This window comes from Dermochelys coriacea, chromosome 21 (genome assembly GCF_009764565.3).
Source record: "Dermochelys coriacea isolate rDerCor1 chromosome 21, rDerCor1.pri.v4, whole genome shotgun sequence".
Taxonomy (NCBI): domain Eukaryota; kingdom Metazoa; phylum Chordata; order Testudines; family Dermochelyidae; genus Dermochelys; species Dermochelys coriacea.
In genome coordinates, this window is record NC_050088.1 from 8,469,956 (window position 1) to 8,611,851 (window position 141,896).

A 141,896-nucleotide genomic window follows, 5' to 3' on the forward strand; every position below is an offset into this window, starting at 1 on the left:
GACAAAACCTTGACAATGTGAAGCAAGTGCATCCCAAGGTTAAAAAAAATCCGTGTGGCTAATAAAGAGAACCCAAAGTGTGTTGTTTTAAGAAATCTCATAAATTTAGCAAGGGGGATGATGTGATTTTTTGAACTCTTGGGGAAGCTGGCAATACTTATAACTCCACCGATTTCCCTGGAGCTACTTCGGATTTACACCAGTGTAACAGAACGTGATGCAGTCTAGTGTTTTATTCTATCTCTGCACAATGAGATGGAGGGGATGGGTTCACTTGATACAACTACAGCATTCAAGCTCTTGGTGCCGATCCCATACCCTTTTCCTCCTTCCCCCATTCTGGTAGGATTTCATTGAACCTGAGCAGCTCAGTTTTGGAATCTAGATGGGGGGCCTGGAAAGGTCTCTCTGAGCAGATAGGAGCTTGTATGTTTAAAAACAAAATCCCAACTTATGTGCCAACCAAACCAGACAAAGAACTGGCTGCAGTCTCCGATGTAGATCATGAGGGATTTTTTGCTGGACAAATGGATGTGTTCCTTTTTGAGATTGACTATCATTTTGCCCAAGGAGGAGTTAAAAAGTCTTCCACTGAACATTATTGTGCCCCATTGACTTCCTCAATCTGAGCACCCCAGCAACGGAAAGGCAGGTAAAGTCCCTGGTAATATAATTATTGTGTCGGAGCCTGCAGGCCTACTCCCCTCTTCCTGCAGGATCAAAAGACACCAGTGGGCCACGTTCTCTCCTGCGTGATATGCCTGGCACAGGAGAGAGCTGCCAGAGAGCAAGAGGAGAAAATCTGGGCATTGGCACTGCAGAGCCATGAGCCCAGATTCAAGGCTGGAACTGTTCAGAGACACTGCCAGGGCCTGCCCCATCTAAGGCGAGAGGGAGACGCGGGCGCACACCCACCTGCAGCCCCTCTTCCATCTCCTGCAGAACGTCTAGCTGAGGCTCTGGCTGTGTTTTTCCCCATCCGAGACCTCCATGTCAGTCTCCTCCTGGCACTGGCCAAGGCAGCTTTTTGTCAGACCAAAGAGATGGAAGCTCAACTGGGAGTGGTGGAGCAGCATCCCTGTGACAGGAGTTTTCCATTTTGCCTGGAGGCGTGCATGGAAGATTTCCTCAGTTCTTGGAGCAATGGCTGTCTGGGGCTCTTTGCTCAGTGTCCTCTTCTGATTCCCCTCCATACCTACGACCTGCCTCCCGCCCATCCCTGTGTTTATAATTTTGTCCCTGTACTTTGACTTCTGGGCTCTGTGATCCCTCCTTCATTGATTTCATGATGGTGCCATGCACTGATTCCAATGCATGGCACCATCAATGGCCCTCTGTGCTCTGTCTATGGCACCCCTCTTCCAAATCCTGCTCATTCTTACCTGAATGCCCAGCTAAAATGGCCGTCACTGTCAAAGCGGGAGTGGGCACAGAGGCCATCAGACCTGCTTCTTCCTCTTGGAAACGTCCAAGTTGCCCTGGAGAGGGTTTTTGCGCACAGCATCTGAACGTTGTCACGGGAGGCGAATACAAAGTGAGTGGCTGAGTTAATATACACCTTCCCCCTAATGCTCTCCAAAAGCAATGAAATTGGTCAAAGAATCAGAAAGCTCCAAGGCTGCTGTGTTCTTGCCTATCGCCTCTGGAATCCACATGCACAGCTGACCCTTCCTGCTTCAGTACCTCTTGGGCACCCGTGTAACAAATACGGATCTGTCCCTCCCTGTCAGGACTCTCACTAGTATTCAGATGCCATCGGAGATACTGGACCATTATTTCCTTTGGCTGCCATGGAGTTACTCCAGATTTATGGCTACTTAACAAAGCAGAAGCTGGCTTGCCTCAGAGGAGTCCAGCCCCTTTGCTGCTTGTGTCCCAGGTAAGTCACTACCAACAGCAGCAGGGAAGGGATATACAGGCCTTAAGGAGTCCAGTGCACACCCAGAATAGAGAGGTCAAAGAACCAGCTTGTTCTGCCCCACACATGAGTTATATAGGGGTGAAAGGGAGTCAATGAACACGTATCTTGGTTACCAGCCCCTGAAGCCAGCGGGAGGAAGAACAATCTTTGGAACAGACTAAATACATTCGGCAGATTAGTCTAAAAGCCACGGATGCATTGTGCAAGTTTGGAAGAGACTCAAAGAGATGATCCCTTGGAATGGGGCCTGGCATCAAACATCATGTGCTAAAGGGGGCTTAGACCGAGTGCTGGGCAGGAACAGAGCTTTCCAGTGGGTACGACACTGCTAACAGCTAGTGATAGCACCATCGCCACCACCATAAGCAATGTAGGAGTTGGATCATTTTCCTTGATTCTTCATGTATAGTAAGGTCATCTGCATGATCACAGCCCTGCGGGTCCCGGCTTCTTCCCCTTCCTCCACTCACACCGCCTACCTGCTGCCATCTGACAGGGCAGATGCCTTTCGGTGCTTGTTGTCACGTCTTACTTGGCTGAAGGGGCCTGCTGTTATGTGACATAACGTAGAGCTGGGCCCAAACCGAACCTCTGGATCTAATCACCCTTGCCCACAGACTTGGAGAATTTAGATCCAGAGCCAGACTTGGTAGCTTGCCCATTATCAAATTGGGATGGACTAAAGACCCCAGATCCAAACACCCCAAACTCTGGAGAAACTCAGATCTTGGTTCCAGTTTCAGAACATGAGCTCGTCTCTCGACAGGAGACGCTCCTCTTTCCTCATGTTCATTCCCTGCCTGCCCACAGGCTGAGAGGCCCTCAAATGGAATGGATTCTGGTTCTCCCTTGTGGCAGCTCCTAGCATTGAGGCAAATTCCTCATTTTAAATAGCATCTAGGCCGTGCATCACAGAACAACGTTTTGGTGGTAAGTGACTTATCAGCTACCTTGGGCCTTAGCAGTTCCTGGAGCATCCTAAAATCACCCACAATTATACTGCTTAGTACCTACACTACATGATTGCTCTATAATTACACAGGGGTGCCTAACGACACTATGATTAATTCAATAAATAAATGCATAGGACATAGGGTCATACCTTCTGATCGAGTCTTGACCAATGGAAAAACATAGCTAGTGCAGTCTTCACGGGCCTGGCCACGGAACCTAGCCAGGGTGGTGGTTTCCAATCAGTCTGCACCTATGAAATTAGGGACCTGGGCATGACCCTCCCTTATGGCAAAACACTCCTTAAAATCAAATGAGACCAAATTTCTCAGTGGCCTCAGAATCGTATTGAGGGAAAAGAGGAAAAAAGGTACTTTCCACTGTGCCAATATGTAAGCATTGCGTTTGCGCATGGTAGTACTAAACTGGCTTGTCTTAGAGTATGGTCTAATTAACATGGTGCATGAAGGGGTAGAGAACTAGTCACAAGATTAACGACCCTCTCCCCCAGCAGGATTTGAACATGGTTCTCTCATACCTTCAGAGCAGTTTAAAGATTTTTGTAGGTGGGTGCAAGACAGGCTAGCTCACTGCAAAGCCACATTAAAGGAGGTACTTAACACTGCTCACAGCACAGTCAGACCTATAGGGAAGATAGCGAATGAAGGCATGTCTACACTGCAATGTAAGGCCAGGGTCTGAATTTAGAATCAAACACACAAATCGCCCTAACCGAAGGCTCGGACTCAGGCTCCCTGGATCCCACAGGGGTGGAGGATCTGAGCCTGAGTCAAGCCAGGACCCAGCGTTCATGCCCTATTGCTTTGCAGTGTAGACAGAGCCCCACTGAACTCATGCTCTGGGAGTCCTCCAAAAATATCTCACAATCCCAAGGGCCAACTTTCTTTGTCCTCTGGACAGTCAAGTTTGGTGGACAGTCACGTTTTCCCCCAGTGCACCAGGAGCAAAGGGCTAGAGCGGCCACATTTTTGGAGGGCGCTAGGAAGTCTGGGTTATGAGTGGTCTAACATAGGCCCAGATAATGCAGTGTAGACGCTGGAGTCCCAACTTGGGACCTAGTGTTCAACAGTTGGGGTTACAAATGAGTGTAGATGCTCAAGCTGTAGGTTAACAAAGCAACAATCTGCTCATTCAAGTTCTACTAACCTTTGTCTTACATTGCAGTGTAGATATACCCTGAGAGACCTTTTATTGAAGAAAAGAAAAAGAAAGAAAGAACCAACCAGAGATTGGCATTTACCATAAATTTTGGGTCCAGAGCTGAATTTCCCTGAAACTAAGGGGGACGTTGGTTCTGAGGTTTGGGTTTAGCTCATCTTAGTGACAGAGGCCAGGATCTGAACTGGCTTGCCTAGACAAATTCAGACCCATATGACAGTTTAGGGGTGCTCTGATGCAGGGTTATTTGTCTGGCCTGTTTTAAAGCCAAGCCCCTCGCTGGGGTTCTGTGGTGTTCAGATCTGGGACTTAGGTTCTAGCCCTTTCTCTAGTTACAAGACATAAAACTCTTGGGTTCTTGGGTATTGGAAGATTCATGCCCTAAGCACAGCTGGTGTCACTCTATTTCAAAAAGCATTGTGCTGTAGCCACCTTGGAGAAGCTAGAGCAGTGAGCAAAACTGGAGAGAAATCAGAAGTCTACTAAAAATACCCCAAGGAAGAACATTCTGCCCAAAGCAGTTCTCAGCAATAACAGGAGGAGAAAATTGTGCTGAGCGCAGGAGAGGGATTTGCCAGTCCTGGGATGTGTTTGTGGGAAGTATTGTTTAAGAGATTAGTACTAGATTACTGACAGAGACCAGCTGTTCTCCGAATCTTGCCCCTCCCCTCCATCCCAGCCAAGGCATTTTGCTTCTCTCTGAGCCCAAAAAAGGAGTGCATTTCCCTTCCTGCCTGTGTGGCGTCTGACGTGGCCGGACTTGCACACGTCAGCAGGATCGGCTCCCCACGAGGAGGCTGGTGAAAGCTGCTTATAAACATGTGACGTAGGAGACCAACAGACACACACAAACGGTTAACCCCTCCAAATCCAGAGCTGGTGTTGTGGGAGGGCCAGAGCTGAAGGGACAAAAATGCCACCAAGGGAAGCCAACATAAGTTCCGTCTCGCAGTAACACACACATGCGCACACACACGTACATATTGCTAACCCCAAGCATTCACATATCATGAGTCACCCCACTCCAACACACACACACACAAACATTGCTAACCCCAAGCATTCAAAAATCACGAGTCCTCCCTACTCCAGCACACACACATACTGCTAACCCCAAGCATTCAAAAATTTTTCGTCTCCCCCACTCCAACACACACACACACACACACACATTGCTAACCCCAAGCATTCAAAAATCATGAGTCCCCCCTACTCCAGCACACACACACACACACGTATTGCTAATCCCAAGCATTCAAAAATCATGCGTCCCTCTGCTCCCAAAATGAGAATGATTGGCTTAAAAATCATGAGGAAAAAAAACCCACTGGGTTCTTTTTATTTGCACTGTGGTTTTGAGCCCTTAGGTCGCACTTGCTTCATATTTTAAAGCCTTCCTCTGCAACCATGATGAGGGCTATACATTTCCTTTTAGAAGTGAAAGCTTTCATTTGTCTTGCAATTTCATGATTCCAGCAGCTGGGACTTTAATATAAGCACTAACAATTGTAAGGCTCACCATGAAATCATAAGTTGGCAACACTGCTATAAACACCGCCCCCCGCCCCACAACTCCCTGCGGTGCACTACAATGTGTGTGGCAGGGGGAGGGGAGATCAATCTGCAGGAGTCAGGAGAGAACATGTGGTTATGCTACAAATTGGCAGAGGATAAAAGTCCCTGTTGGGGTCTCTGCAGGGATGTCAATTTATCTTCTCTGTGGACAGGGTGAAGGAGGGAGGTGAGTCTGGTCCATTTCAACCACTGCGCCATGGCACTCAAAGGCTGAAACCCTGAAGGTAGGTGAGCAAGACACTCAACCCCTGCCCAATGAATTCCTGACAGATTCTCCTCTGTTGTGCCCAACCCAGATCAGACAGAGGGTAGCTTTTCAAACTGTTCTGAAAAACAGAAGCAGCCTTAAGATAGTCCCCTTCACCCAGTTCCTGCTTTCCAACTTCCATGTACCTAGTAAACTAGCCATCCAGCAAGCAATTGTTAACTAGGAACTTAGTGAGACAAGGTACATGAGGTAATATATGGACCAACTTCTACTGGAAGAGATGAGCTTTTGCGCTTGCATAGAACTCTTCTTCATGGCTGGGAAAGGTACTCAAAGTGTCACAAATTGGAACAGATTGGTTAGCAGGAGTTAACATGTTGCAAGAACTATACAAGGTGAAGTGGGCAGTTAACACCCCTGCAGACAAAGGGGTCTAGCGGGTTACAGATTGTTGTAATGAGTCATAAATCCAGTGTCTTTATTAAGTCCTGATTTTTATATGTCTACATTAATATGTCCCGTGTAGAGCTCTCCTACCAGCATAATTAAACCACCCCCAATGAGCGAAGGTAGCTCTGACAGCAGGAGAGCGTCTCCCACCAACGTAGCACTGTCCACACCAGCACTTTTGTTGGTCGGGGGGGGGGGGTGTTTTTCCCCCCCACCCTTATGACTGACAAAAGTGCTAGGGTAGACATAGCCTTTGTGTCTAGCAACGTTATAAATTTAAGCTCCCAGGCTCATCTTTTGAAGAGCTCTGTGTAAGCTCCAAAGCTTGTCTGTCTTTCACCAACAGAAGTTGGTCTAATAAAAGATATTACCTCACCCACCTTCTCTGCCTAGAATTCTGGGACTAAAACAGCTATGACAACATTGCAAACTCCAAACTTGTTAATGTTTCTCTTTATTAACCCAGCTCTTTGCCCCCTGGAGCATATCTCTTGGCAGGGAAAATAATCAGTAGTTTCTTTAATGAATTTCACCTCTTTTACTGTTTCCAAACTGGCCGTAAACCTTGAGTTTAATAGGATTTCATGAATGTCGGTGGTATTTGAAATTATTTGCTGAATAATTTCTATGAGTAATTCTGGTTGGCAAACAGTTCACAAGCGTTTGAAATCTAAGCTGTGCTTAGTTCTGAGTGGACACACATTGTAGGTCACATGGTATTGTTCCAGTTCCCTGACTGGAGGAGCATAACGTAGGCCACCAACAGAAATCTGGAACCTGCCAGGTTGAAGCTGGTTTACCATAATGAATTGCCAGGTTCATACCATCAGTCTCCCGAGGGACAGAAACTCTCCCACAATTAAATACACTGTGAAAGCATTCATACAGCAGTGGAGATTGCCGTGATACTGTCAGGCATGGGATGTACCTCCAGAAGTCTTAGCACCATGAGTGATAAGCACCAGGAGATATTAAAGCACCAGTAGAAATGCAGGGCTTTACAGCTGCTCTCCATCATGACAGGCTAAAGTAACTCAAGGGTAGATCCCACAGGTTAACTCTAGAGTAAAATGCATCCTTACAATCAGGCTTGCCGTTGGTCTACCCTTGTTTGAAAATTTAACATTTTCTAATTAAGCATGCAATTTCTTCCTTTCTCAGCTGGTCTACAGAAGGATAAAAGCCACCCTACTACTATCAGCTAATGGAGATACTCCTTTACTCTGGGATATAGGCCTGTGTTTTTGGTGCAGAACATCTCAGGTTATATAGATCCCTGCTTGGGACAAACAGTGAGCGTTCAAAGGTCTCTTTTCTCTCTTCCAGTCTTGATCCAGACAGCTCCATATATGTGTGGATTGTCAGGAGGTGAGGTTGTTGATGGAAGGGGCTCAAACCATAGACATTTGGTTCCACATCTAGGATTTCAAATGCCTCAAAATCCAGGTCTGGGATTTCAGTTCAGCCCCTTTTGAAGACAGGAGCCATTCGCAAAACCTGGCTCCGATTCTAGGCTTCAGATTTCAGATACCCTCAGAGAGGTTGCACATAATCATCTCCTGTGGACTGTAATACTTCGGTATCATTTCAGTGGTTGGGTTTAGCGTGCGGGTGCTGGGTGGTGGCCTGTAAATATACAAGAGGTCAGACTAGAGGATGGAGTGGACCCTTCTGGCCTTCAACTGTATGAGTCTAGATGCTGTTCCACCCGGGGATTTTAATTCTCTGCAGCCTCCTCTGTTACAGGAGACTTTCAGATAGAGACAGTGGGAAGATGGAGCACAAATGTCAGCATTAAACACAAGTCCTGTGGGGCCTGAAGTGAGCGCATCAGCCATAGTTCTCCGCTCCCCCTTGTGGTCAGGGTGGGAGGCCTTCTGAAAGCACAAGCCTACTTCCCGTCTGCTAGAACCGTGGAGCTGCAGTTTTATTATTATGCCTACCGTGTGCGGCTTATCCAGCCCCTGCCGCTTCTCCTTCCCTGTGCCATGGGAGCCATCGTGTTTCCTATGCGAACAGTAACTTTGCTAATCTCCGCCATTATCCAGCTCCCTGTTCAGGTTATAAGAACAAGAACAAATCTAGAATTCTAAAACAGATCTCAGATTAGTGTTACTGACCGCCCTTTGCCCTGAACAGCACCCAGAGCCAACACCCTTCTCCAGCCCTCTTAAGATACTGCAGATCCAGACTCTGCAGAGAGATTAAGGGGTAAAAAGGACCAAGAATTGGGGAGGAGAACACAAGACTTTGGGTTTTTCCTTATATGATCAGTTGAGAATCAACTGTCACCTACGCTGACTACAATCACCCTCTGAATGGCTATCAGGGAATTGGTAATCTATGTTAGGATTTTATACTGCCACCCATCACCATAGTATCTGGGCACTTTCCATGTAAAACTGATAGCAGAATCCCTAGTGGACTTCATGGAGTCTCTGATTCTTTTCCTTTTTTTGAGTTAAAAAATAAACTTTGCATGGGGTTGTGTTTTTGATTGTTTACATTTTGATTAATTTTGGCTTCTGGTTATTGGGAAGACAGGGAGGGTCAGTGTTGAGAGTGTCATTCTAATGGTGAAAAGGCTTTTTCGAAGAACTTCGGAGAAAAGTTCTGCTGCATTTCTTGAAGATGGTCAGACTCTGGCTTTGTCCTATCTCGTCCGGAAGTCTTTGAAAAAAGCCTTTCCACCATAAGAATGACACTTTGAGAGCTGCCCAGTCAAGAAGGGAAGAGACACCAAAAACCAAACCAAAACAAAAAAAAAACCACATAAAACTGGTGATAGAGAAGGTAGAAAGCCCCCAAAACATCTCCATTCTAAGTGTAGGTTTCAGAGTAGCAGCCGTGTTAGTCTGTAGTCACAAAAAGAAAAGGAGTACTTGTGGCACCTTAGAGACTAACAAATTTATTTGAGCATAAGCTTTCGTGAGCTACAGCTCACTTCATCAGATGCATTCGGTGGAAAATACAGTGGGGAGATTTATATACACACACAGAGAACATGAAACAATGGGTTTTATCATACTCACTGTAAGGAGAGTGATCACTTAAGATGAGCTATTACCAGCAGGAAGGGTGGGGGGAAGGAGAAAAACATTTTGTAGTGATAATCAAGGTGGGCCATTTCCAGCAGTTAACAAGAACGTCTGAGGAACAGTTGGGGGTGGGGTGGGGGGAGAAATAACATGGGGAAATAGTTTTACTTTATGTAATGACCCATCCACTCCCAGTCTCTATTCAAGCCTAAGTTAATTGTATCCAGTTTGCAAATTAATTCCAATTCAGCAGTCTCTCGTTGGAGTCTGTTTTTGAAGTTTTTTTGTTGAAGGATAGCCACTCTCAGGTCTGTAATCGAGTGACCGGAGAGATTGAAGTGTTCTCCGACACTTCTCAGCATGTCGGTGGTTTTTGAATGTTATAATTCTTGACATCTGATTTGTGTCCATTTATTCTTTTACGTAGAGACTGTCCAGTTTGACCAATGTAGATGGCAGAGGGGCATTGCTGGCATATGATGGCATATATCACATTGGTAGATGCACAGGTGAACGAGCCTCTGATAGCGTGGCTGATGTGATTAGGCCCTATGATGGTGTCCCCTGAATAGATATGTGGACAGAGTTGGCAACGGGTTTTGTTGCAAGGATAGGTTCCTGGGTTAGTGGTTCTGTTGTGTGGTGTGTGGTTGCTGATAAGTATTTGCTTTAGGTTGGGGGGGCTGTCTATAAGCAAGGACTGGCCTATCTCCCAAGATCTGTGAGAGTGATGGGTCGTCCTTCAGGATAGGTTGTAGATCTTTGTTAATGCGTTGGAGAGGTTTTAGTTGGGGGCTGAAGGTGATGGCTAGTGGCGTTCTGTTATTTTCTTTGTTGGGCCTGTCCTGTAGTAGGTGACTTCTGGGTGCTCTTCTGGCTCTGTCAATCTGTTTCTTCACTTCAGCAGGTGGGTATTGTAGTTGTAAGAATGCATGATAGAGATCTTGTAGGTGTTTGTCTCTGTCTGAGGGGTTGGAGCAAATGTGGTTATATCGTAGAGCTTGGCTGTAGACAATGGATCGTGTGGTGTGATCTGGATGAAAGCTAGAGGCATGTAAGTAGGAATAGCGGTCAGCAGGTTTCCGATATAGGGTGGTGGTTATGTGACCATTGCTTATTAGCACCGTAGTGTCCAGAAAGTGGATCTCTTGTGTGGACTGGTCCAGGCTGAGGTTGATGGTGGGATGGAAATTGTTGAAATCATGGTGGAATTCCTCAAGGGCTTCTTTTCCATGGGTCCAGATGATGAAGATGTCATCAATATAGCACAAGTAGAGTAGGGGCATTAGGGGACCAGAGCTGAGGAAGCGTTGTTCTAAGTCAACCATAAAAATGTTGGCATACTGTGGGGCCATGCGGGTACCCATCGCAGTGCTGCTGATTTGAAGGTATACATTGTCCCCAAATTTGAAATAGTTATGGGTGAGGACAAAGTCACAAAGTTCAGCCACCAGGTTAGCCGTGACATTATCGGGGATACTGTCCTGACGGCTTGTAGTTCATCTTTGTGTGGAATGTTGGTGTAGAGGCTTCAACATCCATAGTGGCCAGGATGGTGTTTTTAGGAAAATCACCGATGGATTGTAGTTTCCTCAGGAAGTCAGTGGTGTCTCGAAGATAGCTGGGAGTGTTGGTAGCGTAGGGCCTGAGGAGGGAGTCTACATAGCTAGACAATCCTGCTGTCAGGGTGCCAATGCCTGAGATGATGGGGCATCCAGGATTTCCAGGTTTATGGATCTTGGGTAGCAGATAGAATACCCCAGGTTGGGGTTCTAGGGGTGTATCTGTGCAGATTTGTTTGTGTGCTTTTTCAGAGAGTTTCTTGAGCAAATGGTGTAGTTTCTTTTGGTAACCCTCAGTGGGATCAGAGGGTGATGGCTTGTAAAAAGTGGTGTTGGAGAGCTGCCTAGTAGCCTCTTGTTCATATTCCGACCTATTGATGATGACGACAGCCTTTGTCAGCCTCTTTGATTATGATGTCAGGAGTTGTTTCTGAGGCTGTGGATGGCATTGTGTTCTGCACGGCTGAGGTTATGGGGCAAGTGATGCTGCTTTTCCACAATTTCAGCCCGTGCACGTCGGTGGAAGCATTCTATGTAGAAGTCCAGTCTGTTTCAACTTTCAGGAGGAGTCCTTCTTTTTGTAGTGTTGGTAGGAAGGTTTCTGTGGGTTAATATGTTGGTCAGAGGTGTGTTGGAAATATTCCTTGAATCGGAGACGTCGAAAATAGGATTCTAGGTCACCACAGAACTGTATCATATTCGTGGGGGTGGAGGGGCAAAAGGAGAGGCCCCGAGATAAGTGTATTGGTTGAAGAACTTTGTATATCAACTTTACAAGAGACAAAAACAAACAAACAAAGGAACCCCTCCTTCAAAGTTGCTTTTCAGATTACAAAAGTCAACAGTGAGCTGGGGGTATCCTTCCCCAGTAAAAGCGAAGGTATATTGTCTCCCAGACCTTGCAACCTTTTCCCTTCTCCTAGGCAGCTGTCCAAGTGTTTGGAAGAAGACTTGGTCCCACACAGTGTAGTTGAACTAGGACTTTATTTTCCAAAGTAGATAAAATTGAATAATTTTGACATTTTTTGTTTTCTAAACAAGGACAGGTATCTTCAGATGAGGACATTGTCCTACAAGAGGAGACTAACCAAGAAAGTTGGTCAAAGACAAGGGAAAAAGGTACTGTAGTGCCATTAAGCGTATACCAAAATACATGATTACCCTCCCCACTACTTACAAAACAAACTCTCTACCCTAACTCGCTTTCGAGATCGCTACCATTGCATTATCCCGATGTCCCAGTAACAGCCAAGGATGGATCATCATGCATCATCCAATGATGGAACTATTCATTATAGCCATAAATGTTTCTTTTTAGGATCCTTGGCAGTACTGGCTTATTGTTTAGTAAAGTGCATTTAATTAGTAGCTTATTGTGTGGAGCTCAGTTTTAATTTTGTGTCTGTATAACATGTACATTCCACAGCACATACTGGTTGATAAAAATTTTCCAACACCCCATTAAACTCTTTTCCTTCTATAGATAAGTACTCCATCAGAAGACTATTTTCCTCAGCATTTCAAGTCATTGTTTCCATCCCATCTAACAATTAGCAACATAAGACATAAAGAGGCGCTGCAAGAAAATCACATTTGCTAGTTTTCAGAAGGGACCTATGAAACAAAACTCACCTACTAAAAAGGATGGCAATATTTGTGGTGGAATGGAGAGTGGAAGCTAATGTAAATTTTGCTAGAATTGAGTGCACATTTCTCTAGCTTCAAGAAAATTCAAGGAAAGGATTCAAGTTAAAAGTTAATTTTTTATATTTAATGCTTTTCAGAGTAGTTGGCATCAAACATTGTTTATGTCTTTCAATATTAGTTATTTTAGTAAAAGGGGCTTCCTTTTCCAAGTTTCTGTGATCCAAGTGTTGCTTAATTGTTTGAAATTCAGCACACTGGGACCCAAAAGTAGCAATACACTTGTAAGTGTGGGAAACAGAAACCACTGCTCTTTTGCTTGCAGTCTAATGCCACACAAATTGCAGGTTTAGGATTATCAGGTTGGGGGATTAATGGCAGCAATGGGTTGTTCACTTTCAGTTCTAATTTAGCCATGAGTAGCACATGGAACTTCTCTAGGCTCTTCTAACCAGCTGGGCAGGTGCATCTCAGCACCTGTTGCTTCGACCCACTCTTCTTGTTATGTCCTGTAAATGTTTAATAGGAGACGGTTATCTCTGTTACCTAGGCAGATGGTTTAGGGTTACTGAGCTGGTGAACAAGGACTAATTGGAAAGTGGCAGATGTCAGCTAAGCGGAGGTGCAAGGCAGAAAACAAGCTTCATAAATAAGTAATTAGATGAGGGGGGATAGTGGTGGGGCCAGAGCTACCTCTACAGTATCCAGTGGAGAAAGGGTGTGGTCAGTAGCCAGGAACACTAGAAAGGTCCTCTCTGTTTGAGCCCTGGTGTAACTTACTTAGAGTTGGGGCTACAGCTAACCCAAGGACTGTCTCATTTGGGTCTGAGAGAAATGGATCCAAGCGTAACGCAATGGCCAGCTAATGTCGGAGTCCCCTTCAGGGCCTCCCGTGAACAGACTCGGGTTCTTTAAACGCGGTGCAAGAGCTCCCAGTCCTGAGATCTTGCAATCAGGTCCTGCTGATGGCTGCTCACATTACCCAAGAGGAGGAGAGAAATCTAGAAGTTTGCTGCTGAGCAAGTGGAAACACAAAACATTCTTCAGCAGGCGTTCCCTTTTCTGAAGAGAACACATGCATGTTCTGCAGTGTATGGCACGCACTTTTGGTTTTCCCGTTGGGCTTGCACACATTTTGTTTGATTGCGTACACACATTTGTTTGTGTACAAGTTTGTGTTGTTGGGCACACAGGTGCCTCTGTACCTGAGCTTTTATGAATCTGTGTGCATGTGTATTTAAGCACAGTTGTGCAACATCTACATTCCCGTGCATGCACCTATAAGTAAATGTGTACAAGTCTGCATATGTGCATACACACCCTATGCTTCCATACACCTTTCAGAAGATGTCCCTTACCTGATGTCACATAAGGAAACTATTCTTGGCTCTAAAGGGAAGTCTTGGGCATAAAGACTGGGGTCTGCTTTTAGCTATAGACAGGGCAGGCAGAATCCATAGGAGTCTCATGTTTGTACATGGCACCTAGATACTATGTGATAGGTCCACTAGAAATACAGAGACAGATGGAGGACCCTGGCACTGGAATACATTCTTAGATGCAGAGGGCATCCAGTTCATTGAAGACCATCACACTGGGGTCACCATGGTCACAAAGAGCCAGGAGGCTCATTACCTCAATCCTGCTCGCTGCGGAATGTCCTTACGATGCCTGCGGTGCAGAGCAAAGGCTTATTTGAGGAACAGGTTGGTCACAATTTGAGTCAAAGCCTTCCACAAACTCAGAGGAAGCTGGAGATACGTTTACATAGCCTAATTATAGCTGTTTGGTGCCGGCGGGAAATGTGGGGAGGGGGGGAAGAAGTGAATGATGCCCTAGAGGGCGGGTATAAATGCAGATGGGATTACAGTGCTTCTTTGATTCTTCAGTAAAATTCTTTTCCCAATGGTCTGATAAAATGCACACAGGGCCCGATCCATGGCTGGTGTATGTAGATGTAGCTCCATTGGAGGCAGCTGGTATGGCCACAGAATTTTGTAAGTCATGTGCAGTAGCGAGGGGTGAATTACAGGTGATGTCTATGGGAGTGTGTGCTTTGAAGACAGGAATGGCTGGCGTGTTAAGAAGTTAGCAGCTATTTAATTTAGTTCGACTCTGATCTACAGCAAAGAGGGACCGAGCATCTGGGGTAGATGGGCATGAAGCAGAACAGCCCCAACCCATGTCACGAAGGGCTACTGCTGAGGAAGCTGGGCTTAAAAATAGAGTCCTTGAAACAAATCAACAGTTGTCATGTGACATTAATAAAAAAAGAAATAGGACTCCCTCCTGACTGCCTTAGATAGGCAATGTGCTCTGAAGAGACTCAGTGTGGTTATCTTCCGTGTGAGCAAACCCAGACATGTTTAAGAGTTTGGCTCCCCTCCATTGATCTGAACCAGAACGGAGTCCTCCACCTCCATCCTCTGCTCCTGGAGTGCTGGGTGCTTCTGGATGGATCATGTCTTCTTGCGGCTGGTGTGGCGCTGTGTGCATGGGCTGCTGTTGTGCCTGGCTGGTTTTGGATCAGCTGGGTTTGGGCTCCCACTGTGGTGGTCTCATGGGTTGGCGGTATCACTACGCTCTTTTCTCCCGGTGGTGTGTAGACGGGGCCTGACCAGGCTGTAATATTTGCAGGCACTCTCCCTGGATCCAGGGATTTTTTTTGTTCCAACATGCAGTTATTTTTTCTGCACATTTAGGGCCGGCCTTCTTCCTATCACACCTACAACAGGTGTCCGGTCCACTGGCTCTTCTCGGCTGGCCTGTAGAAATGGAGTTGCCACTGCCGCACCAGAAGCCCCAACCCATTTGAATCATTCCCCCAGCCCTAAATGAGACACACCGTGAAAGGAGAGCAAGAGACTGAATACCACTGCCCCTTAACTGCTCTCAAGTTCGCTGCTGGGCAGCTGAGCCAATGCCAGATCCCTGGGTATTTCAGCTATCTCCTTACTCACACAATGAGTAACATTACACCAGATGCCATCATCCTTCTGGCACATGCAGAGTGAAGAATGCCTGATGGGTCAAGTGACTCAGGGAAAATCATTCTCCCCAGCTGTGTTTACACATCAAGTTTTATAGTACCAGTAAAACTGAACCAAATATAAAAAAATTCCGTCTAGGGCCTGATTTTCAAGGGATCAGCCCAACATGTTACTGGGACTAGTTTTTCAGAGGAACTCAGCAGCTAACGTTCAGAACTGAGGCTGAGAGGCTTTCACAAGCTGGCCACACAAACCTTGGAAGAAGGAACATGCAGTTCTCTGTGAGCTTGCTCAGTGCATCTCTAACATATCCATCAGCGTTTGGATTCTATCCCTGGTTTTGCTACCAACTCACAATGTGGCCCTGGGGTAAGTTGCTATTCTACAGTAGTTTCCTCATCTTTAGAAGGGGAATGGCAGATATTTACCCATTCCAATGTTGCAAGACTTAAGTCATTAGTCTACATGAAAATCTTTGAGATCCATTCATGAAAGAGGCAATATAAAAGCAACGCTATATTTATGGGTGCTAATCAGTGAAGGCACTATGCCGAGTTGGTGGCTGGATAAAAGCAGACATCAGATTGGCTATGATGAGAGCCAAGTCTGGGGGCCTCTCTGATACTTTGCTAGCCGCTGCTAGTGCTGTCATGGATATTTACCAAGTTAAACCCTAAAGGAGGCCTATGTAGTTACTCGCTTTAAGTCATGACATTAGCAAATGAAATTAATGCAACATGTTTGCATGAATGTCCGGGACAGGCTTGTCTTAACTAGCCTACTCTTCTGAAATTCAATAAGGGTAGTTAATGCAGGGATCAGAAAAAGCTTTGCGGGAAACAGGATCACTATTTATCTGTACCAAGAAGGATTGCATCAAAGTCATTTCCCAGGAGAGTGCAGCTCAGGCCAGATATGGGCAAAGCAGAGGGGAGGACAACAGTGCCCAGCTAAAGAGGGAGACAAAAAATAAATCGCCAATGTGATCTCGAAGTAGGGTCAAAGTTTCTGATGCTCATCCCCTTTCGCTACTCAGACGTGTTACCCCAGTGCACAAACGCCGATGTTAGGAGCTCCAAGGTCACTCACTCATTAGCAAGACTTAACTCAGGGAGTTTAATGAGTCACTATAGCAAGCAGACAGGAGTGAAAGTAATGCCATATGACTAGCTATGAATAACAAGATGATCTGAATGCCACTGGCCCTTAAGCCCTTTTTTATTTGAATGTTACACTGAAAACTCAGAGGAAAGGCAGAATCTCACATAGTTTCTTTTAGAGGACCCAGAAAAGTGTATGTATTGACTGTATGCTGCAAAAGTCCTGGCAAAGCATTGGTCTGGAGTTTCCCACTTTGGCTTTATTCTGATTTAGGCAAGGGGTTTTAAGGAGATGGCTGTGATACAGCCATGGTTGCACTGAGTGTGCGGGAGAGAGCGACACCCCTTCTAGGTGAAGTTGTAGCTGTTTGGAAGTATCAGGAATGTCCTCTGGGGTCCTTCCTTATTATTGCTGGATGATTTGTTGGGCGCCTCAAAGGAGGTGTATGGGGCACTCACCCACTTAGTTGAAGGATGTTGAAGCTTTAACAGAGAAGCCTTTTATCCAGAATGTTCATTGTTGATGTTAAGAAGGTGCTAATGGACCGCCACCCTTTTGGTCAACTTGAGGGGTTGAACCAGGGTCCTCCAGAGGTAATAGCATGATCTTAAACTAAAGAGCCAAGGCTTTATAATGAATGGCTGGTAACAACTCTCATCGTCTACTTATTGGCACAGAGGAGTACCCTTAACACTCACCAGCGAATTACACTAACAATAATCCCTTGATTGCTCAACTTTCACTCTCTTGTGACCAATTACATTAGCTCTCCAGTTATCCCTTGGGTCCTGCCCTCCTAGACAGGCCTGAATTTCTAACAAAATAAGCCGCGAGGGGGAGGGAGGAGGAGAGAATCCTTTCAGGACTTCTTTACACAAGAGCTTGTGCACTCTTTTTGCTCAAGTACCATTGCCGCCGCCCCCCACCCCCTGCACACACACACACACACAGAGGTAGGCCAGCTTTACCCTGGTATCACTGAAATGCAGGCTCCTCTGGAGAAAGCCTGTTCAGAGAATTTCCAGACAGAAAGACAGATGAAATGTAACAACTAGAGGAGGCTGTTCTACAGGATCCGCTAGCGCTGCTTTATAGACCAACTCCATCTGTCCTAAAATGGTTACAGCACAGAACTTCCAAAAATTCTTAATCCAGATTGAGCCACTTGCTCATTCAGTGGGACCTTAAAAAAAAAGCAACAAAAAAAAACACTTGTTTGTGCCTCACTTTGTCCATCAGGAAGCCTGGGCATCAAGCAGAAAACGCCGTGGAAAACAGACCTTATAATACAGATGGCTGGCCAATGTTTAAATTGTGGATTATTGTATTCACTGTGATGAACCTAAACACCCAATAGATGGCACTATTGCTATAGGGGGAAAAAGCAGAGTGCTTCTCATACATAGTACCAACTGGAAAACGGGATGATTGCATCTGACTGAGCTAAGCTGAGATCATCTCTTTTATTGGACCAACTTCCATTGGGGGGGAAAAAGATATTACCCACCCACCTGGGCTCTCTAATATCCTAGGACCAACATGGCTACAATATTTAGCATTGGACAGAGCTGTCACATTCCAATGTAAATATCCTGTTGTAAAAAGAAAAGGAGTACTTGTGGCACCTTAGAGACTAACAAATTTATTAGAGCATAAGCTTTCGTGAGCTACAGCTCACTTCATCGGATGCATGAAGTGAGCTGTAGCTCACGAAAGCTTATGCTCTGATAAATTTGTTAGTCTCTAAGGTGCCACAAGTACTCCTTTTCTTTTTGCGAATACAGACTAACACGGCTGCTACTATGAAACCTATCCTGTTATAGTAATTCATACACACAGTCCCCAAGGTAGAAGACCGGATAACAGAGCCTGGGAACTGCAACTTTTTTTTATTTTTATTTTTATTTTTGTTAGAGTGGTCCCTTGTTTCATTGATTTTATCACACAGATTAAGTTAGGCAATTGCCTTTTCCTCTTTTGGAACACTGATTCAGAGACGCCTCACATTAACTAAGAGTATGGTATTGCAACTAGCAAGAGCCTGCAAACAGTGATAAGTCATCCACAACAGAGTGCTCCTCAGCTTCAAGGCATTTTGCACATCTGAACTAAAATCTTCTGAAGAATCCAGTGTTGTGTTATTTATTTGCATTCATTTCACGCACAGGGTCCTATCATTGAATCCTATTCTATTTTGTAATTATATAATTAAACACTGAAGATAGCAGATTAGAAAATACATCTGCCATGATCAAGTCAATGTTATAAATATTAAACAAAAACCTATAATCAAGTGCAAATGCTGTGTTGTTTATACATATTAGAACTGGGCAGTTTTTTAAAAAATGGAGTCAACAAATGGTCTTTTTTATCCAATTAAATATTTAAGAACTTTGATTTCAAACATGAACAGTTTTGACAAAATCTGAATCTTTTTTCCCTTCCTTTTCTTGTTTTTACCCTTTTGCTTTCTGCCTGTCTCCCTTCTTTTTCTTTCAAAAATGGCTGAAGTTTTATTTTCCATTTATTTTCTCATTTTGTTAAAAAAAAAATTTAAAAAAAAATCACAAAAAATTCCAAGTAGTGAAAAATTGGTCAATTTTGAACCCTGCGAAAACCAATTTCAAGGGGTTTTTGGTGACACTAGGTTTCCCTTCTCTGACCAGCTTTAATACAGATTTTTCCTACAACAGCAGTTTTTTTTCCTCCCAGTAGTATTTGAATTCTCTTCTCCATTCACGCTACCACTGCTGCTAAATCTATTTTTTAACCCAGAAGTGCTTTAGACACAAGTTGATATACAAATTTTACAAAGAGGATCAGATTACTTCACCTTTCACTGAAAATCAGCCACTTCCAGTTGACAGCAGCCGTTTAATGGCAAACTGCAACACTACACAACAGAAAGTGTGTAAAGATACTGTCTCCCATTAAACCTGCAGAGGAAGTTTAGGAAGGCACCAGAACTGGAGTTAGGTCAAGACACTGGGGTTAATACTCAGTCTGGTGGAAAGAGCAATGGAATACTTAATGACCATGTGTGGTCAGGAGCTATGTTTTATGGCTCATCTATAATGATTTTTGAGTTATGAAATGTCAAACTCACAGACTTGTGAGTTCTCAGTGAGTTCTGAATGTTTGCAAGTTTTCCTGCGAATTCAAAATCCAAGGAAAAACGAACATCTTGTGGATATGGACTTATACGGAAGCTACAGTCCAGAGCCTACAGAGGCTTCTGCCCTTGAGTCCAGGCAGGCTGATCATATGACAGTAGTCCCTGGTGCTTTGGTTTGCTATGGACCAATGTGTAGGAAGAAAAATCACAGATTATCAGATTCTACAATAAGGAGGGCATAGATAAATCTGATACTTTGCTTTCATCAAAAATTAAGTTCTCTTTTCCCCTGGCAGGCTGCAAGACACTCATTGCTTAGTTATATCCAAGGCAATCCAAATCACTGTTCTCCATTGACTGGATTTTTTCCTAGGTTCGTATACATTCCTGGTGCTATACGGTGCATAAAGGGTTATTTGATGCATCCAGTGACAAGGTCTCCAGCCTCATATAAAGTAAACTGGTTTCTTGCCTTTGAGCAAAGATATGGTAATTAGCTTTTGTCCTAAACAGATTTCCACTTTCCAGACTTGTTTTAGGGCTTTATTTTCTTTCACAAGCTGGTTAAAGATCTGCCTTTAGCAGAGTCACTAGTGTAATAACAGCAAAGTGACTGAAAAGGCCACTGTCTTAATCCTCCTTGTAGGTCTTAAAAGTCACATCTGCTGGCCTTACTGACAGGTGTTTGCTCTCTCCTCCCGCAGAGCTGTTGCAGCCACGGGAGGGGGATCCAGATTTTATTCTGTCTTGTGCAGCATTCAACAGAATGGTCAGCTAAATTCCGCCTGCAGAATCCTTATTCCCTGTGATGTCAGACAGCAGGAACCCAGACGGATTTCTGGATTCAGGAGTGAGTTTGTGACCCCAGCAGTCAGTAAAAGTATCTTTTCACTTGTAAACTGAGCAAGTTTGATCTGGGAGTGATTGAGGCACAATAAATAGATGGCCTCATGGTGTCATTTTACAGGTGGGAGCATACGTGCTAGAAGTAAGGGTGCACAGCCCACCACTGAAATGCAGCCACCTCTGGAGTGAACAGCAGCAGCTGGCCCATAGTGCTACAAATTTCAGCTTGGAACACTGGCAGATTCCTATCCCCCTTTATGAAAGAACTATGGGATCAATAGGTCCTGGTTTTTAGCCAAGTCTTTACATGGTTTCCAATATTTTGGGAGTGCTTGACTCTATTGCAGGGAGCCGAGAGGCACTGATCATTTTGTCTTTATCCGACACAAGGGTGAGTTCCCTCAGAGAATGTACTGTAGGAACTCCTTAAAAGCCACATCGTCTACTAGTGTTACAGGAGTGTTCCGTACAAGAGAGATGTCTGTATGTATGCAAATAATTACTAGATAATGTGCCAGTAGGTAGCACGCAAGATTATGTAGCATTATTTCTGGGTGTTATAGGATTAACCAACTTCTTTTTGGGCACCATATTCTGCAGTTCTTTACAGGCTGCTCTTAACTACAGTAGGGCTCCTGCCAAGGATCAGTGAATCAAAAGGATAATTAGTCAAACAGAACATGTGCCTCAAGAAATGACTTTAGATCCTCAAAATCTTATGATTCTGTGATCACCAGTGCAATTGCGAAACCTGGGCCCTTGAAAATTTAGGAGATTGAGCAAAATTCCTGCACATAGCAAAATCCTTTAACTGAAGACTGGCAACATGCACTCCTCTCAGTTCAACACAGCTGCCCTGCATGGGTGTGATCAGGTATAAAGAGAAAGACTGAGCCCAGGCCAATGCTGAGCATCAATCTGCAGCCAGAGGCACATCCCAGGTCTACAGAACCCAGCCCAGACCATCTGCAGCCACCATGGGCAAAGCGTTTGTTTGGGTTGGTAAGTTTGCAACTGGAGATGAATTTATGTGGGATGTTACTGAACAGGACTGTTGAGTTTTATGGGATTTGGATGTGAGACTGTACCATGTATTCTTCACACGTGACGTGGATAGGACATTGGGTTAGGCCAACAGCATCCTGCAGAACACCCACTACTAAAACTGGGTTAGAGAAAAATTGCAACTGTATAAACTGAAATCCAACATTTCTTGGGTTAACCAATGCTGAGATGCTTAACTTCAGTGGTGTTGGTGGAAAAGAGGAACAATATAACCCCCATAAGGCAACATAGTATTATCCTCCATCTTGCAGCTGGGACAACTTTAAGGGACTTTCTGAAGGCTGTAGAGGCAAACTGTTAGAGCTAGCATTAGAACGCAGGAGTTCCTGGCTCACAGTCCTGTGCTCTTAATCCACCTCTCCCTTCAAATTACTTAATTTACTTTTCAAGGTAGTTCTCTTTTAGTTCTCCTGGGTACGTTACAGGAGAACCTAAGCTCCACTCAGCTATAACATGGACAGTCTTTGCTGCCACGTGCCGAGGCTGGAGACTGAGAGTGACTTTGTCTTTGGAACTGACTTTGCAACATGTGGTTCCCTCTGGTTTTGACTTTATTTGTATTGTAGTAGTGCTTAAGTACCCCAGTCAGGAGCCAAGGTCTCATGATAACAAGTAAGGGAAAAAAGACAACCCCCTCTCCAGGTGGGGAACAAGGAAGCAGAACAGAGGTGCAGTGGCATACATTGGATAGTCACAGTGGTCTCAGTAAAAACAGGTCCAAGAGGATGTGTGGTCATTAGTTATGCAATGGACTGTAAACTTCTTTCTAGTAGGAGAATTTCTGCATTTCTGCACATTTTAACCTTGTAACAGTTACTGCTAATGAACACAAGCTGGAAGTCAGCAGGCCTGGGGGAAGGATTTTTAAATAACAATCTTCTCTGCATGCATCCGATGAAGTGGGCTGTAGCTCACGAAAGCTTATGCTCAAATAAATTTGTTAGTCTCTAAGGTGCCACAAGAACTCCTAATCTTCTCTTCTGTTTTTATTTTGCCGTAGGTTTAGCTGTCTTGCTGTTTCTCCAATGCAGTAAGTCACCTTTTCCATGATCGTCCATTTCTTAAAAGAGTCATGGGTAGTAGAAAAGAAATCACTTTGGGTAACAGAATAAGGTCCAGTGTTTAGCTGGGATTCAGTAAGCTGTTTCCTTGTTCAGAGGTTTAATTTTTGAAGTGGTCTCTGTGAGCCTGATCCAAAGCCTACTGAAGTTTCATTAACTTCAGTTGGGTTTAGAGGCTACTAATAAGCTCGAGTCAGTTACCTATATGAACGGTACCTCTGTGAGCGCATCCACCGCCTGCATGAGTGTAACTTAGCTGCTTTCAGATGCAATGCTGCTTGTAGGGCAGTGGCAAACAAACAGCTGCTCTCCCATACGACCACAAGTGGCCCATATGCTGGGGGACACATTCACTTTTAGAACAGAGGCAATGGAGGTTGTTCCTACTTAGCCGACTCTTATCCTGTCTCCATTCAAAAATCGGGCGCAACAGACCCTCTTCTCACAAAAGTTATGCTCAAATAAATTTGTTAGTCTCTAAGGTGCCACACGTCCTCCTTTTCTTTTTGCGGATACAGATTAACATGGCAGCTACTCTGAAACCTGTCTTCTGGAACTGTAACACTTAGCATGTCTTAGATGTTCAAAGTCCTGTATCACTGCTGTACTGCAATTCTCAGTGAGGTGGCCATGGGCCACCGCTGTGGGACAAAGTACAAAGCAAAACAGCAGGGAGGCCTAGCATGACCATTTTCTACATCAAGGTGTGCAACCCAGCTTTTCTCAAAAGCTTTTGTCACCTCAGTACCAAAGCAGACCAGTCCCATTCTCCAGAGACAGGAAAGGAATTGGAAGGGAATTCCAGGTCCTTCTGGGTTTGGGGAACCATGACTCAAGAGCTTGAATACTGTACAATGAACTCAAGACAGTCTGTGAGGACCCTTGTTACCAGCCAACTGAAGGGGTGCATCGCATTTTGATTTCTTGCCTCAATCCTCATCTCATCTTGACACCTCTCTCCTATTTCCACAGGCTCTGCTTGCAAACTGGTCTGTTACTTTACTAACTGGTCCCAGTACAGACCAGCCCAGGGGCGCTTCCTTCCTGAGGACATTGACCCCAACCTGTGCACTCATCTCATTTATGCCTTCGCTGGCATGGACGTCAACCGGATCATCACTGTGGAGTGGAACGATGAGCAGCATTACAAGACTTTCAATGGACTCAAAAGCAAGTGAGTCAAAGGGGAGAGGGGCCTATCTCCCAGCACTGGAGTCTCACCCCTAGGGACTGGGGCCTCTGGGTTTATCCTGAAGGAGGAGGCAGACCTGGGATTTAAGCTAAGACACTTTCTAGCTTCACCGAGGGAGAAAATGCCTTTGGAATCATTATTTATGATGTGCTCAGCTGTGTACAAGACCAAGTCAGTCCTTGGCCCAAGGACTTTAGAGTTTAACCTATCCTGTCCACGAGAAGAGTGAATGTGACAGTTTGAAGACTCATGTTGACATCACCGTAAGTGTTAAAAAGCCCAACTTCTTGCATCTGAGACGGATTCTTCTCTGAAAGATCCGCTTGGACACAGAATGGACATGAACAAGTTTTCAGTAGGGTTATAGCAAAATATAATGTATTATCAAGCACTGGGGCAGCAGCTAAGCTAGAGGGGGAAAAAAACCACCATTCAGTATCTCCGGATAATCTGGGGACAGTTCCTTAAACTTCAGGGATGTCCCAACTTCTCCTTTCTCAAATTTATCTATAGGAAGGTTTGAGGGTGTTTACATTGCAGAAGTATGGAAGCTTTCCCCCAGATTAGGCATCCAGATTATGTCTGCGTTTATTAAGATTGGAGAACACTTGCAAGTCCAAGTGTGAGAGATACAATGAAAGTGAGCTTTTTCAGCTGCTTTTAATGCAACCCTTTCTCCCTACAGGAATCCTGGGCTGAAGACCCTCTTGGCCGTTGGTGGTTGGAATTTTGGCTCTGAAAAGTAAGATGAGAGGATATTTGTTTTCTGCATGCAAAGCATAAGGCAGGGGGAGTGAATTATGCTAAACCTCAAAGTCCTGTGAAGTCCAGAAGAGTCAGAAGAGTAGCATGTAGGAAGGAGATTGTGCATTCTATCTACCTACATTAGGCACTTATATGACCACCATTGCCATAGTATCTGAGTGCCCCATAACACACCTGTAGTTAGCCTCAACACCTCTGTTTTCCCCATTGTACAGATGGGGAACCAAGACACAGACACTCCGTGACTTTCCCACAAGTGCACCCCAGTCGGTGACAGAGCAGGAACTGAATCTGGGTTTCCTCACCCCTAGACTAGTGCCCAGTTCATTAGTATTCCATTTCAGAGCTCAGTCTCCAAAGGCAATCAGTATCAGCTGTACACCGCCTTGTGATGCCCACATCAATGTTCAATACAACCGGGAGTTAGTGTAGTCACTCCAGCTTGACACTTGTTTAAGAACAAGATCTCGCCTGGGGGTCGTTTACGCCCTTTTTTGACTAAAATTTGTCACTGCTGAGATTGCCTCAGAATCTTCATTCTGGCCTTGTTGTCATGAAAAGGTGGTCTTGGAAGGCAGAAGCTCAAATACTGTGTCTGGCAATGAGATTTGTGTGGTAACATTTTGGGAAGTTTCCAAATCTCTCATGCTCTTTGACAACAATACACTTCCTAGCAGCTGTGAAGTCTTTGGTGCTGACAATTCATGTCATCAGTGTTTAGCAACTTAGATTTTTTTATATTCATTTGTAAAGCTTTAAACTTGAAGCTCTCCCTGAAAGCTTCCTCCATAGCAAACAATATTCAGAATACTGTTTTGCAGACAGAAAGTCTCTTTCCTGCTCTGGATGTGACGTGGGCTGGAATTAAAGTGAACTGGGGCTGACTATGGCCCTGTGAGCACCAGTGGCCTTGCAGTGGTTTCCTCCCAGCTGTATGTAGCCCTCTGTGCTGCTGAGTTTACCTTCTGGATGTAGCAACTCTAAACTAGCCTCCAAATCTGCAGCGGATGGTTAGCAGCACGGATGGGGTAGTTAACATGTTCCTTCCGTGTTAGGTTCTCCAGCATGGTGTCCACACCTGGTAATCGGCGGACATTCATCCTCTCTGTGGTTGAGTTCCTGCGCAAGTATGAATTTGATGGTCTGGACCTAGACTGGGAATATCCAGGTGCAAGGGGAAGCCCACCTGAGGATAAACAGCGTTTCACTGCTCTGGTCCAGGTACAGTAAGACCTAGAAGTACAGCCCCCTCCCTCCACTGCCAAGGCAGAGAGATAAGGATTCAGGACATGTGCTTTGTCCTCATATTCCACCTGCAAATAGTATGCAGTCTGCAGAGTTGAAGTCAAAGCTGGGGCGCTCTCTAAAGTAGAGACAGACAGTTTACATCTGAAAGGGTCAGAAAAGTGATGGAATCAAGTCACCAGAATGTTCGACCATCTGAACCATATTTTTTGGATCCAAGGTTTGGACTCGTCTCTAACTCAGAGGTCTCCAAAGAGTCAGGGAAGAGTGTATCCAAGGGACATACAGGTAAGGTCAGGGATTGGACTTCCTAGCCTGCTGGCGGCTGGCTCCAGGAATCCCCACCAGATGAGCAGACACATTATGCCACAGTGTCGGAAGATATTTGATTACGTGCTTCCTGGAATCTACCATCAAGACCTGTGCCTTCCCAGAATCAAATCATTCACAGCATCAGCCCTGAATACGTTAATACATTGATCAAATATGTGATCTAATTGGCGTGACCCACAGCTACCAGAATGCTCAGGCCCCTACTCTAACTGTGTTTGTCAGACATGTGTGCAGTCTCTCCTTTAGTTTAGATTTGCGTTTTTTAAAGAAAAAATAAAGATGGAAGGCACAATTAAAAGGGGGATAATTGACGGTTGTTTGGGGCTTTCTATTATTCCCCCTCAGGAAATGGCTGAAGAATTCAAGGAGGAAGCCAAGAGGACAGGGAAGGAGAGGCTGCTGTTGACTGCTGCTGTGGCAGCTGGGAAGGAAAACATGGATGAAGCCTACGAAGTCAAGAACATCTCAAAGTGAGTCTATCCAGCCATGCAGTTTTACAGAGGACCGTCAAGCTACAGGACCAAATTATATTATCCAGGATGCTTTGCAACGCTTCTCTTGCAGAGGGGAAATCAATGTCATCTTAGTTCCTTATTCTCCCTTTGTAGGGCCTTAGACTTCATTAACCTCATGACATATGACTTCCACGGTTCCTGGGAAAAGATCACAGGACACGTCAGTCCTCTCTACAAAGGGAAGACTGACACTGGATCCGCTGTGTACAGTAACACGGTAAGTGTCAAACAACTCTGTCGGTGACCCCTCCTTCCTGACAAATAAATAGAGCTCAGCTGCAGGAAATGGTTGAAAAGTCACATTTCCAACAAACCTTCAGGTATCATCCTTACCCCTGGTGCAAGTATCAGAACTTGCATCACAAGCCCTAGACAACAGATATTCAGTAGCTGTATCACAGTTTGGTTGCAAACTCCAAAAACTTTCCACGCCACGGTCGCATGGAGAGACTTCATGTCTGATCCCTTCGTACAGGACTATGCTGTGACATACTGGAGAAACAAGGGTGCTCCAGCTGAGAAGATCATCATGGGAATCCCCACCTATGGACGGTCTTTCACCTTCTCTTCCTCCGAGACAGGTGTTGGTGCCCCTGCCTTTGGGCCTGGATCACTCGGTCCTTTCACTCGAGAGGCAGGATTTTGGGCCTATTATGAGGTAGGGAAGAATTCACTTTTCCTGTAAGCGGCTCATTAAAAGGTCTTGGGTCTACTGTGATTTAAATATGGTGCCTTGAAACTGCCCCTTTGATCCTTCTATTGGCAAACATTCATAAGATTCCCCAGGAGAATCGGCATCCCCCTCTATATTAATTCAAAGAGGCAGCCAATCTCAATGGTCTCTTCCCATCTCTCCATTTCTGTATTTTTTTCAGATCTGTACTTTCCAGAAAGGTGCCACCACCAAAAGGATCGAGGAACAGAAAGTCCCATATTCCTTCAAGGAGAACCAGTGGGTGGGGTATGACGACCAGCAGAGCATTAAAACCAAAGTAAGCAGTTCCTATGTATTCTTCTTCCCACACATTGTGGAAGGCTGGAGGGGGGCTGTAGGAACCTTCCCGTAGCCCAGAGAGATGGGCTCCGCTTTGCCTCGTTGTGCATATCAACAGACAATGCTTTGTGTGTCCCTAGCACTATGCCTCTGAGAATCTCAGTGCACTTCACCAAAGTTAACCTATTAAGCCTCCAGTCCTGGCTACCTTCTGGGAATGCTAGGGTTATCCCATTTTACAGATGGGGAAATCAAGGCACAGAAAGGAAACGTGATTCGCTTGAAGTCACAGCAAAAGATGAGACTAGAAGATGACTTATGTGGTGTGCTGTGAGTGGAAGCATGGTCTGGCGACTAACACCCAAGTGAGAGCAGGATGCATCTCCTGAGCAGTGGAGGAGTAGACTGAGTTAGAATGGAGAGTCTCCTCTGTTCCTATCTTAGTACCGGGGGTGCATAGTGATACACTGGAAAGGGAGTGAGCTGTGTGCCACAGCTGGGTCTTGTCCCATTGCCAGGAGAGTTCGAAAGCCTTGCAGGTGAAAAACATAGAAACTACTCTCAGTGATGTTGCACGGGAGGAATCAGTCAAATTTGGCCCATCAGCAGGTGAATTCAGCAAACAGGCCCCCCATGAGCCCACATAATCTTTTCCTTGGGTGTAAGTGTAGCAGAGAGGATCCAGACAATGTTCTGGGGCAGGGAAGTTCCGTGACTTGCAATCTGCTCCACCCTGGCAACAGAATCTTAAGGTCATATGAGATTTCAGACCAAGCAGGAAGTAGCACAGGGCTGTAAACATCCCAGACATGAGCACCCTTAGCCCCAAAAGGATTCCTGCCTACGTGGCGATTCATTGGTTCAAGCATAGGCAAGCTTTTAGTATGCACTTGCCCCTTCTCCCATCCACCTCTCAACCTCATAGCTGATTGTTTTGGATTTTCAAGAGGCTCCTTAGACAATAACAGTTGCTGGAGTTCTAACAGAGGAGAGACGTTTTAACTTCCATCTTCCACCAGCACCCAATGTCACAGTTTCAGAGATTTTTCCCCTCCCAGGTTCAGTATCTGAAGAAGAAAAATCTGGGAGGGGCCATGGTCTGGGCCATCGACCTGGATGATTTCAGCGACTCATTCTGCGGCCAGGGGAAGTACCCTCTTCTGCAAACTCTGAAGAAAGAACTGAGATGCGGTAAAGCATGAGTTCATGGTCTGCTCCACACAGATAATGCAATATCTTCTTGACACGTCTTTTTATTATTGGGCAAGAGAATTTTTGTGGGGTGGGGAGAGAGAATGAATTGCAAACTTGCACCATAGCCTCAGCCTCCCCTGAATGCTTTCAGGGTCCCCAGGGAAAGCCCTAATGACAAAAACATTTATGTAATAGACTATTTTTCTTTTAAATGCCCACGTCCAGCATTTGGTGTAAAGCGCAAAGGCTGGAGCTGCATCACTGTTGCAGGACCCAGCCTAAAGAATGGAGCCGGGGACACAGAACACCCTGATAAAAGTTGTCTAAAATCTTTGCATTGGGCCATGATGTTATGCCTCTTAAAATGCACTCATACAAGCCCATTGTGAATATTGGGGAAAAAGCCACATAACTAGGGAAATATAGAGAATTGGAAGAGTTTGCATCTAACACTCATGAGCTGTGCCACCAAACCTGCCAAAAGCAGACTGGGAAATTACACATCAGAGACCCCTCCCCAGAATCATAGCTTTGTATCCGATTAGCCCAAATCTGATTTACTTTAAAGCACCCCTCTTGTAATAGCATTATTTATTAGTTTCTCCCCCCAGACATGTTTCCATGTTGTTCCCCAAATGCCCTGTTCTCTCTGCTCTGCCAGAGCACCACCTTCACACATTTGTATCCCTCTTGGAAACTCATTTCTCAGACAATCCTGCCGATCAAGTTTCAACCCCACCCTATTTAGATACATTACAAAAAAGATCAACCAGAAATACTGCCATGGTTTGTGCATGCCTAAAGTAAATAGCCACACTGCATTGCTGTAACATTTGTCCTTACATATCCCATTCCCCTCACTTGTTTTCCTCTCCTATAACATGGGCAAACTCTTCAGAGCAAGGTCCTAGGAGACTTCGGGGTGCTATCAATAATCTATCCAGCCACCACGTATTTACACTTCAGCATTAAGTCACCTTTAGTTTTATAAGTGTCTGTACCCAAAAGTCTCTGAATAGTATCACATAACGTAGTCCATATTTATCGCACAAACAGTAATTTACAGATCACTTTCTACATCATTTGATTCAGAGTTAGAATCCTTGTGGACTTTATGCTGCGTCCACTACAACTGCTGCGTATCCTATTGTTGGTTTGTTCTGCCCTATAGAGCCACTGATCTAGCTATCAGCACCTTTACATCATCGCTCGTTCATATTTCACAATAAAAAGCCCCGTGTCACCTAATGACCATTTAAACCCACCACCAAGCTGTCTAAAACCTCCAAGGGATTGACCATAAAATGTCTCCCTTTGTTCCATTTTCTTTCTGACTAGTAAATGCCGATAACTTCGTTCCTTCTGTTAATGCTTCCGCAGGGCTGGTTCAGACAACGCCTGTTCCAGAAACCACTATCAGCTCCACGACATCATCACCAACTGTTTCCTCCTCAGCCCTCAGCTTCACTACACTACCATCTATCCCTGCCACAATTACTAACTCCACGACCAGCAGGTTCTGCCTCCATAAGGCCAATGGTATCTACGCCGTCCCCGAGGCCAATGCCATGTTCTACATATGTGCCAACAGGCGCACCTTCCGAATGTCCTGCCCGGAAGGGTTGATTTTTGACTACTTATGCAAATGTTGCAACTGGCCTTAAAAGCAAAGAGCCTCAAATCACCTTCATGGAGAATTAAATAAGAGATCGATATGTATCCGCTCACATAGTTTAGTTTCCTCTGCCATCAAATCAGAGCTTAGGAGATGGTCTATATTGCAATTGTACCCAGCAACCTTCTTCTCTATCCTCAGTGAATTACTTTCAGGAGCAACAACTATCTCAGCAATGCAGGTCAGAGTTAGGGAGGAGAGTGAGCAGGAGCAAAATATTGGCACTGACAAGCAGGGCTGACAGATTCTCAAACTATCATTATTTCTTCATTTTGTATTGGTGTCTTTTAGAGTCTGGCTTCATCCTCTGTCCTTATTTCATGTTTGTTTGCTCCAAGAAAATAAAGCTTTCATTTCTAAATGAAGTTGTCGTACTTTTCGTCTATGGGGTAGAAGTGTCAGGCCCTATAAGCTCGTGTTGCTACTGAAAAATGGGACAGGGAGGAGAGAAGGAATGAGGAGATTTATGACCTTCTTACATCAATACAATACTCTAGAGTTTGACGTGTGGTTCACTAGACAGTACAGTAAAGCATCATGCATTATCTCAGCTCCATATTATTCCCCTTGGAGAGCTCAGCGAGATAAATTCAAGATGTACTGAAGTGTCTGTAGGAGAACACAATCTGCTACTAGTCCAGTCTGCCATGGGTGTCAAAGCGAGCCAAACAGTTTCTGGTAACACCCTCCCCTTGGTGAAGTAGCCACAGTAGCAGAAGTGAAAAAAACAACCAGGCTTATCAGGGTCTGAAGCCCTTTGGGACCAACCTCGCTGCAGTGAGAACTTGCATGCAATGATAAAAGAGTGAGGCTTAGAGATTACGCAAGTCTCTCCAGTACAATGACACTATTTAAAGAGTCTTTGCTCTACATCTTCAAGAAGAGTAATAAACCACAGAAATGTGTATCCAAGATCTCCCGCTCCTTGCCTTGGCACCATTTGTGTTTGTACATCAGGACAGAGCCAGGCTGATAGTAGGTATTGCAAACCCTACACAAGCACGCACACACACGGTGCATGCTAAAATTGCACAAGAATTCCTTCACTAAAAATAGCCAGCTAAGTTCTCAGAGAGAGAGAGTAAATAAGACGGTTCCTTTGTGAAAAAGAACATGAGGAGTTCTCGTAAATCAGGGTTATTGTGACAGACAGGTATAAAAAGTGACAATTTTCAGTGACATTTTGCAGTCAGATACTGTTTCCTCCACACCACAGTGAGAGAATCCAGAGCAGAGCTATATGACCCAGCATGGGACAGGCAATCATTTGGGCTGGTAAGACTGGGGATGGTGACAACGAGTTTAACTCTTGTGCCGGGTGTCACTGAATAGTCCCTAAATTGTATGGCAGTTTGGTGAAGTGGACATGATGGGATTCCCAGCTGGGGAAATCTCAATGAAACAGGCACTTGGGGTGGATTATTTTGGAGACTCATTTGTTAATGGATTGTGACCAGGGCCACCACAAAGCAAATTTTAAAGCAAGAAAGTAATTGAAGATGCTTAAAACAATCTAAAATTTTGTGACGGGTCAAGCAGAAAAGTTCTTAAACATTCAGAAGAGATTCTAGAAAGAGAGAGTTCCAAATTCTGGCTTTCATTTTCGCATCTGCAATTTGTGCTTGCAATCAGGTGCTTCGACATTTAAGTGGCCTAAACTGCACCCACAAACTGCAGGTGCAAAAAGAGGTGTTGTTAAGGCCGTTGTGAAGATTTCTTAGACATGTGCATATGCCTCTTTGGGAGTAGGGAGGTGGGCTATTTATCATCCAAAACTCTAATACTACTTTACTCTCATATAATCCACAGCATCTCAAAGATTGGTCTTTACCCTTGTTCTTGTATTTCTCTAGGTTTAGCTCTCTTGCTGTCTCTACAATGTGGTAAGTAGCCACCTTACATTATCCCCTGGTTTTACAGAGGCCAATAGAAACGTGATTGATCACATGGGATGGGGAAGAAAAGTTGTTGGATTTTAGTAAATCCAGTTTGGGTGGGATTTTTGATTCTTGTACTGAGCCCTGCAATTCAAAAGCACAAGGGGAAAGTCCTTCTCCTTAAAAACAACTCCAAAAAAGCTGTGCAAGGCTTAGTCACATCCTGCATGAGTACAGCTGCCTGCAAGGACATGGAGTCATTGGAAAAGGAAGGAGGGAAGTTGCAAGATTAGGAGGAACTGCAGAGATCATTCTGGCTGCACGTCCACTGCCTCCCTGCCTGAGACCACCACCAGCCAAAACCTCCCCTTCTCTGCCTCTCCCTCAATCCCAGCTACACCCATGGCAGAGAGGCAGATGCATCCCCCTGCTTCCAATGATTAAGTGACCCCTGTTTTACTGTAGAGCATGGGCAGTCTAGTGTGCCCACTTCAGTGCTCTGTGGTTAATATCGACTCCTCCATCTATGGCTTTCAGGTATAAATCCCAGATCTCTGCAGGCTACAGTCCTGTCTGTTAGCATTGCACAAAGGTGCACCATGATCCTTAGTCACTGACAGGGGGAGTGGATCGCAGAGCTGCTTTCATCCTTCAGAACTCAAGTCAAGATTCCTCCTCGTTTGGCTTTTGTTCACCCGGCTATCGCATTACAAGAGATGCACCTTCTACCATTGCAAACTGCCATAGGCACGATAAGGCTCAGTATGTTTTGATTCATCCTGCAGATCACAGCTTGGTTATTTTATCAGGTGGGGCCTGGGTGCCCCCAGGAAGATTCTATTATGGTGCTGCCCCGTAAGAGTCATGCCATGTTACAGCGTCTCATAATAGATCACTGTCTACCCAAGGCCCCAAAGGAAATGCAACAGAAACCACAATCCACTCACAAAGCCATATTGATATTAGAGGACTAAGAGGCCATTCAGGCCTCTTGGGTGTTGTCTTGTTGAGAGGTCCCTGGGAGGTGATAGAGATAGCATAGCGATCTCAGGTTTTCACGGCACCCAGTCCTCTCACTGTCTCCCCAGGTTCTGCCTCTAAGCTGGTTTGTTACTTCACCAACTGGGCCCAGTACAGGCCTGGGGAGGGGAGCTTCCTCCCTGATGACATCGACCCCCATCTCTGCACCCACCTCATTTACGCCTTTGCCAGCATGAGCGACCACAAGATCACCACCATGGAGTGGAACGATGTGACACTTTTTGAGGCTTTCAATGGCCTTAAAGCCAAGTGAGTAACACGGGGGCACACCTGCTTCCCCACAGCCAGGGTCTCGCCGCCAGGCTGGCTGCGGGAGAGAAGGCTCACCCTCTGGTTGAAGGGTAAGAGTTTTCCCAGGGAGCATTGCGACATCCTCAGGGGATAGAGGGGCTAGTGCATGTAGCCAGAAAGCAACAGAAAGCTTCCAGGGGTGGGGAATTAAACAAAACTCCACTGCTGAGCATTCACTTCAAACCCAGTTCCGTGACAGAGGATGAGGGGAGCAGCTGCTCCCCACATCTCGCCAGAAGCCAGTTCGGAGCTGGATTCACAGCTAAGCAGAGCCTGAGCAAGTGAGTCAGCCAGCTTTCCACTGCTCCTGGGTAAGCCTGGCCTTAAACCACCCTGGGCACAGTTTTGATCATCCAAAGCTCTCCAGACTACGTTATCTAAGGGCAGTCCCACACGGACCGCTGTGCTAGCTGGATCCGAGTACCATGCTCTCCCTTCCTTTCCTCAGACACCCACCTCCATGCAGATGGGGGGAGTGGGTGGGAAGGAAACTAAGTCTGTCGAGTGAAAGATTCCCCATAGGACAGCCAAGCCAATCTTCCATTGTTTAAATGCACTTTCCCCCTGCAGGAATCGGAACCTGAAGACCCTATTGTCCATTGGAGGGTCAAGCATGGGAACCGAACGGTAATACTGGGATCTGCATTACTATTCCACTTCTGAGTGTGGAAGTTAATCTACCCCCATGACACACCTGCTTGGAGCAGCGGCGGGCTTGAACCCACCACCTCCAGCTCTGGGAAAGCTTTTAGCTTATAAACATGGAGGTTGAGGAAGGGGGAAATTGGTTCCCCCAAGAGCAGATGTAAAGGAGTATGGGCACGTCTAGTGTGCCTTTGCTGTTGCGTAATTATTGTCCTTGTAATAGACAGTTTGCAACTTATGAAGTGTGTATTTTGAGTGCAGCCAATTCAAACTGTACTGGGAATCTATACTACGATATACATGAATACAGGAGGCATGTCACTTTCATTCCAGCTTCTCTCACATGGCTGCTTCGGTTGCTAATCGCTGGACATTTGTCCGCTCTGTGGTACAATTCCTCCGGACGCATGAGTTTGACGGACTCGATGTAGCCTGGATTTACCCAGGGGGGAAGGATAAGAAACATTTCACTTCTCTGATTCAGGTACAATAAAACCAGTGGGTGTGGTCACAGTCTGCAAAAGGGCTACCCAACAATGGCAGAACATACATGTCAAGCTCATAGCCTACTGCACCTAGCACATCACACACCCAGTGGAGCTAGATCTCTGAGGAGGTGAATTTTGTCCGTCTTTCATGGAGACGGAACCACTTTCAGAAAGAGTTTGGACATAAGGGGAATTCAGAAGCACATGAACGTTTAGGAAGTATCACCCAGGAGAGCAACAACACAGTCATGCTGTGTCAGACTTTGGAAGGTCTGAACAATGCCCATGAAATCCTGGTTTCAGAGTAGCAGCCGTGTTAGTCTGTATTCGCAAAAAGAAAAGGAGTACTTGTGGCACCTTAGAGACTAACAAATTTATTAGAGCATAAGCTTTCGTGAGCTACAGCTCACTTCATCGGATGCATTTGGTGGAAAAAACAGAGGAGAGATTTATATACACACACACACACAGAGAACATGAAACAATGGGTTTATCATACACACTGTAAGGAGAGTGATCACTTAAGATGAGCCATCACCAGCAGCAGGGGGGGGAAAGGAGGAAAACCTTTCATGGTGATAAGCAAGGTAGGCTAATTCCAGCAGTTAACAAGAATATCAGAGGAACAGTGGGGGGTAGGGTAGGGGGGAGAAATACCATGGGGAAATAGGTTTACTTTGTGTAATGACTCATCCATTCCCAGTCTCTATTCAAGCCTAAGTTAATTGTATCCAGTTTGCAAATTAATTCCAATTCAGCAGTCTCTCGTTGGAGTCTGTTTTTGAAGCTTTTTTTGTTGAAGGATAGCCACTCTTAGGTCTGTGATCGAGTGACCAGAGAGATTGAAGTGTTCTCCAACTGGTTTTTGAATGTTATAATTCTTGACGTCTGATTTGTGCCCATTCATTCTTTTACGTAGAGACTGTCCAGTTTGGCCAATGTACATGGCAGAGGGGCATTGCTGGCACATAATGGCATATATCACATTGGTAGATGCGCAGGTGAACGAGCCTCTGATAGTGTGGCTGATGTGATTAGACCCTATGATGGTATCCCCTGAATAGATATGTGGACAGAGTTGGCAACGGGCTTTGTTGCAAGGATAGGTTCCTGGGTTAGTGGTTCTGTTGTGTGGTGTGTGGTTGCTGATAAGTATTTGCTTCAGGTTGGGGGGGCTGTCTATAAGCAAGGACTGGCCTATCTCCCAAGATCTGTGAGAGTGATGGGTCGTCCTTCAGGATAGGTTGTAGATCTTTGTTAATGCGTTGGAGAGGTTTTAGTTGGGGGCTGAAGGTGATGGCTAGTGGCGTTCTGTTGTTTTCTTTGTTGGGCCTGTTCTGTAGTAGGTGACTTCTGGGTACTCTTCTGGCTCTGTCAATCTGTTTCTTCACTTCAGCAGGTGGGTATTGTAGTTGTAGGAATGCATGATAGAGATCTTGTAGGTGTTTGTCTCTGTCTGAGGGGTTGGAGCAAATGCGGTTATATCGTAGCGCTTGGCTGTAGACAATGGATCGAGTGGTATGATCTGGATGAAAGCTAGAGGCATGTAGGTAGGAATAGCGGTCAGTAGGTTTCCGATATAGGGTGGTGTTTATGTGACCATCCCTTATTAGCACCGTAGTGTCCAGGAAGTGGATCTCTTGTGTGGACTGGTCCAGGCTGAGGTTGATGGTGGGATGGAAATTGTTGAAATCATGGTGGAATTCCTCAAGGGCTTCTTTTCCATGGGTCCAGATGATGAAGATGTCATCAATGTAGCGCAAGTAGAGTAGGGGCATTAGGGGACGAGAGCTGAGGAAGCGTTGAAAGCTTATGCTCAAATAAATTTGTTAGTCTCTAAGATGCCACAAGTACTCCTTTTCTTTTTGCGGATACAGACTAACATGGCTGCTATTCTAAAACCTGGCATTAAGAAAGGATATAAACAATCCTAACTTCAAATCAGAAGCTAACCTCAGAGAGGCTAGATAGGAACACCAATGGAACTGTCACTGCAGGGTTCTTGCACCTTTCTCTGAAGCAGCTGGTACTGACCAGTGTCAGACAGGATGCTGGGCTAGATGTGCCCTCGGTCTAATCCAATGTGGGAAGTGCCTATGTTAATTCGGATATTCAGGTGAGCTGCTTACTTATACCCTCTAGGAACTAGCAATGGCATTTGAGAAGGAAGCTCAAAAAACCGGAAAAGAGAAGCTTCTACTTAGTATTGCAGCATCTGCTGGAAGGATAAATATTGACACAGGCTATGAAGTCAACAAAATCTCCAAGTAAGTGTATCCAGTGACACTATTTTACAAAGGCCTCTAGAGAAACTGTAACCAATCAGGAAAAATAACTGAGCATCATCGTGAACAGTTCAATGAAAACATCTGCTCAGGTAGCAGTTGTCAAAAAAAGCAAAACAAAGTTAGGACAAATCAGGAAGAGAGAGAATCATCCTGAAACGGCTCCAATGATATTATATAATTCAGTGGTACATCCTCATTCGCACCTCTGTGTTCAATGCAGGTCACCATCTTTCAAAAAAGGATAGAGCAGAAATAGCAGGGATTCTGCCAGGCAATATTACCTAGTGGGTAGGGCACTGGATGGGGACTCAGGAGAGCTAGGTTCAATTCCCAGCACTGCCACTGGTTAGCTGGGTGACCTTGGGCAAGTCACTTCCTTCCTGTGCCTCAATTTCCCAATGGGTAAAATGGGCAATAACAATATTGACCTCCTTTGGAAAGTGCTTTGAGATCTATGAATACATACACATACAAATATATATAGGCAACAAAAAACTAGACACCTGGAGAGAGTTCCATAAAGAGATATTGGAGACTGGCTTAGAGAGATGAGTAAAAGGGGTTATGACAGAGAAATAAAATAGTGAATGGTATAGAAAAGGTGAAATTGCCAGCTCCTATTTACCATCTCATTATGCAACAGAAGGGGAACATGAAATCACATGAATGCCGCTGGAAATTTTACAATATAGATTAGCCTGGAGAACTCATTGCCACAAGATAAATAACATTAGACTACATTCGTTTAGTTTTTTTGTTTTAAGAGCTATAAATCTTCACAGCTCAGGCCATCAGCCAGTCATCAGTTGACAAGGTTAGACGAAAACTTCCCTTAGAGCAGATTCATTCCACATATGTCCCCAATGGATTTTCTGGCACCTTTCTTTAAAATATCTGGTGCTGGCCGCTATCAGACAGGATAGTGACTAAATGGACCCTGAGTCTGATTCAGTATGACAGTTCTTAAGGTACATAATCAACATACTTGGCCATATACAGTTACCCAGAATGCTTCATATCCTTGTATGCTGTTAGAGGCGCTAAAACTAGGATCTGAATTCTGAAACTCAATCACATGTCAGGAATGCTCCTGCCACAAGAGTTTTGTTTCTATGCTCAAGCCAGAACCAGAAACGGTCCGTGTCCTTTTTTTCTTTTGTGCACAGCTGAGTTCAGGGCAGAATGAAATCACACTATTTCCACCTCTCAAGTTAGCAGAAGTTTCACCAACAGAAAAAGTCAGCAGCTCTTGTCAGATGAGACAAGTTGGGATGAAATGTTATGAGGACAGTTTGCAAGAGATTCCACCTTATCGATGGATCCAAACCCACACACTCATTGTGTGAGAGGCTGAGAGAACTGGGTTTATTTAGTTTTCAGAGGAGAAGAGTGAGGGGGGATTTGATAGCAGCCTTCAAATACCTGAATGGGGGTTCCAAAGAGGATGGAGCTCGGCTGTTCCCAGTGGTAGCAGAGGACAGAACAAGGAGCAATGATCTCAAGTTGCGGTGGGGGAGGTCTAGGTTGGATATTAGGAAAAACTATTTCACTAGGCCGGTGGTGAAGCACTGGAATGGGTTACCTAGGGAGGTGGTGGAATCACCATCCTTAGAGTTTTTTAAGGCCGTCTTGACAAAACCCTGGCTGAGATGATTTAATTGGAGTTGGTCCTGCATTGAGCAAGGGGTTGGACTAGATGACCTCCTGAGATCTCTTCCAACCCTAATCTTCTATGATTCTATGATTCCAGTTCAGCCTCAAAATTATTAAACCTAATCCAGATCTGAATGTAAATATTAGGTTGTCGATCCCTCTCTAGACATTATTCCTGTGTGCCATTATGAGGATGTTTATTTTGGGTTATGTAACTTATCTCATTCTCTTTTTCCTTTCCTGCAGGATCGTGGATTTTATTAACCTTCTGACCTATGACTTCCATGGGGCCTCCTGGGAGAAGACTACAGGACATGTCAGTCCTCTTAGCAAGGGAAGGAAAGACCTTAGAACTGCTGCATACAACAATGTTGTAAGTGCCAAAGATCCTTTTGTCTCTCCTCCCCTCATCCACCTAAAGTTTTACAAGCAATACAAGTTCTGAAAGCGAGGAAGTGACTTGCTTTGGAACTGTTTCCACAGTAACTGAGCTGGCTACCAAGTAGTTAGAGAGACTCGTAATTGTGACTCCTCCACGTGCCTGAGTACAAACAGCCCTGTACTTTGTCAACATTCCTACAACACAGTAAAGCAGGTCAAGGGGTATTTTCAGTGTTGACAGATGATGGGGCACAAGGGATGAGGTTCATCAACAGTAGGACCACATCCTTCCAGCTCTCTTGAAGATATTCGGATGCTGATATTGGGCTAAAACCTGCTGCCCGAAGTTACATGGTGGCAGATAGTGTAGGACAGCAATGTGTCTTTTTTTTAAACTGTATTTAGTGTCTCCAGGTAAGTCCAGTGTGGTCTGGGGTTTAAATCTGGCTTGGATCACGCAGGAGAGGAGTTTGGCAGTCCCAGCATAGATGCGAGTTGAAAGTCATGAGTAACTCCATTGTAGCCCAAGAGTGGCAGTTGTGTCAAAACAGCTTTAAGCAAAAGAATAAATCTGGCCCCTTTGCTCTAATACAGCGTTTCTCAAACTGGGGTCCGCAAGGGTATTCCGGGGGGTCCACGGGCCCCGCTGATCAACGCCTCCCCTCCCTCCCAGTGCCTCCTGCTCTGTTCCCTGGCATGCAGGAGGCGCTGGGAGAAAGGGAGAGGAGCAGGGATGGGACACGCTCAGGGGAGGGGGTGGAAAGAGGCGGGGAAGAGGAGGGGCAGGAATGGAGCAGGGGTGGGGAGAGGTGGAGTGGGGGCAGGGCCTGGGGCTGAGTGGGGAGCATGGGGGTACAAGTAAGGTTGCCAACTGTCTAATCACACAAACCCAAACACCCTTGCCCTGCCCCTTCCCATGAGGTTCCGCCCCTGCCCCTGCCCCACCCCTTCTCCGAGGCCCTGCCCCACTCACTCCATCCCCCCTCCCTTCATCACTCGCTCTCCCCCACCCTCACTCACTTTCACCAGGCTGGGGCAGAGGGTTGGGGTGCTGGAGCAGGTGAGGGGTGCGGGCTCTGGGAAGGAGTTTGGGTGCAGGAAGGGGCTCTAGGCTGGGGCAGGGGGTTGGAGTGCGGGAGGAGGTGAGGGCTCTAGGAGGGGGTTGGGGTGTAGGAGGGGGTGAGGGGTGCAGGCTCTGGCCAGCAGGCACTTACTTCGGGCGGCTCCCGGGCAGTGGCGCAACGGGGCTAAGGCAGGCTCCCTGCCTGCCCTGGCCCTGTGCCACTCCTGGAAGCGGCTGGCACATTCCTGCAGCCCCTAGGGGAGGGTCAGGGGGCTCTGCGCACTGCTCACGCCTGCAAGCACCACCCCTGCAGTTCCTATTGGTTGTAGTTCACGGCCCGCAGGATGGGGATAGGGGCACTGGGGATGGGGGCAGCACACAGAGCCCCCGGCCCGCAAGAATGTGCCAGCCGCTTCCAGGAGCAGCATGGGGCCAGGGCAGGCAGGGAGCCTGCCCTAGCTCCACTGTGCTGCTGGACTTTCAGTGCCTAAAATCTCCCGGTTTGGCTTCAGTAGCCTCCAGGAGATAAAGCCTGATTCCAGGAGACTTTCGGCGAAACCGGGAGGGTTGGCAACCCTAGGTCCAAGAACAATTTTAAATCAAAATGGAGGTCATCAGGTTGCTAAAGTTTGAGAACCACTGTTCTGATACACAAAATTATTACGCAATTTAGCGGTCCAAACAGTGAGGCCAGGAAGAGGAGAGGACAGGGTGGCAAGAAAGAACATTCTGATTTCTTCACACGGGGAAACAGTTGCTGTGGGGGGAGTGATAGCTCAGTGGTTTGAGCATTGGCCTGCTAAACCCAGGGTTGTGAGTTCAATTCTTGAGGGGGCCATTTTATTTATTTATTTGGGGGGGGTGAGGTCTCAGTTTAAGCTGCCAAATACACGTTTAATATTTCCTTCAAACAGGACAATGCCGTGAGACACTGGAAGAGAAAGGGCGCCCCAGGAGAGAAGATCATCATGGGAATCCCAGCCTATGGGCGGAGTTTCACCCTTGACACGCTGGATACAGGCATTGGGGCTCAGGCTTCCAAGGCAGGACTGCCAGGCCCTTTCACTTCAGAAGCAGGATTTTTAGCCTATTATGAGGTAAGGGGCGTATTTGTTCTATCTGGGCTTACTTTGGGGGAAGCAGCTGTAAGAATAATCTGTGATTTTGCATAATCAAAGGGAAGCCGTGCTCAGTTTTCTAACTGAAAATGGTTTCAGTCTGCACGCCGAGGAGGAAAAGGCTACTTTTCATTTCCTCCCCCTGTCACGCTGGCTCCGACCCAATACCCACAGCCTCATCCTGCCTCCGATGTGTTTTGTTTTAGATCTGCACCTTTAAACAAGGTGCCACCACAGAGATGATTGAGGAGCAGAAGGTCCCTTACTCCTATAAAGGGAACCAGTGGGTAGGGTATGATGACATGGAGAGCATTAAAACCAAGGTAAGGAGGGTCCCAAGCATTCGCTTTGGGCCGAGAGTGATCCGACATCTGGTGCCAATGAGCATGACACCTACTTCCCGTTGAGAGGTATGGCCACTTGGCCAAGTCACATGGCAACAGTAACAGCTTCATTTTGGGCAACGTGCATGAGGTTTCTTCCGCCGTATCAGGCTCCCATCGCCACTCAGGCTGAGGTTCTGCCAGTCAATTCCATATGGGAACATTAAACAAAAGTAGCTGGAGGAATGTGACTATTTGAACAGCTGTATCATCATAGCTCTATTGCTGCGACAAGCAAACACCATTAGGTGCGGTGGGAGCTGCCCGTTCCCACTTTTCCATTCTAAGCTTACAACACATTTCAGGGAAAATATTGTTCCTCTTGGCTACAGCTTCTTGTGTCCTCAGCCCAAAAGGCAGCATAGAAATTAACAGAAATCAAGAGTTTACCTGTTTGAATTCTGCCGGGGGGTGAAAGAATCGCCACCACCCTGCTCCCCAAAACATATTGTAAAAATTGTGCCAGTGCTTGCATGCCTGGATACGTCTAAATCTTCCAACTTGCCTTGGGTTGAGCATTCAGATCAGAACGAAGTAAACAAGTTCTACGCATCTGGGGCAGCAGAACTGTGGGGGTAGATGTCTGCGCATGACACACTGAATGCAACACGAGGAGGACTGTCAGTATCAAGCATGAGGCCGTATGGCTTTCTAAGGACAGGCAACAGAAAACAGCCTGGCTTGATGAAAAGTCAGATAAACCTACCACAGATAGGTCAGCCGGCTGCTCTGTTTCTGAGCGCCATGAGGGGAGGAAGGGTCATGCTTTTCTTGCTGTCCTGAGAGAAAGCAAGTTTCCACTGAATGAGGAGTTACTCCCCCACTGCGCACACACAGTGCAGCAGTGGCTGCTTAGGATCAGTGCCAGACTGAGCTATGGATTTCCACCCATCAAGTTTAGGGGGAATATTCTTTTCCCCTGTCAATTAAACCTGGATCACACACACCTCCCCCCCCCCCACTGTACTTTGGAGCTCTCTGTTGCGTTTTGACAAGGGACGTTACGCTGTAGCCAGGCCTCACCACAACACTGACCTCTGGGTTCGGAAGCCCTATTTTACAAGATAAATTGCCCAGGGAAATAATGCAGCTCTCAGAGCTAGTGTTTAAGTGTAAAAAGCAGATGCTGGAGAGAACTCCCAATACCACCCGCAACATGTGGGTACCAGACAGGACCCAGCCAAGATGGTCAGGGACGCACCCCCATGCTCTGGGTGTCCCTAAACCTCTGACTGTCAAATGCTGGAACTGAACAACATGTGGATCTCTTGATAATTGCCCTGTTCTGTTCATTCTCTCTGAAGCATCTGGCACTGGCTGCTGTCACAAGATAGGATACTGGGCTGGTTGGGCCATTGGTCTGACCCAGTATGGCCGCTCTTATGAGTACTCACTAACACAGGGGTTCTCAAACTGTGGGTTGGGACCCCAAAGTGGGTCATGACCTTGTTTTAATGGGGTTGCCGAGGTTGGCTTAGATTTGCGGGGCCCAGGGCTAAAACCAAAGCCTAAGCCCCATTGCCCGGCGCCGAAGCCAAAACCCTTGGGTTTCAGCCCTGGCTGGGGCTGAGGCCCTTCGGTTTGGGCCCCCCACACACACCAGGGGCGGTGGGGCTTGAGCTTTGGTCCCCCCTCCTGGGGTCAGTAGTAATTTTTGTGGTCAGAAGGGTGTCACGGTGCAATCAAGTTTGAGAATCCCTGCACTAACACAATGAAATCCCTCCCTTAGATCCCAGAGGAAGGTCAAGCAGGGAACAGGTGTGAAATACGATTCACAAGAAAGCCTGTTTCAAGAGGCTTTTGCCCAAATGGAAAGAGAGTTCAAGATCTTAGAAAAACTTTGGAGAGACCCGTTCACCCCTCTTGCCTCGTCAGGGCTATTTCTCACTTTAGTATCATGTTGAAGAGAGATGCCCACCTGACGGAGCTCAAATAGCACAGGGGCATCTAAATATCTGTGCCTCATTTCACGCCCTCTGTTTTTTCCCTTTTCCTCCCTTAGGTTAAATATTTGAAGCATCGTGCTTTGGGAGGGGCCATGGTTTGGGCCATTGATCTGGACGATTTCAGTGGCTCTTTCTGCCATCAAGGAGCTTACCCTCTCATACAGGCACTGAAGAGTGAGCTGAGTGCTGGTAGACAATGAGTGATTGCACTGAAGTGCAAAAGTTGCCAGTATATACAAGGAAAGTGATCACTGGAGGTTTTGGAAGCATATTGATTTGCCAGTAGATCTGAGTTAGCTTTGCTTGGGTGTCTTTAAGATAACAATTGTATAAAATTTGATCAGCAGCAGCAGTCTCCTTGGGACATGAGAAAAAACCTTGTTAACCAGAGACAGTAACGTTTGTTACTAACTATATGCACAAGTGGCTGCTTCTTTTCATATTTTTAAGTTGCTTTATAGCTAAAACTGTCCACCATAAAGACAAAGGTGGGGACCACAAACACACTGGATCTGGGTTTAAATTTTCCTGCTTATATAGATTAATAAACTATATGCTAAGAAGTCCAAAGATCTATACTTGCTTAATACAGAATCACTTGAGTAAAAATCAGCATCTGAAGGCCACACACACAAAATGGGATCAGAGATAGAGATGTTGCCTCTTAGCCAATCTGATCAACTGAGCACAATTTCCCATAGGACAAAATTTCCTTTGGGGGATTAAAAATCTAACTCATGATGGATGGAGCTGTCAAAGATTTAACGAAGCCAGAGAAGCCTTCTCAACAGCAAGCCCTAGGCGCTTAACTCACTAATAGGGGACAGGATGATCCTTGCACTTTGAACTGAAGGTTACAAGAATGAGACACATATACGCACCTCTTCATCAAACCATTCTTCCATGAAACAGAATATCTTGCAATGCATTCTAAGGCAGAAGCCAGTGACCATGTCACAGAGCAGGATAAAGAGAAAACTGTCCCTTCTGACTAACTCTCACTGCTCCTTCACATCACACAGACAGGATGATAGGTACTTTACAAACATTGGTAGATTAAGAGGTGGGACATACAGAGACATGCCACAAGATACTTCTTTTATGGCTCACAGGAAACACGACACAGAAGTCAGTGTTTGTAGTAATCTGATGCTACTGCAATTGACACTCTCCCCATCACAAACTTTGTCCAATATATCAGTGGAGTGATTGTCCAAAGGAAAACCTTTTCTTTCCTAACTGGTGCAACTGGCCTTGAATACAGTTGGTTGTGCCAACAGTAAGTTTATTAGGCCATGTAGTTTTCCTATCTGTACCTGCATTTCCTCAAATGCATTTTGAGGATCTAGCCTAGAAAGAGAAACTTTTTCGGATCACAAAGAGGTCCAGCCCTTATCATGACTGCTAAAACAAACAACTTAGCTTAATATTTCAAGATTTGTGTCTCATCTCTAGTCAATGGTTTAGCATAGCTATTTTCCAGACTTTTCATTCTGCAGGCCATTTTGAGAGAGAAATTAAATCAAGTATAAACATTAGGGGCCTCATTATCATTGATTGTATTTCTGAAGGAGCCAAAACTCAGGATCTGGCTGGGAGATAAGGTCCATTTGGTAGCTCTTCTTTTTCCTTATAATCAACTATGGATAAAAATCACATGGTACTATAGCTGCCTACTGACATTGCATTCTAGTCATTGCCTAGACGTGATTTGCATTTGTCTTGACCCACTTATCTTTTATAAAGACTAATATACACAACTTGGCATTTGTAGAGGGCCCTGGACAACTTCAGGATCTTGATTTGCTTTGGAACAATGAATGGTTAGCAACCTCTAGAGATGCAGCAGCTTTCAGGGAGCCAAAGCTGGGACTTGAACCACTGTTTCTAGTATTACAGAACAATTCTTGTGGCACCTTAGAGACTAACAAATTTATTAGAGCATAAGCTTTCGTGAGCTACAGTTCACTTCATAAATGCATCCGATGAAGTGAGCTGTAGCTCACGAAAGCTTATGCTCTAATAAATTTGTTAGTCTCTAAGGTGCCACAAGTACTCCTTTTCTTTTTGCGAATACAGACTAACACGGCTGCTACTCTGAAACCGGTCAAAAAGAACAATTCTTCTGGCTTGAAAAATGCAACTTCTACTGGCTAGGGAAACCCCTCTGTGCCACATTGATATAGAAGAGCAAGCAACACTGACACCTACTGGTTGGTGACTTGAATTGCATGGATAGACCCATCTGTGTCTCATTTCTTTCAGTCTGTAGCAAAAGCCAAGCAGGAGGGAACCGGGGAGGGTTGAAGGCAGAAACGCTACAGTTAAGTGAGAGAAAAAGAAAAATAAGTCTCTTGGAATAACACTGTTTTCCTTATCCCAGTAAGAGTGTCTGTTCAGTGTTATAAAAAAGTGGCTTTATGAATCATCATCATTGTGGCAACATCACCCTGTTCACAGGCCTGTTGGTAGATAGTTTACTTCCCCTGTGCACAAAGAAACATTCCTTTTCCTTGCTTTTTTCTCTAAGTGTTCACAGGAGTCTTAAATCCCCCCCCTGGGAGCGAGTCCTCCCTGTTTTTTCCAGTTATTTCCCCCCCTCCCCAGCTTTTAAAAGAAACCTGATTTTTTTTAAAAAAGTCAACTTAAAAGTGTTTGTGTAATTTAGGAAAATGTGGGATCCCCTGCCACAGATTCTGGGGATGTCCCTCAAGAGCAGAATCATATTCTGCAATAGTCTTTTATGGATTGCTTATATTTTTAGAGTCAGGTTGTTCATCTCCTCCATACTCAACAGCTTCAAAGCCACCCCCTTTCCCCCCCAACACACACCACCATCACCCCCTCCAGATTCAAACTGCATTTCTACATTTGTGCTTTCATTTTGCCTCCTGTAGTGATAGATCAGCAAGCATTTCAAAGGCAAACCCAGGAAGCACACAGCCAAAGGAACTTTCTCTTTCCTTTACCCCTTAGAATTTGGTGGACCCTGAAATTGTTATTTGCAGCAATGCTGAGCTTATCTTGCAAGAGGAGTGCTAAAATAGAATAAAGCTTTGTTTGTATAGTCCACCAACCCAGACAAACCTGGGCTTTAGATCAGGTGACGGATCATGTTGGGTTTTCAGGGCACTCAAAACACCTCTGGCTACAAATGAGATTAGTTTTGTATAGCTGGTTTTCCTCACAAACTTCCCCTGTGAATGGAGATAGAAAAATCTTTTTAAAAAGGAGTACTTGTGGCACCTTAGAGACTAATCTTTGAATCCATAAGTAACTGCTAAGTTGCCTCCGGTGGTCTGAAACTTCTCCCAGTGACAGAGTACAGGACAACCATTTAAAGAGAAAGAGGGTCGTATTTTGTCATCTGAGTGGTCTCCTCTAATTGATGAGATCAAAATGCTTTCCACAAATAATGACAGGTTTCAGAGTAGCAGCCGTGTTAGTGAGCTGTAGCTCACGAAAGCTTATGCTCTAATAAATTTGTTAGTCTCTAAGGTGCCACGGGTACTCCTTTTCTCTTTCCACAAATGAATCAAGCCTCACAGCCACTCTATGCTATCCCCTTACTTTTTCAATGACCCTAAGTAGACCTAGATTTTGACTCTCCGCCCTGCATATTAGCTGCCACACCGTCCTTGTTCTCTTTTTTAGAAGCTTTAGATGTATTGGTTTCCAGTGATTTGATAGGATTCTGAGTTTTGCCTATAGTTCCCCACCTCCTGACTTAAGAGGAAAAAGGCCTCTGGCCAGCCAAATACTGAGTAAGCATCTAGACTTACAAATCAGTGCATGTTTCAGAGTAGCAGCCGTATTAGTCTGTATCCGCAAAGAGAAAAGGAGTAACAAAGAGACTAACAAATTTATTTGAGCATAAGCTTTCGTGAGCTACAGCTCACTTCATTGGATGCATTCAGTGCGTAACATTTAGAAAGAAAATGCCTGTTGGCAATGCAGAGAATAAAGATCAGCCTGCTTTCTCCTACATTAAACTACATTCCATTTTGCTCTGGGCAACGCAGGTCAAACCTCTCTCCCTAAAAAGAAAAGGAGTACTTGTGGCACCTTAGAGACTAACAAATTTATTAGAGCATAAGCTTTCGTGAGCTACAGATCACTTCATCGGATGCATCGTGAGCTGTAGCTCACGAAACCTTATGTTCAAATAAATTTGTTAGTCTCTAAGGTGCCACAAGTACTCCTTTTCTTTTTGCGAATACAGACTAACACGGCTGCTACTCTGAAACCTCTCTCCCTAAGTTTCCCTAGCAGAGTGCCGGTGTGGGAAAGGAAAGGAAAGGAGAAAAGACCCCCCCCCCCCAAAAATTACCCCACTACCCCCGCATGCAGTTTTTAAGAGCTTCTGATTTCACACACCTACCTTCTCCACCAATCACTGCTTGCAAGCTGCTTCCTCACCCATCCCTTTGCAGCTGAGGAAGATAATGAGAGTTATCCCAGGTGTCTTCCATTAGGGTCTCTGGCACTCACTTCCAGCCTGTGTGAACACACAGAGAGACACACACACACAAGTGAAAAGTAAATTAAAGAAATAGTATTTTCTAAGTCAGTGGCTCTCTCAACCTTTCCAGACTACTGTACCGCCTTCAGGAGTCTGATTTGTCTTGCATACCTCCAAGTTTCACCTCAATTAAAAACTACTTGCTTACAAAATCAGACATAAAAATACAAAAATGTCACAGCCACTATTACTGAAAAATTGCTGACTTTTTGATTACCATATAATTATAAAATAAACCAGTTGGAATATAAATATTGTACTTACATTGCAGTGTGTAGTATACAGAGCAGGATAAACAAGTCATTGTCTGAATGAAATTTTAGCTTGTATTGACTTCGCTAGTGCTTTTTAGTAGCCTGTTGTAAAACTAAGCAAATATCTAGATGTGGTGATGTACCCCCTGGAAGTCCTTTGTGTACCCCCAGAGGTACATGTACCCCTGGTTGAGACCCACTGGTCGAAGTGACAAATGAGAGTAGATATGGGCCAGAGCCAAAATGTGGGGTCAGATGTGAATTTCAGAGGAGAGAGTATTGGATCAGATGATCTGGTTCAGATCTGTCTCTGATTCAAAGGGCAGATTCCTGCACATGATTGTATCAGCGAGCTGATGCCCATTCTCCTGCACACCAGCAGACCTCAATCTACATCACCCAGTTTAATCCCCTTAATGCCCCAATGAAGCAGACACAGTGGCATGGTTCTATTTCCTGCCCTGCCACTGGGCTGCTGGGTGAGGCTGGGCAAGTCACTTAGCTGATCTGTGCCTCAGTTTCCCCATCTGAAAATTGGGGTAATGATGCTAATGACCGCCTTTGTAAAGTGCTGCGAGACCTGAGCAGGATGTGAGGATTGTGGGATTTTAGCTGCGATAGATGGGGGCAAGACATCTATGCTGCTCATAAAATACAGGGGGTACCAATGAACCTTAAACTCATTTCCATTAAGTAAAGGAAACATTCATTTCAGCCGTATAGAGCATCCTGCCTTTTACATTTCTCAAACACATACACCCCCAAACAAAGTAACTATTTTTGGCTTGACATTTTTCGCACTTTGATTGTCTTAGGGCAGAAGAGAATCTCTTTGGGAATGCATGAGGCTAATCAGACAAGCAAGTTGTTCATGATTTATGGGACTTAGAACACTTAGGGTATGTCTACATTGCAGTTAAAAACCTACCGTTGACCCACACCAGCTGACTCTGGCTCGCAGTGTTCGGGCTGCAGCCCAAACTCTGGGACCCCCGCACCTCACAGGGTCCTGCAGCCAAAGCTCCAGCCCGAGCCCGGAAGTCTACATGGCAATTAAACAGCCCCTTAGCCTGCACCCCTTGAACTCAAGTCAGCTGGCACGAACCAGCTATGCCTTTAATCGTGAATATTGCTAAACTACATCACTCATTTCTTAATAAAAGGAGTACTTGTGGCACCTTAGAGACTAACAAATTTATTAGAGCATAAGCTTTCGTGAGCTACAGCTCACTTCATCCGATGAAGTGAGCTGTAGCTCACAAAAGCTTATGCTCTAATAAATTTGTTAGTCTCTAAGGTGCCACAAGTACTCCTTTTCTTTTTGCTAATACAGACTAACACAGCTGCTACTCTGAAACCTGTCATTTCTTAATAACTCCTGTATGTTATTGTGGTTTAATTACCCAGTTACTACCTTGTTACCGGATTGCTAAAGGCACCGCCTCCTCCCCATCACACACACACACACACACACACACACCCTTCTTGCAGAATTCTGTGGTGTACTGTATTTTTCATGGTTACTTGTTTGTGTCTCGTAATGACAGTTCAGAATTCATGATCTGGGCTTATCTTCTTGGGCCTACCAGCATTTAGCTAAGATTCAGCCTTTGGTATGACTACTCCCACAAGGCAAAAAAGCCTAAAAACCCAATTATGTGTGTTCTCCTACTTGCTGTCACAGACTTCATAATGTGCTAAGCATGTTTAGCAAAGAATTATATGTTGCCCAAAACTACAAACCCTCCAAGATCAGGCCAGGGGATCAACAGTCAACAAGCAGATACTCATTGAGAAATTATAACTGCTTTCAGTAGGGTGTGATGGAGTGGACAGATATGGGATTCCACCCTATTTTCCTTTGTAATTTCTTATGGGTGTCTTGCCTGTCATTTGCAGGACGCTGTATGAAATCTAGCATAGAGCTCTGTTCAATTCCCTCTCAAGATGAGCTTGCAAACTAAGTAAACAAGAACAGCTCTTTAGTTAGTAATTAAAGGTCTGAGAACAATAACTTGATTTAGCTGCTGAAGGTTTCCATGGACGCCTAAATACAAGAGAACTAGAATTACTATAAAAAGAACGAGGAGTACTTGTGGCACCTTAGAGACTAACAAATATATCTGAGCATAAGCTTTCGTGGGCTAAAGCCCACTTCATCAGATGCATGCAGCGGATTCTTTGAAATCTGCAAGCTGAAGCTGTTCCTTGAGAAGGTAACAAAACTGGCATTCTCAGTCTCATCCTAAAAGCTGCAGATAAAATTTCTTTTTCTAAGCACCCACCCCTTGAGAAGATGGGTCGAAGACTTTCTGTCTAATATTGGATCCCCTAAAGGACTTCCAGACAAAATTCCTGGTTCCACTGGTTGGCAGTATAGGATGGTGTGAAGAAACTTCCGATCCTTTCTCTCAAGAAATAAGCTGAGTCTTCCAATGAACCAAACCACTCAGTGATGATTATTGTCTGATATTTTAGACCGCATGCTCTGCATTCTAGTCACCTTGCATAGAAATATGAAATGCTGGGCCAGATTTCCAGAAAAGTTGGTGCGTAATTGCACTAGCTAAAGTGTGCATGAGTGTGTGTACCTAATTTACATACGTCACTACCATGACTACACTCCCAGTGTGGTTATTTACCCGTATAGATAGCCAGTTAGATAAGAAGGGCCAGATTCTCAGCTGGCAAACAGCAGCAGTGTTTCATTGACTTCAATGTACTGTGTCCATTTATACCAGCAGAGAAAATGATCTGAAAAAAATCTAGGTTTTGTTGTTTCATTATTCCAGGAGAACTGGAATTACTGCAGTGTCTTAACATCGGTCAGCTGGCACTGTGACTTGAAAGGGCAACAACTCCTGAGTTTGGGATCGTGCCCTAAGATCTCCACAGTAAAGATTCCCCTTGGTAAATAATCCCCAACAGATTTAACAAGGAAACAGCCTCTAACTTCATTTTCCCGAGGGATCTTACTAATATGCCCCTATGTGGTTTGGGGTAGAGAAAATACCATGTGAAGACCATCAGTGCCTTTGGCATTCACTGACAGCAGTTTGGATTTGCAAAGGTCCTAATAGGGGGACTCTCTTAGGGTGACAATAAATATCTATGTTATGGTATTGTGCTAGGAGCTGTATTACAGTAGACATAGACATGGTCCCTACTACAGCTGGGCCGGGGCTCTAGGACGGCTGGGATCTACTGGGCACTGGCTCCCCAGCTGCTGGTCACGTAGGCTGCAGGAGAGGCAAGGAGGTGGCTGGACAGACAGAATTTTTTTTAAATATCCATTCAGTGAAAATGTTTGCATATCTGACGTTTTGTTACAGTTCTGAGCAAACCTTCTTTGATTCGTCCACGGTCAAGAAATTCTGGTTCTTGCTCAGCTCTAGTTCCTATTCCAAAGATGTTACCATCCAAATTACTTAACAGTGAGGACCTCTGGGACCTTCAAGGCTCCATTATACTTCTCCAAGGTCAACCATTGCGCCCTTAATTTGTCCCTCTCGTATGTACGATAAGTCTTTAATGACATGGTCACCTACTATATTTTCCACAGGACCTCTGCCTCATTCAGTGCACAGGATAGATCTGCTCTGGGGGTGTGTAGCAAAGGGTGATGCCTGTAGAAACCCTGCCTCCTTTGTTGTAGAAGTCAGATGTGGGCAATGAATGAGGCAGGTGACTGCAGGACAAGAAAAGAGGGTCTCATGATGAAGGCAACTGCATGCTGCCTTGCAGAATTGGGTCCTATCCCTGCTTCTGCCACAGAGTTCCCATAAATTGCTGGGCAACTCCCTTAAACTGAACTTTCCACACATCCATTAACGGTGTGTTCTGGGTGTCCAATTTGAGACCTTGGGAGCAAGCATTCCCAGCTGCCACTGAAGTCACTGGGAGTTGTGCTTTGAGCATGCAAAGTGCTATTTAACGCTACGTACTCTGACGTATCAGGCGTGATGCACCTCAAGTAGGTCATTCAAAATTAGTGGGCACTTTTGATCTTAATTTCTCTGTGCCTCATTTCCAGACCTGTAAATCAGCGATAACAGTATCCCCTAGTTGCACAGGGTATTGCGAAAATCAATCAGTTAATGTTTGTGACATTCTCAGATATTATCATGATGAACACCATAGAAAAGGCCATGAGGAAATTAATAATTCTCTATTCAGAGCAAGGTAAGTAAATAAGGCTTCAGGCTACATGCTGAGTAAGGAGGAGAAAACAAAATGCTGAATAGCTGGGCATTCAGTGAGCACCATTCATCCTGTGAATTCAATGAGGCAGGGGGGAAAATAGTATGTGATCATATAATTGAGGATTATAGCGTAATGCATACACACAAGAGGGCAGAGTTAAGGTTGCCAGGTCCACCTTAATTCTGACATTTCCTAACTTTTGAGTGCTTGACTTTGCAACCTTAGGATACTTTTGATGTATTTTTTACGTGTAATATTATAAACAGTGAAAAGCGTTGACGATAACAGTGAACAAATGCATCCGGTGCAGGGAATATTCTGTAGTGGTTACAGCGGGGGAGTGTGGAATCAGCACTCCTGGCTTCTGTTTGTAGCTCTGCTACTGATTAACAATGTGAACTCAAGGCAAGGTGCTGATCTGCAAGGTAACCAATGTTTCAGGTTTTTCCTATGGGAGTGACTTCCCAAAAGGCATGTGGAGAATGGGAACAGCTCCACCCATCCTGAAAGGAGATTGCGCAGTCATTCCCACATCGGAAAATCCCTTCCTAGCAAAGAGGAAGAACTTATCTCTCCTATTTTATTTCATGGCTGCTGAGTTCCTGTAAATTGGGGTGGGTGTAACAGCCAGATCCATAAAAGGAACGTTGAAGAACCTAGATGCTGACACCGTGAACCTCCATTCTCTGGGCCACCACAAGCAGACCAATTGCACCAAGCCCATCCCATATCATGAAGTTTCACAGAAAAAAATAAATGTTTGCAGGTGCAAAAGCACCATTGTTTGCAATTCCCCAAAATCTAGGGCAGGAATATAGCTGTAAGGCATTCTGGATATTCAAATGAGATATCTGTCAATGTCTTGGAGGAGCTGGCAAAAGCATTTCAGGAGAAAGCTCAAAAGGACAGGGAAGCAGAAGCTCATACTGAGTGCAACAGTGGGAGCTGTGAGGGAACCAGTCGACGCAAGCTATGAAATTGACAAAATCTCAGAATGAGTACATACAGCCGCACTTGGATTCTGCACAGAGTAATTAATCCACATGTTCCGCCATGGTCCAAGATGCTTTGCATTTGCACCGTTCCCCAGGATACCTTCTCATTCTGTGCTCTCCTCTGCAGGGCTGTAGATTTCCTTAACCTCTTGACCTTTGACTTCCATGGTTCCTGGCAAAAAGTCACAGGACACGTCAGCCCATTTCTCCAGGGTGAAGAAAACTCCAAATCCTCTTCTTACTATAAAGTTGTAAGTGTCAACTTATGAATTTCACGGGAGATTTCTGGTACCATAACAAATGAATCATGGGGTTGAGGGATCAGGAATGTGAGTGATTAGTGTTCTAACAATAAATCAACATTTATGAGTCTATCCCCTTCTAAAATCCTTAGGACTCTGCGTGTCACAACCCCAAGCAAATAGAAATGAATGAGGAAATTCTCCATTTGTTTGTGCCATCTCCATGGGTGTAGACACCCATCTGCAAAACAGTTCTTTATCTCCAGTAACCAGAAATCCCATTAACATTACAGAGTGGAATTAACATCTGGGGGCAAATGTTCAGTGGCCCATCAGAAAGGCACGTGCAAAATTTGCTGATGCAAATTTGATGAGTTTGCACATGGTGGATGAGTAATTAGCCATGCAAATACACAGCACAAAAAGACCAAACTGGCACACGAGACAGTGGGATTCTCTCTGCAGAGGAAACCCTTTGCCACTGCAGCCTGTAGGGAATGTGCTCTCAGACCACAGAACCGTTTGCCACCATGAAGAAGATCCATGCCCAGAAATGTTAAGATGCAAGCTGTCATAGAGCTCTGATTAGGATCTGTAGAGAGGTTTTCCATAGCAGAACAAGAAGCCAATCATTAAGCAAATGCAAGCAATGCTACCCTACTGTAAATTCAGTTTACGGTGTAAAATATATTATAAACCTTATGAAATATCCCCTCCTACAGGACACTGCTGTGAGAGACTGGAGGAGCAAGAGTGCCCCAGCTGAGAAGCTCATCATGGGAATCCCCACCTATGGACGGTCGTTCACCCTCTCCTCCAAGACAGGCATAAGTGTGCCTATCTCTGGGCCTGGATTGCCCGTCCCATTCACTCAAAAGGCAGGATTATTGGCCTATTCTGAGGTAGGGAGGATGCTGCTCTATTTAATCTTGCCCTGATTTGGGGATGCAGCTGAATTAGTGTCTCTCTTTCTATTGGGACCGGCCGTTGGGATTAATTCAGAAGGTTTTGCCCTCGCTCCCAGGAAATCACCCTTATGCAACGTGAATATCTTAAACCTTCATGGCTGTCGTTTCTGGGTGACCATCAGACTTTCCAACAACACCTTGAGAGGGACCCAGCAATGACATTCTTCTCCGGTCTGCAACTGGTGGTGTGGTTTTGTTTGTTTTTTTAGATCTGTACTTTTACACCAGGTGCCACCACCGAGCAGATTGTGGAGCAAGAGGTCCTGTATTCCTACAAAGGAAACCAGTGGGCAGGGTATGACCACGAGCAAAGCATTATAACCAAAGTGTGTTTAAGGAGGAGCAGGGTAAGGTCTGCTCTTCTTACGATTGTGACCCCCTCCTCCCCCATTCCCCTCTCTACAGTGATCTATTCCAGGCTATGGTTAACAACCCATCACCAAATTGAAGGGAGGGTTGGGTTGGTTTTTCTAGCTGCTGATGAAGTCAGACACACCTGGATCCACATCTGGATCTTACCAAGGCACTCCCTGCCATGTCTCTGTTGGGGTTATAAAAATGTAACGGGAGAACAGTTGTGGAATGCGTTAGCTCAAGGGGCACAAAATGTCGGCTCGTCCCCCACCCACCAAGGACCCACTGCCAAACCCAGCGTCTCTTTCTAGGCACAGTTCTATTTACCAACCATAGGCGACAAGCACAAAAACAATTCCTAAGCCCATACAGCACCCAGGGGCTTTTCCCCTTTCCCTCTCTTAGTCCCTCCTGCTTCATGGCCTTCTACAGGATTCTTCCCTGCCTACGTCCCCATCCCAGGGCTTTCTCCCTGGAGGTCCTTTTTCCCTAGCCGGTTCCCACTGCCTCCCCTCCCAGAGAACTCCATGCCACTCCTAATCCCCCTTCCTCACTGACATCCAGATTTTTATAGGGAACACCTGTCCCCTCTGCAGCTGCACCTGCTTAATGAGCAGCGCTGGCTGGCCCCAGCCGTTCAGCCCATCAAAGGGCAGGACACCCTTTGACACAGGAATTCACTAGAAAAGTGCTCATGGAGGAGATTACTCCACCATTCCTTCACCTCCCTACCCCTGCACAATGACACACGCTATACCCTGTGCAACAATATAGATTGCCAGTGAAGTGCAGCCAGTGGTGCAGCTTCCTGTCTTGGTAAAGAGAAAAGGTTAGTGTTCAAAGAGGAAAATGGGATGGGGGGGGGAATGCCTCCCAGTGCACAGAGCCAGCATGAGGCTTAACATTTAACTCTCATTGAAGCTCCCAAAATAAGACTGAAGCAGGACTTGACAGCAGGGGTGTCATTTCAGAAAAATTCCGGGCGAGAGGTAAGGCTGTGGGATGGAAAGAGTTGTGTCCGCATACAGAGCATTATATGTGATTGTATTATATCCAGCAAGGGCTGGGGGAATGGAGCGTATGGACCTATGAAAAGTCTGGGAGGTGGGCAAACCAAGATCTGGGGGGAGGGCAACGGCCCCCATTGCCCCATAGCAAATGGTGCCCCTGCTTGAGAATTGCACAGGCCTGGGGGTGGTAGATTTCACCCATAGCGCAGAGGGGTCCAAATATTGTGTCTCACCCTGCACCTAATCAGGTCTCAGAGTAGCAGCCGTGTTAGTCGGTATCTACAAAAAGAACAGGAGGACTTGTGGCACCTTAGAGACTAACACATTGATTTGAGCAGAAGCTTTCGTGGGCTGCAGCTCACTTCATCGGATACATAGAATGGAACATATAGTAAGAAGATATATGAACATGAAAGAGAACATGAAAAGGTGGAGTAAGAGGCTATGTTCTCTGTATGTGTGTATGTATCTTCTTACTATATGTTCCAGTCTATGTATTCAATGAAGTGGGCTATAGCCCATGAAAGCTTATGCTCAAATAAATTTGTTAGTCTCTACGGTGCCACACGTACTCATGATCTTTTTGCACCTAAACAGTTTCTTCATGGTTTTTCTCCCTGCCCCCTCTGTAAGGTTCAGTATTTGAAGAACAACAAGTTGGGAGGTGCCATGATTTGGGCAGTGGACCTGGATGGCTTGTTCTGCAGCCAGAAAAAAACATATCCTCCAATAGGAACTGTGAAAGCAAAGCTGAGCTCCGGCAATTGAGTCAACAGAGTGTGAAGCTATGAATGCACTATGAGGAAGACATCTCACTTTCTTTCTTTGGATGGGGAAAGGGTTAGAAGACATGCTGGGGAACATTCATGCAGCTCAAAAATAACACTCATGTGTGGCAAACCCACTTTCTTTTACCAGCACTTTCACTGGTGGTTTCCTCTCCTCTCATTTTGTAATAAAGCCATGGCCAACAGGCCCCCTTCACCTCAGAGTTGCCCAAGGCAGAGAGCATCACAAACACACTCTTCACCCTTTTCACCTTACGCTGTGTATTGTGTCACCCAAGTGAACCAAACCAGTGGGAGTGAAAACTGTTTAAATGAAGCAATAGGAAAGGAGATGGACTTCCCCCCCACACCCCAAATTCTTCCTCAGAAATAATGGTGGGTGAAATGTCCACCTCAAGCCTCCAACACAGAAAAGCACACGAATCAATTGTAAATGGAGCAGGAACCTCCAGCTTTGTAAACACAAGCTTATTAAGGGCTGCAGCAGTCAGATTATCACATCCCAAGCCCCATTATTATTCCCCGCCCCCCAATAAGCTTCATCACCTCTCTGCAAACTGGGGTTATTCCACAGCTGGCCCATAACTATATCTTATCAAGGTCTTTAGCATAATCTTATCTTGGTCCAGTCAGTGAATGCTTGGGAAGAGATTTCCAAAGGCAAAGGAAGGTTGGCAGTTCATGTTCCCCAGTACCGATTCCACTGAAAGCAGTGGCTTTTAGCGCTACAGGAGGTAAGCAGTTAGGAGGTAGGGTGATCAGACAGCAAGTGGGAAAAATAAGGACGGGGGTGGGGAGGTAAATGGCGCCTCTACAAAACAAAGCTCCAAATATCGGGACTGTCCCTGTAAAATCCGGACATCTGGTCACCCTATTAGCAGGCTACTGGTAAAAGCCAGGATATGGCTCTCTGTTTTCAATACATCAAAGATCTATTGAACAGTCATCCACTAGTAAACTATAATTCACCTGGGGGAAATTCTGTGTCATATTAACCTCTTCTGGTTGCCAGTGGATCTGCTGAATGGGAGATATGCCATGTGTGCCCCTTAGACTTTCAACGGGCATATCCACATACCCAACTGTACTCACTACTCCAGGCTTGGAGAAAAAACAATGTATTGCAACACCAATTTAAATGGAAAATGCCACCACCCTAGTACTCAGCGTCAGCTGTCATTAAATAATTATTGTCTGACCTGCCCATAACTTCCCACAACCGTGAAAATTTAAATCAATACAAATAAAAAATGCTTAAACCCCATAATTTTGCGCTACTGTGAAAATGTAAATAGATAAAAATAGAAAAAATGCTTAAAATAAAAGTTGATTATATATCAAAATTATTTTTAAAATATCAAATTCTGCCAAGCATCATGATATTGCACTGAACGGCTCTTTAGAAGTAAACGGACAACGTTTTATTTTCTTGCAACATGAGATAGATAAGATAGATTCACATAAGGACTCATACATTAGGCAAAAGATGGGGAGCCATGTTTCTGGAATAACTCATATTAGCATTTGCTGCTTTAGCTAAGAGCCATGCTGGACAGCTAGGTTGACATTCACTCAGTTTCCTGCATCAGGCACATGAAAACCCTTATACATGCTCTCTGAAAGTAAGTGATAACTGTGGCTGCAGATCAGAGCTGGTCAAACTCAGAATTTCCATTTTGCAGGAAATTCTGGCATTTTTAATATTAGTTTTCATTCTGAATTGTGGGGAAAAAAATAAAAAGGAAATTGAAATTCCCATGAAATGAAATTTGTTTAAAATTTCATGTCAGGTCACTCGAAACATTGTGTTTGAAATAAAATCAAAACATTTTATTCTATTTTTGACTTTTTTCAGTAATTTTGAAATGAAAAATTGAAACATTCCACTCTGAGAAGCTCAAAACACGACTTTTCTGGATGGAATTTCACCAAAATTGACACGTTCCTACAGAAAGTTTTGATTTTGATGAAATGGCATGATCTGACAGAAAAACGTTCCATCTGAAAATTTTTGACCAGTGTTATTGTAGAGTTGGTTATTCCCCCATTTTTCCTGCCTTCCATCCTTCCTCCACCCCCTCGTTGGAGCCCGGGGAATCTTCCAACCACTAGGAACCAATCATCATCTTCTGGCTGGATCTCCCTTCAGAACCCTGATATTCGATGATTCCCATGGCTTGGGAACATCTCCCTGACTGGCTCATTGCGTCATCTCCTCTAGGACTATGCCATAAACTACTGGAAGGACAACGATGCCCCAGCTGAGAAGCTGATGGTTGGATTCGGGGCCTATGCCCGCACCTTCACCCTCAACGACCCTTCCAACCATGGCCTGGTTGCCCCAGCCTCCGGCCCAGGTGCCGCGGGAGCTTACACCCTGGCCTACTTTGAGGTAAAACTATTAAAACAGGTGCGGCGAATTGGAATGGTTGTTAGCTATGGGCGTTCGCACAGTATTTTTACTGGAGGACGTGTCTGCAAAAACAACATTTCTGATAGAGACGCTTGGGAACAGAACGACACAGCTATGTTTTATAACACACATGAGCTTAGGCCATCATTGCAAAAATATTACTTAGCTATTTTAGGGGTTGTTTGCTCTGGTGAGTTCAGATAGAGTTGCCAGCAGACTTGGTAACCCCTTCACTGGCTGGAACCATGACCATATTTACTTTGGCTGCAAGTCATTTGGGGCAGGGACCATCTTTGTGTTTGTACAGCACCTAGCACAATGGAGCCCTGGTCCATGAACGTGCTCCTAGGTGCTACCACAATACCACTACTAAATAATAATGTTCAGTCTTGATTCAGACCTACAGCCTTGCAGTTCCACCAAAGACTGCAAAATTGTAGCCCTGTCACAACCAGGTTGTGAGCGGAAGGCCAAATGACTGGGACAGGAGTCAGGCCTAGTGGCTGGAGCAGAAATCAGGGAACTGGAGACAGGAAGCAGTGCCCAGGGTTTTTAAGCGACCCTCTCCTTTTCCTAATGCAATGTTAGTGACATGAGGTTCTGAATCACAGTGGCTTCTTGACAGCAGAAGGGAGACCGCCAGTGGATGTCTGCAGCTGGTGGTATTCCTGAACATTAAAACTAGCCTGGTCAGACCTACAGGATGCAGCGTGCTGGATCAGTCCAAAGAGACTAAGGAGTTGAATGAACTGTCAGATATAGGCCTCTAGATCAGTTAGGATAGAATCACAGACCTTCCTGGACCACCTTAACAAACAACTTTTATGTCCCAGGTCTGTACCTTCTTGAAGAGCGGAGCCACCGTCATGTGGAATGCCCTTCAGGATGTCCCTTATGCCTACAAAGGAAATCAGTGGATTGGCTATGACAACCCTAAGAGCTTCGCCATCAAGGTAAACCTGTTGTCTGTCATCTCTTTGTGCTCCGGGTAAGGGCTTTCACCCCTGTATCAGGCTACAAAACTACACTGCTCTCTGGAGGGTGGGACAGAGGCCACTATTCCATACTAATCCTTGCCAGTTAACGTCTTACAGGATCTCCACATTGCTTCTTCCTCAGCCTAGAGGATCCCACTATCGAGCAAGATAAGAGTGAATTCCCCTCTGTTTCGTCACGCTTCTCAGGACTGGATGTGAACTGAGACGCTTGATATTCCTTACAGGTTCCTAGACTCAAGCTGAAAATGATCAGGGTATCAACACTATATAGTGTTAACACCTTGGGATAAAGTGCACAATTTACATCCGATCTGTATTGCTCTAGTTTGCTGTGAACCTGACCCAAAGCCCACTGAAGTCAATGGGAGTCTTGAATAGACTTTGAATCAGGTTCTATGCCAGCTCTGTTGCTATTTAAAGATTTAGCTTGCAGCCCTTTATCTACTCCCATTGATGTCCAGTCTTTAATGTGAGCAAAGACTGCAGGCTGAGGCCCTGAAACCTTCAGATAAGATACAACTTCAACACAAGGGAAGGCATGGTTTAGAGTATCTTTACTGATGCATTTACAACTCTGCTTAAAAATCTTCTCTCACAGGCAAAGTGGCTGCTGGAGAACAATTTTGGAGGTGCCATGGTTTGGGCTATTGATCTAGACGACTTTACTGGCACATCCTGTGGAGAAGGCAAATACCCTCTGATGAACTCCTTGACATCTGTCTTGGGTGTCACCACCCCCAGGAAGCAACACCCCAGTGCCTGAGGCATGGAGTGAGATGACCAGCATTCGTCTGAACTCTTCTCCAGGCCTGCATCTCCTCCTGTCTTACCTCCTGCAATCTCCTCCTCTTCGGCCATGCTGACACCCCTCTCAGGTCTATTCAAAGAGCTGCTGTTGAGACCATCTTCCTGGCATGTCATTCTGACCATGCCAGCCCCACCCCACTCTGAATCCCTCCTCTATTTCTTCCTTCTCCACCACACCAAATTCAAGCTTTTTGTCCTCCCCTTGAAGCCCCTTTTCGGCTTTGTTCCTCACCTTCTTATCTGCTCTCACATCCTATTGTGTTGCTCCCTCTGCTCTGCCAGTGAAGCCAGCCTTCCGCACCCGCTGGCTGCCTTATCCCACATGCACCTTTGCACTCGCTCCCACATCCCCCAAGCAAGGAAAAACCTCCCCAAACACCTCTGTGAAGCTGCTACCCTGCCCTCCTTTAACTCCCTCCTCGAGAAGCACGTCTACTGCCATGCCTCAGACGCTTAGAAGAAAGCACATTCTAATGCCTCCCCTTTGCATTTATTTCTTTCAGACTGCAAGGTTCCAGCAACCACCCTGGCTACCAGTGCTAACCAGCCAGCCATGGCTGCTCCTTCCAAAGGCAGCGGCAGCTCCAGCAGCAGAAACTTCTGCTCCGGCAGAGCCAATGGCCTCTACCCAGATCCCAGTAACAGCCACACGTTCTACCACTGTGTGAGCGGGAAAACCTACCTGCAGTTCTGCCAGGCCAGCCTCGTCTTCGACTCCAGCTGCTCCTGCTGCAACTGGGCATGAAAAGAACGCCCACTAGATTCGCAGAGCTCATGGCAACAGGTGCAGACTTCAGACAAGAGAATGATCAATAAACGCGCATTGCATTAAAATAGCAATTTGTGGTCTCTGTCACTGCATACGCACAAAGGTAGCGCTGGGGTAACAGAGCAGAGTTTGGCCTAGTGGGCAACATAGATTAAACAGCCATTAAATAAACTGTTTTTGATACACACTCCCACTAATATGGTACCTGAATGAAAGAGGGAGACTGCTTTCCTTTCCTGGCTTGCTGAGAAGGGAGCTTAAAGGAGACACTCTGGCTTACTGGACAGACCACGGGCCAGGGAAGCTGGACTTCTAGGCTCTGTTTCCAGCTCTGCCACTGACTCGTTGTGTGGCCTTAAGCAAGTCACCCCACTTCCCCCCTGCCTCAGTTTCACCCTCTATAAAATGGGGATAATGATCCTGGCCTCCTTTGAGATCTTCACATGAAAAGCACTATGTAAGAGCTATGTGTTATTTTGTATTATGGCATTAAGAATTGGCCCAGAACAAATAGACACCCTCTTTGCACAGAATAACATTATATCTTTAAAAGCCTCCTTGGAAATAGACAATAAAAGTAATTTTACTAGTCCTTCTTCACTTACTCCCAGTATGTTCCAGGCTGAATTAAAACCTTCATGAAATGTCCATGCGACACTACCTGCATAAAGAACTGGAACACTAGAAATACTGGCAGGCTTCACCATTATATGGTTAGACCAGGGAATGAACAGAGAAAGCTTTATTATTAATAATGTTGCCCCTTTTGGCCCAAGCAGTTAGCCAAAATTCAGGGTGTGACAGGTTGTTTCGGTCAGGAGGAGAAATTGATGATAGAGGGTCGGGTACCTTTCATGCAATCGTGCTTATTTACAAACAATGGACAAAGTTCTGTTTCCTTAAACAGAGTAGGAATCAAACAGCATGAGTCAGTTTCTTTGCTCCCAGTTCCAAGCCTCTTTCCAACGAGCACTCTGCCCAAAAGCTGTCTGATCTTTTCCCACAGTCACAGAACACACGTGTCTCTGGTTGTGTCTTGGCTTCCTTCTCTGTCAGCTCCACTGGTGTTTCTGCTGCTTCTCTCTCGCACACAACTGCAGTCCAAGTAATCGCCAACTCTGTGTTTGTTCTCAGATCCATGAGAAAGCCCTTGACCCACATGGCCCAGCCACTGCCCAAGGTTGCAAGCAGTCTAGTGATTGGGTGTTGGTTTTCCATTGTTTCTTCTACCACCCAACAAAGGGACATTTGTTCCCTGGTTTAGCCTGAATGGAAACTTCCTATCACACCCAACAATTTCAATCAAACCCCAGCATAGCAATAATATTTATTGTGTGTTATTAATATAGTGCCCTATGTACCCATGGCATGGTGCATTTGCTTATGAAAATCTAGGCTTGAAATCTACTATATATAAAAATGAAGCAAAAATTCAGCAGATAATGGATAAAACTATGACATATTGATGGGAGAAAGCAGAGAGTGGCAGAATGGGCAAGAAGAAGAGAAAGTGCAAAAGAGAAAGAGGAATTCTAATCCTCAAAAGTACATCGGAAAGCCATACCAGAATCTAGTTATGCAGATTACAATTGTCTTTATACCAAGAACACAGAAAATCATCAGGAAACCAATGTTGGCTCCTCTGCCACAAGTGCAGCAAGCCGTAGTACCAAGCAGTATTTCAATCATGTCAATAATTTCTAACTCCTTTCTATGAAGATACATTGACATACACCATGTGCTCCCTGGCTGACTTGGAGCATCAGCTCCACAGCTTGATTATTCTCAGTGGAAAGAAGTGTCGCTCTCATTCCATTAAGTCTGGCCCTTTTATAGAATCAGTGTATACCCCTTGTTCTAATACTCAATGCATAATCAAACAGTCCTGTGGCATCTCTCCTCTTTTTCCATTTGGAATTGTCTCTACCTCAGTAGGGCCAACACCTTATAGTTTCTCTTCCTCACCATTTTGGGGCCGTGGGGAAAGTCTGCCTGAGGGATCTGAAATGAGGCGAACACCCCAGCAAAGCAAAAGGATTTCTTAGTGGAGTGGCATGTTGCACAGCAAAATATTGGTTTGCCCCATGCTTCATTCCAGCCCGTCCAGCACAGTCACTGGCCCCTGTAACGGAGTTGGGCAGACAAAAGGTAACTGCAGTGCAGGAAGCTGCGTACTTTGCACACACTGCAGGGACCTATTTTGCAAGTGAAGCGGTGTATTTTGCGTGTGCGCAATTTCAGATCTGAACACCCTTTGAGCACGGGGGAAATTGGAATTTAGATTCAGACCCAGACTTTATTTCAGCTCTTGCTGGGCTGGGCTGGGCTGGGCCATCAACTGCAAAGACCACCTAAATCTTAGGGAGGTTTAGATTCTGGTCTGGTTCCTGAACTCCACAGCTTGGGCCTATCTCTACCAACTACTGTGGATGCATTCTTAATGAGCCTTCACATTACTTGTTCTCTGTCTGTTACTATTTATTTCTGGAAGGGGAAAAAAGGATTAAAATTAAATACTGAGCATTGCCTCTTTGTCTTTGTCCTCAGTGTGCAACCAGTGCCTAAGTCCTGATTGAGTCCTCTAGGCATGATTACAGTATTATTGTTAGTAGAAGCCATGCTTCACATTTCCACCTTCTTCTGCAGCATGAGGTGTTGATAGCCTACTGGGAACAGCTAGGCATGTCTCACCTAATCAGTTTCCTGCCATTGCAAGAATCGCAGGCATTGGTGATGCTTCCGTCTCTGCCTGTGGCACGCCACCATTTCATTCCCCAAGGATTAAAATGTTTTAGTTTAACTAAAGTCATTGGGCTCAACATAGGGGCATTTGGGTAAAATTTCTGGTCTGTGCTATATCTGTTTGATAGTGCCTGTATCAGTACCATCTTCAATACACAGATTGGCTTTGAATTCTGACCTATCCAACCCTGAAAAACAATATTTCATATCACTCTGTATCCTTCATTGTACAAAGCCATTGTTGCCTTCAATGACCTTCACATCTCTCCTCATTTACCTTCCCACAATCAGAATCATAGAAATGTAGGGCTGGAAGGGACCTCAAGATGTCATCTAGTCCAGCCCTCTGCGCTGACACAGGACCAAATAAGCCTAGACCATCCCTGACAGGTGTTTGTCCAACCTGTTCTTAACCTCCAATGTCAGAGATTCCACAACCTCCCTTGGAATCTTATTCCGAAGCTTAACGACCCTGAGAGTTAGAAAGCTTTTCTTAATATCTAACCTAAGTCTCCCGTGCTGCAGATTAGAGCCATTACATCTTGTTCTACCTGCAGTGGACATGGAGAACAATTGATTTCCAGACTAATCTCTGTAACAAGGGCAGGTGGAACAAAGGACTTACATAAAGCAACAGACCTTATACATTAAGGTTACTGGAATTTTCCCCAGTACATCTTTTTGCACACTGCTTTTGTTACCGCACTGCCCGAGACGCATGTTGGGAAAAATTTCCCAGGAGGCTCTGCGCTCTCACATCCATTAGATAAAAATAATTTGAAATGATTGCCTATGTCTTATTCATCTGCTCTTGAGTGAGTTCAGACCCAGCGTGTGATACAGTCCTTAGTGTTTTTTTCCAGAGTCTCATGAAACAAAATCTAGATGACCTGATAGAAATTCTCTGTCATTTCATTTTACAGGTTTTTACAAAATGTTTCATGGCACAGGGACTTGGGGGTCTCTATGCTATGCTTTTACAACACCCTTTTTACTAGCATTGCTAGTGTTTCACGCTCCCAGTGTCTAAGCTTGGCCAGAAAACAAAGACCAATGGTGCCATCTGGTCTAATAGGGGGATGTTGGGAAATGCATGGAGTAGGGGACAAGGAGTCAAACTCCAAATTCTTTGCTGGGGCAAATGGGCAAAACTTCTCTGAAGTCAACAGAGATGCACTCATTAACACCAGCTGAAAATTGGGCTTCTAGACTCCTGGTTCTATTTCCAGTCTGGCACTGATTTGGTGGGTGACATTGAGCAAGTCATATGACCTCTCTAGCAGCTTTTTGGTGGCCTGTGTGAAATGAATTAGCAGGTCTCAGCCTATTTCCTAGTTCCTACCACGAAAGCACCATCTTAACTGACCCTTGTAAGGGATTGGGACGTAGATGGTGTGATCTAGCCTAGCAGTCATAGCTGGGCCGGTGTCCACAAATAGTTAAGGGTAGCCACAAGGCAGTAGGGGCAGGGATCAGAGTAATTACTAGAGCCAGGATCAACAGGTACGGGTCAGGGTCAGACACCAGAGATGTTTACCATGCTGAAATCAGGACGCAAGAGTCAGGATCAGAGTCAGGCTGGGGTTAGAGACCGGCGATCAGAAAACAAGGTGAACTCTGTAGTCACAGCAGGCCAACGATCTGTATGATTGCCCAAACAGCTTCCTGGAGCACTGTGCAGGATTAAACAGCATGCATGGGCCAATTAGAAGGCTGCAGGCTGCTGTCTCTCTCAACCCTTTGGGTGGTACTTCCTAAGAGACCTAATTCTACAGTGCTCCTTGTAGCTAGCTCTGTGTAGCCTCCTTGTGGCAATGTGGGAATATCAGCTGTCTCCAGCTCTGAAGACCCAGGTTCTAGGCCTGTGGATTTTTACAGCACCAGCTGAAACATTGACTAGCCAACGGTTGGCTGGGCCATAATGAAGCTGGAAATAAGCTACAGGTGTGATCAGATAAATCTTTGTTCATATGGCATAGCAGTGAAGGGGCATGTCTTTCACAGACGCCGCAAATACATACACCCGTTATGAACACAAGACATAAAAATGGACACAAAGTATGGTGAAGTACACACACAGCTGACACTCGATCAGCAGGACACAGGAAGAATACAGACTGACAAGTGACCAATAGGTATTGGAACAGACTCTTAAAACACCACTCCACCAGAAGAACCAAGTGCAGGGCAGTCTCTTGTCATCACAAGACACCCCCATCCCCCCAACTCTAATATCAAACTGCTTGCAAGTATACACAGGACTTTGTGCAATAGAAGACAATACCTTAGTTCCCAAGCTAAGAGAAAAGGAGTTGTTTTAAGTTATATATACATGATGAGAGAGATTTTAAGAGCGTGTAATAGGCATCTATATTTCACATTCTGTTATGGTATTCATGTTTAACGTTGCTATCTCAAATGTGAGAAAAGGGCTATTTCCCTAGCTTTCCAATATGGACGTTGTGGTAAGACTGTTTGCTTATGTCTAGGAACTTAGAAAACTTTAAGAAAATGCTTGATGAGAAAAATAGTACACGTGGAGAAAGGAACAACACCTGAAAGTTACACTGTCTTGGCTCTCTCTTTTTATGCTCAGACACTGCACATGGTGCCAGAAATGAGATGGCTCCTGCAGGTCCACGAAATCAGAGATGTAGAATGTTGTGGGGAGGGGGGTCAAACAAAGAGAAAGTCATCATAATCCTCATGGCAGCATACCAGGTTCCTGTCCCTGAGCACAGGAACATAAAAGGAGAGGTATTTAGCAATGGACTAGCCTAGCAGGGTAGTTAATACAAATGTTCTTTATACTCACTTTAAGGCCCCTTTACGCTAGCCATGTGGTATTAAGTGGGCTTAGTGTCAATGAGAATCTGGCCCAATAAATCAAGCAAAATTCACATCTCTCTACAATAAATTTCTGCGTTGCAAACATGAAACATGCCTATTTCAACACCACCTTCAAATCCCAACATTAGCTTTTAATTCTGACCTTTTCAAGCCTGAAAAACAATACTCCATATCACTCTGTCTCCTTCATAGAACAAAGCCATTGCTATGCTGATTGATCTTTACATTTCTCTGCATTCACCTTCCCACAACGTCCAGACTAAGCTCAGTAACAAGGGCAGGTAGAACAAAGGATTTATATAAAGAAACAGACCTTATATGTGACGGTTACTAGTATTTTTCCAATTTTTGTTTTTGAATTGCTTTCATTATCGCACCACCTGAAAAGCATGTTGGAAAAAATTTCACAGGAGGCTCTGCTGTCTTACCTGCATTACATAAAAATAACTTAATCTTATGAATTTGCTTTTGAGTTAGTTCAGAATCAGCGTGTGATATGGGATGGTTTGAAAATTCCTTTGTGTTTTTTCCCCCAAGGTCTCAAATTAAGTCTAGGTGACCCGGTGAAAATTCTGTCACTTCGGTTTATTACAAAACACTGCGAGGTACAAGGTTGAGTGTGTCTATGCTGTGTTTTTACACCACTATTTTCACTAATATTGCTTGTGTTTCATGTTCCAATGTCTGAGCTTGGACATTGGTGGCTATTGGGCAAGGAGGCTACATGGACATGGCCACTGCAGCATGATGCAGTCACCACAAGGAGTTGGTGACCAGCTATTCCATCCTGAAATACCCTCATATGGCTGAAGAGGCAACCATATAATGTGAGAGCAGTGAGATGAGGCCTGGAACATCACTCATATAAAAGGGACAGCTGGTAGTTCTGTGTCATGGTCAGTATCATCAACTGAGCAGAGATATGCCTAAATTGAAAAGCAATGTATTGCAATAGCGTTTTTGTGTCGAGAGTTTGACCAGTACATTCAAGAATGGGAAACCCTTCAAGTAGAAAATGACCATAAACCACTGGAGAGCATTTTAAAAAATCATTTCTAGTGGCCTTAAAATGCCTTCACCTCTGCTACTGAAAATATATGTAAATTGTAGCGTTGCAAGCCACAAGAAAGGGACTTAGATGTATATAGCTAGCTTCTTATCCAGAGCAAGCCTTGGAGCATGAAAATATGGTAACTGAACACAAATATGAGATCCTTGATCTGATAGCAATACAAAAATCATGGAAAGACACAGAAAGCATTGACCAAGCAAGGCATGTGTTAGTTTCAAGGCAAACAAACTTTACAAGACTTGGAATTACTCATGTCGGCTGTTCGGTCAGGATGACCAGACACCAGGGGAGAAGTGCCACGTACCACCCAAGAATGCTAGAGCTAGGGAGCTGAACTGAACTGAACGTTCAAGATAGCATCATAATGCCCAGATTTTTTTAAAACAAAAACTCTGTCAAGAATCCAGAGCCACTCTGAAACAGCAGCTTGGATCTGGGATGCCAAAGACATCACGTACCACCCAAACATGACGAAGGCTATCTGACACATGGGGAGCAGCTGGGATACATCTGGGGAAATGCAGGGCAAGCAACAAAAAGGGACCATTAAAATACACTGCATCCCCCACAGACCTTGGAGCAAAGTAGGAATAGACCTTTCCACGGCAAACCACACTCAGAGCAAACTAGGGAAAGCGGTCTAGATGAAATTACTATAAGGTGGGTGCAAAACTGGTCGAAAGACCGTACTCACAGAGTAGTTATCACTGACTCGCTGGCAAATTGGGAGGGTGTATCTATTGGGGTCCTGCAGGGGTCAGTCCTGGATCCAGTACTATTCTATATTTTCATAAATGACTTGGGTAATGGAGCGAAGTGTGCTTATAAAATTTGTGAATGACCCCAAGCTGAGAGGGAGTGACAAGCACTTTAGAGGACAGGATTCAAATTCAAAACTACCTTGACAAATTGGAGAATTGGTCTGAAATCAATAAGATGAAATTCAATAAAGACAAATGCAAAGTTCTACACTTCAGAAGGACAAATCAAATGCATAAATATAAAATGGGGAATAACTGGTTAGGTGCTAGCACTGCTGAAAAGGATCTGGGGGTTATAAATTACAAACTGAATATGAATCAGCAACATGATGCAGTTGTAAAAAAGACTAATATCATTCTGAGGTGTACTAACAGGCGTGTCATAGGCAAGACATGGGAAGTAATTGTCCTGCTCTGCTTGGCACCGGTGAGGCCTCAGCTAGGTTATTGTGTCTGGTTTGGGGAACCACACCTTAAGAAAGAGGTGGACAAAATCAGAAAGAGTCCAGAGGACAGCAACCCAAACGATAAAAAAACCCAGGTTAAAAAAACTGACTTATGAGGAAAGGGTGAAAATACTGGACATGTTTGGTCTTGAGAAAAGAAGACTGAGGGGGGATCTGATAGTCCAATAAGTTAAGGGCTGTTATAAAGAGGGTGGCAATCAATTGTTCTCCATGCACAGTGAAGGTAGGACTCATAGAAAATTGGCATCATCTGCAGCAAGGAAGACTGAAGATAGATATTAGGAAAATCTTTCTATTATAAGGATAGATTAGTACTGGAAAGGGCTTCCAAGGGAGGGTTTGGAATTCCCAGCATTGGAGGTTTTTAAAAACAGGTTGGACAAACTCGTCAGGGATAGTCTATGTTCACTTGGTCCTGCCTCTGTGCAGAGGGCTGGGTTAGATGATTTTGAGGTCCCTTCCAGCCCTACATTTCTATGATTCTAAGATTGTGGGAAGGTAAATGAGGAGAAACGTTGATGCCCAAGCTATGGCAGAAAACTAGGGCAACAGCTATACCAAAACCAGAAAAGGACCACTCCCTTCCAGCTAACTCCTGGCAGATATAAATTATGAGCTGTGCTTACAAACTTCTGGAGAGACTAATTCTGCAATGAATCTTTCCCACAGCAGAGCAGACTCTGGGTGATGACCAGGCAGGATTTAGACCTAATAGGAACACTTGTGACCAAGTTCTTGCTCTTGCCACCTGTATAGAAAACAGCTTCCAGCAAAAGGAAAAGACAGGGCTGTGTATTTTGATTTGCCAGCCGCATATGATACTCTGTTTACATCAATGAAGTCATTGTTGCCCTTTTTTTGACCCAAGTGGAGAATCCGATTTCTGGGCCATGGGAATGTTCCCATTGGAAGTCTGGTATTCTTTTTGATGCAATCTTATTTTTTAACAAGGTGTCATGGGGGCCTCTACTCATCATTTGTCAGCACCTCCTCCTGGCCACTCTGGGGATTGGCTCTTTCAGCCCGACACCCTCTCCTTGTAGTTCCTCAGCCCGCCGTCTCGCTTTCTCGGTCTGTGGGCCCTCTCTTGCTCCTTGGGAGCTGCAGGGCCTCATCTTCATGGCTCAGCCCTCCGGCCAAGTCACCAGATTCCTCTCCTTCCAGAGTAACATCAACATCTTCCTTGCCATCCCAGGCAGTCCTTAAGCCCACTGCCCTGGCCGGACCACTCCCTCAGCAGCTAGAAAGCATGGCCCCAGACAGCCTCCAAGTTCACTGCCCAGATTGTGCCACTCACTCAGTGGCTGGTAGGGGAACCCAGGCCCGCCCTCTACTCCGGGTTCCAATCCAGAGCCCGATCTCCAGCAGCAAAGCTCTGGGCAACCACAAACCTTCCTGCCCTCCCTTGGACTACTTCCAACCTTGCTTACCCCAGGCTCTCGTTCTCCACCATTCTAGCCAATCCCCTTTCCTCTGGGTCTGCTAGACAAACCCCTCCTTTTGGGTCCAAATCCCTTCCTCTCCTTTGTCCTAGGAAAAGTGGCTGCAGCCCCTTTCCTCTTGCCAACTCCCTGGTTTCACAGCAACCCTGCCTGAGCTTCAATTAATTAGGGCTCAATTCTTATCCTAAATGTCCTCCAGCTTGCAGCCTAATAGGTTAATTGGCCCCTTTGGCCTACGTTAACCCCGTCAGGGTGAGTGTGGGAAGCACACCCCATCACACAAGGAATGGACAAAGTCCTGCTTCTCCAAGTGCAAGAGGAACCACGAACAAAAGGAGCAATTTCTGAGCTCATAGGTTCAAGCCTCTTTAGCCAACAGACCCCAAAGCGTTCTCTCTAGCTTTTTCAAGGGTCACACTGGAAAAGATCTATGGCATGGCCGCTGCTGGCTCGGGTCAGCTGACACAGGCTGACAAGCTGTGTGGATGTTCAGGCTCAGGCTGGAGCATGAACTCTAGGGACTCTCCACCTGAGTCGGGCCAGCTGCAGGTTTATTATCCCTGTGTAGCTATACCCACTGTGCTCACGAGCTACTGCTTGGCTTTCTTACTTTTTGCCTCTGTCTGTTCCTGTATGCAGTGTAGTTGTAGCCATGTGTCGGTCCCAGGATATTAGACAGACAAGGTGGGTGAGGAAATATATTTTACTCGACCAGCTTCTGTTGGTGAGAGAGACAAGCTTTCAAACCACACAGAGCTCTCCCTCCGCTCTGGGACCTGAAGAATCATGGACTGAACAGAGACAAAAAGAAAAGGAGTACTTGTGGCACCTTAGAGACTAACAAATTTATTAGAGCATAAGCTTTTTTTTTTTTTGCATCCAATGAAGTGAGCTGTAGCTCACGAAAGCTTATGCTCTAATAAATTTGTTAGTCTCTAAGGTGCCACAAGTACTCCTTTTCTTTTTGCAAATACAGACTAACACGGCTGCTACTCTGAACAGAGACAGTGGATTTACAGCTTATCACAACAGTCTGTAACCCATTAACTCCCTATTGACTGCAGAAGTGTTAACAGGCCACTCTACCTTGAATGATCCCTTAGAATATGGGCTAACTGGGTATGCTCAGCAATCTATTCCACCTTGCATTTAGCTATGACTTCGACCTAATAAAGAGCTCTGTCTCTCTCACCAGCAGAAGCTGGTCCAATAAAAGATATTACTCCTCACCCACTTTGTCTCTCTCTCTTCTTGTCTGTTCTCAGTTTCTGTGTGTTCTCACACACCTCCCACATACCCAGTCCTGCTGACAACCCCTTGCCTACATGGAGAAAGCTTCTGGGCCTTGTTTTAGATGTGCCCGCCCCCAAGCTTTCTTATAACTATCTTAAATGAATGGCGCAATCACACCTCAGTTTAAGCGAGGTTTTAACTCAACCCACAACAACGTGTCACCCAGCTCATAACATTATTCTTGTCTTAAATAGATGCAACTGAGAGCAGAACTAGACCCTAAGTGCCTTTAGTTGGCAAAAATGGTTCAGGTGAGCTGGGTTAACTAAATTGTGTATAAAAATCCTACACCTTCTTGATTCCAGCCAGACTAGAACCTAGACTAGAAAATCCTTGTATACACAGATTATATAACACAATATCTGTGGTTGTACAGTAACTATTTAGTACTGTGTAATCTATTATATAATCTAAAATTAATCAGTAGAACAAGCATTCCCAACAACAGTCACACTGTAATCTATTTCTACCAGGGTCCAGCAGCTCTGTAAAATATAAAGACCGGTAACACTGTTTTCTTAAAAAGAAAAGGAGTACTTGTGGCACCTTAGAGACTAACAAATTTATTAGAGCATAAGCTTTTGTGAGCTACAGCTCACGAAAGCTTATGCTCTAATAAATTTGTTAGTCTCTAAGGTGCCACAAGTACTCCTTTTCTTTTTGCGAATACAGACTAACACGGCTGCTACTCTGAAAACTGTTTTCTTAGACTCAGATTCTCAAACGGGTCCACCGTACCGCAGACATTGGTTTCCATTTTAGAACGTGTTACTTGCTGCTAATCATCAAATGCCACAATCTTCCCATGGTTTTGGTGATAGTAGGATAGCACGGCCCAGAGGGAAGCATGACATAAAAGCCAGAGCGAGGCAATGCTGGATCAGTACAGAGGCAAGATGGCCAAGCTGATGCTTCTTACCCGTAAGTCCAGCTCTGTAACTTCTCTTATAGTGGCATGTACTTGGGGCAGCTAACCACTCCCACTGTTCATGATAAAGCTAGTGTGCTAGTTCTATCAAAGTGAACATGAGCGTGTGTCCTCCAGCTGATGTATGGCCCAGAACCCAGTATCAGGGAATGATAAGTAGCACTGCCCCTAGAATTTAAAAACAAGTGCAGCAAAAATTCTGAGCAATGCTAAAATATAAAAAGAGAGAGAGAGATGTTTTAAAAGACTTACAAAGAGACTAGTTAAAGGAAAATGGAAGTTTGTAAATATAAATGTTAATTAAAAATACAGCAAGATGTTTTCCCACATGCATAATTGGCGAGAAAACGGTCTACTGCAAGGGACAAAGAGGGAGGCAGTGTTTCCTAGTGGATACAGCACCAGCAAGGCATTCAAGAGACCTGGGTTCCGTTCATAGCTCTGCCATGGCCTGCTGAGTGACCTTGAGCAAGTCACCTCCCTGCTCTTTGCTCTGATACTGACCACCTTTGTAAAGCACTTTGAGCTCTATGGACGAAAAGTGCTTTATAAGAGCTAGGTATTAATAATAATGATACTTTATCATAATCTGTGATATGAGTTATACATATTTTATTTCAGAGGGGTAGCCGTGTTAGTCTGTATCAGCAAAAATAATAAGGAGTCCTTGTGGCACCTTAGAGACTAACATTTATTTTATTAAACACTTGTTAGAAAGCAAACATTAGAAAGCAAAAATAAACACACTTCTTGATATTCCCATTGTTTTTATATGCATTCCCAGTGTTGTTTAAACAGCTGCTGAATTGTAAAATACATTTCAAAGATATGAAGACTCAAAGTTGTCAATGAACCAAAGAGAATTGCTTTCTTTACTACTGCCATATTCTAAAATGCACAGTAATGAGGCACAGGAGATATTTTAGGTGAAGCCCTGATACCAGTCAAGTGGTTGCCTATTCCCAGGTTTAATGTGGTAATTATTTTTTTTTTTTTTTTTTTTTTTTTTTACACAGGTTTGGCACTTCTGCTGAATGCACAGGTAGGTAGGAGTTTTTTTATTCTGAAAACACATTATTGTTTTTGTTTCCCCTTTGGGACAGGAGGATATTTTAATATATTCTGTATTATTTTAGGAGTACTTGTGGCACCTTAGAGACTAACAAATTTATTTGAGCATAAGCTTTCGTGAGCTACAGCTCACTTCATCGGATGCATCCAGTACGTGGATGAGAAGCTGTCCCGGAGGATCCTGGAGCAGGCTCGGATCCAGCAGGAGGAGCTGGACGCATCCAATGAAGTGAGCTGTAGCTCACGAAAACTTATGCTCAAATAAATTTGTTAGTCTCTAAGGTGCCACAAGTCCTCCTTTTCTTTTTGCAGATACAGACTAACACTGGCCGCAGCCCTCATTGGCCTGGAGCAGCAAACCGCGGCCAATGGGAGCCGCGATCGGCCGAACCTTTGGACGCGGGAGGTAAACAAACTGGCCCAGCCCGGCAGGGGCTTTCTCCGCCCAAGCAGTGGAACAAGTTTGGGAACCAATGATCTAGTAACATTCAACAAACCTATTAAAAGATTATTTGCATTGCAAATAATACATTACAAAACATTTTCATTAGGGACATTAAAATAGTGTAAGAACCAGCACATTGGAAAATTCATGTTTATCTCCTTAGGTCTGCCCTTTCCACATTGGCAGGACAATTACACAAGATAGGTTACCTAGAAAATGGCATCTATTGTATTACAAAGGGAGCTTGGAAAGTTTTGCTGATTTATCCATTAGCTAACCATTAAACTTTGTTAGATATCACATCATTTGGGTCTCTTTGATTACAAGGTGACTGTGTGATAAAGAAGGAGGCTACATGGTATAAAAGGACGAGAGAAACGTCATTGGATCAGTACAGAAGCAAATCATGGCCAAGCTGATCCTCCTCAGCGGTAAGTCCATGCGTATTATTTTATATTGGTGCATATTTTTCACAAGAACTGTGCAGCTCTATTCTTGATCACTTTAAGCTGCAATTGCAAAGAGACGTAGCACATCACTAGGTCCCTACGGAGCACTTATTCTGTGTTGCATTGGAGCATGTGCTGAAGATCAGATTCACCGTACTAAATCAAGCCATTTGGTCCAGCTAGACCAGTGGTTTTCAACCTGTGGTCCATGGATCTCTGGGGGTTCGCAGACTGTGTCTAAGGGGTCCGCAAAAGGTTGTCATTACCTTCTAACAGTGGTTTTCAATCTGTGGTCTAAGATTTCAAAAGGTGTCTACACCTCCATTCGAAATTGTTTAGGGGTCCGCAAATGAAAAAGGGTTGAAAACCACTCATCTATTCTAGTGCTTTGCCCATAGCAGTGGACAATGCCTGTGCTTGGAAGAAGGTCAAAGAACACCCCAATGATGCACCAACCAATTGTGCAATGCTGTACATAGGGTGGAAAATTCCTTCCTGATCTCCTATGGCATCAGTTTAACAGCCTGAGATATGATATGTGATCATTCCTATCTTCAGGACTTATCGGTCAATTATCTGTCCTTCTTTATAAATACAGCTACAGTATTTGACTCAATCTTCCGTGAATGATGTATGCTAAATTCAATCCCTGAATATCTACAACTTCCACTGATATCACTTATTCATGGGCAGGATTTGACCACTTGTTTGCAAGGTACATCGTTGGGAAGGTCATATTCATGAGTGCAATACGGCATCTTATGACTAGAATTGATTGGAGGTATTTGAGCCCTAGACTTGTGAACTGTTTATGTGCATTTTGCATTTTATTCCGCTTTTCTTTACTTTTACTTTTCTTGACAGGTCTGGCACTTTTGTTGAATGCTCAGCTGGGTGAGTATTTTTCTTAAATGACTTTGTTCTTTCTTTGATATTTACCATATCTTACTTGTATTATGTCCCACCCATGAATTAAGCCCTATATAACTATTTTCAAATGTCTGAGGCTCATTTAAAATGGATCCAAACAAAACAGTGATGTCCCATCTACATCCCACTCACATAGCCCCTCTACAGGAGATAGCAGTCAAACAGATAGAGATACATAGAGCATGGTGAACAAACAATTCTGTGAAGTTGGGAATGGGCAACAGGGAATGGATCATTTGATGATTACCTGGTCTGTTCATTCCCTCTGAAGCACCTGGCATTGGCCACTGTCAGAAGACAGGATACTGGGCTAGATGGACCATGGGTCTGACCCAGTATGGCCGTGCTTGTGTTCTTAAGATAGCTCATCCACAATGGCAAGTATAGGAAAACAGGAAAGCATAAAATAAACTCTTAGATATAACCCATCCCTTGGTTCCTCACAGACCTACATTGTATGAGGAGCAAGATGGGCTTTAAGGAGAGCCCAACATTCAAATGCGTGGCGATCATAATTTAATTAGTGCACTCAGAACAGTGCATTAAGCCATCACATTCAATCAGTGACCAAGCTCCATTTTCCTTCTCTGCCGGACAAAACTGATGAGCTGTTCTGTTGTTTTAAAGGTAAAGATATAAAATCCACATAAAATTGACAGGCTCCAATTCTCTGGTCACTTGCACTAGATTTACTAATGTAAAACTGCACCCCAACTCCGCAGTCAGATGTGACTCTCAGCCAGCTAGTAAAACAGAAGGTTTATTAGATAACAGGAACATGGTCTAACATAGAGCTTGTAGGTGCAGAGAACAGGACCCCTCAGCTGGGTCCATTTTGGGGGGCAGTGAGCCAGACAACCACATCTGCACTTCACTCCATGTCCCCAGCCAGCACCAAACTGAGACTCTCTCCAGCCCCTCCTCCTCTGGGCTTTGTCCCTTTCCCGGGCCAGGTCACCTGATTCCTTTGTTCTCCAATCCTTTAGCTCTCACCTTGCAGGGGGGAAGGACCCAGGCCATCAGTTGCCAAGAAACAGGGTTTCGGCCATTCTCTGCGTCCAGACCCCTGCACACACCTGCCCTCTAGGGCTCTGCAATGACCATACACCCTTATCCCTCCACCTAGATACTTAAGAACTGCACAGGGGAAACTGAGGCACTCCCACACTATTCAGAGGAAACATGAAGACAGGCCAGTCCTTGCTTACAGACAGCCCCCCAACCTGAAGCAAATACTCACCAGCAACCACACACCACACAACAGAACCGCTGTTCTGAACCTATCCTGGCAACAAAGCCAGTTGCCAACTCTGTCCACATATCTATTCAGGGGACACCATCATAGGGCCTAATCACATCAGCCACACTATCAGAGGCTCGTTCACCTGCGCATCTACCAATGTGATATATGCCATCATGTGCCAGCAATGCCCCTCTGCCATGTACATTGGCCAAACTGGACAGTCTCTACATAAAAGAATGAATGGACACAAATCAGACATCAAGAATTATAACATTCAAAAGCCAGTCGGAGAACACTTCAATCTCTCTGGTCACTCGATTACAGACCTAAAAGTGGCAATACTTCAACAAAAAAAACTTCAAAAACAGACTCCAACGAGAGACTGCTGAATTGGAATTAATTTGCAAACTGGGTACAATTAGCTTAGGCTTGAATAGAGACTGGGAGTGGATGGGTCATTACAAAAGTAAAACTATTTCCCCATGTTTATTCCCCCCCCCCCCGTTCCTCAGATGTTCTTGTCAACTGCTGGAAATGGCCCACCTTGATTATCACTACAAAAGGTTTCCCCCATCCCACCACCGCTCTGCTCACCTTAAGCGATCACTCCGATTACAGTGTAAGCTTTCGTGAGCTACAGCTCACTTCATCGGATGCATCGAAAGCTTACGCTCTAATAAATTTGTTAGTCTCTAAGGTGCCACAAGTACTCCTTTTCTTTTTGCGAATACAGACTAACACGGCTGCTACTATGAAATCTGATTACAGTGTGTACGATAACACCCATTGTTTCATGTTCTCTGTGTATATAAATCTCCCCACTGTATTTTCCACTGAATGCATCCGATGAAGTGACCTGTAACTCACGAAAGCTTATGCTCAAATAAATTTGTTAGTCTCTAAGGTGCCACAAGTCCTCCTTTTCTTTTTACTAATAGTGTAACACTACTGACTTCAGTGGCATCACTCCTGATTTACACCCTTGTGAGTGAGCAGAGAATCGGGCCCATAATTGATTTTGACTAGAACTGGTTGAAATTTTTAAGTCTTGTTTTTGGGTTTTGTTTTTTTTTTTAAATCACCCAAACAGCTGGGGACACTTTTTGAAATTGAAAATGTTGACTTTTCAAAATGATATATGTTCAGATTTGAATAAAGGGGGAAAACGTTTTTTTTTTAATTCTCTCCTTTTTTATCAGCTCTCATATTAATAGAATAGACAAATGCCTAAGAATTCAAATAATACTGTTTGCCTGCCATAATTAGCAATGTTATCCAACCTTGCCATTAGTAGCTTGGTTGCTTCCATCATTAGTATCCTCAGTGGGTCAAATCAGGATATCTGGATTATATCATCAAGACATTAACTGGACATTCATGGGCTCATTCATACCTTCTACATTTTATGAATTGTGGCTCCACAGACATTGGTACAAGGCCTAAATGGGGGAGTTTGAAGAAGATATGCAGCAGCCTTCTGTGTCTTCTATTCCTATGTTTCTACACTGTGCAAAAATGCTGCATTTTTCCTGAGGGTTTACTTTGTCAGCATTGACTTTACTTAAACTACCTCAAAGCAGCAAGCACCATGTCCGGTAGTAAGTGTTTTCAGAGTTGGGTCTTAAAGGATTAGAAAGTTCCTCCTCATCATCTCTACTCTGAGGTCCCTTTGGTGTAGCCAGAAAGAGTCCTATCTGTGGCCATGCTTCATTTTCATGAACCAGGGTAGTTTATTATGACAAATATCCCTGTAACATCTCCCCCTCCTCTCGGCCAAAAACAGGTTCTGCCTATCTGCTAACATGCTACTTCACCAACTGGGCCCAGTACAGACCAGGCCTTGGGCGCTTCATGCCTGATAACATCGATCCATGCCTCTGTACTCATCTGATCTATGCCTTTGCGGGCATGAAGAACAATCAGATCACTACCATTGAATGGAACGACCTGACTCTCTACAAATCTTTCAATGGTTTGAAAAACCAGTGAGTAACCCAGTGACAAGAAACTAAAGATAGATTTGTGCATTAACAGCTGACTGTATATACTAGATCCTTAAAAACCTCTGCATTATTATGAACAAGGCACTGAGACTTCAGAGTGAAGCACACATGACTACTAGCTTTATGGATCATGTCTGCATTGCAGGGGCATCTGCAAAGTGCTGGCTGAGCTCCCAAAGTCCTGACCAGCCTGCACTGGGCTGAGCATGAAACCTAGAGACAGTGTCTTCTTTGGTTGCTCTAAAGTGCTAGGTCCCAAAACACCATAGTAACCACCCTTGAAGATTTGAGGTATTGTTGTAGAGGGAGATGGTACAGCAGCTCAAGAGAATCCATGTCTAGAACATTATTTACCTTCAGTTACTATGATCCTATATCCAAAACAGATTTCTGGGAACTTAAAGCAATATACCCAAGTATATAGTCTATCTATGTATATTATATATATGTTCCCATTAAATACATATCTAAATCAAACTGAGCTAATTTCAACAATGAGTGATCAATTGGGAGATGGCCTATCAATTTCTAAGGCTCACTTAGGGGTGAAATGTGACACAGTGGATAGGAATCAGATCTGGGGTCCTTTCCTGGCTCTGCCACTAACGTGCCGTATGACCTTGGGCAAGTCACTTCCACTCTCTTTGCCTCAGTTTCCCCATCTGTAAAACAGGGATAATGAGATGCTTATCCCTCTGTAAAGTGCATTGAACTCTATGGCTATAAAAGAACCACTATAAAGAGCTAAGTATTACTGAGTAAGGCAAGGCAACACAACGAATCTCAGAGCACACTAGTCTCTCTTCTATCTCAGGACAGCAATTATAATACAGTGGGAAATACCAAACCAGAATTCCTCCATTTGTTCTTCATTCATACCACCCCTCCTCCCCATCTCAATCTTTGTAGGAATGGACAACTGAAGACCCTCCTGGCTATTGGAGGATGGAATTTTGGAACAGCTCCGTAAGTCCAACCCATCCCTTTCTCTCTGACTGCATCCTGGTATTTTGAACATTTGAGGGCATGAGCGAGGCAACAACCTGACTCCTTTCCCCTTTTTCCTCCCTAGATTTACTGCAATGGTTTCCACTCCTGAGACTCGCCAGACTTTCATCAGCTCCGTCATCACATTCCTGCGCCAGTATGAATTTGATGGGCTAGACTTTGACTGGGAATACCCTGGCTCCAGAGGCAGCACAGCTCAGGATAAGAGCCTCTTCACCATCCTTGTTCAGGTAAGGAGGAAGCCAGCTCCTTGGTGCTGAAAGAAACCTCAGTAAGAAGAAGAAGAAAAAGTCACATTGTTTGTACAATGCACTAAAAATGCTCCAGAGATGCATGTAAAATGTAAAAGCATACATGATACCAAATACTTGTGATCTTAGCAGAATTATTTATTCATTAATTAGTATTCAGCTCAGCAAATGTCCATGGGATTCTATAGCATAGACAAGAATGCTGGATCTGACCATAAATCAGCTGTAGGTTTATGATCATATGGAAGAGCCCTTAGTACTTGTAATTTCACAGCTGATGAATATTAAAGGCGGGGGTGAAAATTTCAAAAGGGTGTAAGTGACTTAGAAGCTAAAGCCCCATTTTCAAAAGTGACTTAAACACTTAGACCCAAATTTTCAAAAGTATCTAGGTGTGTAAAAATGCAGACAGGTACCTAGTGTGATTTTGAGAAACGCCTGAGCACACTGGACACCTAACTCCTCTTAATTTAAATGGGAATTATGCACCTAACCCACTTAGGTGCTTTTGAAAATCTGACTAGTCAACTATCTGCATCTTTAGGTGCCTAAGTGCCTTTGAAAATCTTAGGAGTCTCAATGTCATTGAAAAATCAACAGGACTAGGGATCTCAAGTGCTTAAGTCACTTTTGAAAGTGGCACTTAGGAGTCTAACTCACTTAGACGCTTTTGAAAATGTTACCCGTCTTCTTCACATTGCCAGACAGAATTAACAAAACATGGGTGGACAAAATCGAGCAATCTAATGGCCCTACTCATTGCAGTAAGAATTCTCAAGGAGGGAATGGGGCCATTTCTAATTCACCAGGTGCACATCGAGGACGACCAGTGTTCAGTGTTGCCGCTCCTAACCAATTATGGGTTGTTGTTTTTTAATCTGCCTTAGGAAATGCTGGAAGCCTTTGAGCAGGAAGCCAAGCAGGTTAACAAATCCAGGCTCCTGGTCACCGCTGCTGTGGCTGCAGGGCTCTCTAACATTGAGTCAAGCTACCAGATTCCTCAGCTTGGCCAGTGAGTACCATGCTTTCAGATATACTCTTCATCCCTCGCTTAAAGCACAGGCCACATTCGAGACAATGAATATATTTCACTGTGAAAACCAGCTTCATGTCCAAAAGCCTCAAGCCTGGCTGCCAAATTAGGCACCTAAATAAAGAAAGCCCTGATTTTCAAAGGTGCTGGACACCTTGAAACTAAAGGTTTCAAACTAAAACTTATGGGAGCTCTGGGGCTCGGCTCCTCTGAAAACTCAGACCAATATGGATTCAGGTGCTTGACTTGAGCCACTGAAGTTTGAAAAATTTGGCATCTATAGTGAACTTTTGGCACTTAAAGCAGAATCTATCCTTTACAGAGAATCTTTAAAGTAGATGCTAAAAATACAGGGGCTGTTTATATCACTGCTTCTAATTAGGCTTTGAAAAACCACTGTTGATGAGAAAATGAACCATTCCAAGATGAAGACAATAGCGAAGGTAATTTTATCTCCTCAGGTATCTGGACTACTTTCACGTGATGACCTATGACTTCCATGGCTCTTGGGAGGGATACACTGGAGAGAACAGCCCCCTGTTTCAAGGCCCCGCTGACACTGGCAGCAATATCTATTTCAATATTGTAAGTATATCTTGACCAAGATCCTTTAAGGCCCATAATGGTAGGAAATTAAGAACAAAGAATTGATCCTTGAAAACTGCAGTGATGGAAGAATTTACCTGCCACTTGTGATCCAGAGTCTGTAATTCACTGACTATTTTTATAGGACTATGCCATGAATTACTGGAAGAACAACGGTGCCCCAGCTGAGAAGCTTATTGTTGGATTCCCAACCTATGGACACAATTTCATCCTGAGCAATCCATCCAACACTGCTGTCGGTGCTCCAACCTCAGGACCGGGGCCTGCTGGACCTTACACAAAACAGTCTGGGAACTGGGCTTACTATGAGGTGTGTGTGCTATGTAGTTGCAGTGCACAAGTGAACAAAAATATCTGCTTGTTAAAACAATCTCAGGCCATCACAATGCATATAAATCAGAGTATAAATACTTCTATCGGAATAATTGTAACTGAGTATACAGAAAAGCAATTGTGACATTTAATATTAATGAATACTTAATCAACCCCCATCATGGATTAACTGTTTTTCCTCTTTCTGCTTAGTTACTGCTAGAATTAGTCCCAAACCAAAACTCAGGAACCATACATCCCAGACCTCTGGAAGCAGAGTATGAAACATGAATTTAAATTTCATAGCTTAGCTCCTCAGTGATTGACAATAAAAAGCTGACATCTGTCTACTATGTGCTAGAGAACAGGCCCCCGAGTATAGGAGCCCACAAGGCCACCCATAAAGTACGAGATGAAAAAAAGTGAATCTGCTTTGTACAAGAGTTGTTGCTTCAAAACTGCTGTTCCATTTTCTGTCCATTGGCTATGTGGTTGCAGCAGTGATGGAAGATTGTTTCTGTTTCACCCCCCTGTTTTTAGATCTGCACCTTCCTGAAGAATGGAGCCACTCAAGCATGGGATAGCCCTCAAAATGTCCCCTATGCATACCAAAGCACTGAGTGGGTGGGATACGACAACATCAAGAGCTTCAGCATCAAGGTACGATGAGACCCTCTGACCTATCAAAACCAGTGGGATCCCATTCTGCATCACTGTAGTTCCTTGAGTCCCTTTTTTGTAGGGTTTGGACTGATCTTGGCTTCTTTCCTGGCCCTTAACAGGCGCAGTGGTTAATGAAGAACAATTTTGGCGGTGCTATGGTGTGGACAATTGACATGGATGACTTCACTGGCACGTTCTGCAACCAGGGCAAATTCCCCTTGATCAGCACCCTGAAGAACACTCTTGGACTGCAGAGCACTAGTGAGTGACTCCAGCAGGACGGGCTCCCAGAATTAACACCCTTTCCTCAGATGTAGATGAGAATTTGAATACGCCCACTGGTGTATATAATGCTGAGCTACACCGTCTCAAAAGAAGCAACTTTATATCCCTGCCCTACAATTCACCTTCCATTAAATTCTCCTTTTGTGACTCCCCACCCCAACTTCCAGTCAAAGCATGGCTCTTTAGAGAGACCAAATTTGCTGGGATTCAAACAAACTGGTTTACTAAGGGGACTCCCTGCTGTTGCTAACCTAGCCTGAGCTAGTTTATAGATGCCCCTGCCATCTGGCAGAGCCCTTTAAAGATCTGTGTTCTAAACAACATCCCACTCTGGAAAAAATTAACAGCTGTTCTAGTGGATCCCCTTGGAGATCAATCTCCTTTTACTTGAAGCTTGATTATTTTACATTCCTGGGCCCTAATTGCCCAGTAATTCCACTGAGTGCAACAGGTTTACAACAGAGGTGAGTCTGAACCTCTGAATCCATCAAGAAGGTACCCACTTACCATCCGATCCAAAACCTGCTTACGCCAATGAAAAGATTCCCATGGATGTCAGTGGGAATTGGATTAGATCCTTCTTCTTCCAGTGTTTGATGCGGTCATCATGAGGCTCAGCCAGCGCACAGGGGGCCTGTACCTCTCAAAGACAGCAGACTGTGCATGGTATTGCCCTGCTTCTAAGCACTGCATCTAATAACCATGGTCAGATACGAGTGATTGGGCATGTTATAAAATAATGGTTCATTATAGACTGATCTGTATTAAGTATCATCATTTTCTGCTTTAGGCTGCACTGCTCCTGCTCAGCCCATTTCTCCAATCACAGTGGCTCCCAGTAGCAGAGGAAGTGGCAGTGGAAGCTCTGGTAGTGGCAGCTCCTCTGGTGGTGGCAGTGGGTTCTGTGCTGGCAAAGCCAATGGCCTCTACCCTGTTGCCAACAACAGGAATGCTTTCTGGCACTGTCTGAATGGCATCACTTATGAGCAGCATTGCCAAACTGGCCTGGTCTTTGATGCGAGCTGCAGCTGCTGCAATTGGGCATAAACCAGGATCTCCAAGCAGATGAATTTGATCCAAATTCCCTATTGCTTTATGCATATCACTGAAACCCCAAAATTCTGAAATAAAAGCCTGTACATAAGCCCTCATGTGTTTTTCTGTTTTGCTGGACAGTGACTTCAGTGTCACTTTTTATCGTTTTAGATTTATTTTTAGATAATGTGTCATTTTTAATTTGCCCCGGGAACAGAAATTTTATGCTTTGTATTAAAGGATCACCAACTGAGATCAGGGCCCTATTTTGGTAGGCGCTGTACATGTACACAATAAGAGACAGTCCCTGTCCCTGAAGAGTTTACAGTTGACACACAAGCACACAAGAAAAGATAAAGGAAGGTTTATTATCCCCATTTTGGGGAGCTTAGAGAGACAGTGTGACATGCCCAAGGTCACACAGAGGGGTCTGTAGCAAAGTCAGGAATGAACTCCTAAATACCAAACCAAAGCCTTCATCACAAACCAACCAATATTGTTCTCAAGGAAAAATGCATGTGTCCCAAAGTGTGAAATGTGCCATTTAAAACTGTTTTTATCACACTGTCAGCTAGACTTTTGCTGAGCAGAAACGCACACAACAGTAAAAACACCAGAAGTTGCGAGAGTCTTGTCTAGCACTCCTATAGTTGCTCCCAGCAATGGAGCAGCACCCAAATTAACAACAGAGGGAAATTTCTGGCCAATAAATCGAGTGAAGAAATCCTCCCAAAAGGAGCCAAATCCAGTATTCTGCCCACTCATGCCAACTGCACATTTTGACAGCCATGACAGCAGCTCCTACTGCCTCAAACATAGGTGAGATAAGAAATAAAATGCTGGCAGAGTTAATCCAGACTAAGACTGATTTTTAAGCATGGGGGAGGGGAAAACATAAGAAAATTTGAAAAAACTGAGATTTAGTTTGGTGCTTTGGAAAAAAAAGACATGCTGGAGGTGTTGCTATTCTATTCTCCTCTGCTTGTATCATTATTTTTGTATTGTGATAGCACCTAGGACCCTGGGCATAGACTGGGACCCCATTGTGCTAGGTGCTGTACAAACACAGAACCAAAATACGATTCTTGCCCCCCACCGCCGCCCGAGAAAGGACCATCTAATAAAACAAGAGACAGCAGCTTGAGACAAAGCCAGATGGGGGAAACAATGAGACAATATTGGTCAGAATGACAGGCAGTGGTCTTAGCATGCCAGCTGCCTAACTACTGGCAGTTATAAGACATCTATCTAGAAAGCATCTAAAACAGTGTGTGCGCCAGGGGGTGTGCCGTGTAGGATAGGGATGCTTTTAAACATAGGTGCTGCACCCCCTGGCCTGAAGTGATTTCCATCATACACAGGGTTTACAGTTTGGTTCAACAGCTCTCAGCACACACGCCCCCGCACACCCACTTTACACATTGTTCCAGCACCCCTGCTTTTAAACAATGTGGCATGCTGATATGATCTGGCCCCATGTGGTATTTCTCATCTGAATTGTCTGTGGCTTGGATGCATATTATTCAGACCCTTTACTGAGAGTCCCTTTTTGCTAGAAGAAAAGGAGGACTTGTGCCATCTTAGAGACTAACAAATTTATTTGAGCCTCAGCTTTCCTGAGCTACAGCTCACTTCCTGGGATGCACAAGTCCTCCTTTTCTTTTTGCGGATACAGACTAACAGGGCTGCTACTGGGAAACCTTTTCGCTAGGTAACCTCAGCCTAACCCTGCAGGCTGGGGACAGGGGATACGAATGGGTCAGGTCAGAGCAGCCTCCCGCCACCTCCACCCCCGCTGCGATCCCATCACCGAAAGGAACCGCCACAAAACAGCCTGGCCTGGGCTCAGACCCTGCCCCAGCGGTGCCCCGCGGGCGGGCAGCAACGCCGGGGCTGCTGTTGTGGTTTGGCTCCGCCGGCAAATCGCTGCTCGGTGCGGCGCATCCCGGCAGGGCGGAGCGGCGCGGCCAGTCGCCAGCCCCCCCGTCCCTGGGGCTGCAGCCCGGCGCTGGGCGCCCGCGGGCCGGAGCGCGGAGCAGCCCGGGGGGCGCGGGTGCGGCCCCAGCCGGTCGGGGAGCCCCCCCCCCCCCGTGGCCATGGCAACGGGCCGTACACACGGGCCGGCGGCATGATCTGGGAGTGGGAGCTGACCGGTGAGCTGAGCCGCGCCCAGCCCGGGCACCTCCCGGGGGGGGCTCCCCCACCCCCGCCAGCCTCCGGCCGGGTCACCTCCGGAAGGGGCTTCCCCGCCCGCACCGAGCCCGGGCACCTCCGGGGGGCTCCCTCGCCCATCTCCGGCCAGGGCCCCCCCCCGGGGGCTCCCCAGGCGATGCTGAGCAGAGCCACCTCCTGGGGCTAAATCACACCCCACGCAGTGGAAGCAGGTCCCCCCCCCGGCTTGTTCTAACTCCATCCTCGTTGTTTCTTGCCTCTGTAGCGGGGCAGAAGCGAAACTCGTTCGGATCATGTCAAGCCAGGAAAAGTTTCCCCTTTCACCATGCCCCAGACAGACTCGGGAACCAGCTGGTCCCCATCCTTGGGGACCCCTGTCGTGGGCCCGGGAGTTACCACAATGAAGAGGTGAGTCTTCTGCAGTAGCGCTCCCATCCCAGGGTAGTAGGATGAAGTACCAGCTTGTGTCACCAGCCAAGATTGAGTCCCATCTGGGCTGGGGGCTGCACATGTATTTGATGAGACAGTCCCGGCCTTGGAAACCTGCCTATAGAGACAAGGGGGATTTTTTTCAAGAGCACATAAACGCCTTAAGAAAAGGAGGACTTGTGGCACCTTAGAGACTAACAAATTTATTAGAGCATAAGCTTTCGTGAGCTACAGCTCACTTCATCGGATGCATTGCTTATGCTCTAATAAATTTGTTAGTCTCTAAGGTGCCACAAGTACTCCTTTTCTTTTTGCGAATACAGACTAACACGGCTGCTACTCTGAAACCTGTCATAAACGCCTTAGACTCCTAAGTCCCATTTTGAATTGTACCCAATAGAAACAAAAAGAAAGCATTATTATCCCTCATTTTCCAGCTGAGGCAGAGACAGAATTAAGTGACAGGTTTCAGAGTAGCAGCCGTGACTTCCCCTGAATCATACACAGAGGCTGTGACACAGCCAGGAATTGAATCCACATCTGATTCCCAGCCTCCTGCTTTAATCACAAGACCATCCCACCTGTGACAGTGACAATTGAAAAAAGGCTTTTTCTTGAGATAAGAGACTTTAACAACAGGTTGGTCTCTAGCTGCTCAAATGCATTAAACCATAAACTGATGTGAATGACATCGTAACTGGTACTAAACATGCTTCTGCTTTTTACATACAGAGGAGTAGCATGATATATGCCTTGACTCATAAACCAGAGAGCATCAAAGGTTACGTACTGGGAGCAAGAACATCCCTGCGTTTCCCACCAGATTGCAAGGTAAGGAAAGCACACTCTACTGTGCATCAAGGCTGCTGCGTGTTCCTGTGCGTGGTTAAAAAAATTAATGCACTGTAATTCCATCACAAGTGCTTGTGATATGTATGCCCAATTTCCATTCACTTTGCTGGCTCCTGCAGATATTTGATGACAGAATTAAGCAGGTTGGGCCAGATTTTCCAAAGCATCCCTCCATCCGTTTAAGCACCTAAATAAGTGGCCCAATTTTCAGAATCACTGAACATGCCAGGTACACATTGGATGCTGAGCTCTTTGGGAATTCTGGTCCCTGGTTCACACAAACCTAAAAGGAGTCTTGCTCTGAATTTTTTGGGGGGAAAAATGCTTTTTCATTTACTAGTCACAGCTCTACAAAAATAAGATAGTTCTACAAGGATTGCTAGTTTAGAAATGTATTCATTCTAGGTGAAATTCATCCTTGTGCTGAAGGCTAGCTCAATGCACCACTTAAATTCCACCTAAGAAACAGAAATTAAGTGATGGATAGATCTTATGCTGATCCTCTGCCCAGTGCTGAATTTCTCCCTCAGTTGCATATCTATATTTCATTATAGATTACTCTGATATGCTGAAGTATGGGGAAAGTATTCAACTATCCCCTCTACGGCTGATAAAATAACCAAATACAAGGAATCCTTCTGTCAGCTTCATTGCATGAACTTCTTAACCTGCTGAAGTTTCTCTTTGTTCTTAAACATCCTCTTGGTTGAGGAAGGTATCAGAAATAGATGCTGTTTATGAATTATAGATGGTGTCTAGATACAATGATGATGGGCACTTCAGAAATAGATTGAATCAGTTAAAGGGACAAACACAGACCAAACTCTGGAGGCTCAGTAATTTCAGGTTTCCACAGAAATATCTTACATACCTGCAGATCCCTTCATTACTCCCAGAAGATAATAATTTTAGGAGTGATAGGGCACATACCAATATAAGATTAGTAGGAAAGTTTCATAGACGCCTCCAAGAAAACTGCCCGGCTTTAAGGTTTGTGCTTTTCGGCCAAAGCATCTCTAGCAACCCAAAAACAGAACAGAATTACAGACTTCCTAAAATATATGGGTCCTGTCCTGATTCTTATTTACATTCCAACCACTTTACACTGCTTTGGCAGCATGTGTACATTTACATTTGCAAACACTTTAAGGCCCCTTGACATGGTCAGAGCAGCTAGACTGTAAATGAGCATCAGGCCCCTAGTGCTAACTTTTTTCTTTTTTCTTTTCTTTTTTAATCTGCTGCCTGATAAATAGACTGTGACCCCTGGTCCTGGAACACACCAATCAGCATGGATCAAAGACCAAAAGTTACAGCCTGCCTACGCCCCATTTTCTGTCAAGTCATCACGATTTCCGCAGAAGGCTCTGGATAGAGAGTTTTTCCCTGGGTACCATAAATCTGTATCTCACTCCTTTAGTAGCAAGGTAAAAGCCAGCCTAGGCATTAAGGGATAGGATTGCAAAGGCACAAATGGGAGGTAGGCAACTGCGTACCTGCCCTGTGTTGTGTACCTTGAAAATCTCACCTGGAGTGTATAAAGACACCCTACACCCCAAGGTGCCAATGTTGCCAAGACAGGGTAAATCAGCCAGATTTATCGTTAGAAGCAAATGGCTCCAAAAAAAGCACAAATCAATCTTCAGATGGGAATCTACCACACGTGCCAGATTTATTGTGATCACTTAAGATGTCACTAACACAAGTGGAGGATGAGGCCCAAAATCCTGCTTTCATAAAATAGAATGTAAATTTCAATTTAACCACAGCACAAAACCACGAAATCTTTTAGCACAATTCACTCATTCACTCACTTGAGTTTCACTCAAGATAAGCTCAGTGCTCCAATAGCAAAGGCGCTAAACTTGTTAGCATTAAAGCCCATTGATTGAGCATGACAGAGGAAATTGCACAGTGTGAGTGCTGACCTACATCGGGCTCCAGTTAGTGTCTTAAGCTCTTCATTTTCATGCGCATTAAAAAACTGCCCCATATTCACCAACAGATTGGAAAAAAATAGCAAGGTTATGGTGATCTCCAAAAAATACTTCTGGAAACAGAAACACTATGCAACAGAAAAAGATTAAAGTTAAAGCTACTATTGCATATATATATTTTAGTGGACAAAGTCAGCTTTTGTGGTTTGTAGTCACAATCAGTAGCGTAACAGTCTGATTTCTTTTGCTTTGATTATTTAGATCATAGTCAGACAAGAAATATTCACAGCAAAAAAGAGAGACCTTGTTGTCTGTTTTACAGATCTCCTTTTCACATGGCATGTTTAGAAGCATGCCTTTAGAAATCAGCATCCATGAACCTCTCTCCACTATGAATTTGTTGCAGGGATCTCATTTTTTTTTTCAATCTTTTGATATGTTTGCAGTGTACCCCGAGTCTGAAGGACTGGATCAAATACATAGAGTTCAAATACATAGAGGAGAGATGTAACCAGGGACTGCCCGAATAGCAGTGCCTAATCGATTTCATAAATGATCTGAAAAAAGGGGTAAACAGTAAGGTGGCAAAATTTGCAGATGATACAAAACTACACAAAATAGTTAAGTCCCGAGCAGACTGCAAAGAGCTACAAAGGGACCTCTCAAAACTGGGTGACTGGGCATCAAAGTGGCAGATGAAATTCAATGTTGATAAATGCAAAGTCGTGCACATTGGAAAACATACTCCCAACTATACATATAACATGATGGGGTCTAAATTAGCTGTTACCACTCAAGAAAGAGATCTTGGAGTCCTGGAGAGTTCTCTGAAAACATCCACTCCATGTGCAGCGGCAGTCAAAAAAGCAAACAGAATGTTGGGAATCATTAAGAAAGGGATACAGAAAATATCCTACTGCCTCCATATAAATCCATAGTATGCCCACATCTTGAATACTGTGCGCAAATGTGGTCGCCCCATCTCAAAAAAGATACATTGGAATTGGAAAAGGTTCCGAAAAAGGCAACCAAAATCATTAGGGGTCTGGAACAGCTGCCGTGTGAGGAGAGATTAATAAGACTGGGACTTCGCAGCTTGGCAAAGAGACAGCTAAAGGGGGGATATGATAGGGGTCTATAATATCATGACTGGTGTGGAGAAAGTAAATAAGGACGTGTTGTTTACTTCTCATAACACAAGAACTAGGGGTCATCAAATGAATAGGCAGAAGGTTTAAAAAAAACACAAAAGGAAGTATTTTTTCCACACAACACACAGTCAACCTGTGGAACTCGTTGCCAGAGGATGTTGTGAAGGCCGAGACTATAACAGGGTTCAAAAAAGAACTAGATAAATTAATGGAGGATAGGCCCATCAATGACTATTAGCCAGGATGGGCAGGGATGGGGCCCCTAGCCTCTGTTTGCCAGAAGCTGGGAGTGGACGACAGGGGATGGATCACTTGATGATTACCTGCTCTGTTCATTCCCTCTAAAGCACCTGGCATTGGCCACTGTCAGAAGACAGGATACTGAGCTAGATGGATCTTTGGTCTGACCCAGTAGGGCCATTTTTATGTGATGACTACTCAAGATTTAGAATCCCAGTATGATGAACCAAAAACCATATCATGCACATCTCCTCGTGGATCAACGTGGCACTTGTAAATCAGCAGAGTATAAACTCCTTGTCTAAATCAGTTGCAGAAATGAGATCTATTTTGTGTTCATCCTCCTTTAGACCTGGAACTTATGAAGCAGACAAGCTGCCACACAAGAAAATCATCTGGCCAATGAAGTTTGGGTCTCCAGATTGGTCTTTAGTACCAATGCCAGAGAGGAGGACTCTAAGAACAGAGGTATGGCATTTATGTAAAGGTATCCATATCGTTATTCTTTACTTTTGAGATGGGACTTGGTTGATCAAGGCATCAGACAAAGGAAACCGTACAGATACACAGAGGGACTAATGTCATTCTCCCTGTGCAGCATGCTGTACATAGAGAAAGAGGAAAATTACTAGAAATCCAAGAGGCTTAGAAGCAATGGGAAGGAAACATGACCATTAATGAAGTTATAGTGGGGCATGCAGAGACTAATTTATGAAGAATGGGTCTGGAGACAGGGCTGAAACAGTAAACTGTAAGTTATCTAGGACAGGACCTTTCTGGTCTAAAGATATAAAGAACCTCATGAAATATGCTAGTGCAATGTCTCATGTTTCCCTCTAATACTAATCCACATAGAGGCTAATACTGCTAGCAGCTAATGAGAGTTAGTCCTGTAATTCAAGTGGTAGAGATTCAGAGTTCATACCACACTCCCGATTCACACTGGAGCTTCTTAAACTTGCCTATTTCTTTCAGCGCTGTTTTACAATGTGCTCTACTTTTAAAAGCTGTTACATCCATACATATTTATTTCTGTTTTAGCTGATTACAGATAAAGAATTCAGGAAACATCGGAATCGATTGGCCTACTTGAGCTTATACTACAGCTGAATAGTTCTACCCATCAGAGTGTATCTTTTCCTTTCCAATTAAGCTTCTCAATTCTGTTTTTAGCTGCACCAAAAATCGGGGTGTAAAACTAGTTCTCTTATGCTACTCGGACTCCAAAATCAGGCTGCTTCATAAAGAACTGACCAGTGTTTACATTAGGGCTTAATTGGTGTCATTTCACTTTTAAAAATAAAAAGTCAGGTTTAGAACATGCTCCAGTGTCAAAGTGTATGTGGCCAGTGTGTGTGGGAGCGGAGTTTAATAAAAGTATGATTTTTGGTGGTAGTGGGTTTGATTCTCTACTGTGTTGGGTCTTGCACTGTGATTGACAGTAGTGCAAGGTGGGTTTAAAAGGCTAGCAAATCAGAATGCAGGAATAAGCAAAGTAGTGGAGGATTAGGCCCAGTGGCTAAACTTGGCGTGGCAGTAACAGTGTTGGTGCTGCATTTCCATCCAGCAGCAGGTGGTTATGTTCACCTCATAAGCCTGAGGATCCTCGTCACGTAGATTGAAATCCATAGGAGTTAGGCTCCTAAATGCCGTTTAGGTTCTGGCCATACCATTTGTTGCTCTTTCACAGAGATTGTGATGGAAGACAGATGCTGCCAGAAGGCTGTGGATCCAGAAAGTCTGCTTAGTATTAATAAAAAATAGAAGGGGTTGTTTTTTTTTTTTATTCTAGCAATGTCCTGCAAATTGGAGGACCATAGAAAAGCAAGCTGCCCCAGGGCATATCTACAATACAAGCTGGAATTCATGACCTGGAGCTGATTGGGGTGGGGAGGGGGGGGATGAGTTAGGAAGGGGTTGAAGATGCACACGCTTATCCATTTCCTGTGTTCTTTCTTCCCACTCCCTTGCATGCTTGCAAGTCTCTCAAAGAATAGATGGATTTTGAAAGTAGTAACTTCACCACTGGAATGATCCTCCAACGCGGATACCCCCTTCTAGCCATAAGCCCTCCTGCCCCTTCCCTAAAGGCAATTAATAAAACCTAGCAAAAAAATAGAAACAAAAACCCAATCCCAAGCAGAGCTTTTACCCCAAACAGGGAAAACTGCCAGAAATTCCATAAAGTCCATTGGAGACTTTGTTATTGATCCTGATTTTACAGGGAAGGTGCTCAGATGCTATAATGAGGGACAGCAATATAAAACCCTACGATGGATAGATAATTTCCATGCCAGGCCTGTATTACCTTCTGAAACCATTATAATGCAAGGGAAATCACTTGTCACACTAAAGCTGTCAGGTTATAGCTCGAAACGCAGAGGCTTTAGCGGCAGTTGCTGATCATTCTTAAACAAACTGTTATCAGTCCTCATAGTAACTGTGCTTCCTCTTATTACAAGATCACACTCAGAAATGCATAGTAGTTCTTGACGGCATAATTTATCTAAATTCATTCTAGGAAATCAGGGGCAAGGAGGTAACGTTTGTGCATAGTGTGGGAAGTCCCATTATGCCAGTCACTATATCGTTTTCATACATTTATTCAGAATGCATGGACTTCAGTGCGAAAAAGAAAAGGAGTACTTGTGGCACCTTAAAGACTAACAAAGTTATTTGAGCGTAAGCTTTCGTGAGCTACAGCTCACTTCATCCACTGAATGCATCCGATGAAGTGAGCTGTAGCTCACGAAAGCTTACGCTCTAATAAATTTGTTAGTCTCTAAGGTGCCACAAGTACTCCTTTTCTTTTTTGCGAATACAGACTAACACGGCTGCTACTCTGAAACCGGACTTCAGTGCATTTTCGTTTGTGCAACAGCTGCAGTACAGCATTCGTGGGATTGCTACTCTTCAGTGAAGTTACAGGTTTCAGAGTAGCAGCCATGTTAGTCTGTATTCACCTGTTACAGGAATTCACCTGAATTATAGGAATTCACCTGGAAATTTTGTGCACAGGTCACCTTACTGAGAGCCTTCCCTGTCATAGGGGAATAACTCAGCTAGTGAACGTACCAAGTCAGCTACGTAAAATCTTTCAGGTATTCTCTCAATGGAGGAAGCTTTACAGAGAGTTAGATTTATTTATTTCAATGTGTTAGATGTCTTTGGGACTTGTGGAATTAAAATTACACATTCTTTTAGATTTAATCTTTCCTCAGAACCCTAGGGATTGATGACATTATTATTATTTAATATTTACCTCACTCAAAGGCCCCTTGTCAGGCAGAGCCCCATTATTTTAGGCACATAAACACTGGCAGCTCACCTGGACCAAGATGGTGAAGCAATGCTTGTCCTCAGGAGGGCAGCCCCTAGAACACGTTCAAAGTCCAGGTCGATCCCATCAGACCCATACTGATGGAGGTATCCAATGACGGAGTTGATGAAAGTTTTGCTGATAGTGGCTGAGGCCACCATGGTAGTTAACCTGGGAAGAACGGATTTCTTAGTTAGACTGGAAAACCATCCTCACTTTGACTCCCAACCCTACTATTCATCAGCAGCAACTCCTCTATTTTCCTGGTCACCCCTTTTGTAAATGCAGCTCCCTCCCTTCCCAGCCCAAGTCAGCCTCCCTTTCATCGTCTCTGCCATCATTTTCATCTGTCATCAGAGTTACATATGTTTCACAAGTGTCTCTTTCACCATTGTCATCACCTTTAATGTTCCCTTTGTGCAGAGGGTCAGCCTGAGCCCTATGCACCCCATTTAGGCCCCCAGAAAGAGGGCTTATTTGGTGCTGGTCCTCTGGACAGGGGTAAATTTCATCTTTGGAACATGTTAAGTGCCACATGAAGATTCTTTTATTCATCACTATCCTAATCTTCATCCCCCCAGACTCTCCTCATCACCATAGCCATCCTCCTCTTCCTCCATCACCTATCATTCTCACTATCATTATCCCCATCAACGCCACCCGCTCCGGCTCTGCTCTTGACCAGGGGACCATCAACAGCCATCACCAACGTGTCACCAGAATGTTCGTTTCCATCCCTAGTCATCACACACGCAACTCAGGGAACTCACGTCTGGGTCCCAACGTTCCATCCTCCAATGGCTAGCACGGTGACCATTTTCTTGTTGCTGTGGGAAAGAGTAGAAAAAACAATGAAATATATTTAGAGAGAGCAAGGCATCTGTTTGTTTTTTTAAAAATCAAGCTTTTCCTTCTAGAAGGGCAGATCCTCAGCTGGTGTAAATCAGCGTCACTCCATTACTGCCAATGGAACAACGTCAGTTCACACTAGCTGAGGCGCTGGCCCAGAGATGTAGGAACTATGAATTACTGACCATTGAACCATGGGCCAAGGACATTATTGTTCCATTCGTACGGGGCGATCTCATTGTTGCTCTTGGTGGCAAAGGCATAAGTCACATAGGTACAGAAGCATAGGTCCACATTTGCTGGTTTATATGTGGCAGTTCTATAAATAAGAGTAATAAAATAATAATAAATTGACCACTGATAAAACATCACATAAGATGAGCATAAGCTTTCGTGAGCTACAGCTCACTTCATCAGATGCATTTGGTGGAAAAATTTTTTCCACCAAATGCATCCGATGAAATGAACTGTAGCTCACGAAAGCTTATGCTCAAATAAATTTGTTAGTCTCTAAGGTGCCACAAGTACTCCTTTTCTTTTTGCGAATACAGACTAACATGGTTGCTACTCTGAAACCTATCACATAAGATGTAACAGACAAATATCATCAAAAAACAGCCTGACACATTGCCCCCACCTAGCCAGAAAGGTGGTATCAAACCATCATTTTCCTCCCACTCCAGTTCTTCTGCTAAAGTAGGTATCAACTGGTGATTTGGTCCCTCCCCTTTTGCCCACCAGTGGAGAGGGATATACAGCTGGCCCATGAGTTGCAGAACTTGTATGGGATGTGTGGGCCCCAAAGCAATGGTACCCTTATTGGCCTCTTGCTTTGCTTGTGCTGAACATGTGTACCTGAACAAGTTATATAAGAAAAAGAGTTGAAGGTTTTGTATAGAGGGCTGATCAATACAGTATCACCATAATGCACAAGATACTAAGAACTAATGCAAGTGATCTTCACAGGAATGGTAAACAATTATCTTGAGATTACATATGGCCCACTCTTCAGCCACTGGACTCTCCCTTACCTGCTCTATCAACCACTCCTTTTTGGCACAGAAACCGTGCCAGCACTGTGCAAATGCTGTTATCTGAAAAGCCCAGGGTGCCTCATGTGTTTGAACTTGCATTAGAAAAAGATTGAAGAATTCACCGGAGAAGAGCTAGCCAACCATTGGGAGTCAAGGTAGTGTGCTAAAAAGCCGCTCAGATTTTCTTCCAAGCTAACACTACAGAGCCCCGAAGAAATATCTACAGAAGCAAGGCTGGAATTTGCATTGTATCAGTAATGTTCATAAACCCAGTGTATTCTTCTCCATTCTCCCCATAGGCTATTATTCCTGACAGGGCACAGCACCAACCGTCCAGCAGCATTGTTCTCACCCATCACTCGTCCCAGCATTAGTCTCTTATCTCCCCACACTAGGCTTAGTTGTGTCCTTCAGGTGAGGAAGGAACCAAGTGTTTTTCAGAATAATTACAGGTTTCAGAGTAGCAGCCGTGTTAGTCTGTATTCTCAAAAAGAAAAGGAGTACTTGTGGCACCTTAGAGACTAACAAAGCTTATGCTCTAATAAATTTGTTAGTCTCTAAGGTGCCACAAGTACTCCTTTTCTTTTTCAGAATAATTGTTTCTCATTCAAATCAGCTGGCTTTACAGCTGCATAAAGGTGACTCAACCTCTTTGGGCTTGGGAACTTGATCTCCCAACACCTGTTCACCTGGGAAGTGAAAGTCGGACATGAGCAATGGCCAGTCTAGCCCAATATCCTGTCCCCAACAATGGCCAGTACAGCACGTGGTTCAGAGGAAGGTGCAAGACATCCTGCAATAGGCACTGATGAAATCATAAAATAGCTCATCTTTGTGATGCTGGAAGGAAAACTGAAGGGAATGCATATAGTGCCACAAACAAAGCAAAACACTCTCATGAATAAGGCAATATTTTCTTGCTTTTGGTTGCATTTATTTGTAAAGGAAGGGACTCCAAGAGTGCTTACTATAGGAATACTACAGCATTTTGAGACACATTACATCGGGGTTCCAAAGCAAAACGTGGACAATAAATTTGTTAGTCTCTAAGGTGCCACAAGTACTCCTTTTCTTTTAACATATTTTATGTAATCCCAAGATTCAGAATCAATGCAGTACTGAAATGGGATAGCCAGACTATGTGATCTGCTGAAAGCCTGGATCTGAACTCTTTCTGGAACATGGTCCCACCTCTGGATACTCCAAATTTCTGGGCTGTTGATAGTTTTGGTTTGACCCACTACAGAGATATGGGCTAGATCTAAATGTAGAATTTCACCAGAGTTTGGAGGTTTGGGGACAAAGGGGTTTGGAGCTAGGTCTCTCTTGGTATATTTTATACATAATTAGAATTCTCTCTGGTGTTTCGTGAGAGGGTTCATACATACACTGTGGTAGCATATGGAATGGGTCTGAAGGACGAGACTGAATGCAGTAACTTCTGCTCCACAGCCAGAATGTCAGCTTGGCCCTTGCATCATGGTACACTGTGGCAGCTTTGTCAGCACAAGATTTATTTACAGGTGTTTGAATCCAAAAAAAGCAGATTAGGAAAAACAGAATTTAGTCATTTCTACAACTAGGGCCTGATCCAACACCCATTGAAGTCAACAGAAAAACTCCCCTTGACTTCAGTGGACATTGGATCAGGTCCCTGGACAATAAATATGATGTTCCCTCCCTGCTATGCTCCTTTCTTGTCCAATGATTTGGCTCTCAGTTTCCAAGGAGAACCTTCAGCTTCCCTACAAGAAAGCTGGCTCCTGCACCACAGAAAGAGCCAGTGAAATCATCCATGTCAAGAGCCCAAACCATGGCTCCTCCGTAGCGCTTCTCCTTCAGGAACTGAGTCCGCAGAAAAAGAACAGACAGTTGTGTGCAATGTCCACTGCTATTTAAAACTGGCATGTAGTAATGTGCCTTAGGGAACAATACTGAATTGGGAAAGGGATGGCTCAGATAAGGTCTTTTGCATCTCTAACTTTGTCTCCATTGATACCAGGTAACCAGAAATTGTTTCAGAGGAAGCATAGTGTCTGCTAAGCAATAAAGTAGCCCACGCAAATACTTTTACAGTACAGTGTGCAGCACACCACCATATGTGCCCAGTGCAGCAAGAATGTACCGAGTAGACTTCAGTGAAATATATATAGGATCATCCTTGTGTGGCAGAGCCACTTGGGATTGCTAAGAACAGGTGAAACTTACTCTAAGCTCTTGTTATTTCCAGTTGTGCCTGCCTAACCAATCACAGTGCGGGCCTCGCCAGTGCAGAAATTCATTTCTCTGGAGAGGTTTCTATAGTATTTTAGTGCCATTTCAATTATATAAACTTTAGGAAGAAACGTAATGTCTCCACTTGAGCTCTGCGTCTTCTTCCTCATTAGCCCTACCACTCCATTCCTAACAAGGTCTGCTCAGAGGGCCACATCCCCAGCTGGTGTAGATTGGCATCATTCCACTGACTTCTAGGGGGACACACTGATTTACATCGTCTGAGGATTTGGCCCCATGCCTCTGCCTGGAAGTTGGCATTGTCTCATCTACTAAGGGACACTTATATGTTCCTGTTTCCAAGGCTTTCTAATGAGGATCTTGTGAAAATGACAAGAACTCACCTTGATCTCAAAGCTCCTCACATTGTCATATCCAACCCACTCTCCATCTTTGAAGGCATATGGGACCTTCTGCACGTCAATCCAGCTGGTGGTGGCTCCTTTTAAGAACGTTCAAGCCTGTGAAAATGAAAGTCAGTAACAGCCAATGAGCCAAATTCACTACATATGAGGACACATTCTAGTTTAAACAGAAAGTTTGGGGGGAAGAGATGACTTTTAAGCAATCTATAGTCCTGTCCATTACAACAAATGTCTGTCACATACAAGAAAAGTATAAACAAATAAAAAAGCAAGTTTGCTCTAGAAATCTTGTAGGCAGGAAGAATGGTACAGTGGTTAGCGCACTGGCTTGGGACTCAGGTTCAAGTCTCTGCTCCACCACAGACTCCCCGGTGTGACCTCAGGCAAATCTCTCTGTGCCTCAGTTTCCAATCTGTAAAACAGGGATAATCTCCCTGTCCTGCCTCACAGGGTGGTCAGGAGGACAAATACATTCAAGATAGGAGCTCAGAGACTACAGTAATAGGGGGCCATGGAAGAACCAGCGATAGATATAACTTGCTTGAAATGCTTACCTCAAAGTAAGCCAAGATGCCAGATTCACGGGTATACGCGCCAGGAGACCCACCCCCGGAGGCCGGAGCACCAACCCCAGTATTAGTAGCAGAAAGCTTGAAAGTTTGTCCATACGTTTGGAATCCCATAACAAGTTTCTCAGCCTGATCCATTGAAGTTGGTGGAAAGATTCCTATTGACTTCAATGGTCCTTGGATCTAGCCCTGTATTGTTATTTGTTTTCTTACACAGTTGTAGAAAGGAACTTTGTCATAGTCATCCGACCCTTGTGCAAGGGGCTGTTGTGTCCCGTGACAGACGCCCAACTTCCAAGGAAGTCGTAGGTCAGCACATTGATAAAATCAAGACTCCTAAGTACAAACAAAACAAATGCCACAGTAAGGAATCCATTTCCTAAAAGACTAAGACCTCTTCCCTCTGAAGGGCTTAAGAACACCCAGACTAAAGAAGTACAAGACAAGCTAGATTGTGTTAAAGATGGCAAGTCCTTCAGGATCATCCTTAGATATTGGATAACAACATTTGATGTAGAGAGCGGTCTAAACTGAAACCTTTTATTCAAGCTCCCAAACTTTGGTGGTTTGGATAAAATTGGACTAGGATCCGAATTAACCCTGGGGTTGATTTCATTGGATTATTCTTTAACGTGGATAGGAAAGAAGAGCAAGACAGACAAACATTCAGGATTATTACCTAACAACATCTACTGGGACTACATCCAAAATCAAGCCACCAGACCCTACAGCGCACAGAGACTTTTCCTTATGTTCTTGCTAGCCACCTTTCAGAAATCATTTTGACTTACCTCCCCAGTGCAGCAACTTCATATCCAGCATCCATGGTGTCTTTAGTGGAAGACACAGCTGCTGAAACCAATAGCCTTGCACGTCCTGTTCTTTGTCCTTCTTCAACAAAAGCTGCTACCATTTCCTGCAAGTATAAAACAAAGAGCAACGGTCAGACTTGTTCACTTGAGATAAAGAACAACCTAAGGGGAATTAGGCCTTTTTTAAAATTTGCAAACGTCTGCAAATAATTTTAATATCCCTCACGTTGTCTGTGATCGCTCTTCATCTCATGTCAAAACAAGCACTTTTCAGGCACAACTGACAAGTTACAGGGCTACACGTCAGCAATTAACTAAAACATTTCAATTACTTTGATGAGCTTTGGATCAGACTATCGACCGTACTCCTGTACCTGAACCAAAATGGGGAAGCGATGCTTGTCCTCTGGAGGGCTTCCCCTGGAACCAGGATATTCCCAGTCAAGATCTAGCCCGTCAAACTTATACTTGCGGAGAAAATCAATCACTGAATTGATGAATGTTTTACGATTAGCAGGCGAGGAAACCATGGCAGTAAATCTGGAAGAAATCATTTTTGTCTGACGATTGCATTATTAGCCCCACTCACCTTTGGTCCTCCAGTCTTTCCAGACGGCCAGATCCTGAGCTGGTGTAAATCAAGGTAGCGCCACTGATTTCAATGGTGTTATGTTGTGTTCCACCAGCTGAGGACCTGGCTCATAGTTTCCATCATACCATCTATTATCTCAACAGCCTTATCTCTCTGCTGATATCTAATGCTTTTCATTATTGTTTTTGTAATCAGATTTCTCTTCTCTTAACCTTTTCCCTTCATCTCTTCCCCCTCCACATCATTGCAACATTACCTCCTCTTTTCATCATCTAACCATCAATTACTAACAAAACAGAGGTCTAAGCGTAAGGCTTGATCGTGTGCTGAGCCCCCATACCCCAGTCCAGCAAAGCCCAGCTTTAAGTCCAGGAGTAGTCCCCATGAAGTCAATTGCACTGCTCACATACTTAAAGTTAAGCACGTGCTTAAGTGCTTTGCTGGATAGGATCAGAGGGCTCAGCATCTTGTAGGGTTTATCCCATAGTACATGATCCAAAGCCCGCTGAAGTTAACGAGAGTCTGTCTATTGAATTCAATAGGCTTTAGATATATCCAGGCTTGGAAGGATTCAGTTTTTAAATTAGAAAAATGTCAGTACACAAGGTACGCTCATACCTTAAATATTGCATGCAGATGCATTAGAATTGGAAAAGGTACAGAGAAGGGAAACAAAACTGATTTGGGGTATGGAACAGCATCCATATGAGGAGAGATTAAAAAGATGTGGACTATTCATCTTAAAAAAGAGAAGACTTAGGGGGATATAGAGGTCTATAAAATCGTGAATGATTTGGAGAAAGTGAATAGGGAAGTGTTATTTACCCCTTAACATGGCACAAGAACTAGGGATCATCCATGGAAATTAATAGACAGCAGGTTTAAACTAACATAAGGAAGCACTTCTTCACACAATGCACAGTCAACCTGCGGAACGCATTGCCAGGAGATGCTGTGAAGGCTATAAATATAACTGGATTCAAAAAAGAATTAGATACGCTCATGAAAGATAGGTCCATCAACAGCTATTAGCCAAGATGGTCAGGGATGCAATCCCATGCTCTGTGTGTCCCTAAATCTCTGACTACCAGAACCTGGAACTGGACAGCAAGGGATGGATCACTCAATAATTGTCTTGTTCTGTTCATTCTTCTGAAACATTTGGCACTGGTCACAGGCGGAAGACAGGATACTGGGCTAGGCGGACCACTGGTCTGACCCAGTCTGGCCATTCTGATGATTTCACCATACACACACAAACTATGAAAAAAATGTTTCCAGCAATAATCATCAAAATTTACAGATAGACCAAGTAAGAAAAATGCTGCCTGACAACTTAGAGTCAAAATCCAGTGATTTAGACTTCTGAATTAGGTTTCTTACAAATGTACTAGACAATGAATAGTCCAAACAGGTATGACTTGTTGATATAAGGACATGTGACGTTGACAATTTGTGTTTTAAGAGTTAATAAAGCTTTAACTTTTTGAATCTCAGCATCTACAGTCATTAAATAATTGTCTGACATTCCCCCATAATTTCATGCAACTCTGAAAATTTAAACTTAAAAATTCTTAGAAATAAACATTGATGTTATCCATCAAAATTATTTTTAAAAATGTATCAAATTTGGCCAAGTCCAAATATATCCCATTATCTAGACCCTGGAATAATAATTATTATTATTTGTGTTGCAGTATCACCTAGAGGCGCAAAACTGGTGCTCCATTGTACTGGGCACTGTATAAATACATAGTAAAAGTCAGTCATTGCCCCCAAAGAGTTTACAATCCAAATAGACAAGACAGACCAGGGTGTTAAGGGAAACTGAGGCACAGAGAAGGAAGTGACTTGCCCAAGATCACATAGCAAGTCAGTGGCGGAGCTGGGAATAGAACCCAAATCCGAGTCCCAGCCCAATGTTCTGTCCAGCCAATCAGCCTTCCTCTTCATGCAGTAAGAAATCACATGCTCTTATGGATAAAGCACTGGATTGGGACTCAGAAGAGCTGGGGTTCTATTCCTGACTCTGCCATTGCTCTGTTGTGTGACCTTGAGCAAGTCACTTCATGGTTCTGTGTCTCAGTTTCCCCATCTGTACAATGGGAATAATGATACTGACCTCCTTTGTAAAACGTTTTGACATTTTCTGATGAGCTAAGCATTATTATTATTGACAGGTTTCAGAGTAGCAGCCGTGTTAGTCTGTATTCGCAAAAAGAAAAGGAAAAAAAAAACTTCCGATGAAGTGAGCTGTAGCTCACAAAAGCTTATGCTCTAATAAATTTGTTAGTCTCTAAGGTGCCACAAGTACTCCTTTTATTGTTATTATTACTACTGTTACCCATGTTCTCTCTCCCACATTGTGTGTTATACTTTCTCATTTTGATTGCCACTGTCTTCATTAACAGTCAATACAACTGTTAAAGGAATACAGGACCCTCTTCCTTGCCGTCACCAACACCATCTTAAAAAATGAAGGGAAAAGTTCTTACTTTTGAGTACCAAAGTTTCCACCTCCAACAGCCAGGAGTGTGACAAGTTTCTTATTTCTAGAAAGCAGGAAAAAGTATTGGGGGGGGGAGATTAAGTCAATAAAGATGATAATTTATTTATTTTTTAAATCTATTGTCAGCTTTTAAACAATCTTCTCTATTCACACCTCCTTAGTGGATTTATTCCAAGTTTACACCCCTCTGACTGAGGTCAGAACCTTGCCCATTATCCTTTGCTCATGACACTGAAGTCTACTGGCATGAAACTGATTTTCATTCACAGATTCAACACCGATACATCTAGAGATGGGTTCGAACAAAGGCCTGAAACTCAAAAAGCCCCTCCTAAATTTCTGAGGGGTTGAAGTCTGAATCTGAATATCATAAGGGCCTTTCTGGAACTCCTGATTTGAACACCTCTTTGGTGTTGGTGAGGGTTGCAATGCAAACCCAGTTCTAAATTTTGCAGAGCAAACCTCTCTCTGTTTACTGTGTATCTTCATCGTATGATGAGGCAACCAGAATAATCTAAACTTGCCTTAAGCAGAATTTTAAGCAACAATTATCAAGTGAACTGTAAGGAAAACAACCCATTTATTTCCCGCTTTGCTACTTGTTGATGAACAAAGACCAAAACTCCTGGAAAAGGTTTACATTTTGATTGGTTTTGTTTGTTTTTTCTTGGTTGTGGGGCCCTGATTGTTCTTTGTATTCAGACCTTGTCTATCCTGGGAAACTCTGTGCATAGCTGGTGAACTAGCAGGGTTATAACATGAAAGATACCAGGGAAGACTTATTTTTTAATTGGTAGGGAAAATGCTTTGTACTCAGACTATATAAAACTCTGGATTTGGTTTGTTTTTACTAATAGCTGCTTTAACTAAATGCTCTTTTTAAGAAAAGGATTTTGCAAACACATTTCCCAATCCACATTTCTGAGTCACTCAAAAGTCCTTCAACTAAAAACTAAGGGAAAATATGATTTTGACATCCTGGTTATTTCCAAGAATAAAAAACAAGCAGGAAAAAAACCCTGAAACACAAGGAAGCAAAAAGGGGCACAAAACCCGATGTTATTCATTTATAGGTCACCTTTAAATGAACTAGTTTTTAAAATCCTCTACACATTAGACATTACTTACTTTACCTTTAGGGCATTGAACTGCCTGTAGAGGGTTTCATCATTCCATTCCACGGTGGTGATCTTATGGTTATTCATCCCAGCAAAAGCATAGATCAAGTGGGTACACAGGAATGGGTCCACATTTTCTGGAGTGTACTTGGCTGGTCCTGTCCTGTACTGAGATCAATTAGTAAAGTAGCACACAAGTTTGTAGGCAGAGCCTGGTTAAAAAAAAAAAAGAAAAGAAAAAAGAAAACAGTGGCACCAGTGGCGTTAGTAATATGTCATAGGTGGGATAAATCTAGGAATCTCATGGGCTGACAGCCACCCCAAACATGGCATGGCTACACAATCAACTGGTTAGAATTCGTGAGCCATGATCTCATCTGTATATACTGTATTAACGACTGATGTCTCAGGGCTGTAAACTTTAAATCCCTATGTGGGGAGTGGGGGGGCAGATTTTTAAAGATATTTAAGTGCCTAGTAAGATTTTCAAAAGCTCCAAAGCACCCAACTTCCAGGAAGTCAGACACCTCTCTACATCTTTAGGCACTGGCTTAAATACCTTTAAAAATCTGGCCCAACATTCCTTGGCTACTAAGCACCAAACTATAAATGGAGTCAGTACTCCAGATTCCCATTAGTGCTTCTGCATGGTTCTCTTGCTTCCCAGTTCACAGCAGACAATCTAAGTTGAAAGGACACACATGTTTCATCCTCATAGACAATATGACATCTGGTACTTTATCTACTACATGTGTGTGTGGCTGGCAATATAGACAAATGACACCATTTTCACATTAGATCGGGGTGCTGGAACAATTTTTATAGTGGGGGTGCTGATGATGGAAACCATGGAAGCCATGTATTTGGGTTGTTATTACTATTTCAAACCGGGGGTATGGCAGCACCCCCAGCACCAGCACCCTTGTATTAGATCATATATAATTCAATAAAGGGCCTCATGCGAGTCCAACAAGTAAAACATATCAGTTGCCCTAAAGACAGGTTTCAGAGTAGCAGCCGTGTTAGTCTGTATCCGCAAAAAGAAAAGGAGGGCTTGTGGCACCTTAGAGACTAACAAATTTATTTGAGCATAAGCTTTTGTGAGCTACAGCTCACTTCATCGGATGCATTCAGTTGCCCTAAGTTATACATATGTTCGTTCCATGCGGAAACACCAGGTTAGTTTAAAGCTTCCCCTCCCCTTCTCAAGACCATGTAACACTTTCTCATCCTTTGCCAGTTCTAGAGTCCATATTCAGCGCCTGATTTTACTCTCGCACTGGTGTAAATCAGGAGTAGCTCCTTTGAAGGCAATGGAGTTGCACCATTGGGAGGGGATTATCATGTCATCAGTCTTCACTTAGGCAACATTCTCATGAACTTCAGTGACAGATTTGCCTGTAGTAGGAATGGGTAACAGGGACTTGGGGATTTGACCCATTGCTTCTATTGATATTATCAGCCCCCAGACACCCAAAGAGGGAACAAGACATTCTTACCCAGCTGCAACTGTATAAGAACGGCCAAGTCTGCAAACCAAAGGAAAATGCATTAGAAAATAAGTCGGTCTGGTACTCTGGGCACCCATTCGCTTAGGGTGAAATTCATTCCTGCACAGAGGGGCCAGCACCATTTAAACCCCCATTCGTGCCCTCAAAGTGCTGCATAGGCCTTCTGCATGTGGGTGAATCTTATCCATTAAGCATAAGGTAGCCAAAATCCATTAGAGCAAAGTCTGTGCTGAAACATCCCCATGTAGGATGCTGCTGTTTCATAGATTTTGAAGGCCAGAAGGGGCCATTAGAAAAATCTAGTCTGACCTCCCACATAACACGTTAGAAAGGCTACAGATTTGTTTGAGTCTCATCCGCAGCTTTCAATTTCTGGGCAAGGATTCCCCAAACTGTAATGGTTAAAGTGTCATTGGGAAGGGATCAGATTTACTCACCAGCCCATAGTAGCATCTTCTCCCTCTCAGCTTCAGATTTTGGCTTCAGGAATTACCTATAAATGGGAAGGGGAAAAAAAAAAAAAAGATTTGTATAGGAAACATGGGAGCAACAATGGAAGTTGCAGGGTAGAAAGGGGTCCAGGCAGCTGCCCATGTTTCATGCAACTCTTCTCAATACTGTATAAGTCTAGGTGACCCAGCAGCTGAAATTCCAGTGATCCCCAGTACAACTGCTCCCAATGTTGTCCCCACTGTTGGAGCTGAACTGGACATAACAATGGAGTAAAATTTTAGAATGTGGTCCTAGTGTGGACAGGACTGAAACAGGGAAGAACAAATATTAGTGCTCTGCTAACAATAGTTTAAAAACACGTGGGAATAACTGCAGCATCTATGCACACATAAAAGCAAGCGTATAACGTGCGTATAAGACACATACATGGACTTTCTCAATGCACTTAGCAAAAAATCTTTTTAAAACCAAACCTATAAAATAAATCATCCATTTTAAGTTACCTTTCTAGAGTCTCCTGTATCCCCAACTTAGACCTGTTGCCACAACTTACAATTCAACTCACTAAACAAAGCTAAAATTAAATGAACCCCTCCTTGATATGCCCGGCATACAACCACTGACCTGGCAAATCCCTGCAGCATAACCCAGGGTAGCTATCTGCTTCTTTCTGCCGCCTGCCTCTGCCTATTATATATACAGGAAGGTTATCCACTCCCAGTACAGGTTTCACTCCCATACAAATATACATACTGAGCTCGCATTTGTTAACTCCCCACTTCCTGCATTTTTCCCTCATAAACCCCATGATCAGACCAATGTTTTCAGGAAATAACCGTAACAGAATTGCGCCATAAAAACTGGTAAAACTTGTTCTAAAGCAGTCACCAGATTAGGTAAGAGCAGCAGTTCCGATCATTATTACCCCATTTACCAGGCCAGTCAGCGGCCCACTCACTCCTCCACTGCTTTTATGTTGCATAAGGCAGCTAGAAAGCGCTTGCATAAGGCAGCATAGAGCGCTCGCCAGGCATCATAGAGTGTGGTGAAATGTACCATGGTGCCATTATTTTGCACTTTATCCATGCATTAATTACTATTATTAAATATTACTATAACAATTAAAGGCTTAACTCATGCTGGGCATATAGTGAGAGAGAGTCTCTGCTCTAGAAACCACTATATAAACAGACAAGACAGAGAAAGAGAGGCAGAATGGAAATGTATGTCTTGCCACTTGCTCTCATCCCTTGTTGGTTAAGTGCCCAAGTTACTAATTATCTGCCTCCTTCCATTTACAGAAGTAGAGTGGCATGAAGTTTGTCCTGATATTCATTTTCCCTTTCTTCCACTGCTCCTAGCATAACCCACTGGGTAACGCACTAAATCATTCCGCTTCCTCCCTCAAGGTTTACACCTTTCAAACGTTTGTAGGCTGGTATGCTCCTCCTTTTACTCACTGTAGAGCCAAACTGCAGTATAGGTTGTTTAGCTCTCTTAATCTTTTCTCATCTACCAATACCTCCAGCTCCCTGATCTTGTCCGAGATTCCTCTAATATTGCCACTATGTTCCATGTCATGTTCTAAATGCACACCTTTGTCCAGTATGATTGTATCTCACCCCCTCAACTTTTTCTTCCTCGGCTTCACCAAGACTAAAATTCATGGATGAGTAGAAGGATATGGCAAGACGTTAGAGACAAAGAAGTCTCCTGGTCAAGTTCTGACCCATTGGACCTAACTGAGCCTCATTTATACTCATGCAACCTGAATGACATCTTGAGCCAGATCCTGAGCTGGTGTAAACTGACATAGCTCCACTGAAGTCAATGGAGCTGGGCCCATTTACATCCACATGGGATCTGGCCCAAATCTCTGTTGAACAGGTTTATATAGTTGGTCATGATAAATTCCCCAGATTTTTTTCCCTTTGCCATTCTCAGGAGAGAATATGGGAAGCAAACAATGCTTCCTCTGAGAGATCTCGTCTGCAGCCTACACTGTGACTGTCTAGAGAGGCGAAAGATACCAAACGCTTATTCCCTGCTGCAACGATGGAACCGCAAGTGGAAATAACCATCCAGACAATGAACCCGGCATTCCTGAAACTCATGTGAAGTGACTGTCTGGTTCGTGCATTCAGTTCCAGCCTCCGAGGGAAGACAGGCAATGAGAGGACATAAAAGAAAATACAAAGATCACTTCTAAGTCAGTGGGCCAGATCCTAAGCTGTTGTAAAAGGTAAATGGTTCTGTTGATTTGAAGCAGTGTTACACCCATTTATACCAGCTGAGGATTTGGACCAAAAGAATTGTGTCTGATTTTTTCAGCCCCAGTTCCACCCTCAGTTACACATATGACACATTTCAGAGTAGCAGCCGTGTTAGTTTGTATTCGCAAAAAGAAAAGGAGTACTTGTGGCACCTTAGAGACTAACAAATTTATTAGAGCATAAGCTTTCGTGAGCTACAGCTCACTTCATCGGATGCATCCGATGAAGTGAGCTGTAGCTCACAAAAGCTTATGCTCTAATAAATTTGTTAGTCTCTAAGGTGCCACAAGTACTCCTTTTCTTTTTACATATGACACAGTAGCCCCATCAACCTGTGATTTCTCTCTGTTTCATTAAAAACCTTGAACAGCAAGAGCACCAGGCTTAATGAGACATTACTCCTTAGGAGGCTGGTATTTTACAGCCAGGCAGCCAGCTGGCAGAAGCTAATGCAATCAACCTGCAGAGGCAGGGTAATCTCCTGGCGATTACGTTCCGTGAACTGGTCTGAAAAGCAGAGGTAGCAGGTGCAAAGATGTCTTACTGTTAGGGTCCTTTCCGTGAATTAAAAATACCCTAAACTAGAGTCTATGGCATAAGGACATAGCATAAGAACTGAATAGAATAGAGCTTATCACCTTCTTTCTGAGCAGGCCTGTCAAGAACCCCTCTAGACCAGGAGCCTGAGTCTCTGCTCCTTTACACCAATTTTACCGCTGCGTCGCTCCTATTATCTTTATTAATTTATATTTGGCCCAGTGAAGTTATTCTTGGATTTACACCAGTGTCAGTGAGAGGAGAAGTAGGGCCAAGCTGTGCTTTTTATATCTGTTAGGTAGCTAGTATCATTATGAAAGGTAAATGTACACTTCAAGGTACCCACTTGAATTCAATGAGATTTGCTACTATGATTTGTCTTCCCAATGTACGTTCTATTGTGACTTACAGCCACAGGAACCTTCATTCTCTTGAAGTCTTCTGATGCTTAAAGGGGCACCCTGAGATAATTTAACATACATTAGGAGCTATAGATTGTAGTAGGCTGTGCCAGTGGGTGCAAGGCCGTGCTATACAACAACCGCAGCTATTCATTTCCCACATTTCTCCAAGCAGGCTCAACCACTGCATGAAGATGTCCTATGTAACCTTCACCAGCAGGGGAGGGAAGTAAATCCCAAAATAAGGACTTGGTCGGCCCAGGGGATAGGGAACTGTACTGGGTATCAGGAGATCTAGGTTGTGTTTTCAGCTTGGGCACTAATTTGCTACGTCACCTTGGGCAAATCACTTCCACTCTCTGTGCACCAGATTCTCCATCTGTAAAATGGGTATAAGGCTATTTACCTTCCTTTGAGATTGAGGGAAGAAAAGTAAAATAACTATTACTTATTATTATTATTAAAAATTATATGAGCAGAGATGGAGAAGCACACAAATCTGAACCACAGAAAGATGTCTTAGGAAATGTCTGACTAAGCCAGGCTCAGCCTGTGTTGAATATCTTGACTATGTAGTTTTGCAATGCATTAGCAGAGAAGACACTATATAAAAGAGATTATTTATTACTGTTAAAAGCAGGGTCACCAATCACACAGCAGACAGACAACATACATATTAATGACTTATCACCACCACTTGGCTTTTTTTTAATAGGGAAAGAGGGATTCTGCCGGGAATGATTCGAGTTACAGTATGTTACTCATCAGTGTTTGTTCTGAGCTAGGGCTGGGGTTAACATTTTGGATAATTACAGCACTTGCAGCTCTCATCAAAGACGAGGCCAGCTGCACAGGTGAAGTGGTAAGTCCTGCCTCCAGCACATACGAAGAATTTTGTATTATCTTTGGGGTCGGCATAGGTACCATCTTGTCTGCCAGCACAAAATGTACCATCTCCCCCCTCAGTTGGGGGAATAACTGAAGAGGTAGTTGTACTGTCGTCTGGAGAAGGCATGGGGTCTGGTGGAGGGATGTCTGTAGGGCAATTGGGCACAATCGGATCTAAAATGAATAATTGGAAAGTCATTAAGATACATGGATTCAGCCAGATTTCATCTACACATGTATTCCTGTATGCATGTCTATGTTTCTGGACTCTACGCTTCATAACTTGTAATGGCTGTTATCTTGTTTATCACCTGGGGCTCCTGGACTAAGAGCACAATCCTGTATAACTTGAGCTAAAGGACTGGCCCCACCCCCATAGATAAAAGCTGTAGCAGATTCACATCCTCTGCAGATCAGGCACAGAACAGGCATGATTCCCACACTGACAAGCATGTTTCAGAGACATGGTCTAGACGTCTAATCCTGCCTCTGGATTAACATGGCCTTGACGAAGTCACGTAACAATTCAGTGCCTCAATTTTCCCATCTGTAAAACAGGGCAAGTAATATTTATCTGCCTTATATATGTTGTCAGGATTAACTATCTTACAAAACTCTTCCAAAATGTAAAGTGCTATATAATGGCTCAGTGTTAAGACACCACACATAGCAAAATGCTGAACTTTGCCTCAACAGTAGTTTTCTAAAGCTCATATTTACCACATGACAAGCACTTGCATTTTTATAGGCGTGCAAATGGAAACAGGTGATCCAGCTACAAACATGTGTTTTTGGGGTGACACTCACCTCTGTGCAGAGGGCTAGCACAAAGCCAAAAATTCAGGCAGTGTTTATGTTCTACTTAATACCTATATTGAGAACTAGTTCATGTTCTGGACCTCTGCAGAGGAGGGAATTTCACCTGAGCAGTGTGACAAATAGGTACTGAACCTCCTAATTATATAGGCCTGAAATACTCATTAGCACTTTCTTACCTTTTGTTTCGAGGAGTCTCTTCAGCTCACTTATTAGAGGATACTTTCCTTCATTGCAGAAAGAGCCCAGGAAATCATCCAGGTCAATAGCCCACACCATGGCACCTCCAAAATGTTTCTCCTTCAAGTATTTGACCTATCAAAAAAAGTTGTACAACTATCAATAAAATTTCCACAGCTGCTTAAGAATTCCTTTTAGAATTTCTACACGCACACAGTGAAACCAGTAACTGATTAGACAGCCATGGATCACCTAACTTCTAGGCAGTAAAGCCCCAGCTCAAAAATAAATGCTTTGGGAAATATTCTCATCACATTCACTGTGCCTTAGCGCAATATGAACGAGGCTGAAAATATCTCTCTTTATCGAGAGACTCTGAAATGCACGGAATTTAAGCCAAGTGCTTCCTAATAGCAGAACAGAGCATAAGTAAACCTCACTTTAAAATGTTAAAGGTCTTACTTTGTGTTTATAGCTGCACATGTTGTCATATCCAACCCAGTTATTCCCCTTAACGGCATAGGGGACTTTCTGGTCCTGAATCCATCGTACCTGAGCAGTCTTTAGGAATGTGCAGATCTGCCAAAACAGCATGGGGTTAACACACAGTGGCCCTCATTCAGGAGCCAAGAGGTGAAGTCAATGGGCTAGATCTTGTCCCCCCTTTTAGTCTGCAATCCAGCAGCCTAAGTGGTCAGCTAGGAGTTACTCTGATGGTGTAGAATTGGTGTACCCTGCCTTACCACCTCCTTGCAGCCCCTAGGCCACTCAGCTGACAGGAGAGAAGGTGATCACATCACAGCTATACTCCAGTCCCGCAGAATAGCCCCTTAGGCTTTGTAGCAGCAAAGAGTAGCTTAGAGCAGCCTTACTTTAATTTGCATCAGATACTGAACTGGTCTAGGGAATAGGAGAGAAGAAGTGGACATAAAGGGGGGTGGTACAGCCACGTTTGCCCCGCCTTCTGTTTGGGACCGGAGCTGAATGGAGCTCTTCCAGACCTGAAGATCTAGCCTGCTAGTGTCCCTGCAGTACAACACTAGTGTAAGTGGGAAGAGAATCTGTCCACTGTACAGCAAGAGAGAGAAGCTTAGACAAGAGATAGAAACTCAGCAAACAATCTAAGTAAAAAAGAAATATGTCACCTATAAATCATAAAAGTATATGCCATAAAACACTAATTATGGGCCAGATTCTCAGCAGCTACAAACTGGCATAGCTCCGTTGAAATCAATGGGTCTGATTCTCATTTATACTAAGGTCCCTCTACCTCTCTAGCAGTGTAAAGGGCCCTTAAAGCGAGCATTCGGCCCTTTTGCACTGCCAGAGTGAAGTAAAGGCATCTTAGTTTCGCCCGAGAACCAGAACTAATGGAACTAACTCAGTTTATATCAGCTCAGGATCTGGGCCACAAAATGTAATTTTCTCAAGCTCCTCACCTCATAATAAGCCCAGAAACCAGCTTCCCGGGTGTAAGGCCCAGAAGACCCAGCCCCAGAGGCTGGGGCACCAACATATATGTCACCGCTGCTAAGCCTAAAGGTACGCCCGTAGGTGGGGAATCCCATCAGGAGCTTCTCGGCTGGGACGCCGTTATCATTCCAGTATTCCATGGCATATTTCTGCAGAGATCCAAATGGAAAACCTTTTTACCACCAGTGCCCGTTACTCTCAGCTCCCTCTTGGGGAAATAAAAAGGGAGTTTGCTGTCTGTTCCCTTACACAGTTGAAGTACTTGAAGTCACCATAGTCGGCAGAGCCTTTATAGAGCGGGCTGTTGTGACCTGTGAAGGAATCCCAGCCTCCATGGAAGTCGTAGGTCATCACGCTGATGAAATCGAGAAGCCTGGTTTAAATTAAATGAAACAAACAAACAAAAAAAAAAGAAAACACAGTTAGGAATATGATTTCCTGATGGACAAATGAGTCAGCAGACAATACATCATCCCACGTTGACCTAAAGGATGCACAAGACTTTGGGCCTGAACCTCCTTTGCCTAGAACCTTATGATGTCATTTACGCCTGCCCAAAGGAAGTGTAAATGCTACCGTGCGGATTTAGTAGCGTTTTGCACCAACCTATTTTGCCCGGGTACTAATGATGATGCAAGGGGCAAGGCAACAGAGAACCAGCTAATCGCATGTAAAGCACAATGCGGGAACTAGTCTACTTACTTCCCTATCTCAGCAATTTCATATCCAGCATCAATAGTTCCTTTGCCAGCAGATACTGCTGCGGTAACCAACAGCCTTGGGAGTCCAGTGCTTGCAGCCTCAGCTTTAAAGGCTTCCAGCATTTCCTGAAAACGGAAAGGAGAGCGTTGGTAATGATTCTTGTAAAAATGTCATTCATGTCCAGCTAGGAATATCTATCTAGAAACAGCCCAGCAATGTGACCTTTTCTATACACTCCTAAAGATCTTCACAAGGTTCCTTCCATGTCTAATTGTCCCCAAAGCCCTTGCAAGATGGAATAGTATCTTAAACAAGGTCTGATACCATATTTCCACAATAGTTGGACTCAAGGAACTAAAAGTGAACTAAAGTAATGCAATGCCAATGTAAACACTACTGATACACAGCTTGGTGGTTCAGATCTGACTCACTCCAGCTGACATACAGAATAACTGAGATAGCACACTGGTTACTCACCTGAATCAAGATGGTGAAGTGATGTTTGTCCTCGGGGGGGCTACCTCTAGAACCTGGGTATTCAAAATCCAGGTCGATCCCATCAAACCCAAACTTACGGAGGTATGCGATCACCGAGTCAATGAACGTTTTACGATTAACTGGTGAGGCAACCATTTCAGTGAATCTAGAAGAGGATAATTCTTAGACAACTTGGCCCTTTTTTTTTTCCTCCATCAACACATGCAACAGCAGACTTGTTCAGTTCCTCTTTTATAAATGTAATTGTCTTAATACATAACAATCTAATTAAAACCCACTTCCATTAATCACCTCCCTTGCTGTCATTAGCAACGTGTACCCAATAATCCACTATTAATAAGTTCTGTTATCACCAAACTCCAGAGTCTGAAGACCTGTGTATTTATCTCAGTCTGCCCTCATCTTTATCCTCCTCCTTCTCCACCATGAAACTATCCTCACCAAAATTCATCCCATCCTGTTTTCTACCATTGTTGTGTGTTCACTAGTACCACCATCCCATTCTCTGCGTGATCTGTTTACTCAGAGTACCCTTAATCACTTTCCTAGCCATTATCTTCATTATCAGCTTGATCCACCATCCAATGAAGTCAATGGAAAGACTCCCACTGAATCAGGACCCATCTTCATTAGCTCATCATCGTTACACTACCATTTTCTGTTTAATGCTCCCATTATCTGCTTGGGATTTCCAACCACTGCAATATCCAACCTAACCTTTCCCAGCCATCCCCTGCTTACCCATTCTCCACAATCACCTGCCATTCATATCATGAATGTCTAATCACCATTAACTATCTATATTTTCATAATTCATCACCATTCTTCTCCTTATTTCTTCAATCCGTCCCCATTGTCACCAGCACCCACGGCATCATCAGTACCCAGTTCTTCAGCTACCCAGTCACTACCATAGTTTACACCTCGTCATTCACAAAATCATTGCAGGCCTAATCCTATCCCCAGTGAAGTCAATAGCAAAGCTCTCATTGACTCCAAAGGAGCAGCAGGAGGCTGTATGTTGTCAAGGTTTCAGCATCGTCTTCACCGTCTTGTCATTAAGTCAAGGGAAAAGTTCTCACTTCTGAGTGCCAAAGTTCCACCCTCCAATAGCCAGGCTGGTTACAAGTTTGTTGTTTCTGTGACGTGAGAAAAGAAAAAGGAAGGTCAGTAAGCAGCAGTCACTTGGTTGCGTTTGAGACTTGGCTCAGTTGTGAACTTTTTGTTGTTGTTGTTATTATTTTTCATTTGAGAAAACCTATTCAATTCTTTTGGTTATCATAATTCAGTATTGGTAACAGTATTGCCTAGAGGCCTCAAGCCAGATTAGAACCCCATTGTGCTAGGTGCTGTACAAATACATAGCAACAGACAGACCCTGCCCTGAAGAGCCTACAGTCTAAACAGACAAGACACACAATGGGTGGGACAAAAAGAAATGTTAGTATCCCCGTTTTACAGATGGGAAGAGTGAGGCACAGAGAAACCAACTCTGGCAGAGCTGGGATTTGAACCTAGAGCTCCTAAATTTCTGTGCAATGCCCAGCCACAGCTTTCATCACCTCCCCTTTGGTTTAAACTGTGTTTTTGTTTAAAAAAAACAAAACACACACATTACACTTGAACTGGACTCCTGTGTCAGACCACATTCCAGCCATGAGTAATCTAATGCATCCAAAATATACTCATCTGAAAACGGGGTTGAATTCAAAATACAATCGACCCTTAGGACTTGATCATGGAACCTTGATTCACACTGGTGCACACTTACATAGTTCCACCAAAATCAGCGGGACTACTTGTGTGAGTAAAGTCCCATGAAGGTTGTGGAATAGAGCCCTTAATGAAAGCATTGCTGCTAGATATCTATTAAAACTATTCCTGTTCTGTAATAAAGAAATTCTTCATTGCTGATAGAAAAATCTCAATTTTATCTGGCAACAAGTAGTATTTTTAAAAGCAAAATTGCTTTTAATATTGTACATTGGAAAGTGCTTACCTTTTCTTTAGTGCTTGAAATTCTGGGTAGAGTCTGTCTTCATCATTCCATTCATATGGGGCAATCTTATTTTGATTCATAGTTGCAAAGGCATAGATCAAGTGGGTGCATAGATTTGGGTCCACATTGTTTGGGAAGTACTTGGCAGGTTCTGGCCTGTACTGAGACCAATTAGTGAAGTAACACACAAGTTTGTAGGCAGAGCCTGGCAGGAGAAAAGCAAATCACAGATATTAAGACGGAAACGTCTGTTTGTTTCTCAATGGTGACGTCCGGAGTTATTGAGAGTGGAATCAGACATGCGATTCTCCTTTCACCAATGTTGGTGCAGGGATAAATCCACTGATGTCAATGGAACAACACTGGGGTAACAAGAGGAAATTCTAGCCTTTTCTTGCACATCTTCTGATCTACAAATAGATGCACTGGTCCTGAGTGTGAATGGTGATTTCATTTAACAGTCACTTTCTACTCACAAATTCTGCGTTCGCAATGCTACCCTGGTATGTATATTTTCTGCAGCTACATCTAGGAATCAGTTACATGTCCCATTCAAACAACTTCCCACCATATGTTCCCAATGACAAATATAGCAATAAACAGTGTTTTTGAGATATCACCAAGGTCGGGGCATTCCCTTTCAACCAACCACAACACAGAGATAAACATTTGGCCCAGAGCAGAAAAATTATGTTATCGACAGGATAATCTTGCTTAGTTAGAAACCAAGGCCCAGGGTGGAGAGTAGACTCAGCTATCAGTCAGCATTAGAGAAAAAAAGAGTACTGGTTCTATTGCTCCTTGCTCCAATTTAATATCGAGTTGCATGGAAGACACATGCCCATTCTTGAAGTCCGAGAATGGTTGTTACAAGGATCGATGGAGCCAACAAAGGGAAACATTAAAGAATAATGAAGAGGGATCAGTGGGTCAGATCCTCAGCTGCTGTGAATCATAACTACCCTGAAATTGAGCTACACCGATTGACACCAGCTGAAGGTCTGGCTAACTGTTCTTTCTAACTGTATTGCAGTTTCATTAGGACCCTGTGCACAAAAAGAAAGAATAAGATGCTCTTACCCAGCTGCAACTGCACCAGAATGGCCAAACCTGCAAAAAGGAAGAATGCATTAAAAATAAACTTGACTAGAGCCTTTCAATGCTTAAATCAGTCCCAGAGCAAGTAAAACTATTCCATGTACATTGTTACCCAGACACCTGCTAGGACCAGTTCTAGAACACACTGTCCCTGGGCAAAAGGCTGTTGCGTCTGTGACCAGCCATCCAGGGAATTTATATCCTGACGTAGCCAGCAAAGGCAGAGAGAGTTACTCACCGACTCCCATCAACACCTTTCCCATCTTTCCTTCCAGGGGAATGTCCCACCGAGGGAACTCAGAAGTGCTTTATGTGGCAGAGGCAAGTCCTTATCAGTGTGGAACCTAAACACCTGCGTAAAAGGCAGCAGAATGGCCCCCCCCCCACCACAAACAAAATAAAATAAACAGACAGAAAAGCTCATTTATTCAAGGGCATCAACACCTCCAGTGCCAAGGCTGGGGGGGAGGGGAGGGGAGGGTGGGAAATTGGAACTAGATCCCCTTCCATTTATCTAAGGGAGTGGAGAGCATCAATTGCCTCTGGGAGAAATGCCACCTGAGGCAGAGGGCCAGCAGAATGCCAGGTTTTGAAGGAACCAAACTAAAATGTTAACATAAAAAATATTACTGCCTAGATGTTGTGCTGCATGGGGGGACTCACACACACCATCCCAGAAGGGTTCGGCAACAGTGTCTCCATCCTCCTTTGCACCTCCCCAATTCTGGGCTCCAGGCTGCCAACAGCTTCAGGTCACCCCTGGCCAATATGGCAGCCGAGGCTCATCAGAGTGCAGGGAAGGCCTGGCCATACCCATTTCCCTCAGCTGGGCCCTCTGTGCCAGACACGGAGACCAGAGGACGGATAGGGATTGCTACACTGGCCTTGAGACATTGGCAAATACCCCTACACTGGGATGATCCTGCCTTGGCTAGCTATGGCAGCTTTTTGGCTCAAAGAAGCCCCAACGCAGGGGAGAATCTGGACCTCTGAGTCTAAACCTACGGCCACTGAAGTTAGCGGGAATGCTCCTGTTAAAGTCGATGGAAGTGCATTAGGGCACTGGATCTGGCCTAAGGTGCTTATTTCCCCCCAGCCCGCCTCCCATCTCATGTAACTTGTTTATCCATTAACAGCCAGTTCAGACACCCAAGGGAAATCCTGGCCCCACTGAATTCCCAAGCAAAATTCCTGTTGACTTCAGTGGAGCCTGCATGTCAACCCAAGCATCTAGCTTTCAGCAAGGGTCTGTCTTGCTTCTCAGTTTTCTAGCTTGGTTGGCTGGGACGCAGTGAACTTACATAACTTCAGTGGCATTGCCCTCCTCAGAAACTTTAATCCCCTTGTCACCCAGGCTATATTGGCAACACATGAAAAGAGAAGGACCGAGAGGGATGGACACAAGGGGGTGGATACAAGATATGCCAAGAGAGGGCCCCTGATAAGACCCAAGCATGCCAGGTGCAAAAAACCCCAATACAATTAACCTTCAGAGAGTGACAAATGGCCTGGAGATAGACTAATCACTAAAGTAAGTCAAGGCTGTTGAGCAGCTACCCATCGCTGCTTGCATAACTGGTTGGGAGAGCTAGATTATGCATATCTCTAATATACTCCCCCTTTTCCTGCACCCCAGCCTACTTCTGTGCTGAACCACCAGCCAGAGCTCAAGTCTTTTCAGTACCTTAAACAAAAAGAATTAAACTGCCATGACAGAGTGTGCACTCCCCGGTACTGGATGTTGTGTCCAGTTCCTCCACCAGCCAAAGGCAAGCTTTATGAAAGGCACGCATCTCTTCTATTTCTTGCCAAGTTTTCCTCTTCTTCTCAAAACATTCCAGCTCAATAGATCTCACTTCATGCAAGAGTTATGTGCAGGAAATGTTTCTCTGTTGACGGTCAGGACCAATACCCTTGCTTCTGATTGTGATTGGAAGGGATTCATACCAACCATCTTGTAAAACCCTGTCTTGCATGTCAAAGTCAAATACTGTGTCTTTCTCTCCGCCAGCCTCAAGAATCTCTTGGGCCACCTTCTCAGTACACAGAGAGTCACTCTCTGGTATTTTGGTATGTTTCAGAAAACTAAGCCTTAAGATCTGATTCACTCATTACACTTCCCTAGGCCTTTTCTAGAACCCTAAAGTCCTCAAATAGTCTCCAGGACTTAACTTGGGAACAGTTCCTAAGGCTACCCACAGTGCTCCATGATATAAATGATAACCAATTCATGGTAACACTGCACTCATAGAAGTCTAAATGAAACAAATTGAAATGATGAAGTCACAATGAAATATTTTTACCCTTATTGAAGCAAAACGAGAAAGTCAAAAGGATTCATCTCAAGGACCTGGGGAATTACAGACCTGTCAGCCTAACTTTGATCCCTGGGAAGATACTGGAACCAATTATTAAACCATCAGTTTGTAAGTACCCAGAGGCTAATAGAGTTATAAGGAATAGTCAGCATGGGATTTTAGTAGGACTATTCTCCCCGTAGGAGAATCATGATACTTACTTCCTTAATTCAGCTATTTCATATGCAGCATCAATAGTCTCTGACAGTCCACACAGCCGCTGTGATCAACGGCCTCCGGCATCCAGTGCTTGCAGCCTGAGCCGTAAAGGCTTCCAGCATTTCCTAAGGGGGAAAATAAGGACTGCGGTCACTCTTGTGGGAAGATCATTCGTTTTCCTCAGTACTGAAGTGAATGGGCTAGTACCAGCTGTGCTAGCTCGTATGAGCCACACATGCAGGCATTCGGTGCATAGCATTCGCTCAATAGTCTGCACAGACACCTTCACTTACGCCTTCACTTAGTCACAGAGCAGGGTTTGACAGATGCTGAGCCTCCACAGCTCTTACTGAGGTCAGTGGGGCTAATACATGTTAAAGGTTAAGCATGTGCTCAGATTCCTTTCTGGATGGGGGCACTTTGCAGGATGGAGGTATGGGATAGCACAGCAGTTTCTCACCTGAATCAAGATGGCGAAGCAATGCTTGTCCTCTGGCGGGCTGCCCCTAGGACCCAGGTATTCGAAGTCCAGGACACTCCCATCGAACTCAGACTTATGGAGGTAGGCGATCCCCGAGTCGATGCTTTTATGGTTACCTGGTGGGGTAACCATGTCAGTGAACCTGGGAAGAAAAGGTGTCCTAACTGGACAATAGCACTATCACTTTCACTCCTAATTCTTATGTGAGTAACACCCCCAGTTCTGATCCCACTGAGAATGGGATTTGGAGTCAGGGAGCCCATTACCAGGAACAGGACACCAGCTAGGTCTCTACAGTATCTGCAGATTAATGCAGTGACCATAAACTCTGGGACAAAGGAAAGACAAGGGAAAATCAAATGGTTACATAAAAAGTTTAATCAGGTCTGATGGTGGTGGTACTTTATATCCCACCTGACAAGGCTCCAAGGACAAAATGCAATGAATCTTGCAAGAAAGAGTGACCAGTTATGGGGTGATTACACTCAAGGCTGTGCCTCTTCATCCCTGGTGACTCTTCCTGACTACACAGATGCAGTGGGATAAAGCTGCCTGTTCCCTGTTGCCTTCCTGGTATGGCCATCCAAAGGAGACAGTGTGGCCTCGCAGATAGGGCACTGGACTGGGACTGAGGAGATCTGGGGTTTTGTTCCTGGCTCTGCCACAAGCCTGCTGGGTGTCTTTGTGCAAGTCACTTCCTCTCACTATGCCTCAGTTTTCCCATATGTAAAATGGGGATAATGACACTGATTTCCTTTGTAAAGTGCTGTGAAATCTACACCTGGAAAGTGCTGTATAAGAGCTAGGTATTATTCAGATATAACGGGTCCCCATTCCTGTAGTTCAAGAACTACTTCTTTTCTGGCAGGATGGATGTAGTGATTCCAGATCAGGATATTGGATGTGCTCATTTGTATCCTGATACCCAGAATGACCTCCCAGCTCACAGCAATGGTAGTGGTTGGCCTTGGGAACAAACCAAACATTGCATGCGTATTTATGGATAAGGCAAATTCTTCGTGTGCTTGGCAAACTAGAAAAGAGGAAGGGCTTTCCCGTTCTCATACTCCCCATCCCTCCCTCAGGAGAGAGGAGAAATGAAACCCATCAGAAAGGAGTGCAACGATTTGCAAAAAACTGAGCAGATTTCAGTCCAGACTAACAACAGCCCACAGCCTTGCGTTACATAAAGTAGGATTAATTTAGGGCCCGATGCTGCACCCAGTTCACGTGCACAGTGCCTCAAGTTATGAACAGGACAGGGAGCACAGGGGACAGAAATTCTGCATTAATGACACATTGCTGTTTGGCCATGGTTACTCTGCCTCATAGTGTAAGTGGGGCCTAAGAGGGGAATGTATAGCTAAGCACCCTATTAACACTCTTGGTGATTGGGATCAGTCTTAACCATCGGTCTGTGCAGACATGCCCATTTTCTCCTCAACCCTCATTCACCTTGTGCTATTGTGGGGAAAGGAGCAGTTACATGCAGAGTTAAAGACTCCTTGCTTCTCAGTGCAAACCCATTGTTTCATGTTCTCTGTGTGTGTGTATATAAATCTCTCCTCTGTTTTTTCCACCAAATGCATCCGATGAAGTGAGCTGTAGCTCACGAAAGCTTATGCTCTAATAAATTTGTTAGTCTCTAAGGTGCCACAAGTACTCCTTTTCTTTATGCCTAGAACTGAATCTCAGTTGCATTCACGTGCAGTCTTCCGCTCAGGCTCTTCTGTGAGTCACCCAGGCAGCTGCAGGGGCCAGGGCTTTTTTTTTTTTTTTTTTTTTGCAACTCCAATGAAAGCAACGGAGCTAGATCAGGGTAAAACTGGAATAACGCATTGGGGTACCAAACCTCAGACGGAGTCCATGCTAGTGCAATGACAGCAGGGATAGTCTTCAGTACCACGCATTGCTCTCCAGCTCAGAAATGTGGCAAAATTCCAGGGCTGGCCTGGATGGTATAGTTCTTACTCCAGAATACAGAGGAAAAGGCTGAATACAAACAACCAAGGGAAGCTGTTAATCCTGGATAGACATTCAATCAACCCTTAAGTGCATCCAAGGTTCACACGTCAACAGTGACTCGTTGCTATTAGAGACAGAACTTCTTTTATTATGAACTTAAAAATAATTATTTTCACTCTACTTTTGTCCAACTCAGGTTTTTATCATCAAAAAAGCCTAATCCAAAATGCCCAAACAAAAATATAAATTTATAAATATACAATGTCTGTATGTACATACATTCTTCTATACAGCAAATGCACTGGCAGGCTTGACAATGGCATGTGCAGGGCTCTTTTGCTAGGGATAATGTTTAAGAGCTTCTGGCTGGATTCTGAGCCTCCCACGATGGAACAATTCAACCTCAGGGAAAAAAGGAATTTTACATGCTGGTCCTGGTGGCATTTAGGCCCCAATCCTGCTCCTGCTGAAGTCAATGATGAATCTCCCACTGACTTGGATGGTACAGAATGAAACCCACACATTGCAAAGGCTGGAGCCTGCCTTTAGAATCTCCCTTTAGCAACCAATTTTTACCCTCATCCTATTAGACATGGGAGTGATGTGACATCACCATTAACTACAAACAGCCACTGCTTTGGCCAAGGTTGTCTTCTGAAGGGAGGAGGATTCTAGCAGAAAAACAAGGCACATCCAAGCATGGACACTTCTTCACTCCATCATCTCAGCCACAGCACACAGAGCCCTTGCTTTCTGAAAGCAGAGTCTCAGCACAATAATTGGCTGAGTGAAGAGGTTGTTGAGATTACTCCCCCTGAGCATCTCCCCTTGCCACACTTGTCCTTCAGCTGGGAGGACAAGGGGACTTCTTCCAGTGGGTAAAGTATTGAAGCATAAGAGAATAGCACCCTACCCTCTCCACTGGGCAATGCTGCCAGCCTGCCAGGGGCATTGCTTCCTGATCACATTCTCATGAGGCAGCATGGTGAATTGTTCCAGGAATCATCAAACCAGCTAGTACCAAGGGAAGAGACTGGAAGACAAAGGGATTTATTTCTAGATAGCTGGAGAGTGATAGGGCAACTGTATAAACCACAGGGTACATGGACAGAGAAAGGGAGGTAGAGCACCAAAACACTGATATTTCCCATAGACTTCTGGTTCCTTGCCCAAATGCGCAATAGGATGGATGTTAGTGCAGTGACAGAAAGGGCTGAGCATGACCAATTTCATTGCAGAGATAGAGAGCTTAAAGAGCTGGTTTACTGAGGTGGAAAGGGAATGAGATTTTGATACTTTTCATCTCAGAATCTTTTCCACATATGCCTTCTGAAAAAAAGACCTGATCGATTTTGCCTTCAGTTTCAATAGCTCTAAAATGTTTCGTTTCTATTTTTCCAAAATTTAATTTAAAAAATGCTTTAAATCATCAACTTGCTGCCTTCTTTTCTTTCTCGGGCAGCCCAATTTTGGGAGGGGTAGTGGTTTAGCTAAACCTGTATACATGTGCTTAAGAGCAAAACCTTCCCCGCTTCCAACAATAATAGTGTTCAACAAGAGAGTCTGAAGCAGTCGAGCCATTTGCAATTCATAGTCTGACCTCTGCAACCACTATAGGTGCAATGTTTTCATCTGCCATGAAATCTCTGCTATTGCTGAATATTTTCATGGAGGCATCTTTTCATTTAGCACTAGCAGTTAGAGAAAGCTATTTGGTATTAGGGGCAATCATTGGTTGGGTCCATGGATTTACACATGGATTTGCAGCATGGAGTTTCTCTACTCAGGTTTTACTCATCCTTACTCAAGGAAAACTGTTGAAGTCAACCAGTGTTTGTCTGAATAAAGGCTGAGTGAAAATTAAGTAAGGGCCTCAGGATCCAGGCTTGAGTGAAGACTTATACCATCCCTAGGTCACTGGTCATGCTAGAAAGAGCAGTGTTTTTTGACTGTTAAAGAAAAGGAGTCTTTCCAGTGAATAAAAGCCCTGTATCTCCGCAGGAGAAAATGGACCATAAGGACAGTCAGTCAATTGAGTCTCATTCCATATTCCAAATTTTATAGCATAGTGGGTTTCAAACAGCTAGCAGACTCTCAGGGGACCTGTATTGCACTGAAACCAAACAGAATTGAAAGACGGCCTGAAGCAGCTTTTAGATCTTGCCATTCAGACAGCTGGAAAATATTCTCTAACTGGAGCGGTATAAACAGCATGCTTACTGCTTTTAAGTGCAGCTGTAGTCAGAAAAGCATGGCATTCTGGACCTCTGTATTTATTCCTCTCCACTTAAGTGACACACCAGATGCACTCAGTTTACCAGATTTAAAAACAAAAAACAAATCAACTTTTAACTGCCAACATTATAAACAAAGTTCGGGAACTGAAAACGCACCAGGGATTCTTCTGCCTCTTACTGGACACTCTCCTCAAAAATAAAGCCTCTGCAAAGTGAATTTAGCGGATGCTGTGCAAAGCAGAGAAAAATCCACCATGATGGCTAACAGATATAAAAATCTTGGACTTTTTCCAGAGAAATGCACCAATAAGACAAAGATACACAAGAAGCTGATCTATTGATTAAGAGGGAACCATTCTGACAGATCTGTTGAGTAAGAAGGGGACCACAGTTAATTTTCTCACTAGAAATGCACTTTAAAAAATAGTGCAAACATTTTCTGCACCTCCACATTTAAACACTAGAAAAAGTGACATACTTGGGCAGTCTCCCTCATGACCCTGATAAACATGCATAAACCTACCCATTGCTCCTGAACAATGGGATTTAGGCCAAACCAAAGCACTAACAACTCTGAATATTCAGCAACTTTGGATCTGGGTCTAGATTTCATGGCTGGACCTCTAGCTCTGGACAACCTCAAACTCTAGGGAAGTTTAAGATATGGAGCTTTGCGCAGCAGCCCAAGCCAATCTCTGGTTCAAATAGAGATTATAGTTAACAAGGGACCATGGTGTGAATCCTATGTACACCAATGCAGACAGGCAGAGCAGAATTGTCAAGTTTTTCTTTGAGTCTAGACGAGGACTCCACCAGCCTGTGGAAGCACATCGATTCTTGCATTCTACACAGTCCACTGGGAAATGTTAAGCAATGAAAACCCTTCTGCGTGCCTCCTCCTTACAGGATGAATCCATCCCATGAAGAGAGAGAATGTCACAGCTGCAACTCAGTGTTCTCTGGAGTAGATGGGCTGATTCCAGTGTGAGGACTGGTGGCTTCCATGCCCCTTCCCTACTGACTGTGCCAAGCAAGTAGGAGATGGGGGGGAGGAGAAGTGTAATTTGGTATGTACAAGAGGTCATCCCTCTGCTTCAGCCACTCGACCAGCAGTATCTCCCCTCTTTGTCCTGCGCTATTCATAGCGGCAAAGAAAACCTCCATGGGACAGCCAGCGGTCCTCCTCTTCCTCCATTCAGTCAGTTTGCTGCAGCTCACTTCTTCCTGCGGATCTTGGGTTTTTTCACTGGCCGGAGGTAGGGATTGTCTATTAAGCTCTCCTCTCCATTGCGGCTGCCGGACAGGGATGCATTTTGCTGTAGCACTGAAGCATTCTCTTTCTCAGCTCCCGAATCATCCTGCCAAGTAAAAACAATAAATATTTGAAGTTAGGAACAGCTGAGCTGAGGGGGTCTGCAGACCAAAGAGATACACAGCAACTAAGAGCAATAGGGATAACGAACAATGAGCAGCACTCAGGGAGATGACCCTTGTTTCCTACTGGTAGTAGATGCCTATGGGAACAGTACAGGATTCTAGGAAAATCCTCTTTCCTCTGAGGTTGCAGTGAAAGTGCCCTCATATATTCAGGATCCAACATTAACAGGTCTCTATTCTGTGAGCTGAAGCATGCCAAAGATCTATGGCATTTTGCATGTCATTTATACTGGTGCAAAGGGGACATAAAATGGTACCCAAATTAACACTTGACACTCTGCCCTGGCATGTCAATGATGATTCAAAGGGCAAGACAGGAGAATCAGACCCAAGGAGGATCACAATGGAAAGTTCCAAGTTTCTGATCCTGGGCATACCGTGCTCATGTGGAGGGGGAGGTTTTCCGTGTCCGTCTGATCATCTTGCTCGGATGAATCCGTTTCCTCCATCTGCTGCATCTCCAGCTCAGAGGGGAGAAGCGCAGTCAGGTATGGTATTGTGAAAGGTCTGGCAGCAATCACTAGGGATGGGGAAAGGAGGGCACGGTTAGTAACTTAGGAGACTTGCTTCTCAATTAAATGTGTGCTATTTCTAAGCCAACAGCTATCAGGAAGCACTGAAGCAAACGTATTATTAAAAAAGTCCCAAAAGTGTTTAACCTCTCCTGAGACTCAGTCCCCTATCTGTAAAATGGGGCTAACAGTATTTCCTTACTCCACAGGGTTGTTGTGAGGATAAATACATGAAAGAGTCTGTAGTACTCCGATATTACATGGGGGCCATGCAAGAACCCAAGATAGATAAAGAAATCATTTATATTTAGTGTCTGGCATTGGGCATCTTAGATAGCTCTTACGTGGGAATGTGCTGACATCGTCCTTGAAGAGACTCTGCGTCTCTCCCGTCTTTGCCATGAAGCGTGTCAGAGCTCTTTCCACATCACGCCTCTGCGACGCTGCCTTTTCCCGTAGTATCTGGTAATCTGAAACTGGCTCCCGGTACGTCTGTTGGGCAGGGAGGGAGAGAACAAGGAGATGTGCAGACTTAGGACTTGCAGGTACTAGCTCCGTAATATAGTTAACGGATGCAGGACAGCCAGCTCAAGTTAAAGACACTATTGGTGAGTGGATGACACAACGAAACAGAGCTCTCAACTAACAATGCCTTGCAGAGAGCTGCAGAGCTCAGAAATACAGAAACCTACAGCCCAGTAAATGAGATGATTCACAGTAAATGAGAAAGTATCCTAGATAAATGGGTACCAGGCTTACACTAAAAGTGCTTATGTTACTGCTGCTGTAATGCTAAAGAGACAATGAATGACATTTTGTAAAGTCTTTTCCACTCACTGGAGTTTTGATGTAGGTGTGAGGATCCGGGAACTCAGGAAAATGGCCAGGGATGTGGGATGGATGGGGTTTGTTCTGTCCCGCCGTCAGGGCTTTGGGAGTCACGGGCTGATTTGTCACAGGCGCTGCAGTTAAATAATAAAAACTTAGTCATCACTTTTCAGCCCAATCCCCAGCATAAGAGGAGTGTAAGCAGAAATCAAGCTGATCTCTCTATCTATAGTATAACCAGGGACAGACCATTTCCCCTAGGCAACAGTTTCAGACTCCATTCTAGATCACTCCAAGGAACAATGATTAGTTGAAATTGACAATGAACTGCACTCAGCCCACCACGTAAGTATGTGGACAGCAAACACCATACAGAGAAGTTCAATGGGCAATGAGGTAACACTGGAACAGTAGCAACTATTTTGACAAACGGTACCCTATTCCTTCATTTATCATTTGTCAGTTACAGAAAATTTGAATATAAACTGCTCTTCCAGAAGTAGTAATCTCCATTGTGCCTCAAAAGAACTGAAACTCTTTCGGTGCTGTGACGAAGCAGGAATGTTCTTAATGTTTTCTCTGAATACTGTGTGGGTGCCTCAGTTTCCCCTATGCAGTTCTTAAGTATCTAGGTGGTGGGATAAGGGTGTGTGATTGTTGCAGAGCCCTAGAGGGGCTGCACAGAGAATGGCCACACCCTGTCTCCTGGCAACTGATGGCCTGGGCCCCTCTCCTCTGCAAAAGTGCCAACTAAAGGTGTTGGAGAACAAAGAGATCAGCTGACCTCCTGGCCCAGGAAAGAGACAAAGGCTGGAGGGGGGGGGGAAAGGGGGGAGACTGCTGGAGAGAGTTTCAGTTTTGGAGCTGGCTGGGGAAATTGGAGGGAGGGCCAGATGGGGCTCTGACCTCCCTGCCCCCCCATGGGGAAATGGACGGAGGGCCAGATGGGGCTCTGGCCTCCCTGCCCCCCGAAGATGGACCTGACTGAGGGGTCGTGGTCTCTACCTACAAGCTCTGTTTTAGACAATGTTCCTATCATCTAATAAAATCTTTTGTTTTACTGGCTGGCTGAGAGTAACATCTGACTGTGGAATTGAGGTGCAAGACCCTCTGGCTTCCCCATGAGCCCCACCTGTGCAGACTCGCTGTGGGGAGCACATGGTGTGGAAGGGGATGCTGAATGCTCCGAGGTCAGACCCAGGAAGGTGGAAGCTGTGTGAGCTTTTTGCCCCGGAGACAGTATGCTCATAGAGAGGAGGCTCCCCCCAGAGTCCTGACTGGCTTTGTAGGGAGTAGTTCCAGGGCATCGCCCGGTGAAGTCGTGACAGGTGCATGCAGAGGGGCTGGTGGAGTGCGGAATACAAGTGCATTCACCCATTTGGTGGGCGTACCCCCAAGCTAAGATTTTAAGGTCCACAAAATTTTAGAAATGGCCAAAAACATTTACAAACACAGAATTACTTGTGGATTCACAGGTTAGTCAATTTCTCTTTCGTTTGTCACCAATTTCACCTTCTGGTTGTTGCGCACTAGCCCGACTCTGCAATGTTTAGGATACAAAACTTCAAGAGGGATTTTTATTTGTTAAAAATGTTACTTTAAATAAAATAAAGTCCCATGGAAACAGTCTGCTGGTCTCAGGATCCATAAAATCTGTTTTTTTTACTATATGTAGGTTTTCAACCAAACATCACTTGACAGAATCCCTTTAACAGCCATTTCAACCTATCTACTATTGTTTTGCATGGCACCAATTTACTTCCTTATTATAAATTAATTCTCTTGCTAGATGATAACCCACATACGTGCAGTGATGACCATCCGCTGGGAACGCTTGGCATATGCAGGGAGAGTTTCTACATTGAACCCTGAAACACAGGAGATGGGGAAACAGAAATCACGCTAGTATCAACAAAACAAGGACTGATGAATGTGGGTGCTTGCCCATATAGAAAACACTGTTTCTTGGCTCAATTCTGATCTCACTGAAGTCTGTAGGAATTTTGCTATTTACTTCAATGGGAATAGGACAGAACTCCAAATGATCTAAGTCTATATTTATATCTATCTGAGCATCAGAATGAGGCCTTTCCACTAAGATCTGGATCACTGAGACCACCCTCTCCTCCTGTTCTATTGTCTATCTTTTTTCTCTTCAGAACCTTCAAAGTTTAGTAACTCTCTCTCCAGCTGAAGAAGACTAGAAGCAGAGAAATCTGGAGGAATTTAATACCATTGAGCGTCATCCAGAAAGTTATAAACTATTCTCCCAACCTGACCCCATCTGCTCAGGAACCTAGCACTCTGCTGCTGTAAAACTAATGGACCTTGTAAGCCCTGGGGAGCTATCTCACGATCTCACTAGCCCCAATCTTAAAGGCAATGCTATTCTTAGTCAGGCTAGTAAGATGCCAAACAAGCCATGTTCCAATACCAGCAGGAGCAATCGTAACAAAACAACCCTCCACCGGTCGCGACCCTTCATGATGCAACCATTGGAGCTTGCTGTGAACCAGTCTGATGCTCACCCATTTCGACTAAGGTAACAACAATATCCGAAAGGGTCGGCTGAGTTCTTGCTGTATGCTCACAGTAGGACTTGGCGCTCCTTCCGATTTCTGACACATCTGGGAAAGAAATGTCCAGCAGAACACGGACATTTGAAACAGACAATGGCTTACAGATTTATATCAGACTAATCCTGATTTCAGACACTTATACCTGATGAGAGCTTCAATGAGCCCTTTCATCGAGGTTAGAAAGGAAAGAAAAGGTCTTTTGGAATACAAAGTCTTATGCTGGATTTTTAATTCTTTTGTAAAAAAAAAAAAAAAAAAAAAAAAAAAAAGGCCTTGCATCATTTAATGGAGACGTTAAGATCAAATAATCAGACAGCATCTACCAAGTTTGCAGCACATTCATTTGCAAGCATGCAAAACCCCAGGTTTGTGAACTCAGAAAAACATGTATGCTAAGCAGTGAGTGCACAAATCAGAAAGTTAGGTGCATAGTTGTCTATCTTAGGTACTTCTATGGTCCCCTTTATTAGAGCATCAACACCTCACCAACTTTACTGTATTTATCCTCAAACCAACCCTGTGAAGCAGGGCAGAGCTTATTTACCCTCATTTTACAGATGTGATACAGAGGCAAAGAGAGACTAAGTGACCTGTTCAAGGTTTCAAAGGGAGTCCGGGGCAGGGCAAGAAACTGAACTCAAGTCTCTTAAGTACTAGGCTTGTGCCCTAACCACTGGACCATCCTTTCATTCTCTAGTTACCTCATTTACACAAATGAGTAAGTGCATGCAAAATATATACATTTAAGATTGGAAGCCTGTTTGAAAATGTTGCCCTAAACTTTAGAAAGAGACCAATGTAAAGCTTCAGTAATTAAGAAGCAATTAACTACTCTGGTGATCTGTCAGGTTTGTTCACATTATAGCAATGTTGCTGTATCATGGGTGCTCATTTTTATTTCCAGTGGGAATACTTGATTTTAAGACCACTGTATTTTATTTCAGAAACTATGCTGGCCTCTCAAATCTCTGCTTTATTGGTTGAAATAGCTGCACCTGTGATATAAATACTTACAGCTCTGTAACATCTCTGTCAGGGTTTCCACTGCTGCCTTTTCGGCACTCTCAAACCCAGCCTCTGTCAGCAAGGAGCTGACCACAACCTGCAGAGTCCTTCTCCGAGCCAAGTAATAGTTATCTGCGGGGGTTGTTGAGTGTTTGCCTCCTGATCTCTATAGAAACAGATCCCCCCCCCCCACAAAAACAGGAGATGTCAATAATGACTTCAACGAAGTGAAAAACACCACCACTTGATCACAGAGGAGTAGGGTACAGAATGATATCATGCAAGAGTCTGATACCAGTTCCCCAAACCTCAACTCTGCCAATATCACCTCAGCCCTGACTTCAATACCCTCTCCTATTCCAATCTGGCAAAAGAACGGATTGGAAATAAGCATTAGGAATCACACTGCATCCAATGAAGTGAGCTGTAGCTCACGAAAGCTTATGCTCTAATAAATTTGTTAGTCTCTAAGGTGCCACAAGTACTCCTTTTCTTTTTGTGAATACAGACTAGCATGGCTGCTACTCTGAAACACTGATTCTGTTGCATTGTCATGCTAAGTCACCAGATGGGACAGGACTAGAATTAGACTCACAGCACTGGAACAATTTGGAGTGCTCGGGGGCAGAACTGTGAGCATGTTGCAAGTGGAACTTTAACAAAGCAGTGTGGTGTAGCGTTTACAGCAAGATGCTAGGAGCCAGGCCTCCAGCTCTGCCTTGATTTAACAAATATAAAATAAACAATGGGTTTCAGAGTAGCAGCCGTGTTAGTCTGTATTTGCAAAAAGAAAAAGGAGTACTTGTGGCACCTTAGAGACTAACAAATTTATTAGAGCATAAGCTTTCGTGAGCTACAGCTCACTTCATCGGATGCATCCGATGAAGTGAGCTGTAGCTCACGAAAGCTTATGCTCTGATAAATTTGTTAGTCTCTAAGGTGCCAAAAATAAACAATAAGTCTCTCCTTCACTGTTTGCTTGTCTTCTCAGACTGTAGGCTCCTGGAGTTAGGGCCAGTGTCTCGTACATTAGGGAAGCACTTAACACTTGGCTGCTACTGAAATCCAAATACATAATAGAAATAAATTAGAAGCAACAAGCAACAGCACCTCCTATCTGATTCCCGGGCAGCTGTGGGCGTGTAGTGCTTCTGAAAAACAGCCCATTCATATCTCTGTACCTCAGTTACCCACTTGTAAAACAGCCATAACACCATACTGCCAGAACACTTCCCGTTTCTCTAGCACCTCACTGCAGGAGGATCCCAAAGACAAACGAGCCCCCCTTTTACACAGGAGCATGTTACTAGCTCCCTCGTGCCCAGGGGCAAACAGAGGCCCAGGGAGGGGAAAGCAAGGCTGTAGCAAGCCAGATGAGCTGGCCCCTGTCTCTGCTTCACACCCTAGCCAAGTGTGGCACCTCCTCTGCTCCATCCCCTCCCAGTGCCAGGCTCTGCCCGACCACCAGGAGCCCACCCCTGGGCTAAGCCCTGCCAGGGCTCTGGATGCTCTGGAGCTCGCCTCGCAGCCACGCACCCACTGTCCCTTTAAGACCCACCCACGCCAATCTTCGTGTGATTGGCAGCGACCGCGGTCAATCAGGCTGCAGGCACTTCGGCCGATCGAAAGCCAGCTCCAGACCCCGCCTACTCCAGCACGTCAGCCAATCAGAGCCTCCCTCTCTTCGGCCCAGCAGGCCCCGAAGCCGCCCACCCGAGCCGCAGCCGCTTCAACGCGCGGCGGATACGCCGGATCCCCGGCCACCTTGACCCGCGCGCTGGCCGTTCCCCAAGAAACTTAACCCCCCGGTATCCGCCGTTACCGTGCCCGAGCCGCTGGACACCGTGTCCGCCATCTTGAACCCATGGGCGACGACGCGCGTGCGTGGCCGCGCGGGGCATTATGGGAGTTGTAGTCCTGACGGGAGGCTGGGGCTGCAGGGAGAACCCAGTGCCATAGGGGCTGTGATGGGGAAGCTCGTGCTGAGTCTGGGCTGCAGAGGAGCCCTAGGGCTGGGGACCTGAGCGGGAGCTGTCTACCTGAGTCTGGATAGAGCCTGAAACAGCTCTAAGAAGTGTGAATTGCACAGACCCAGTGATTTAAAGGGCATCGCTGTTCACTATTTCACTGCGGATCCAGGGATGACACAGCCTGGCTTCGGGGTGGAATTTGCGAGGGCACCGTTAATTTATTTTTCCAGTTCACAGCCTGGGCCAGTCTCAGGAAGACAGGGCTTTGTGTGGGACGGGTCCAGGGCGCTACTGAAAATTCTGGAAACCTTCTGCAGTAGCCCTTCTCTCCATTGCTTCTCCCAAAATACTGTTCCCCAAATTGGTGTGACCCCAGGATCTATCCCCAAATGTGTTAAAGATCCACTCAATCTGTACCCTAGTCATATGGTATAAGGGCCGCTAGAAAGCAGTGCAGTGCAAGAGATGAGGTACCTGTCTAAAAACTATCCATTCTCTCTAATTGCAGTACAAATGAAAGGACCCCCATGAAAAAGGAGCTCTCTGCCTTTCTGACATAAGGGGTCAAGGAATAGTTGGGTTGTCCTTCAGGGAATCTGCTATTTATGTCGGACTGGAAAGAGCTGAAGTTGCTGTTAGCCCTGTTGATGCCATTTCAGTTATTTTATTTCAGTTTGGCTAATAGTTTCATTTCTTTACCACTTTTGCAACCACAATAAAACGTCTGACATTTACACAGAACCTTTCATCTCAAAGGATGCTGCTGAGTTTAAGTGTCCAACGGATGGAAAGTTTGAATCTACAAAAAAAGTCTCTTGTTAAGCTCATAGGAAGGGCCTAAATCACTTGGTCGGGTTGTTTGAAATATTCTTCTGATTGTTTCTCAGTAAGCAGTGCTTTCTGAGCACAGCTTCAATTTCCCTTTTAGAGTGTTCAGATCTTGTGATCAAAACTTTGGTGAATGTCAGAAGTCGGTTGTGTGCTTCAGAAACTACAGAACAGGAAACCCTCCTCCTACAGCTCCCACCTCTTGCTTCCTGTTTAACTACATGTGTGGGGGGAGAGAAGCATCTTAAGAACCAATAACTTTGTTGCAAAAAAGAAATGTAAACAACAGCTGCCACGCTGGAAATTAAAGGTCCTGATCTCAGTCAATTCAGATTGCAATGCAGCTTCCACGCAGCGCTCGTTTTTCAGAAGCGATGGTAGCGAAAACAGTAACCCATGGAAAAAGAAGGGGGTGGAGGAGAGGACAGACTGGATTGCTGAAAGGAAACATGTCCGGTGAAGCAAATTTCCTGATTGTCAAGAAAGGTAGGAGGCAATTTAGTTGCATTTTTACTGTAAAGTGTAGATTGAAAAGGAGAAAGAGAGAAATCTCATGTCATAAACAACAAAGGACCAGGAAAAAATTGGTGCCAAAGAGGTTGGTTGAACATAAGAATCTCGGAGACACTTCAAAGTGGTTCCTTGACAGGGAGTGATTGTTTATTGGAGGTAGATCTTGGTGCAGGGTTGGTTATGGATATATATCCCCTTGTTGTGCAGATGGTGTCAGAACCCAACAAACTAGTGACACCGTAACTTCTGTAGCCCACGGCAGGTGTGTGTGGCCTTACCAGAAGTGCTGGAGAGGAGACGTAGAAGTTTTTCAGCCCATTGGTGAGCTGAGATGTCCATGTCTTCTTGCAGAAGACTCAGGGCATGATTTTCACAAGTGCTGAGCCCCTCACTGCTGAGTTGCACTGCTGAGTTGCAGTGGCCCAGCACTTCTGCAAAGCAGGACCTTCATGAATAAACCAAGATTACAGGTGGACATGGGAGAAGCTACTTGTGAGAGGACTTTAGCACTGGTACCTTATGATGGAATCTGCTGGTTAACTGTTGACATGGGTCTGAACCAGTTTGGGTGAAAAGGGGAAGGAGCGCTCTAGGTAGTCGGGATTGAATGGGTCCAGTGGTCCCTTCCGCTAGGCTGGGGGAAGGGCCTTTAGCAGTGGGTGGGCTTGCGCCCACCCACTTCCCAGGTTTTCCAATAAATAGTCTGGATTGAAAACCTCAACTCACTGCAACTGCCTGGAGCTAACGCGCAGGGTCAGACTTAGCAGTAATGTTTATAAGAGTAATAGCTGACTCTCAAACCAAGAGGTAGCATGTCATACCTAGTATATACCACTAGCACTGCACATCTGAATTCATACCCTACCTCCACCTTGGCTTATGTGGTACCTAGCATGGCATGTCTGAATCCATAGTTGTAGCTTGGCACACCTGATATCCATCCATAGCATGGAACAGCTGGTACCTACCTGTAACATGGCACACCTGAATCCATAGCAAGAAAGTGACGCATCTCTGGGTTGCCAGGATGTTCATTCACTGTGTGTCATATATCTGTCAAGCATCATGTGAAACCCAGGTTAGGAAAGGAAGTGAAATGCTAATATGGCGAGATGAGAGTGGTGATAGCTGAAAGAGCATATGAACATCAAGCACCACACCAGAGCATTGAGCAGTGGTGCATTTGCTCCGTGTAAATACATCAACAGTCTCTAAGTCCAAGAGAAATATCCCACAAAAAATAGCTCAGCTTCTCCTTGTCCTTAGAGGATTAGGGCCAGAAACGCAGACATTTCATGCAACAGGGAGCCCTTGTGAGAGACAAGTAGGTGGTGGTACAGTACAGAGTGTGGGAGTGTTATCTAGTGGTTAGAGCTTAGGACCTAGTCCCGCCTCTGTCACTAATTCACTCAGTGACCTTAGGCAAGGCACTGTTGTGGCCGAGTTTCCCCATTTATGTGACAGGAAGGATATTAATATTATCCACCCACCTGGGTTATTTACACTGAGAACCTTGTGTGAAAGGTGTGATATAAATGCAAAGCATTATTTATTATTCTTGTTGTTATTGCTATTTGTTTTATCATCTCAGGCCTTAGAATTCCCTCTACTTGATTGGAACTTTTGCTCTCCTCAAGACTGGTAGCCTGCCTTCCCATAGTTTGAAATATCTAGTATTTCAGAGTGCTATGATAAAGGGGAATTTTAGGCAAATGCAGGGCTTCATCAGACCCTGTGACAGACAGGAAGACTGCTCTAAGTCTTGTAAAACAAGCAGAGGAAAGGCTCTGTTTGGGTAGCTCATCACTGAAATCTGTTGTGAACATCTTTGTCCCCCCTTTTCAAGGCCTGGTTTTATTGTTTGTATGAAGACATTTAGTCTCTTTGACAAACAAAGACACTTTGACATGCTTCACCCCAGTTTGGTATGGACCCCCCAACAAACTCTATGTAACAAAACAAAAACAATCCCCTGCAACAACAACAACAACAACAAAGGGTGAGGGAGAGAAACTCCACTATAATATTTAAAAAATTCCATACCAATAACCAAGAGTGACATTTAATAATCATGTCCATTGCCTCTTTCACCAAAGAATCTCAAAGCACTTTACAAACATCCATAAATAAAGCCAATTGTCAACAATACTTCTCAAAACCAGGAATAGAACTCAGGATTCCAGATCCCCATGGCTTAACCAATAGTCCCACTTTCCTTAGAGCCTGGAATAGAACCCAGGAGTCCTGGCCCACTCCTTGCTCGGATCAGTAGACAATACCACCTTCCTTACAATAACCACAAGAGGCACAAATCTGCATAGAACGAGTCCATCGGTATCAGGGAGCATTAGGGAGAGTTGCATTTAGGAAAATACCCAGATGTCCTTGAGTTCCTATCTGGCTCCCTAGGCTACAACCTTGGCCTAGCCAGGTAGTGCCAGCTTTGCCCTGGTGATCATGCAGTGCCAAGTAAGCTGGTGACTCACACGGCATCTTGTCAGGTCAACAGTATTATTAGTGCTTTCCGCAAAGTATCTGTAAAACCCGGAGCAGAGCTGCCTGCTGCTGGTTTGTTTGCCTTCCCTTGACATTTCTTGTGTTTTACAATCGGTGGCCTCTTCTGTCTACCACGAGAACAGGGCTCCCCCAGCTCACCCCACCCGAAGTTCTGACCAACAGCAGAGAACAGAAGGCTACACAGAGTAGGCAGAGCCTTACCCAGGGACCTGGGCCATTGTTAACAGCTCAAGGTAGTATTTCTTCCACACCCCACCTTCCTTCCTCAGCTGAGGACAGCAGCTGCAAGGACACTGGTAAAGCCATCACACGTGCACTGAGGTTCCCGCGCGCACACGCTGTTGCATGAGTCTGCATGCACCGAGTGATGCCCATCACTTTTGCACATTCACACTAACACGTCAGTGCTCACAACTCTCACGTGCATCCTTCCACATCCACAACTGTCCCCCCACCCCCCAACACACACACAGCCTCCCTCTCTTGTGCTAACTCCACAGACTTAGGGCTATTGTGATCACCACTATTTAAATTTCAGTTTAGGTGCAACCTCCCTGCTCCTGTCATGCTGCCAGTATGGCTCATCCTTTGGGTGCCCGTTTGATAGGTTTGACTCTCTGGAGCAACAGTTTGCACGCCTTGATCTGCACCTTTTCACTTCGCAAACTGCAATACCATATTGAATCACTGTAGGGAGCTGTTAGGCAAATAACAGGATGGTTCCAGTTAAGTCTCATCTGTGCGGTTTGCTGGCATTACTTTATTCTCTGTCCATGGGTGGGTATTCTTTTTCTTTCCTTCCCAAGTTACCTTCCAGACCCAACTCAGGAAACAAACCCCTCTCTGAAATGAAACATGTAGATCATTATATTACAGTGGCTTTGTTTGGCACTAGTTCAGAGATGAGGGGAAAACCCTGGAAAAAAGTTCTGATTGGTTAAGGTAGTGTTGTCTAGTGGGTAGAGCACTTGACTGGGACTTGGGAGAATATGTTCAATTCCTGGTTGTGCCACCAGCCTGCTGGGTGAACCGGGCAAGTCACTTTCCCTGTCTTGTGCCTCAGTTTCCCCATCTGTAGAATGGCGATAGTGAGCTCCTTTTTAAAGTGCTTTGAGATCCACTGATAAAAAGCACTAGATAAGCCCTGGGTATTTTATTCTTCAGCAAGACCACCTGGTGGGGGAAAGGGGCAGTTTGCCCCATCCCCCGTTTGAGAGGGCCCCCAAACCGAGTGCTGTTGCAACCTGGCACACAGGGTTGCAGTGACACTCACGTTTGTCCCAGCCACTCCTTCATCATGATACCCTTCGTCCCCTGCCCACAGGGAGCCAGGCCTAGCCCCATGGACAGGAACCACTGCTACACGGTGAGAGTGGGGTGGGCTCACTCAGCAGTACACACTGCTTACCACCAGAGCCTCCTCCAGTTCTAATTGTTTTTGAATGGGGCCCCCCAAAAAAACCTCTGTGCAGCCCTGTTATTCAGCATTGCGAGCAGTTGATGGATAAGGAGCCCTGAAAAACTTTTCCCATGCAGTGTTTAATGGCCTCACTGCCCATGTCTTGCTCTCTGAAGAGCAAGGTATTGAATGACACAACTGAAATCCAGAGCTATGAGCAAACAGTCCCAGTGTTATAGGTACAAGAGCCCTCCCCATGACACAGTAAAAAACAAAGCTTATCCGTGCTACATGGCATAAACCCACCTCTAACTGATGAGGATTTAGAAAAAACTTCTGCTATAGGCAAATTATTCCATAAATTCTCACTGCAGAGTTTCTTGCACCTACCTCTGAAGCAGCTGGTACTGGCCAGTCTTGGATTTGGGACTAGAAGAACCCCATGTCTGGTATAGAATGGCAGTTTGTATATTCCTAATTAGAGCAAAGCAAGTGCATAGCTTGAAATTCATATTACTTAAAGTCATGTAAAATTGTGAACTAAGTTTTCACTGGAAGCATTTGGCTGCTGTCATTTTTTCCATTTTCCCCAGAATCGTATGTAATTGGTAATCTAGCTGGAAGGGGGAAAAAGCAGGATTGTCACCTTTCACATGTTTTTCCGGTGAAATCTGTTTTTCTCAAAGACTTTTCATTTTCATCCCTAAGTGTTTCTTATTTTAGCAGGAAAATTTTATTAAAAAAGGAACCACTTTCTAATTTGTGGCAAAAGGAAAAAAAAACCCTCAATGTCAGATATTTTGAATTGTGTTGGGAATATTCTGCATGATTTAGTCAGACAGAGATAGGAGTGGGAGTCAAGATTCCTGGGTTGTGGTCATTGAACTGTTGTTTGATGGCAGGCAAGCTCGTATAACCTCCATGTGCTTCAGTTAAAATGATGCTCACTGATCTCAAAGGAGGAGCGGTAAAGCTTCAATTCATGTGTGTAAAGGATGACAGTGATTCCAGGCTCCTTAGGTGTGACTAGACCATGACATTGTCATTTTTACTCTCGGGAGGCACTCAGGTGTTATGATGAAGGAGGCCACATAGAAACATGGATGGATAACCTTGATGTTTTCAGAACTAGACTGTATGGCTTTCTGGAAGATATGCTTTGGTCAGGCACAAGTTGTTGGGCTTAATATAGGGGGTAACTGAGTGAAATTCTGTGGCCTTTGATACACAGGAGGTCAGGCTAGATGATCTGTGGTCCTTTTTGGCTTCAAAATCTATGGCTAGATTGGCAGACTTTGAAAAGCATCACTTGGGGGGAGAAGCGACAGAATAATTGATTGACATCTGAAAAAAAATCTTGCTGATGCTTTGCTAGACTTGTGGTCCCAGCCGCTGAAAAGAGTTAATTTCCTTCCCTTTTGTCCAGTCCCAGTCTGTATTCATCTAGTAATATCTCCTACAAAATGGGCGCCTTTATTTCCCAAGTACTAGTATATGGGGCAGGGTATCCTCATTTCTGCCCCACCTTCGTTACCTAGCTAATGAGGAACCCAACAAAACACAACTTTGATTACCTTTGCCACTAGAGGGCGGCGCGTTACCAGAATACTTTCAGGCTCCTTCTGAAGTTGTTGAAAGACATTGTTACCCTCCAGCCTTGGACAACCTAGGGGGGGAAATCTTTTCTTCAGCCTTCTGCTGCTGAAAACCTTTTACAAACATAGGAATTGACAGATTGGATCAGATCAGGGGTCCATCTAGTTATTTATCAATACCAGATGTTCAGAGTATGTTGCAAGTAGGCAAGTATGGAATAGCCTATCCACAGAGAAAAAAGAAAAGGGGGACTTGTGGCACCTTAGAGACTAACACATTTATTTGAGCATAAGCTTTCAGCTCACTTCATCTGTAGCTCATGAAAGCTTATGCTCAAATAAATTTGTTAGTCTCTAAGGTGCCACAAGTCCTCCTTTTCTTTTTGCGGACAGACTAACACGGCTGCTACTCTGAAACCTGTCCACAGAGAAAGTTTCTTCCTAACTCTATCTATCAGTGGTTGGCTTATTCCGTGGAGGAGAGAGAACCATAAAGCTGGGGGACTTACCGTCATGTTGTCATTGTTATTTTTATTATATTAATCGTATCTAATGTAACTGAATGCTCTAATTATTCATATCAATAGCTTTTTATTTAAACCTACTAAGCATTTATTCTCACTGATATGTGGGCCACAGCTTTGTTATCCAGCTGTATATGAAATCCTGGCGTGGTGGAGGGGCAAAAAGGGCTAACATGATCCTTGGATGTTTTAACAGGGGAATATTAAGAGTAGAGAGGTGATATTGACTCTCTAGGTAGCACTGGTGAGACTACTGTTGGACATTGTCTCCAGTTCTGGTGTTCACACTTAGAAAAAGTGTGTGGAAAAATTGTAGGGGATCCAGAGAGAAGTTAAAAGAATGATCTGTGGTCTGGAAAACACACCTTAAAACGAGTGAGTTAAGGAGTTCGGTCTTTTTAGATTGAAAGGTTAAGATGTAATTAAATCACAATCTATAAATACTTACACAGAGGACTCTTTAATCTAGCAGACAAAGGCACAGCAAGATCCGGTGGCTGGAAGTTTAGGCCAATAGAGTTAGTGCTGGACATAAAATCCACATTTTTAACTGGGAGCATAATTAACCACTGGACCAGCTTCCCATGGGAAGTGGTGAATTCTCCATCACTTGGAGTCTGTAAATCAAGATTGAATATCTTTCTAAAAGGTAATGCTCTAATTCAGCCACAAGTCATTGGGCTGCATGCAGGAATGCATGGCTGAAGTTTTATGGCTTGTATGATGCTGGAGGCTGGACTAGATACTCACGGTGAGGTAGGTATTGTACTTCCAATTTCACAGATGAAGAACCAAGAAGAGAAGAGAAGTGATTTCCCCAAGGTCACAAAGGGGAGGCAATGTCAGGGATGGAATTAGAAATCAGGTGTTCCTAGCTCCCAGTCCTGCACTCCCCCTCTCCTCCATACTTCTTGAGGCATCAGAGATGATAAAT

The 141,896-nt window shown here is 44.5% G+C and overlaps 7 protein-coding genes, 1 long non-coding RNA gene and 1 pseudogene across 12 annotated transcripts; 5 read left to right on the top strand and 4 right to left on the bottom strand.

The window, feature by feature from the left end:
* Nucleotides 1-21,359: 21,359 nt before the first annotated feature.
* LOC119846316 (chitotriosidase-1-like) lies at nt 21,360-30,984 on the top strand. 2 transcript variants are annotated; one of them, XM_038379770.2, is made up of 11 exons: nt 21,360-21,582; nt 22,646-22,675; nt 23,679-23,880; nt 24,584-24,640; nt 25,719-25,884; nt 26,587-26,711; nt 26,850-26,973; nt 27,232-27,414; nt 27,632-27,748; nt 28,809-28,941; nt 30,325-30,984. In XM_038379770.2, the coding sequence occupies exons 1-11, from the start codon at nt 21,558-21,560 to the stop codon at nt 30,606-30,608; spliced, it is 1,446 nt and encodes a 481-aa protein (XP_038235698.1). In that variant the 5' UTR covers nt 21,360-21,557; the 3' UTR covers nt 30,609-30,984. The 2 variants fall into 2 exon arrangements, with proteins under 2 accessions (XP_038235698.1, XP_043356460.1); XM_043500525.1 differs by having other exon boundaries at nt 21,375-21,582; nt 28,809-28,996; nt 30,322-30,454.
* A 750-nt stretch (nt 30,985-31,734) lies between these two features.
* On the top strand, nt 31,735-44,356 carry LOC119846212 (chitotriosidase-1-like). The gene is made up of 10 exons (XM_038379547.2): nt 31,735-31,894; nt 32,473-32,502; nt 33,585-33,786; nt 34,399-34,455; nt 34,807-34,957; nt 37,104-37,228; nt 39,149-39,275; nt 41,261-41,443; nt 41,671-41,787; nt 43,850-44,356. Exons 1-10 carry the CDS (start codon nt 31,870-31,872, stop codon nt 43,991-43,993), a joined length of 1,161 nt encoding a protein of 386 aa, XP_038235475.1. The 5' UTR covers nt 31,735-31,869; the 3' UTR covers nt 43,994-44,356.
* A 1,614-nt stretch (nt 44,357-45,970) lies between these two features.
* Nucleotides 45,971-48,266, bottom strand: LOC122457138. Its single transcript, XR_006276496.1, has 3 exons — nt 48,175-48,266; nt 46,881-46,990; nt 45,971-46,111 (listed from the first exon to the last, which is right to left on the bottom strand). It is a non-coding gene; the product is annotated as an uncharacterized LOC122457138 (long non-coding RNA).
* A 10,837-nt stretch (nt 48,267-59,103) lies between these two features.
* On the top strand, nt 59,104-61,647 carry LOC119846214 (acidic mammalian chitinase-like). The gene is made up of 2 exons (XM_043500526.1): nt 59,104-59,521; nt 60,376-61,647. The coding sequence occupies exons 1-2, from the start codon at nt 59,402-59,404 to the stop codon at nt 60,532-60,534; spliced, it is 279 nt and encodes a 92-aa protein (XP_043356461.1). The 5' UTR covers nt 59,104-59,401; the 3' UTR covers nt 60,535-61,647.
* Nucleotides 61,648-75,593: 13,946 nt separating this feature from the next.
* On the top strand, nt 75,594-85,017 carry LOC119846211 (acidic mammalian chitinase). Its single transcript, XM_038379544.1, has 11 exons — nt 75,594-75,618; nt 76,501-76,530; nt 79,593-79,794; nt 80,722-80,778; nt 80,885-81,050; nt 81,959-82,083; nt 82,566-82,689; nt 82,835-83,020; nt 83,563-83,682; nt 83,805-83,946; nt 84,761-85,017. Exons 1-11 carry the CDS (start codon nt 75,594-75,596, stop codon nt 85,015-85,017), a joined length of 1,434 nt encoding a protein of 477 aa, XP_038235472.1.
* A 2,086-nt stretch (nt 85,018-87,103) lies between these two features.
* Nucleotides 87,104-93,086, top strand: PIFO (primary cilia formation). Its single transcript, XM_038379550.2, has 6 exons — nt 87,104-87,158; nt 87,443-87,585; nt 88,339-88,437; nt 89,715-89,848; nt 92,137-92,254; nt 92,828-93,086. Exons 1-6 carry the CDS (start codon nt 87,134-87,136, stop codon nt 92,894-92,896), a joined length of 588 nt encoding a protein of 195 aa, XP_038235478.1. The 5' UTR covers nt 87,104-87,133; the 3' UTR covers nt 92,897-93,086.
* Nucleotides 93,087-98,072: 4,986 nt separating this feature from the next.
* On the bottom strand, nt 98,073-107,779 carry LOC119846213 (annotated as a pseudogene).
* Nucleotides 107,780-111,073: 3,294 nt separating this feature from the next.
* Nucleotides 111,074-117,818, bottom strand: LOC119846529 (acidic mammalian chitinase-like). Its single transcript, XM_038380332.2, has 9 exons — nt 116,959-117,818; nt 116,042-116,098; nt 114,939-115,104; nt 114,462-114,586; nt 114,009-114,132; nt 113,726-113,908; nt 112,749-112,865; nt 112,286-112,421; nt 111,074-111,464 (listed from the first exon to the last, which is right to left on the bottom strand). Exons 1-9 carry the CDS (start codon nt 117,036-117,038, stop codon nt 111,196-111,198), a joined length of 1,257 nt encoding a protein of 418 aa, XP_038236260.2. The 5' UTR covers nt 117,039-117,818; the 3' UTR covers nt 111,074-111,195.
* A 5,325-nt stretch (nt 117,819-123,143) lies between these two features.
* Nucleotides 123,144-133,635, bottom strand: TAF8 (TATA-box binding protein associated factor 8). 4 transcript variants are annotated; one of them, XM_038380181.2, is made up of 8 exons: nt 133,439-133,635; nt 131,626-131,782; nt 130,561-130,659; nt 129,838-129,900; nt 128,042-128,166; nt 127,549-127,696; nt 127,070-127,212; nt 123,144-126,613 (listed from the first exon to the last, which is right to left on the bottom strand). In XM_038380181.2, the coding sequence occupies exons 1-8, from the start codon at nt 133,469-133,471 to the stop codon at nt 126,470-126,472; spliced, it is 912 nt and encodes a 303-aa protein (XP_038236109.1). In that variant the 5' UTR covers nt 133,472-133,635; the 3' UTR covers nt 123,144-126,469. The 4 variants fall into 4 exon arrangements, with proteins under 4 accessions (XP_038236109.1, XP_043356462.1, XP_038236110.1 ...); XM_043500527.1 differs by lacking the exon at nt 133,439-133,635 and adding an exon at nt 133,330-133,415; XM_038380182.2 differs by lacking the exon at nt 133,439-133,635 and adding an exon at nt 133,175-133,320.
* Between the last annotated feature and the right edge of the window lie 8,261 nt (nt 133,636-141,896).

What these genes read in the sequence shown, in the direction of transcription:
- PIFO (XM_038379550.2), top strand. Translation starts at nt 87,134, where the DNA reads ATGATCTGGGAGTGGGAGCTGACCG. An exon ending in GGAGTTACCACAATGAAGAG is followed by an intron (nt 87,586 to 88,338) that starts GTGAGTCTTCTG and finishes TTTTACATACAG; the next exon opens with AGGAGTAGCATGATATATGC. An exon ending in GATAGAGAGTTTTTCCCTGG is followed by an intron (nt 89,849 to 92,136) that starts GTACCATAAATC and finishes ATCCTCCTTTAG; the next exon opens with ACCTGGAACTTATGAAGCAG.
- LOC119846316 (XM_038379770.2), top strand. Translation starts at nt 21,558, where the DNA reads ATGGGCAAAGCGTTTGTTTGGGTTG. An exon ending in CAAAGCGTTTGTTTGGGTTG is followed by an intron (nt 21,583 to 22,645) that starts GTAAGTTTGCAA and finishes ATTTTGCCGTAG; the next exon opens with GTTTAGCTGTCTTGCTGTTT. An exon ending in CTTGCTGTTTCTCCAATGCA is followed by an intron (nt 22,676 to 23,678) that starts GTAAGTCACCTT and finishes CTATTTCCACAG; the next exon opens with GCTCTGCTTGCAAACTGGTC.
- LOC119846211 (XM_038379544.1), top strand. Translation starts at nt 75,594, where the DNA reads ATGGCCAAGCTGATCCTCCTCAGCG. An exon ending in TGGAATTTTGGAACAGCTCC is followed by an intron (nt 80,779 to 80,884) that starts GTAAGTCCAACC and finishes TTTCCTCCCTAG; the next exon opens with ATTTACTGCAATGGTTTCCA. An exon ending in GGAACTGGGCTTACTATGAG is followed by an intron (nt 83,021 to 83,562) that starts GTGTGTGTGCTA and finishes CCCTGTTTTTAG; the next exon opens with ATCTGCACCTTCCTGAAGAA.
- LOC119846529 (XM_038380332.2), bottom strand. Translation starts at nt 117,038, where the DNA reads ATGAATCAAAATAAGATTGCCCCATATGAATGGAATGATGAAGACAGA. An exon ending in ACTTCACCATCTTGATTCAG is followed by an intron (nt 114,587 to 114,938) that starts GTGAGTAACCAG and finishes TTCCGTTTTCAG; the next exon opens with GAAATGCTGGAAGCCTTTAA. An exon ending in GAAATTGCTGAGATAGGGAA is followed by an intron (nt 114,133 to 114,461) that starts GTAAGTAGACTA and finishes AATTTAAACCAG; the next exon opens with GCTTCTCGATTTCATCAGCG.
- TAF8 (XM_038380181.2), bottom strand. Translation starts at nt 133,471, where the DNA reads ATGGCGGACACGGTGTCCAGCGGCTCGGGCACG. An exon ending in TGTCCAGCGGCTCGGGCACG is followed by an intron (nt 131,783 to 133,438) that starts GTAACGGCGGAT and finishes CTGTTTCTATAG; the next exon opens with AGATCAGGAGGCAAACACTC. An exon ending in TCCCCCTCCACATGAGCACG is followed by an intron (nt 126,614 to 127,069) that starts GTATGCCCAGGA and finishes TTTACTTGGCAG; the next exon opens with GATGATTCGGGAGCTGAGAA.
- LOC119846214 (XM_043500526.1), top strand. Translation starts at nt 59,402, where the DNA reads ATGGTTGGATTCGGGGCCTATGCCCGCACCTTCACCCTCAACGACCCT. An exon ending in ACACCCTGGCCTACTTTGAG is followed by an intron (nt 59,522 to 60,375) that starts GTAAAACTATTA and finishes TTTATGTCCCAG; the next exon opens with GTCTGTACCTTCTTGAAGAG.
- LOC119846212 (XM_038379547.2), top strand. Translation starts at nt 31,870, where the DNA reads ATGGGACAGGCAATCATTTGGGCTG. An exon ending in ATTTCACTTCTCTGATTCAG is followed by an intron (nt 34,958 to 37,103) that starts GTACAATAAAAC and finishes TATACCCTCTAG; the next exon opens with GAACTAGCAATGGCATTTGA. An exon ending in GATTTTTAGCCTATTATGAG is followed by an intron (nt 41,444 to 41,670) that starts GTAAGGGGCGTA and finishes GTTTTGTTTTAG; the next exon opens with ATCTGCACCTTTAAACAAGG.